The sequence below is a fragment of the Microcebus murinus genome, chromosome 18 (assembly GCF_040939455.1).
Source record: "Microcebus murinus isolate Inina chromosome 18, M.murinus_Inina_mat1.0, whole genome shotgun sequence".
Taxonomy (NCBI): Eukaryota; Metazoa; Chordata; class Mammalia; order Primates; family Cheirogaleidae; genus Microcebus; species Microcebus murinus.
This window is the reverse complement of record NC_134121.1, coordinates 6464418-6608596: the sequence shown is the minus strand read 5'-3', so window position 1 is coordinate 6608596 and position 144179 is coordinate 6464418.

Here is a 144179-nt window from a genome sequence, read left to right as displayed (position 1 = left end):
TTTGGGAACGAGTTTCTTCTGCTCATACAAAGAAACCCACACAGCATAAGCGGTTCCTGGGCGCAGCGTCCGTACGCGGCGGCTGGTCTCATAGGTGACAGAGAAGCAGTGGATAGAAACACAAGCACACGAAGAATCAGAAGATCCAGAGCCGAGAAAGTTTACAGCAAAAGAGTGAGCTGAGCCTTTCGTCTCGTTGAAGCAGGATTTGCAAAGTGTCACAAGCAAGCTCCTAACGTTGAGGGTTGCAAAGGTTTCCCGTGCGGTTGGTGAGACCATCAGCTGCTGCAGGGCGTGTAAGATGGAAACGAGAAAGTGGCTGTGCAGACGGCCCCAGAGCCTTTTCCAGGAAACCCAGTCAGTGGTCAGCTCCCTCCTCCACGTCAGAGTCAAGCCCGACTCTCCAGCACCCGCGCCGTCTCTCCAGCGCCACCTCCACTGTCACCTCCCGACCAACGTCAGCTCCCTTCTTGCCCCAAAATGCCCCTTCCAGTAAGCAAGACACTGATGCCACATTAGGCAAGTGTTAGCCTTCAATGTTCTTTTCTGAAATTTCTTCTACCTCCTATCTAAACTTTTTATATGAGTTTGTGTTTATGTTCTGTTTGTTTGAATTAAAAGAAAGAGCATAATAATTTCTGTAACTTCTTACAGTACAGGGTATTGTTATCATTATTACAGTATTGCCACCTATGAGCCACTGTAGTACTGTCATTATTATTACTGTGTATGTGTTGTTTATCAGGGACTCTAGTTACATGAAAATCCAGCTTCAAGACATTCTCAGGGACGTCCTCGTCCATAACCTGGGGACCGCCTGCATTCCTCAAACGTCCTGGGGGTTTCTGAGGCCGTGAGAATGTCACAGGACTTCCCCGAGGGCCTTATTTTCTATCTTCCTGCAGCACCTGCCGTTTGCTGGCTGCGGACACCCTGTTCCTGCGGGGTTGCTGCTGGCCGCGCTCTGCCCAGCCCTGACCACTCAGTTACTGCAAGGACGCATTTTTAAAAATTTTTCTGAGACAGAGTCTCACTTTGTTGCCCAGGCTAGACTGAGAGCCGTGGCGTCAGGCTAGCTCACAGCAACCTCAAACTCCTGGGCTCAAGCGATCCTCCCGCCTCAGCCTCCGAGTAGCTGGGACTACAGGCTAATTTTTTGTATATATATTAGTTGGCCAATTAATTTCTTTTTATTTTTAGTAGAGACAGGGTCTCACTCAGGCTGGTTTCGAACTCCTGACCTTGAGCAATCCTCCCGCCTCGGTCTCCCAGAGTGCTAGGATGGCAGGCGTGAGCCACCGCGCCCGGCCGCATTTTTTCTTTTCTGAAGGTTTCCATGGGAGTTCCTCATAAACGCCGGACCTCATTCCTGCTCTGATTTTGAGTCTCCCAGGCGCTTACTCCTCCTGTGCAGGTCCCCACGGTGCTCCTGCGCAGGCTGAGGTGGCAGCAGGTGCAGGATGGGGAGCTCGGGCGCTCCAGGGGCTTACCGAGGACACTCCTGAGAGCTCCGGCGTCCGCCCCTTCCGGACACTGGACACTCTCAGTCTGGACGCGCTCCGCGGCTCCCCAGGTGAAGCCTTCACAGAGCCCACAGCCAGACGCCCGCCCGGCGACAATGGCCGGCGTCCTGACTGGCCGGCCTGAGCGCTCGCGGACCCGTGGGTGTCCCTGAAGGACAGGAGGGGCTCTCTGCCCTGCTCGCCTGGCCGCCATGGCTCAGGAAACTAGAACCGGGTCCCTGTGTTTCGTGGCGTCTGTCCTGACAAATTGGGGCCACAGAAATAGGGTCATTGCCAGCAGGTGGTGGGGCTCCTTTGGGATCTTGGGGCGAATCCAGAATTCCAGTTTCTTCCCTTTCTCTGCCAGCACAGGCACATGTCTTCAGGGTTTCTGGGGACACAGGATTCAAGTGCGCGGGGGCTAACTGGGAGGGTTGCAAGAAAGGCCAGGGAAGAGTGGGTGGGCGGGAAGGAAGGGAGGGGTGAGGAGTCTGCCGAGGAGCGGTTTGCCGCCAGGCACCGCGAGGCTGGTCCTGCCGGCCGGGAGGCGCGGGAAGCCGACTCAGCCTGCCACCCGGGTCTGCGCAGCGGCCAGATGCGGAACCCCGCCGTGCGCGGTGGCTGCCCGAGGCCTGCAGGCGCGGTGCCGGCTCCCCGGAACGTCCGCGTCCTGGGAAGGTCCAGATAACGAGGGAAGGCCCTCAGCCAAAGACAAGCAGGTGCTCCCGGGCAGAACCTGCGAGACCATCAGCTGCTGCAGGCCGTGTAAGGTGGAAACGAGAAAGCAGCTGTGCAGCCGGCCCCAGATGCCTTTTCCAGGAAACCCAGTCAGTGGTCAGCTCCTCCTCCACGACAGAGTCAAGCCCGACTCTCCAGCATGCTCGCCCTCTCTCCAGCGCCACCTCCACTGCCACCTCCCGACCAACGTCAGCTCCCTTCTTGCCCCAAAAATGCCCCTTCCAGTAAGCAAGACACTGATGCCGCATTAGGCGAGTGTTAGCCTTGTCTGACGCCTGTCAGACCGGCGTGCGCGGGATGCCGTGAGACTGGCGAGTGCGGGATGCCGTGAGACTGGCGTGCGCGGGATGGTGTGAGACCGGCGTGCGCGGGATGCCGTGAGACTGGCGAGTGCGGGATGCCGTGAGACCGGCGTGCGCGGGATGCCGTGAGACTGGCGAGTGCGGGACGCCGTGAGACTGGCGTGCGCGGGATGCCGTGAGACTGGCGAGTGCGGGATGCCGTGAGACTGGCGAGTGCGGGATGCCGTGAGACTGGCGTGCGCGGGATGCCGTGAGACTGGCGAGTGCGGGATGCCGTGAGACTGGCGTGCGCGGGATGGTGTGAGACTGGCGTGCGCGGGACGCCGTGAGACTGGCGAGTGCGGGACGCCGTGAGACTGGCGTGCGCGGGATGGTGTGAGACTGGCGTGCGCAGGATGGTGTGAGACTGTCGTGCGCGGGATGCTGTGAGACTGGCGTGCGCGGGATGCTGTGAGACCGGCGTGTGCGGGATGGTGGGAGCTCAGGGAATGTGGGGAAGGTGTCATCACCATGTATGTCCATGACCAACAGGAAGCACACAGGGAACTATGATGGAAGACAGGCTTCTGCGGCCCTAGGGCCAGAGCTCCCCTTTCGTGACCTTTAGCGCTCTGGACGCTTTATCTGACTCCTTCTGCCCCAAGTGTCTTTGGACGTTGGGACATTAAATCTGTGATGCCTGGGATTCGATTACTTCTTTACCTGGGATGCCATCTCCACCGTCCTGGTTGCTGCCTGGCAGGGCTGCTCTCCTGCTCTGGGCCAGGACGACGTGACGGCACAGCCACCTGTCGTGCCCCAGGGAAAAGCAGTCTTTTAAAACAGGATCAGTTCCCTTGAATGGTTAAACCAGTCGTTCTTCCACTGAGCACTAACAGACCTCCGTTTCTCAGAGGTTTTTCTAATTATAAATCTGCCTGAATAAACAAATAAAAGATTTTCTCCAAGAATTGGAGGTCTGATTAAAACAGCAATTTTTTTTTCTTCCCTAAAGTAATGTGAGCTAGAAAAAGCAGATTTCACTTGGGCGTGTGTGTGTGTGTGTGTGTGTGTGTATGTGTGAGTGAGAGAGAGAGAGAGAGAGAGAGAGAGAGAAGGGGAGAGAGATCAAAGGCTCCTTGGAAGGCCAACAAAGCACATGATTTTTACTTTGGCAGTTTTACAGCCAAAGAAAGAGGGTCAAAGAGAAAGAGTGAAACCTCTCCCTTTCTGAAAATTCTGATTGAAACTTTAATTCTAAAATAGTCTTTGGCTTGAAAGATTGAACTGCACCATCTTTCCGTATAAATGGCAAGGCAAGACACATTTTTATGTGTTGTTTTATGGGTTTTCTTCGCATCTTTAATGTCTAACCATTTTATAGTGCTTGGCTTTGCAGGGCCCTTGAGACAACCTCCCGAGCAATACCGGCTCTTTTATTTGTAACAGAGGAATAGTTAAGAAAGTGCCTCCTCACCAATGACAAATTATTGCAATCTTAACTAGAAATAAGGTAGTAAAGATTGCTGAGACTAAAAGCTTAAAGGAAGGTTGGAACACAGAGAGGGAGAGGAATCTTTCAAACAGAATAATGAAGTTAATTGGTACAAAGGAGTGTGCTTTACAAACCATACTTGGAGATTAATTGCATTTTGCTAACCATAAAGCACTTTTCCCCCTTATCAATTTGGTGGTAGTTTTTTTTTTTTTTTTTTTTTTTTTTTTTTTTTTAACAAATCCCTTGATTCTGAGAGTTTGGAGTGCATCTCTAAAAGTGTACATTTGGGGAAATTACAGCTCTATTGTATGAGATTTTATCTATAGAGCTGTTTATTTGGTGTAAAATTTACAATTTTTGACCTGTGATTATTTGTGGATCATGAAAACACTGGTTTTTTTTCCCCCAATCTGTTCTTGTGTGTTAACTGCATGTTTTGGTGTTACCAGACTCTATTTCTTTCCAGTTTTTAATGATGGATTAAGTTAAAAGCATTTTGAGGTTTAGTTTAGGAAATTATTTTAAACATTCAAATTTTCCTCTTTATCAGTCTTATTTCAATAATAATGAATGGCAACTTATGGTGGTGGTAAAGAACTCAGGCTGTGGTTTCCGGTGGATTTTGGTCTAAGTTCTGGCTCTGGCCATGGCTAATTGTGTCAACTCGCATAATCACTGAACTTCATTCAGACTTGGTTTTCTCACCTATAAAAGGGAAATATATTGGTAATGTTTAGTTACAAGTACAACATTATTGTGGGTATTCAATTATATAATTTTTATAAATCATATAATATTACAGTAATTTGATGTAGTTAATATAATATAATGAAAGTTTGGCATATTTAAAATGTTAGAAAACAACATAACTAGTAGCAAAAGCATTTTACAGTGATGGATTTGGTCAGCTACAAACTACATGATGTATTTCCAAGAAGCGAGTGAGGGAAGTAGCATAGAAGAGGCAGCTCAGGCTCTGCTTAGTCTCTGGGCTTAGTTTTCAAATTCTCATTTACATATTTAGAGGCTGAAGTTCTTTAAGCAAAAGTGATTTCCACCAAGATGCTCTGACCTCAAAAGGGTCTCTAGGCAGCTAGAGCTCTCTTGGAAAGAATATTCTGACCCAAATAATTTATACGTAACAAAGTAAAAGAAAATGTTTTAAAAATGACTATGAAAGTTGATACTTGGTATTTTAAGATCTTCTCTTGGTTCCTTCCCCCACAGCACCAGAATCGCTTTCTCACCCCAGCGAGGAACGGACAGGGAGACCGAGGAATGGACAGGGAGACCGAGGAACGGACAGGGAGACCGAGGAACGGACAGGGAGACCGAGGAACGGACAGGGAGACCGAGGAACGGACAGGGAGACCGAGGAACATTCAAAGGGCTCCACAGCACTTTGCTTGTAGGTGACAGGTGCACGACAACGGCTGGCTCAAATCTCGCCTCTGAGTCTTGTCGGTTCCTTAAGACTTATTTCCACGTAGTAGAAACTTAGGACGTGGAACATAAATTTATGTGAGAAGGGACAGTGGATATTATCGAATCTATTGTTTTTCCCAAAGCAATTCCTCAGAAATGTCCCAAGGGAATCTGCCCGCCTCCTATTTTTCCCTCGCAAAGAGGTGACAGAGTTTGTGTTCCTTGTCCCAGCTGCTGTGGTTTCTCCTGCCAAGGCAGAACAGCACGATTTTGTTTTTTATCTCCAAAACATGTTCCAGTGTACAAAAGCAAAACCAATAATTAAAAATAAATGATGAGATGCTTGCATTTGTGAGAAAAGAAAAAAAACTAGCTACTCAGATATTAATAAAAGTCTTTGAATTCTCTCTAAATCCTCCACATACTTCTCATGGGAAATATTTGTTTTCTTGCAAATATTGCAAATGGGCAATATAAGAAAAATCCATTTATTCCAAAGGGGAGTGAAAGAATGGGTAGAGAGAAGCCAAAATATTTCCATGGTTTTCCTTTCAATGAGATTTTGGGGATGGACGGAGACTGTAGCCGTGGACTTGGCAATTTTTCTTTCCACATGTCTCCCGGGTTTTTTCAGGACTGGAAACCATTTGTGATCATAGGAAGAAATACTCTTGCTGACAAATGGGCGTTCCTTGCCATGCACGTTCGTAGCCTTTTAATGACCGCCCTGTTAACCCAAGTTCCCAGCGCCTTTGCATGGCCTCGGGCAGCTGCGTAGCTGCCAGCACCTGGTGGGGCACAGGTACACGTTGCCGCCCCTTCTGGCCAGGGATGAGTGATGCTTCCCTGCGTGTGGTCCCAGGGTGGGACGGCTCCCTTGGGGCTGTAAACAAACAACTCTCTTAATCACACAAGTGAAGGAAGAGTGAGGGATGAATGGAGAGGAGCTTTCTCTAGAGCAGTACTTCTAAAAGCAGGGCCCTGGACCTGCGACGTCAGCATCGCCTGGGACCTCGTCAGAAATGCGAAGTCTAGGGTCCCACCCAACTTGCAGAATCAGAAGCTCCTGGGGGGGAGGGGAGCCCAACAGTCTGTGTTTCAACAAGCCCAGGCCCTCCAGATGAACCTGATGCCACTAAAGTTTGAGAACCACTGCTCAAAAGGACAACATTCTGGCCAGATGGAAAAGAAAATCACCAGACATGCTTTATATACACTTTTGTATTTCCTCTGTGGAGTAGCCTCATGTTGATCCCTTAGCCACTATGTCCAACTTAAGGGTTATACCAGTACCTGTTCTCATCTACCCAAAGATGGCCAAGAAGCCTTTTCCTTAAGTCTCTGAGTCCAGGTGAGCCGGGGTGACATTTTCTAGCACAGTGCTTCTCAACTTTGGCTGCATATTGGAATAATCTGGTGGAAGCTTTTAAAATTCCAAGTGCCCAAAGCCACATTCCAGACCAATTAAATGAAAACCTGGAGGTAGGAAGGATGAGACTGGGGTATCAGAACTTTTAAACCTCCTCACTGGGATGATTCCATTGTGCAAAGTTGGCTCTAAAAATAATTGGTCAATGAAGCTAAGGGAAAAAGAAAACAAAAAACAACAACAAAAAAAGACCACCCATGTAAACATAGGCAAGCCTTTTAAGCTCAAGAGTCCAAACCTAAACATCTAAGGGCTTATCTAAGTCCCACATTCTGTTGATGCTTCTCTGTAGGCACCTTCCTCACCTCTGCCCCCTCTCTTCTTTTGCACATGGAAGCTTCTGGAAGCCGTCTCACATCCCAGCTTCCAAGAACAAGCCTGTGCAGACATTGTATTTTATAACAAGACATCACCTCCACTCTCTTCTGCTCCTATATGTCAAGTACACAGAGACAACTGGTGAAGCCTGGTGGAGCCTTGGGCCACTGGTCCATGTTATCCCGTCTCTGTTCTCTCGCCTCTCTTCCCGCCCTCCTTGCCCTGACATGGAGCTGCTCATGTTCCCTGGTGCAGCCACATACGACCGGGTGCCACAGCCCACTGTGTCGGCTACCCCAGTTCCTCTGGGTCCTGAGACACCCAAATTTGGTCTTTGTATAAGAGTTCTCCAGAAAACCAATAGCAATAAAGAAACTTACTGTAAGGTATCGCTCACGTAATTATGGAGGCCAAGACGTCTCTCGGTCTGCCCCCTGCGGGCGGGCCCTGCGTGGCTGGGCCGCAGTGTGAAGTGTGAAGCTGAGAGTGAAGATGCAGTCCAGGTCTGAGGCCTGAGGACCACAGTGCTGAGGGCAGGAGAGCGACGTCCCGGTGCAGCCGAGGGGAGAGAGATCCTTCATTGCTCGGCCTGTGTGCTCTGTTCAGGCCCTGAGGGGAGTGACCAGCTCAGCCACACTGGGGAGGACCGTCCACTTTACTCAGTCTACTGATCTAAACGCTACTCTCTTAGGGAAACCCCTACGGACACCCCAGATATCTGGGTCCCCCGTGATCCAGTTGAGAGGACATATAAAATTAACTATCGCAGTCTTTCTGGGTGAAGTATGGGGCATGGAGCAACTGGGCGGGAGAGAGTACCTAAAGTTTGGGAAGATTAGTAATGGATACTGTTTGTCTTTGATGTTGGTGGGGTTACAGGGAACAGAAGAGATGGGCAAAGGTATAGGGAATCCTGGTGTCAGGAATTGGCTTCCAATTAGAAACGTGCAGGTGTGTGCACGTGTGCTCCCCAAACCACCTGAGACTGAGAAAACCGGGTTACATACAAAGAAGATGAAACAGCCCCGTTTATGACTTGGTTAGACAGGAAGCAACATGCTAATGATGGCTTTTTTTTTTTTTTTTTTTTTGAGCCAGGGTCTCATTCTGTTGCCTGGGCTAGGCATCATAGCGGTCTGCAACCTCAAACTCCTGGGCTCAAGCCACCCTCTCTCCTTGGCTTCACAAAGTGCTAGGATAATAGGTGTGAGCCACCACACCTAGACATTGAGGCTCTTTTGACTTCTTACATCTTAGTGTTGTGAATCACATGTCATCAATATGCTTTGATTTACATGTGATCACCAAATGTCTGGAAAGAGTTTACGGGTGAACTAACAAAGGATAGCAGTATGCAGGGATGACCAGAAGCGGAGAGTCAGTAATAGCCCCCGGTGCAAAGGGGCCAAGAGGGGAGTGCGGCAGTGGGGAGGGCCGATGCATGGCTCTATGGCCACAGGCAGAGGCACACAGCCAGGGCCAACCCGCTACCTGCAGGCAATAAATCCTCTGACCTCAGGTGTCTTTGTTGCACATTCAGTCGTTAGACTTGTCTCCACTGGGATTCTGAATTTTCTTACTTTAGGTTCCTGGTGGATTTTTCAGAGCAACCAAATTTTTTCTTAGCAACTGCCAGAATTTCCAATGACCAACTTGGAGGAGAAAGAAAACACTTAGTACAAAATTGAATTAGTCCCCCTTCTTCCCCTTCTCAAACCAAATCTGAAATGCTCACAAATCACTGTACTGCATTTATGTAGCAGTTTGCCCCCTGACCCATGATTCCACCCTCACTCAGAGCTTAAAGCAGAAACCTGGCAAATTTTGTTATCTCTGATTTATAGGTGGGAAAAGGCCTGCCCAACGAGGTGAGTCCACATTTATTGTTGGTCTATTGCTTGCTGGTTTAGTTTCTCCTGTGAGGGTGTTAAGAGGCATTGAGTGGAGCTTTGTTTGTTATTAAAACAAAAGCCAGACTTTGTCTCTCTAGCTGTCTGTGACAAGGGATATAACATCAGGGTGTCTTCATTTCACAAATTACCTATGAACAATTCCTGTTAGGGATATTGTATTAGTTTTGACCATTTAGCTGTCACTGATACAATAAGGCTGTATTCGCAGGATTCTAGGGTCAGAGGCAGCAGGTGAAGAAAGGAGTAGACATTAATCCTTTGCAAGCTGTGGACAGACAAGATATCTTTTTGCTCTGAACACAGAGGCTGAATGGGAGGCAGCCAGTATTTGGCACCACTGTGTTTGTCTGCAGAGAATTTTTGTCCCACCCTGGCCCCAAGGTACATGAAGGCCAAGGTTAAGATCAGAGCTTAGGGATGAGAGAAAGGTTCTGAATGCGTCCACAGGAAGAGGGAGCCCAGTCACGCTCCGCCAGATGCCCCCCCAGTGCTCGTGGCCAACACGGCTGCTCCTTTCAGAGGTGGGTTTCACTGGGAGCATCCTTGGTTTTTCTCCTGCTGGCCGTCAGGAAACGGAATTAATCATAAGTAAAAAGTAATGCTGCTAAATATATGAGGTCAAGTTTTGTATTCCTTCTTCTATAAATGGATACATTTAAAGTGAACAGTATTATCAGGCAGTTAAGTGTAGAGAAGAAATTATATTTCTCTGAACTTCAAGATGGTATTAGGTTATAAGATGGTGAAGTTCATAATAAGGTAATACAGTCGAGGAACTGAGACTTGACCTTGGCCCACCCTCTGGTTTTATAAATGAGAACACCTGGTGCATTCAAACTATTAAGTGCTTAGCCAAGCATGCCACAGGGGGTCAGAAAGCCAGGGCTCCATCCCAGATCTCCTGACTTCTTTCTATAACCCATAGATGCATTATTTTTAACAAGTTGCTGGGACATTTTTATCTGATGGAGACATGATGAAGTCTGCATCTTCTGGTCTCCAACGGAAGTGAAAAGGGGAATCTTATGCAAATGAAATCAGGGGTGAAGCTTTCGGCACGGCCGGCACCGGGATCTCAAACAGCACTTCCAGGACTGGGCTGCTCTCCCTGTCCCCTCGAGTGTCCTCCGTGTTGGCTTTGCCCTCAAGGGGGCCTTCCTCTCATGGTACCAAAGACAGGCCCAGGTAAATCAGTTATCAGTTTTCTTCCAGTCTGCTCAACAGCACTGATAGAAAGAGCACACTCTCCCCACTAACTCTGCAAAGCACGCAGGGCAGCTTCTGGTTGGACAGCGGCTTGCACGTCCGAGCCTGGGGCAGGGGTGTAGGGCCGCCCCCCTAAACCCCAGGGACTGGATGGGAGCGAGCGGGCGGTGGCTCGAAGACAGGCTGGTGGACTCCAGCTCTCCTCCTGGGCGGACGCCCGTGTGGACTCCTGTGTCCCTTGCCACATTCACACCCGGACCAAGTGCAGGCAAGAGCAACACAGCCGCACAGCTTTAGGGATTTATTCTTTGCGGTTTGAGGGACTCTCCCAAGTTCCATTGAATTCTCAGACTTCAGACTTGGCAGGCACTTGAATTCATGTCGGTTTTCTGAAATAACTTTTCCAATCACGTGACGACGACGATTTCAAGTTTTAGCAATTTCCTTCGGGAGAACGTTCGTGTTGATTTAGCGCCTTTGCTGAGAATTCCTCCGCCCGCGCCCCGTCCGCACCCCTCACTCCAGGTAGCGGCCGGCAAGGGCTGAAAGGCCCCTTTGCAAACACCTGTTGGGAGCCGCGCACCTGCTTTCGGATGACCTCACTCCTGGCCACGCCGCGCCCAAGGTCGACAGCTAGCACTTCATAAATCCAGCCCACTCCCCATTCCTCGGCTCACAGGTTGGATCCGAAGGCTCCTTTTCACGTTTCTTTCCACCCCCAGTTCCTGGCAACAGGAAACTTTGAAGTTTTCCGAGAGCCTGGGAAACCTGGCTCGCATGCTATTAGCAGCTATATTTTACAGTTGTAATGGCCGTGGAGGACTTATTTCTAAGTGTTGAGAAACATATTGTCATCCAAATGTTAAATGAGGGTTACACAGAGATGTTATGAATTAAAACATAAAGGGCCGGCCACAGGAAAACGTAATATTTACATATCTTTCTTACGGGAATTGCTTAGAGCCAAAGAAACTAAAAAACAAAGTCCTTGGCTCTTCCAGAACATATTAAATTCCTCCATACCTTATGTCAAAAACCTTCAATTGAAGAATGAGACATGCTTAGTGCTGCCACGTGGTAAGGTGGTAGGCTTAGAGAGAGCCTTCCGGAATCCACACGTGGCTGACCACAGGGTGTGGACGTACAGCTCCGTGCCTGGAGGCACATTAAATTCCCTTTGTCAAAACTAAGACTCTTGGGTCTCACCCCAGCATCCCCAAATCAAACCTCCAGGGCAGGGGTTTGACAGGTGCCCAGGTTTTGAGCAGGGGCTTGGATCGCCTAATTCACGGCAAGAGCAAAGCTTAATAACCGCAGGTTTACTGTCAGGGACGGCGCCTTTCCTGCGGAACTATCTGGAGAGGTGGCCTCCCCACCCGCTGCTGCCACGAGTTTCAGCTCCACGCAGCACATGGGACCCCAAACCCAAGCGCTCACATTCCTGAGGCCTAACATCAAGGACTCTCCTTTCCCTTGGGCACCGCCTGCTCTCCTCTCTTTGCTGTTGCACTCTGGAGGCTTTTGGCCGGTTTTCCTGCTCCCCGGCGCTGCCCCTGCCCAGCCCTGGAGCTGAGCCACAGGCAGGGCGGGACCAGGTGGCCTCACGGGGCTGGTGGAGTGGCGCCTGCTGTGCCTCCCGCTCCACTTCTCAGCCTGGGGCCCACGTGATAGGGGCCTATGGCCTCCAGGAACACCCTGGACCCAAGGCTTTGTCCTCATGCCTGGAATGTTCTTCCCAGGCCTACGTGGCTCCTCTCTCAGCTCCTTCAACTTTTGCTCAGATGTCACCTTTCCAGTGAGGTCTGTGCTTACCACCGTATTTAAAATCGCTAACTGCTGTTCCTAATCCCCTTACACGTTTGTTTTTTCATAACGTGGGTCACCATCTAACATAAAATATAATTCACAGGTTCAGTGTGTGTGTTGCTGACTTTCCACACCCACCAGAGGGCAAGCTGTGCGAGGGAGGGGCTTTAGGGAACCGCCCTGTTGAGGGACCTAATCGCAGAGCCTGGAACTGTTCCTGGTATTCAGTAAATATGCACTGAGGAAGTGAATGACAGTCCGGACCTCCTACCCCTGGGGGAAGGCTTCCTCCTGTTTTTCTCTCTTTCCTTCAGAGGCTCTTCCTTCTCTGACGCGTCTACCCACCCCAACACTGGAGCCACTCAGCTCCCGCCCCTCCCAGGAAGGGCACGCTGGGTGACTATTCCGGGCACCGGTGCCGGCTCCCTGGTCTCCCTGCTCACCCTCCTGCTCTGCCTGTCGGGAGACCGCGCCCCTCCCTGTCTGAGGAGTGGTGGGAGGTGGCCTGTGGGCTCTGCAGGGGAGGGGCTGCGCTTCTCTTTCTTCTTGGCCTTTCACTCTGACTTATTCAGTGCAAGGTCCTCTCCCAGGGGCCAGCCCAGTCCACCTGATTGCATACAGCAGTCGGGGCAGGAGCCCCAGCTACACCTGCCGCATTCTGCGTGGGTGTCCCCCGCAGGTCTCCTGGGGAAGGGCGGCCGGGCAAGGGGAGCCCTGCGCCCTGGCTGACTGAGGTTCTGATCTCTGCCTGCAGATGTACCCTGATGTTAACCTTCATGCCACGAGGCCCAGAGGGACCCAGTCCAGCCTTACCGTTGGGGCGGAGCTCAGGCTGCACAATTGGGCAAGGGGAGGTGGGGGGCGAGCTTCTGCCCTCCCCCTCGGGGATGATCTGGAAGTTCTGGGGCCTGGCCGAGTACCACGTGACCTACGTTCCCTTCTCTCCTTTCTCTGGAGGTCTTGTATCCCGTAGCGCCTGTCCCTGGGAGGGCGGACATGATCACGGTGCCGCGTGCTATTGGCTAAAAACCCTATACGGACTTTTTTGTTCATACTCTCTCGGGGGCTCAGAGCCCACTCTGTACTTCTGGTTTCCTCCCCTAGCCAACGTAAAAGTCATCATCTTCACTGTGGTCAGCATCACCTGGAATTATTCTGGCATTTGTGTTCCAGGCACTGCTTTTTAGTTCCATACACACATGGTCTTTTTTATTATTATTCCTCACAACTCTGTGAAGTAGGTTCTGTTTTTATACCCGTTTTGCAGATGATGAGAGTGAGGCTCAGAGGATATCAATAACTCCCCCAAGTTCACAAGCATGGACATATCAAAACTTGGACTCAGACTTAGGTTTTGTCTGAAGCCTAAGCACAAGCTCTTCCCCTCCCCCATGCGATGGGTTAAGGAGGGTTCGAACGTGTGTCCAAATGTGGGAGGATGCCCAAGGCTGAGCATAATCAATTGCTGCGTTGATAATCCTCTGGCTCCATGGTAAGATTTCCAGGACTGCAATCTGAAGTGGAGCTAGCTGAGATTGCTGAGGTCTCAGAGCTTCAGGGACAAAGCCCCTTCTGATCAGATGGCAGCCAGGCCACCAATTCAAACACAGTTTACATGTGTCCCAAAGAATGCAGCAATCTGACTGGGCAAGTTAGTATGTGGAACCTTTAATAGCATCATTAACTTAAATTTTGTCCCATTAAACAAATACTTATCAAGGGCCTACCATATGCCCAAATGGTAACTCCTTAAGACGCTCTGCCTGAAAATGAGGTCACTGCCCCAGGATGCAGGCCGGCGTTTGGCTGTGGTCCATGCACCGATCCCCATGCCTTCCCCGAGCACAGCACACCTGGGGGCAGGTGCCTAGATGTTCCCCTGAATGTGCTTTGTGGAACACTCACTATTTTCAGAAAATTTTAATGGGTATAACAAAGACGAAAATTCCCTCTGTCAAGCTTGGGAGAACTTGGGTTAAAATGAAAACTCGGGAGTTTTCTCTCCTGAAAGACTTCAAATTCCCATGTGAAAGTGAGAGGTAAATCCAAGAGGGAGTAAAGAATGTGACAGTTCTCCAAACCTTCCTGACTGTGGCTTGTCCTCCAATGTTTTCCTCTGTGGGTCTCATACCATGCTTATGCTCTGTGGAACTCATTTTGAAAAATACTGATTCAAATACAACGTATTCTCCATTAAAATAACAAGCAAAAAAAAAAAAAGCAGGATACTCAAATTATTTTCCATGTAACTTTCCTTGGCCCAAGTGTCTATTTTAGTTGGTTGAAAACTAGAGGTCACAGAAGTACACGGTGCATGTGGTTTTGTTCTGATGATTTGTTTCCAACCAAGAGGGTTTCTTGCTATGAAATCCATTTGCCCTGCTTTCAATTCCCTGCCTTTGGAAATTAACATTGCAAAATTGCTTACAATTATTCTATCACTCATCTACTAGGCTTCTAATTCAAGCATGTTCCTTACGTGGTTTATACATTGCTTTCCTTTTTTCCTTTCCTTTTCATAAAAGGAAAGCAATGTATAAACCACTTAAGAAACAACTTTAAACCAAATACAGCTAGGTATTTATAAATGGTTTCCTCATAGTGGCCAATTCAGACATGGTCATCATCACTTATGTGGCTTAATGATTTCTGGACACTATTTACAAAGCGGATTCAAACTACTCCATTTTTTCTGGAATTCCAGAACTCATAAGGAACTATAAGAATAACAAGAATAAAAAGAGAAATGCATGCAGACAACCACATGTTGGGCTGAATATTTTATTTCTGTGAGTGTTTAATTAAAGAAGCCATTGACAAGATATAGCTCATTTTGAAAATTCCAAGGCAACTGGATTTTTAGTTTACATTTCTCATCTCCTTTGGGTTTTTATCTCTGGAATTTAGGAACAAAACATACGCCTTTCCGTTAATAAGACTTTCCTTTAATGGATGATAAGGCCAGGTGATTAATAATCACTGGGCTCTGAATGTTTTCCTTAGAACGATAACATATGGACAAGCTGCCCAACCTCTTCACAGAGCCCCAAAGTGGGATCATGAAAGGGGAGATGAAAAATTCTGGTTTAGATTAAAGCCAATGGCTTGAGGAATTGGCTCTGATGAGCTACAATGTGCTGTTGTAAAAGCTCACAGAGATGAGCCTTCTGCAGTTTCCTCCCTTGTGTTTGAGATTAGAAGGGGCGGACGGGAGTAGCGGCGCTGTCTGTAGCAGCCCCGAAGCCGGTGACGTAAGTTATAAATGAGATGGGCGTGTGGGTGGGCCTCCGCCAGATTCCCAGCAAGCACTTAACCGTAGCCCCAAATCCAGTGCACATTTGTCTTTGTGAAACCCCTTGGGTTCAACAAAGGCCTGAAGAGACGCTGAGGGGCAGGAGGGAGTGGAAGGAGCTGGGGAGGCAAGGACACACAAGGAAGGGAGAGTTCCCCGGCAGAGCCACGGAGCTTTAAGGCACCCACTGCCCTGTCCCAGAGAAGGTCGGTGAGGGAGGGCAGATTCTAGTTAGTGAATGTTTTTGAGTTCAGATCCTGACAATGCATATTTTAAAAACTTAAGAGAGTGCCTGATGTATAGTAAACACTCAATAAATGCCAGTCTCCTTCAAACCGCACCCCCAAACCACCTGCAAAACCGAACAGCAGCAGCACGGCCCTGCTAGAGCGAGGTGGACAGGCAGGCCACTTCACAGACAGGTTGTGTGCCTTCCGGTGTCCCCATCTTGCTCTGCACTTTCTGCGTTTCTGGTCTGTCTGTCCCAACCTACATCACAGTCCGGCCTTGCCGACTCAGCTCCTTTTCCCGACTTTTGATTTCTACCCGCTAAACATCATTTGTCCTATTGTTAGACTCAAAACTGTAGTCTTACTTGGGTTCCCCCCACACTGAGGTCCCCATTCAATAGACATGACCATGGCAGACGATATTTCTTGGATGTGTCCCCTCCTTTCCATTTCTACCGCCACTACCCTAGTTCAGGTCCCCAGCCCATTTCCTGCTATACCAGTTGTAGGCCCAGTCTTTACTGACCGGGTTGCACGACATTCTACCAGAGTGACTCACAGGAGGCTAACTCCCAACTTTCTCACCTACAAATATCTGCTGCCTGATCGTGCCCCTCTGCCCATTCCTCATGCCAGACTCTAACTGGATCCTTGTGCCACCTCCTCTCACCTTCATTCCCATGTACTGAAGTATTGGACATCATTGTTTGGTTGATTTGCCCAACCAAAGTGCCCAAGTCAGTGTTTTTTGTGTGTTCACGGAGTTGCTTAATCATCACTGCAATCAATTATAGAACATCTTCATCACCTTGAAAAGAAACCCTTTACTCTTTAGTTATTACCCAAGTTCTGATCCTGCCAGCTCTGGAAAAACCACTTTCTATCTCTATAGATTTGCCTGTTGTGGACATTTCCTATAAATAAAATTAAATAATTATGGTCTTTTGATCAGCTTCTTTCACTTTGCATAACACTGTCAAGGTACATGCATATTATAGTGTCCCTACGAGTGAAAGTATTGGGTCATATGGTAACTGTCTAACCATTTCAGGACCCGCCTGTCTTTTTTTAAGAATGTTTGCACCATTTTACCTTCTATCAGTAGTGTATGAAGGTTCTAATTTCTTCATCAATACTTGTTATCATCTTATTTTTTTATTATAATCATCCTAGTGGGTGGGAAGTAGTGTCTCACTGTAGTTCATTTGCATTCCTCTGAAGACTATTGATGGTAAAGATCATTTCATGTGCTTGTTGGACATTTGTATATCATCTTGAGAGAAAAGTCTATTCAAATACTTTGCTTATTTTTAATTGGCTGAATTATTGTTTTATTATTGAGTTGTAAGAATTCTTTATATATTCTAGATATGAGTTCCTTATATATGATTTGAAATATTTTCTTCCATTCTGAGATGTTTTTTCACCCTCTTGATAGTGTCCTTTGAAGCCAAAGGCCTTAATTTTGATAAAGTTTAATATATCTATTTCTTCTTCTGTTGTTCATGCTTTTGACATCATGTCTAAGAATCCATTGCCAAATCCAAGATCACAAAGATTTACAATGCTTACAGAGATTTACAAAGGGCATAAAGATCGTGTTTTCTTCTAATATACAGTTTTGACTCTTACCTTTAGGCTCGTGATCCATTTTGAGTTAATTTTTATAGATGGTGTAAGGTAAGAACTTTTTTTAAAGTCCCAGCTTGTATGCCATTTTCCCATTAAGTCTTTTCTAATCCCACAAATTGAATGACGGTGACAGTGGTGATGATGACAACACCAGCTGCCATCAATACAGCACCTTCCGTGAGATGGCCGCCAGTTTCTTTTTCTCATGTTACCTAATTCTTAGAGTCTTGCAAAATATTTGCTCAAAAAAATTTAAAAGAATGTTGGTTAACAAAGCGTGTTTTTCCCTGTATTATAAATACAGTAAGTCAAATAGCTTGCCCAGGCTCATGGCAGACCTGGGATCTGAATTAGGTCTTTCTGTCCTTTCTGCCCCCATGCTGTCTCCTGAATGACGTTTGCCCTCTTCCTCTTTTGAGCCCTATTTTGACTTTATTTGTGCCTCTTATGCTTGGCGCCCATCACCTTATTCCTTGAATTACTATGTCTTTATATTTGAATCATCTTTTGTCCTGAACTAAACGTCTTTGAGAGCAGGGATCCATTTGTTTTGTAAGCCACAAGTCTCCACCACAGCACGTAACAGGCAGCCGATCAATATTTGCAGAGTTGAATCGCAACTCAGTGGAACAGCAAACTCATCAGTTTACGAAAATCAGAGCCTGGAGAGTCACCATAATTACTATTTGGTGATTACTGGGTACAAAAATGAGGTGTTTTGTCTTCAGTAAGAACCTGGTTATGATATTGCTCTTTGAGTAATAAATAGCACAGTAATGGACCAAAGCACAAATGCTACAGGTATAAATGCTCCCAGTGTGGTTTGACTTTAACCCGAGGAAGGCACGATACGTCCAAAGAGGGAAAGAATGTGTGCAGCCCTCAGAAGGGCATTTCTTTGGGTCATTGAAACATAGAAGATTATTCTGGTTATCTACTGCTGTATAAAAAACTGCCCCAAAACTTTGAGGCATAAAACATTTATTATAATTTCTCATGGCTATGTGGGTGGACTGGGCTCAGCTGGTTTCTCAGTGGGTGACTCTCATACAACTGCAGACAGGTATCAGATGCTGCCGCAGTCAGCTGAGCGTCACTTGGGTTGGATGGCCAAGAAGGCTCACTCAAAGCCTGGCCGTTATGCCAGCTGAGCTCGATGACAGGTGCACCTATACGTGGCTTTTCCAACTGGCACAGACTTCTTCTTTTTTTAATTTTTTTTTATTTCACCATGTTATGGGGGTACAAATGTTTAGGTTACGTATACTGCCTTTGCCCCGCCTGAGTCAAAGCATATTGACTTCAAGTGTGTCCATCCCCCAGACAGTGCGCACCGCACCCTTTAGGTGTGTATATACCCATCCTGTCCTCCCCCTCCCATCTGCAGACACTGATGAATGCTACTCCCATATGTGGCTCAGACTTCTATAGCATGGCTGACGGTTTACAAGAGCAAGTGGTCAAGAGACCCAAGTGGAAACTGCAAGGCTTCTTATGACTCAGCGTGGGAAGCCACAGAAGTCACACTGCTCCTGCTGCATTCTGTTGGTTAGGCAGGTCATTTTGAGGAGAGGGGCATTCGATTCCACTTCTTGGTGGAAGCAGCCGCAGGCACGGAATGGATGGATTGATAGAGGCCATCTCGAGGAAAGGTACCACGAAGATGGAGAATAAACGATGCCAAGTTGGTGGAATCCTTCCAAGAAACAGCATGCTCTGGCTTAGGGATGTGGCTTCCTATTTCAGTGGCTAGTGACTGTCCCCTTGTTCCTTTGAAACATTTTTATTTAAAACTTTCATAGATTCGCATTTATCCAGCAGCAAAGGATGCATCACAAAAACCAAAAGTAATAATGAAAATATGAGAAAACATGTAAAAACCAAACAGACTTAACTGGACATATTATGCTTCTCAATTCTTACAATAGTTTCAGGGGAACAAAAGACATTTGGTGGACCTACCAGAAAGTGAGGCTCTGTCCTCCTGGTCACCCTGTCTTTGTGGACTCTCAGGCTTGCCTGCTCCTTTGGTCTCGTATTTCCAGCTGTTCTGACCGTTACCCCCAGCTCTCATGTGCTTCAATTCTTTCTCCTGGTTCTGTGTCTCCACCCAGGCCCCGTGTTTGAACTGTAAACTTATTTCCCTTCCAAGAAATCCATCTGACTTTTATTATTCACCCTTTCAACATCTTGCACTATAGCAATTACTTCCCTGATGTCACTTCATTCTTAGAATATTGAGTATTGAAACCTAAAAAAAAAGTACCTATTTTAATCATAGGTTTCAGCACACTTTAAGAGCAACTGATGAGAAAAAGGTGTTTTTCTGGGTATTACTCTGCAGAGGATGCTTTGCCTCTGAGCTGGGAAGATGAGGGCACAGTGATTCCCAACCAACATCTTGTGAAGCGGACACCAAGATGTGATCTGCCTATTGTGATAAAGACAAAGGAAAGGAAAAGAAGATAAGAAACGCACAACATGCATCAATGTCAAGACCAAAGAGCTAAGAGCCTTATAATATATGGTATTTTAAGCCTGTATCAAAAGTGTGGGGATTTGAAATTAAGAAATAAGTCAGAGTAATAAAATTGATATTGTTCATGACATTAAAAAAAGCAGGCACATTTGGATTTTAAAATGCTGTTAAATATACTTGTATATTTATGTAAGATGTGGTCAAGACAGTAATCATGGGAAGATGCATAGCTTCAAAAGAATTAATTAGATAAGAAAAATGAAGGTAAATAAATATTCAACTCAAGATGGTAGTGTCAGGGCGTTCCACCAAAACCCACCTGTTTCGCTTATCCCGCTCTTAAATGGAACCGCTGATACTCACAGCTGATGAGGTGATTTGGGTCATACTTCTGATTGGCTGACTACTATGTAAATGAGGTGACTTTTGGGTCACACTTCTGATTGGCTACTATGTAAATGAGGTGACTTTTGTGTCACACTTCTGATTGGCTGACTACTATGTAAATGAGGTGACTTTTGGGTCACACTTCTGATTGGCTGACTACTATGTAAATGAGGTGACTTTTGTGAAAACTTGCCATTGGCTAACTGTAACCCCCAAAAAGGTATAAAACTAAAAGAAAACAAGAAAGGGGCACTCAGAGTTTGGGGGCAGATATGTCTCTCTGAGCCCGCCGGGGAAATAAGCTGACTCTCCAACTCTGCGTGTGCCACTGGGTTCTCTCTTCAGTCAAGAGCTGCTCACACCTGCCGGAACAGCAGCAAATTGTAAATTATTAATAAATAAGTAGATTATCGGAAGATAAATTAACGCATTCAAGATAGAAAAAAATTGCATAGTTGATAATTCTAAATGATAATGAGATTAAACATAGCTCCAGAAAGATTACTCAAGGGGAAAAAGGAATAAATGCAAATTAATAATGAGAGAAGGAATTTAGATATATTAATATGTAGATTAAGGAAAGAAAGAAATTTATGTTTCGGTCTATGTTAATCATTTTTAAAAGCTGGATGAAATGGGCAACTTACAAAGAATGCAAACCTTATTAAAGAAAAATAAGATAAATAATGAAGGGAAAAATTATTGATAGCAAAGGTGTCAAAGAACCATTTCTCCCCACAAGGTCTGGGCCAACACAGTTTCATGGATAAATTTTTTTTTTGGATTCAATAAAACTCCTTTGCTATTTAAATTGCTACTCCTAATCTGTTTTAAAACTCTACAATCCAGCCTGAGGGGCATAGTGAGACCCAGTATCTACAAAAAAACAAACAAAATAAAACACGTTAGCTGAGTGTGGTGGCACACACCTGTAGTCCCAGCTGCTGGGGCGGCTGAGGCAGGGAGCATCACTTAAGCCCAGGAGTTTGGGGTTGCTGTGAGCTGTAATGATGCCACTGCACTCTAGCCTGGATGGCAGAGGAAGACCTTGTCTAAAAAAAAAAGGCTAAAAAGCTATGATCACATTAACAACCAAACTGGACAGAGACTAATTCTCAAGAGAAAATTGTTTATCAGTTCCTCTCATTAGTATAAATTAAAAAAAAAACCAGTTTCTCATATCAGAAAAAAAAATACACCAATGACCAAGTAGGTTGGTTTTCCTCCATATTTACAAGAAATATATTTTAACATATCACTAACCAAAAAGAAAAAAATTTATCATTTCAAAAATTTAGAAAAAGATATTTTTATAAAATTCAATTCCAGTTTTGACTTCAAATAAAAACAAAGAACTCTGAGGAATCTAGTAAATAAGTGCCTTGCATGCTCAGAGTTAACATCACACTAGTTTTGTGACAACAGGGCGTTGCCATTAAAGTCAGGAAGGAACAGGGTACAGCCCTGAAACAGCTCGTGAGAGGTCTGCTTGTCGTCTCACCTCACTTATTCCCATTCTCGGAAACAAGGTCAGGGCTCTCCTTTAACCTGCACATCTAGTCGTGGTGCAGTTCTTCACCCTTCATTGCTCCTTTTGTTCTAACAGCTGAGAGCCAAAATCCGTAGCTTCAGTGTTCTTCAGGGTGGGGTCCCCTCCGGCTCTTCCTCCTCACCTGTGGGTTGGGGCCAGGAAGCCATTTGCGACAACAACGTTCGGCACAGGCACTCTCCTTCTCAAGGAAGGAGGAGGAGGAGGAGGAGGAAGGGGAGGAGGGAACTCTCCTCGGGGCTCCATCCCTAGACATCCTGGCCTTCCTTCCACCCCTCAGTCCCCTCTCATAGCCCTCACCTGTGTCGTTCCTGTCTAGAACCCTTCTCCACTCTCCAGCCGGATCAGATCCTTCAGAATTCAACCACTTACAGCTCCGTTCATTTCACTTATTGCAGCTTTCAATTATGTATTCGTGTGATTGTTTTTTCAGATTTGTGGAAAAAGAAGGCCTGATGCCTGCAACCTGTGCCAGGTGTCTCTCTTTAGTCTCATGAGCTGTGTTCGGAGGTACAGACGCCTTCGGGAACGCTGTGGTGGGGAGGGGGCAGAGTTGCTAGAAAAGGGATTGAGCAGGCCACCCACCCTGACCACAGTGACTTGCAATAGTCTGGAAGTGCTAACCAAGAAATGTGAGAGATAAGAGAGTAAGAGACATAGACACACGCATACTCATCACTAGGGAATGCTAGAATGATCCAATACGGAAAAAAAACAAAAACAAAAAACCTCTTAATTCTAATAGGACAATTTGTTATGGGATCACTTACAAAATTAATGCTTAGAATTATGATTTAAGGTGACAGAATGAGTACATGCTTCAGTCCTTCCCCTCTTGCCCCAGTGGATATACGTGGCAGACAAGGGCACTGAACAAATACATCATGGCTCGGGAAGCAAAACAAAAAGCAGTGGCCCTTGTAGCTTAACACACTGACTGACACACTAGAAAAAAAAATTTCCCTGGGGCCATGGTGTTTTATTAAAACAAAATGATCCTTTCTAATTTGTTATTTGTTATTGTTTTCTGTGGGTGAGTTATATGCAGCACAATCCACATTTTTAGAATTAAATTATCAATACTAATTGTAATAATAAGAACATCAACAAGTAAGATTTTCATGAACCCACTGTAGGGTTTTTCTTCATGAGGCCCTGGGCTCAAAACTAGCCTAAGTTAAATACAACTCACATGGCGGTCAATGTGCTAAACCACATGGAATCCCTGAAAGTTGGGAAAAGGCAGTTGAGTTCAGTTTGGGCAAGAAAGCCACACCCCCAAACACGAAGGAGTCGCCATGTGCAAAAGGGGCGATCTATAAGTGTGGACATGAGAGGCAAGTGGGGTCTTGGGGAGGAATGCCAGCCACGCGGGGGACCCCTCAGCATCCTACACCCCTAGACACACACACAGAACTTTGGGGTGGGCAGTGGGTACAGGACGGTGTGCCTGGGAGTGCAGGGAGAGACCCAGTGTCCAGAAGGCGGTGACACCCGACAAACAGAGAGCCTGGCCCTGCGGGAGAACAGCTGTTGGTGCCTCCCACTGGGCAGCAGTCCCGCCATTTCCTTTACAAAGAGGCTGGAAGGTGGCATCGGCACATGGTCTCCTATAGTCACCTGGGGCCACCAAGCAATTATGGAAAGGCAGGGCCCGGGAGAGAGCTGCCAAGCGCAACCAGCCTGAGGAAACAGAGTGGGTGGAAGAGGAACAGGACAGCGGTCCTCAGAGAAATGCAAGAGGATATTCTGCTCATTGGAGAATGAAATAGAGACCTCGGAATTGCAAAGCCTGATTGCCAACTTAAAAAAAAACCCAAACCAAAAAAAACTCCTCAATTCAATAAATGAGCCAGAAAGCAGAATTTGTGCAAATGGAGAAGAGATCCAAAGAATCTTCATGGAACACAAGGCAAAAAGGAGGAAACGTCTGGGAACAAGGCAGAGAAAAGGAAGGGGAGATCCAGACAATCCCAGGCCAGTCTAACGGGCGTGTAGAGAAGAGAATAGTGAAAATTCAGGGGAAGAAATTTTTAAGCAATAATAGGTGTAATTTTTTCCAAAGACATGTCTTCATATTTAGAGAGTAGGATGACATGAAAAAGAACTCCCACCTGTACAAACAGAAATTCAGAACACCAAGGACGAAGGAAAATCTCTGAAGCTGCGACAGGAGACACACAGCACACACGTGCACAGGGACGAGAGAGCCCTAAGTGGGCTCAGCATCGGCCTCGTGCGGCCCTGGCCATGCTGGATGCAGACAGACAGCTGAGCAACGCACGCAGCCGCCTGGGAAAGTAGCTTGAAATTATGATTTTGTATTCAGAAAAATGTCGTTTCATTGTGTGGACAATATGAAATTTTTCTTACAGGCAAGAAATGCCAAAATTTATCCCCACATACTCTTTTTGAAAGAATTGTGAAATAACAGAGTCCAGCAATGTAAAATTAAAAAAAAAAAAAGGAAGAAATGGATGCAAGAAGCAACTGAAGATGCAAATGACAAAGTCAAGGACGAAAAGATAGTTGTATAGTGATACACAATGCTGACTGTTGTTCATAGACACATGTAGATGCAATGAACATAAAACCATAGAGGGAATGATGCCTATCAAATTCAGAACAGAGGTCACCTCTGGGGAATGAGGGGATAATAGGATTGGGAAAGAGTCCAGACGGGGATTCAATTATAGTAGGTCATGTTTTATTTCTTCAAAAAAAAAAAGATAAAGATCTTGAGCACATATAGCTAAGTGTTAACATCTGCTAGATTCGAGTATTGAAAACACGAATAATTGTTATACTATTATTTGTCGTTTTCTTTACATTTGAAATTTTTCAGAATTATCCTACAGAGTGGATGAGAAGTGAGGAAGCAGGAAAGCTCTGAGTAGGTGGCCACTTCCGGTGTTGGCTGGGAAGGAGCAGAGGGCTGGGGCTGAAGGGGGGTCGTGCCGTGGGGGAGGGAGGCTGCCCGTTTGCGGTGATCTGCGGGAGGGGAGAGACCGAGGCGGCGGGGAGAGAATTCAGAGGACAGTGTTCAGGACACGCTGCCCCAAACACGGCACCGTGGCACTGGAGAAGACAGCGGGCTCCCCCCGCCCCCCGCCTTGTTCCCTGAGCAAGCCACAAGGCCCTCCTTGGAGAGGCGCCCCCTTACCTAGAGGAAAGGAACGGCCTTTCCCTGAAGACTCCGGACACAGAGAGATCTCGCTGACTCCCCACCCTCCAGTCTGTCACCGTTACACCATGCTCACCTCGTCCAGTCATACTTTTCCACAACTGCCCATTTCTTCACCAAACTTGATGGAAAAACACGCAGGTTTCCCTCTTTGTCTGGGTCTTCACTTCTGTAGTCTCTCCAGTCGTGTACATCACGCGTTCCTAGGATTCTTCTGTTGTTATCGCTGATCTGTCTTTCGCGACGGGGCCTCAGCATGCACCTGAGCCGGGGAGGAAGACGCTGCCCCGTCACAGGGCGCCTGAGGCAGCCGTTGCCTCCATGGCGACAGGAGGTCCCTTCTTCCTCTTGAACACCAGGAAAGACAGAGGCCTTTCTGCAGATACCCATGGGTTCTCAGAGCTTGCTGGTGAGAAGATAAAGCGGATTTCCCGAGAGCTGCCCTATTTTACTGGCGACGTGGAAGTTAAAACCATCATCTGAGAGTCGGACAGGTGATATGTGGATGGGGTTTTTGTTAAGGCAGGTTTATTGAAGTATTATTGTTTTTTAATTCATTAAAACATTTTATTTCATTAAAAATGATCTCTTCCTTAATATGGAGGCATTACTTACATCTGGTAAAATTCCCCCCCCCCTTTCATGTGGAGCTTCATGAGTTTTGACAGACACGCTCTGTCCCCACTGCAGTCAGCACAGAGACCAGGCACATGCCTGCCGCAGAGTCCCTGTGCCCCGCTGTGGTCAGCCCTGTCCTCACCCCAGACCCAGGCATCCCTGACCTGATTTCTGTCCCCTGTTCTGCCTTTTCCAGAATGCCGCGTGAACGGAATCACACAGTATGAGGCCTTTTGAGCTGGGTCCTTTCACTTAACACAACGCGTTTGAAATTCCTCTGTGTTTCGCGTGTCTGCGTCCCGCTCGTTTCCATCGCTGCGTGGAATACCCTTGCATAGATATGGGTTATTCCTAGTTTGGGGGATTCTGAATAAAACCACTCTGAACATTCATGTGCAGGTTTGTGTGAACATAAATGTTCATCTTTCTTGGGTAAATGCTAGGAAATAGGATCAGCGGGTGTTCCGTGAAAGGGCCATATATACAAAGCAGGGCCCAAATGCCGCAGGAGCAGCCGAGAAACCGAAGAGCGAGGCCAACAAACTTGGGTTGTCAGTAGAGAGCAGTTCATTGGGGAAACTCACAGGTGGAAGTCTTGAGCGGCTGCAAGACAGGTAGATCCTGGCAGAGTAAGTCCTCAGACCCAGGGTTATATGCCTCAGGGGAAGGGCGTGAGTCCTCCATAGAGACAATGAAAGCCGCCCTGCAGAACAGGTGACGATGCTATATATGTGCCACAGAGCATGACTGGTGCAGTCACAGCAAGGTTGCTTTGCCCCAAAGCAGGATTTATAGCGAGTACCTGTTCTCATGGTGAGGACAGAAAATAGCGCCGGAATCGGGAGGTGTTCATGGGACTAGGGTCAATCAGAAGCCACATGGCACCCAAGCACGGCATCCATGAGCATCCACCATGGAGTCACCTTTGTCTCCTCACAGGCTTATGTTCACGTTTATCGGACACCACTGAACTGATTTCCAACGTGAGCGTGCCATGGATACGAGGTTTTGAGGCACAGGGAGGAGGCACGAAATTGGCACCCAGGAGTGGAGTGTTCCTTATCCTCTGTTGGTCCCATCCCTGTCTCCATCCTCTGCCCTGCCAAGTCTGGGAAACTGCCCCTCCTGACTGCATCATTTAACTTCCTTGTCAGTCTTGGTGGGATCTGGCAACAGAGGCACGGGCAGAGATTGGGGGGCAGGAGGGAGAAACGTCTAGATGTTTCTTCGCTGCTCCCTCCATGCCAGTGGCTGTGTCCCCCCGAAACTGAGGCTCCTGCCTGATGGCCTCTTGTCCATGGGTCCAGAGCGCTCCCAGATTCAGTGGCGCCGCTTCCTCCTCCTCCTGCCCCACCAGGTTTGAGTGTGGCTGCCCACCCATGCCCATCCCTGGGAGCCTTAGCGCTCCTTCAGGCTTCCTTAAGTCTTCCGACGCCTTTTTGAGTGGCCTTTTCATTGAGGTCCTTTGAGCCATCATCTATGGTGGACCCTATTATCCGCCAGGACCTGGCAGAGCTGAGTGAGAAAGCACACTCGAGGGGCTGAGTAGGAGTTCTAGGGTGTCGAGCATTGTCCCTTTGAGGTTTCTGTTCACCCGTTTAAAGTGAATGTCTAAAATCTAAGACGTGATTTAATCCTGTGAATTTCAGCCCCGCGGTTGTAGGTGTGGAGAACAGATTAGGTTCAGTCAAGGCGGAGACTGAACCAGTGAGCAGAGGGTAAGTGAGAAGAACACACTTTTCATATCCTTCAGGTCTCAGCCCAAAGGAACTACTTCTGGTCACTGGGTCTGAAGACACTTCCCGACATGCTCTGTGTCCTCAGCCGGCTGTTCCTCCATGGATTGCATTGTCACAGCCTGCTATGCCGCGTTTATTCACTGCTCGTCTTCCCCGTGAACCTGCGCTCACGTCCCGGCACTGCCCGTTGCACCGCGGCTGCCCCCCGCGTGCTCAGGGCAGGAAGCAGCGCAAGGTGCGGGCTGAGTGAAGCCTGCGACCTCTCACCCACCCACGTTGCACCCTGTCACCTCATCAGAGTGTGCTCACCCCTAGAAACAGCCCTGCATTCTCCCTCCCAGCATTCATACATTCGTGTCCACACATTCCTCATCACTGGTATTTCGAATCCCAGTCGGTGTTTCTGAGGTTGGGAGTCTGGGAATATGGGACACTGGGATATTGATGAAAAAACGAAGGCCCGTGCAAATTCAGACTGTGCCAGATGTGGATAAGGAAAGGCACGTCCATGCAGGGGGGCAAGGTCAGAATCTATGAGGATGATTCTTTGACTTGAAGGTGAAACGTGTGGAAATTGGTAGAAATGGGTTAAGCCTAGAGAGTTCGATCGTTCCAGGAGAGAGAACTGGGAAGAAGATTCCTTTCCCTAAGATCTGAAGTCATTTGACGCGTCCGAAGATTATGCCGTGAATATGATGAACGTTACTCCCGTCACACACCTGACAGGAGTATCTTTTATACAAAGAATCAAGCTGTAGCAGAAAGGTAATATGACTTACTTAAAAACTAGAATTAATAGATAATTCAATCTGTAATAATATATGAAATACTATTTACAATGTTTTTCTGAGGGCATGAGATTATTAGAGTTTCTTACATTTTACATTGTCTTTTATATTTGAATGTTTTTATAAGGCACATGTGTTACCGCTGCATGCAGAAAAACACAGATATTTAATGCTAATAATTACTAGCTAGAATAAATATTTTTCACAATCAGAAAATAATAGTTTTTTAACCTACATGACAGCAGTAGTTTTAGAGAACGAAGGGTTTGTATAGAATTCTACCCTCCCTCGTCTGTCTAGTTGAATGACAGGGACTAAGTTACCTTCCTCAGTCTCAGTTTCCCTCATCTGTAAAATGGAGATAGCAGTTAACTTCCCTTCGTGTGTGGTGGGGGGAGATGACGTGGTAATTTACTGTAGGTGTTCACCTGAGTATCTGGCATGGTGGTCAGCTCACTGGAAGTGTACCTACAAGGGAGTGTGTGCTTGTTTCCTCTGAGTCATTCTAGAAGTGGTTTTATTTCTGAAACGTCACTCATCTCCATAAAGAATGCACTGTCTTCACATCTTTTATTTTTCTGCTAATTCTACCAATATCTCTTGGGCTTGAGAAGCACTAATTTTGGTCAATGCATGTCTCCTTCCATCCCCACCAGCAGTCAGTTACCAAATTCAGTTAACTTATTTTCCATATAAAATGACTGACATTGTCTATTTCCACTGCCACACTTTGAGCTTCATCCTTACCCCGGTTTCACGCTGGTGTGCCCAGCTGACGACTGCTTCCTCTAGCCCCTGCGAGCCCCCGCCTGTCCTCCCTCACAGGCTCTGTCAGCCCGCGCCCAGTCTGCAGGTGCCTTCCCCGTGCCCAGCCCGTGCCTGGTCTGCAGGTGCCTTCCCCGCACCCGGCCCCGCGCCCAGTCTCCAGGTGCCTTCCCCATGCCCATGCCCGGCCTGCGCCCGGCCACAGTGCGCTCCGCCCCTGCTCGCTGCGTGCTTGTTGGAGGCCGCCTCAAGACCCATCGGAGCACAACCTGCCCCACGCATGCAGCTTTGCCCAGGAGAAACCCTTCCAATCTGCCAGGTGTCCTTCATCTGTGCCAGGCCCGACTCACTACCCCACGTCACAAAAATGCCATCTTTGAACTCTTCTGCTAAAATTTACCTATTCATTAAGATCCTACTCATGATCCAGCTCTTTTGAGAAACCTTTGTTATACAATTCATCTTTGTTTACATTTTTTAGCACTTACTTTTAATAGGTGCCACATTAAAAAAACAGCACACAACTACGCTGTCTTTGGTACCATTTACTCTCGTCTGGTCACAAAAAACTCTTGTGACTCTTGTTTGGTCACAACAAGGGCCACGACCAAATTGCTACTTTCGTGAGAGCAGCAACCAGGCTCAATCTGGGCACTGAGTGAAAGTTTGATGTTTACTGATAATTTATTAATATGTGAGATCATTTTTTCTTTTCTTTTTTTTTGGGGGGGGATGGGGAGCAGGATGGTCTTTGATACCAGAATTCTATACATGAGGCTGGAATCGTTAATTTCAACAAACAAGATGCAGAAAAAGTGCAGGTGGTTTACGATGCAGGATGTGTCTGACCTCTTGGCTCTCTTTGGAGAATCTGCGGCTTGGATTCCCACTTAGGAACTGTGTCAATTCCTGTGGGAGGAATCTGCCAGAATATAAGCCAATAGCTTTAAATGAGACAACACAGAAAGAGTTATACTTTTCTATAAACTTGTTTATTGGTTTTCTGAGAGGCAGCGAGATGGGGGTAATTTGTCAGGTTAAATAGATTCGAGCGTGATGGAACACCAGGTCTCTTCTGTTCACCCTCCCCACCTTCCTGGAGCACCCTTACTGCAGCCCCGACTGCTTCTCTGCCCTATTTTTCTCCCTGGTACTTATTACCATTGACAAACTATATATTTCGTTTGTTTGTTTCTTTGTCCGTCTTCCTTCATCACGACAGGGACTTCTCTATTTTGCGCACTGCTGTATCCCTAGTGTCTTGAACAATGCTGGCGTATAGAAGACACTCAAAACTAAAGACTGGATGAAAGAATGAATGAATGAGTGCCTCCAGCAAGAACCTCCAAACCAACACAGGCTTGGGGAACACTGAATTAGTTTAACAGGGGAGTCAAGTTGACGTGCTCGGGGCTCTCGGGAACATGTGTAGAATTGGGTGGGGTGACAGACACGTCTGGTGCCCTCGGTACAACTCGTTGCCCGCCTGATTGCAGCCCAGCGGCAGGGGCAGGGCTCCGTGCAAGCTCGGAGTTGCCTGGCTTGTGTGCCCCGAGGAGGGCCTTCCCTCCCTGCCCTGCAGAGGCCTGGGCAGGTGCCGCAGGACGCACCCAAGCCGGCATCCTGGAGGCAGCCCTCCCGCGGGAGACAGGGGCGCTGGAGAAAGGGTCCCGGTGCCGTCCTCTGGTGGGCCATCCTAGGCGCATTTTGCAGGCGCCTCAGAAGGTTCTGGTGGAATTACCCTCCTGCCCACCCTATTTTGTTTTTTTCTCCTTCTCTTTGTTGTTATTTTTTCTGCTGTCTCCCTCTTGCCTCCTGGGATCACCTCCCACAGGAATTACCTTGTCTCGGGCTCGGCTTCTCGGAAATCCAAGCTGAGGCAAATAGGGTGTGTAAGTAAACATGCTGATGAGCTGCAGGCGCTACGTCTAGTCGTCTCGCCTAGCCAGTATCACTGTGCTGGCGTGCGACTAGGCGTTGGAACTTAGATTCTTGTTCTGGCTGCACCTAACACCTAAGCTTTTTTAAAACTTTTCTCTGTGAGTACTTGGTTTCTGACACATCTATGGTTGCTCTTGTTGGCAGCTGCACGTCTCAGACAGGACCCAGAAGGGCGAGGGGAAAGAAAGTGTGTTACTCAGGGGTGGACATGCCCCCCCTCCAGCCGATGACGCCTGATTCTGCCCTTGGGGTACGAACCCCAACACCTAAATTCTCCTGCCAGAGGCTCTTCCCGCTGAGATTTGTGAAGTCTGTTTTCCAAGTTTATGACTTGTGTTTCGCGTTTTAATGATTGAACTATTTTCAAACTACAGTTGAGTTTTGAACATCATGGGGTTTAGAGGCACCAGTTCCCCCTGGAGTTGAAAATCTTTTGACTCCCTGCAAATTTTATTAATAACCTACTGTTGACTGGAAGCCTTACCAATAGCATAAACAGTCACTTAGCACATATTCTGTATGTTATCTATATCACATACTGTCTTTTTAAATAAACTTAAGCTAGGAACAAAGAAAATGCGATTATGAAAATCATAAGGAAGAGAAAATATATTTACTACCCATTAAGTGGAAATGGCTCATCGCAAAGGTGCTCATCTTTGTCTTCACGCTGAGTAACTCGAGGAGGTGGAGGAAGCCCGGGGGTTGGTCTGGCTGTCTCAGGGGTGGCAGAGGAGGAAGAACATCTTTGTATAAGTGGACCATGGAGTTCAAACCTGCGGTGTTCAAGGGTCAACTGTAATTGAATAAACAATCCTATTCGACCAGCTCAAAGCAGTTTTATGCCAAATGCAACAGAATGGAGCTCAGTACGTTGATTTCTGCTGCTGCGCCCCCTCACCATCCCGCGTCACATGTGGGCACTGCAGCTGTGTCTCTGACAAGACGCACTGTGTGCTTCACAGAAAGCAGGCCCGGCCGGGCGCCGTGGCTCCCGCCTGTAATCCTAGCACTCTGGGAGGCTGAGGCGGGAGGATCGCTTGAGCCCAGGAGTTTGAGGTTGCTGTGAGCGAGGCTGACGCCACGGCACTCTAGCCCAGGCAACAGAGTGAGACTCTGTCTCAGAAAAAAAGAAAAGAAAATGTGTTCAGCCTGGCCCACCCGGGTGAGACTGAACAGCGGTGCCGTCTTGCATGTGCCGTTGCGCATGTGCGGCGTGGGTAGTCACGACGCTCTACGCGGTGATAGCAGGTTCTATAACGACAATATTAAATTGATGATTTTTGTGTAAGTTTTAGGTGCTTGTCATTTAACTTTCATACGTTTTTTTTTTTTTTTAAATAAGGGATGTGAGCAAATTTTAAATATTACTAGTGATTCAATTTTCTGCTTCTCCTCATTCAGCCTCCTGGACTTGTTTTATTAAGACTGTCTCGAGATTGCTGACCCAACACGTCAAAACCAACCAAACAGACCTAGTATTTGCAATGACTTATCCATGTAACTTTAGATTTTTCTGCACAACCAACCAAAATATGGAGAAAAGTTGGTTGTTAATGCTGATAGATGGCTATACCTCTTGACCTTAAACTCTGATTTTAAATATCTCTATTTATAAAAACAGCTTCATTCTTTCCGTAGTTAGTGCTATAAATTCAAACATACAAATACCCAATGGTGACTGTTCCTTTTTTTTTTTTTTTCCTTTTATCTATTTTCTATTTTGGGGATCTGTGTAAAATCTGATTTTAAAGAGCTTGTGCTGCTAAAAAAATATTCTGAAAACCACTCCTAGGCACTGTTGTCAAGACCGCCCAGAGCAGAGAGTCAAAGTCTGAGCCACCTCTTACCTTCCACCTAAACTCACTCCCAATCATCCCAGCTCTGTGCTTTTTCTGCAAAATCTCTGGCCTCTTACTCTCTTTCCATTACTTACTCTCTTTCTAGGTAGGGAGGAAAGTAAGTCTGACTTGCTTAACTTGAAAGGCCGTGGGAGGCCGCGGTGGAGGGTGCGCCGTGCGTTGGTGGGTACTTTCTGGGGCCGGTCACTGCCATGTCCGCTCTGCTGGCTGAGTGGGGAGGCCGTGTGGGCACCACGCTGATGCCACACAAAGGAAATGAGACGGGGGTGCTGTTGCCTGGACATGCGCCTTTATCCCCTGCATCTCCCCCCAAGCCCGTGCGTTGCCCTGTGCATTCTCACCATGAAGACTGTGATCTGTCCTGCATCTTTACCCTGAAGCCCCAGCTTTTTAAAAAACTACAAAACTGAATTTCAGCACTTAGGATCATCATCGTCATCCTCATCCTAACCCATAACCTAAATAAACCTCTGACGTTCTTCATGACGTGAAAAGTACACATAGAGATGTGCAACCTGTTTTGTATTAAGCTATAGAAAAAATACATAGGAGAGATGTTTTAAAAATTAAAAATAAATGACACATAAAGCAGATGCGCCTAATGACTTTTTGATTAATATTGATTGCTCAGCATCAGTTAGTAAGTGAGTTTTTCTGACCACAAGGGAACGATAAAGAGGAATCTCGCTCAGGCAGCCTCAGGTGGAGCTGAGTCCCAGATTCCTCTGGGCCGTGTGAAGGTGCAGAAGGAGACCTGCTGGCCGGGATGGAAGGAGAACACGTTGGAAAGGAGCCAGAACCGTGACGTAGCGGGCACTGGGCTCCGCTGGGTTTCTGTATATAGAGATCTCTTACCCGTGAATCTCGTGCTTCCAGGTTACGTCAAAGCCAGTGATCTGGAACTTGGAATTTAGAATAATGCTATAAATGGTGGTTAGGCTCTTTATGTCTGTACTGTATATTATAGTTTATCTACGTAAGGTAATCCAAAAGAAAGTCGAATATAGCAGTAATGACACAGAGAATATAATTTCTGAATGGTCAAAGTCTACTCCTTATTCCCTGGATAAGAAATATTAAAACAGTAAAATAAATGGATTAAAATTAAAAAGTATATATATATGTCTATATATATAGACAACACTTCTTTTGTATTTATTTATGCAAAGCACAACCTGAATAGGAGTTAGAAAACCAACTTCTACCACTATGATTGAGAGTTGCATGGATGATTAACCTCTCTTCCCTCTGTTATGACATTTATAAAATGAAGACAATGTCACCTACTGAACCTACATTTAAGAACAAATGATGTCACACCTGCCCCTATGCAAACCAACACAGCTAGAGAAAAACACAGAACAACACTGACTCAGTTCATCTTATGTTATTTATTTATTTTTTTAGAGACAGGGTCTCACTCTCCCACCCAGGCTGGAGTGCAGTGGCATCATCATAGCTCACTGCAGCCTCGACCTCCTGGGCTCAAGAGATCCTCCTGCCTCAGCCTCCTGAGTAGCTGGGACTATAAGCATGCACCACCATGCCCGGCTAATTTTTTTATTTTTTGTAGAGATGGGTCTTGAACTCCTGGTCTCAAGCGATCCTCCCACCTCGGCCTCCCAAAGTGCTGAGACTACAGGCATGAGCCACCATGCCCAGCCTCAGTTCGTTTTAAACGAGGAGCCATGAACATCAAATGGGGCCACGATCCTACGTTTCCGTAGTCAATTCTGGCTCTCAGTCTCCCGCACACCTATTTCCCTTTTCCTCTCTCTCACTTCCATGTCTCCTCCTTTTTCTCCAAGAAGAGAAGCAGTCACACGAGATGCCCACAGACTTCCACCTCCTGGTCCTGCAGCTGGCTTGCACCTCTGCCCATGCGCCCCACCTTCTTTTCTGATGTGATGGCGCCCCACCTGTGTGCCCCCCGTCTGTGCGCTAGCCCCAGGCCCCGTGCCCACTTCAGAGCGCTGCTCCTGCCACGGCTCCCCTTCCCCTTCTTTCTTGATCCCCATGCTTTCCCATCTGCCGGCTCATTCCCTTCAGCGTATACAAACGCCACATCCCTCGTCTAACGACAGCCTCGCCGGCCACGCAGACTCCTGCAGCGACTGCCCGGTGTCTCCGCGAGGCCCGCGGCCCGCAAGGCCCGCTGGAGGCTGTGTGCAGTGGCTGAACCACGGCCCCTCGCATCCCCTCTGCAGCCAGCCGGGCCACCGGTGACCCGCGCGCTGCCAGACCCACGGCCATTTGTCTGTCTTCATCTGGCTGAATGTGTCCGCCGGCCTGGGCGCACTTCACCACTCTGTCCTCCCGAGCCACCTCCGCCCCTGGCTGCCAGAGCACCACGTGTCCCTGGGATCTCTCCGTCTCTGTCCCCTGTGATGCCGCCACCTCATCCCCATCTAAAGGGCTGGGCCCTCAGACCTCTGCTCTGGTCATATTTACTCATGCCCGAGTGACTGCACCCTGTCCTGCGGTTTGTATCTAAATGCTGATAAATCCAAAGTTGACACCTCTGTCCTACCCTCCTCCCTGCACTTGGGACTGGTGTCTCCAGCGGCCTTTAGGCTGTCTGCCTTTGGATGTGCCATGGACATGCCAAGCTTAACGTAATTAAAACTTTACTCTTGACTTTCGCCTGCCTCTCTTCAGACCAGAATGGAAGCAAATAAACACACAAACCTTATTCCTTTCCCAGCCTTTACAATCTCAATAAATGGCAGCGTGATTCTTTAGTTGTTCACACACCAAACCTTAGAGACATCCCTGACACATGTATATACACTCAGTACACAAACCACTGGCAAATTCTGTTGGCTCTGTATTGACAGCATATCCCAATTTGGCCACTGTCACCACCTCCATTGTTACCACATGGGTGGGTCTCACCTGAGCTATTTCAATAATCTTCTAAATGCCCGCTTTCCTATCAGCCTGGTCTCTGTACAAAATGTGGAGTGTTAACACCTGCTAGATAATATCACCCTTGTGCTTGAAAAAGGCTTCTCCTCTTACCTAGATTAAGTTCTAAATCTCTCACCATTGCTTTCAAGGTCCTAATAAACTTGTTGCCGGCGACTTCTGTGACCTCGTGCCCCACCCGTCTCTGCCCGCTCGCTCTATTCTGGCACGGTGCCTCCCAGCCTGACCACCCTGGCTGCCGTCCCTTGCTGTGTGCTGGCCTGCACCGTCTTCTGAGGTGTCTGCAGGCTGGTTTGCTCACCGCCGTGCCAGAGTTTCCTCCTCCTGTGTTTGGTGGTGGGGGGGGGGGGGAGACAGGCTTTGTCGGGCAATAAAATCAACAAATAAAAAGAAATTTACTTTGGTGTCAAGTAATGATATTTGTTATGCAGAAAAATAACAAAACAGGGAAAGGGACTAGAAAGTGCCAGAGATGGTATTTTAAATGTAATAATAAGGAGAGGCCTGTCTGGTGAGGTGGCATTTGATTGACAGCCTTAAAGAAGTGGGGAAAATGTTTCCATTTTATGGATGCACGAGTGACAGATTCAGTGAAGGCACACAAGAGCACTTGACTTTTCTACCCTTTCCTTAGTCTCCTCCCTCCTGTGAACAATTATCAAGTTCTCTCAAATTACTGACCCTTTGAGGAAATGATACATGATACACATTAATGATCAAGACTTTAGACATTGGGCTTGGCCTTCTCTTAAGTGAAATATTTAATTATGTACACACAGGAACGAACGTTACCGGATGATAGGATTTTTTTGATTCCAAATTGTATTTCCTTTCTTGTCTTACAATGTTTTCTATCACTTCTAAAGTCACAAAATAGAGGTGATGGCAGACATCTGTCACTTCTTGCTTTAGTGGTACTAAATCTAATGTTTCCCCTGCAAGTATAACCGTGGCATATCATTTCATATAGTCTCAATCACATCAGATTTATTAAGAGGTTTTTTTCTATTGCAAATGGATTTTGCATTTTATCAAACCCCTTCAGCCTCTGTAGAGATGGAATGTGCTCTTCTTCATGTAACAATGGATGGGTCATATCAGCACAGCCCCCAACATCACCGCGTCTTAGTGCCCGCAGGCTGCTAGAATGAAATGCCCAAGACTGGGTAACTTTCAAAGAACGGGAGTGTATTTTCTCACAGTTCTGAGGCTGAGTTCAAGATCGAGGCACCAGCATTTGGCGTCTGGTGAGGGATTTCTCTCTGCTTGCAAGACCTTGCCTTCCCGCTGTGTCGCCACGCGGGGGAAGGGTGAGGTGGAAGGAGGTAAAGCACCTGCCTGGGTTCCTCTGGCCCCTTTCCAGGGCACCAATCCCATCCACCAGGGCAGAGCCCTCGTGACCTCGTCACCTCTACAGGTCCTGTCTCTTACAGCTGTCACACCGGTGACGAAGTTTCAACATAGGCGTCTGGGGACCTGCTCTCGCAGACCACAGACAGCACTTGGCAATCCTGGAGTTGGTTTTGCTCCAGTGTGGTGACGTCTGTTTCTGTTAGCACACTCCTGGAGTCGAGTTGTCAACGTTTGATTTTTAAGATTTACATTTGTATTCACAAGTGAGATTGAGGAATAGCTTCTCTATCTTTGCCTTCACAAATGTCGAATTAGTTATATTAGTTCTAGAAGAGTGCCAAGAATCTTCCTTTCTTCTAATATGTTCTGGGCATAATTTAAATAGTGTATGAGTTATTTGGTGCTTGAAGTTTTGGGGAAAAAAGTTACCCATGCATTCCTTTGAACTGGTACTGTTCTGAAAGGCACACTTTAAGGCATTTTAAAATTTGTTTTATGTTATAGCTATACTTAGAGTTTCAATTTTACTTTGAGTAAATTTTAAAAATTCATATTTCACTAGGAAATTGCCTATTTTACCCATATTTTGAAATATATCAGAATAGAGTTGTACAAACTGTTCACTATTTCATTGAATTTTCTGTGGATCTATTTTCTAATTTTGTGTATTTTTATTTCCTTCATTTTAATTTTATTTTTACTTTGTGTTTTTTATTTTCTTCTTTATTTCCTGATTAGGATAGAGTGATTGCTTCCACTGCTTAGTTATTTTTGGAAATAATTTTTGAATCAATTGATGAATTCTGGTCTTCTGTTCTCTAATTCAATTAAGAAACTTTATAGTTGTTTGTGTTGCTTGTGTCTGCTATTTCCTTTAGGAGAAACTATTTTATGTAAGAATATTTATTAGATTAATTGGATTAATCCATGACACTGATTATTTTTCTCTTATAATATTTATCTCTTATGTTCATCTATTCTCCAGAAGGATTCATGAATTGACATCTTAATTCACTAATTTGAATTTTTACACTCTTTTGTATTCTCTGATTGTTTCTTTATGCATCCTGGCCTGATTCTGTTTTGTCAACATTCAATTTATTCAATTTTGCTGTGAGTAGAAATTAAAGAGAAAAGACTCTCTTGCAAAATAAGGTAGCCATTTTGGAAGAGAGTTTGATAGTTTATAAGGAAGTTTCAAAATATAGCAACTGTACAACTCAGCAGTCCCACTCTCAGGTGTTTATCTGGGTGAATTGAAGGCTTGCATCCACGCAACAAACCCATGTGCAAATATTTACAGTAGCTTTGTCCATAATTACCAAAAACTGGAAACGACTGATATATCCTTCAAAAGGTCAACTGTGGTACATCCATACAAAGAAATACTGTTCAGCAACAAAAAGACTGAGTGATTGATTCACACAACAGTGTGGATGGATCTTAAATGCATTTAGCTCCATGAAAGAAGCCAGACCCAAAAGTCTACGTGTTATGTGAGTCCATTTATGTGACATTCTGGAAACAACAAAACTATAAGAATGGAAAAAATTGTGAGGGTGACCAGAGGCTGCAGCGGTTGGGGGAGGGTGGCCCTTCACCACAAAGGGGATGCACAGGGGAATTGTAGGGTGATGAACCGACTCTATGCATTACTGAGGTGGTAAATACATGGTTTTATGCATTTGTCAAACTCATAGAACTATCCATCATAAAAGGGACTTCAATGTATGCCTATTAAAATAATAAACTGGTATGCCAAGAGGTCCAGGATGGAATATAGACTGACAAATGAAGATACCTGTATTAAGCATGTAAGATGGAATCTCACTGAGGGGGTGAGGAAACAAGGAACTGATCTAAGTAACTTTGGAAAATGATGTTTTTAGTGGAGCCCATGAGGCTGAACTCAAAAGGAACTGTATGAACACCATAATCTAGTTGGTAAAGTTGTTTTTCAGGGAGATGCATATTAACAATTCTGAAATTGTTTTACTTATATACTGGGGTTGACCAAATAAGTCAGTGGATGGTGGATACTGGGAACCAGATTTCTTACTGTTGGGGATGAAAATTACAACCAGATAACACTGGATTAGAGTGGAAGACATCAGTATGAATTTATGTTTGGCTTAATACACACCCAGAGAGGAGAGATGCAGAAACAACTACAGACAGATGTGTATACATTGTTCAGTGTACATATCTCTGAACTCTCTCCACCGAGAGGACCTACAAACAATGATGCCCCAGTAGCAACGAGCACACTCCACGCAAAGACCTTGGTTTCTAAATACCATTCTCTAATAAAAGGGACATAGGCCCCCTTGAGGAGGAGAGTTTTTCTTGGGCTAAGGTAAGGCATGGAAAATACAAGATGAACATGGAGTATCTTGTGATGATGGAAACAAACAAGTGTTGTTCAAAAAAAAAAAAAAGAAAGAAAGAAAGAAGAAGAAGAAAGAAAGGATTGAGTCATGTTAAAAGGACAAAGGAGGCAACTTGAAAGAACCCCAAATGGCCAAAGCTATAACAACTAGAAAAACAAGTAAAGCATTATTATATGATAACTTGAAGTATAAATATACATGAGTCTGTATTGATATAAATAAATGATTACATAGGGGAGAAGAGACAAATTTTGTTTTTACAGAAAACAAATTAGATAGATAGATACACTCTCCCTAAGAGGCAGAGCTTATTGTCTCTCCCACTCCCTTAATTGTAAACTGGACTTGGAGATTCACTTCCAAAGAATAGAGTCAAAAAAGGAGAAAACTAGTCAGTTCATGGTGGAGAAACCTGGTGACTACTACTTTAACCAGGTGATCAAGAGTAACTCCACCAGCGGGAGTCAGGTTGATATCACAAAGCCCTGATGTGATGTGATGAGATGGGCATGCTTCCACCTCCCTGGTACTTTTTCCCCTAAATCCCATAGTCCTAATCTACCCATGAGAAAAACATCAGATAATCCCAAATTGAAGGTCATTCCATAAAATATCAAGTACTCCTCAAAAAGTCCTTGAATATCTTGGAACACAAGGAAAGACCGAGAAGCTGACTGACTAGAGCAGACACAGGAGCTGTGAAGACTAAATGCAGTGTGGTTCCCTGCCCTGGATCTTAAACTAAAAAAGGGACGTTAGTGGGGGAAATTGGTAAAATCCAAAGAATGTATGGAATTTAGTTAATAATAACTTAACGTACTAATGTTGATTTCTTAGTTCTAACAAATGTACCATATTTATACAAGGTGTCATCATTAGGGGAAACTGGGTGAGGGGATACAGGAACTCTCTGAACTTTCTTTGCAACTATTCTATGAATCTGAAATTATTTCAAATGAAAAGTTTATTAAAAATATTTTTCTCTTATTTCTTACAGTAACTCTGTCTCATCAGGACAGTGGGTGAAGGCAGGGGACGGCTGCTCCAAAAGTTCAGGTAAACCTTCTGATTGCCTTTTCTTCTCCTGTCTGGTGATATTTCTCTGGCTGTTTGTTCTTAGAGAGAGAAGTCTCTGTTCACCTTAGGTAGCACTTGGAGGTGACACTGTGCACAATTCTTTATTCAGAAGCAACCCATCCCACTGGCAGCCCACAGCCAGCTGGGCCACAGTTGCTCTTCCCAGGGCCCAAGCTCCCTCTGCATGAAGACCCCACTGCCCAGCGGTCATCCCAGCCTCAGCCCCATGTTTTCATGAGTAGGGTGGGCCGTGGCACCTCAGGGCCCCTGTGACCTGTGCACCTGTGCACCTGGAGCTTCAAGCAGCCTGCATCAGCCCTAGACTTGAAGTCACTGGCTGCCACTGGTAGGAAATAGATTCTCACTCCCTTAATGGGCTGCTTCTCCATCTTTCTTGAAGAATGGTTGGTTTGGCCTTTCTCCTCGGTGATCTCTCACTGTTAGTTTTTCCTACACTGTTCCAGCTAATGGAAGAGCCATGCCTTACACTCTACATATACATATACAGTTTTCCTGTGTCAGTGGGTTGGTCAACATTGGTGGGAACTGTGAGAAAGAAGTGATCAAATATGTGGACTTCGACCACCGTGCTGAACCAAGATGGCGATCTGCAATGCAAGTCGTAGAACTTAGCAGCCTTAAGGCAACAAATTCTTGGAGAATGTTTTGCCTTGGTCACCTTTAAGTACAAAGAAACTCTAAAATTGGACTTAAATTTCTTTATCAGTGTCAAGAATAAAGTAACATTCCATTGTCTCCAGTGTAGAAGATGAGAGAATTTGTATGCTTGCTACTGTTTCGGAGGTATAATTTCCTCTAATGTTCTATTGGAAGTATAAGTTTTTTAAATTGTGACTTTTTACTGTGTGTCTTTCAGGGAGTCTGTTTCAAGAAGAACACTAGACTCTTGTGCCTTCGTGTTACCCCCAAGCCTGTGAAATACTGCTGCGTGCTTCTTGTTTGGGGACTCTTCTGCACACAGCATAGGTTCTCCGTGGAACTGGGAGTTGGATGGACTCAGCGGGTGTTTGGGTTGCCCTTCAAATCCCTCAAGCCAAGCAAAAGGCAGGAAGGAGCGAGTAGATTTTCTCCAGGTTTACTTTGTCTGATTACAGAGGGAGAGAAGAGGCTTTCAGGGAGAAGGAAGTTGCCCCTGGAAGTAGCCATGGGTAGAAATGCAACTTCTCCTTTATTAGCTGTATCTGGTTAGAAAGGAGAGAGCCAGTTTCACCAAGTGCCCTGTTTGGGAGGAAAAATATCTTTCCTTCCCGTCTTATGTTCATGGCTGAGGCCCTTATAACAAAAGACAGATTAACAAGAGGAAAACACACACACTCATTTAGCATGAGTTGTATGTGATATGGGAGCATTCACAAGGCAACGAAGACCCAAAGAAATGGGCAAACCTGCGTATTTTTATTCTAGGCTTGATGAAGGAGTAGAAGACAGTTGTGGAAAAATATGATCGAATTTAAAAAGGGATGAGCAATGGTAGCGAAAGGGGGGGGGGGACGGGACCCTGTGTCTTCAGAGGTAAGGACATTCTTTCCTCTGTGTACAGGGAGGGCTCCTCTCGAATGAGGGTCTCTTGACCTGTTTCAGAGGAAGGCCAGAAAATTCTTCCTAAATTTCATGATCCGCTTCTGGAGAGAAGGCTGCAGAGGAAGGTTAGAGGGACCTTCCTGCTCCTGCTGTTTTCTCGAGTGCCACCGTGCCATATTGGGGTGCCATGTCCTGAACCCCATCAACCCTTTCTTTACTTACTATGCCACCATACCCAGAGTAGCCAAGATCCCCGAGGTGGGGTCTCAGCCCCGCACGGATATCTGAGCTCAGTGTGTTGTCAGAGCCACAGTGGGCGCTGCGGTACTCATCCCTCCAGCCAGTTTCCCCATGGTTTATTTTGCCTTTGTGCTGGCCAGGAGTTTCCTCTCCTCTTTACTCCTTTAGTATATTTTCCCTCCACGTGTGGTGACCTGCATGTTAGTAAGCCCTTACCTTCATCTAGACTTACATGCTTTATGTTTTCCAGAAATCCCTAAGGTTTCTGGCAGTGGCTACAATCCTTTCTTAGTTTCCAGTAGTGATGTGGATTTTCCCCAAAAGTCTCTGCTCGATTCTTTGGTCTATTCACTAGGAATTTGGAATGGGAGGTAGGGGGAGGGTTTCGTTGAGTTCACGGGGCTCAAATTCTCCTCTTGGACTAGAAATCTCTGCTATGTTTTTATTTAATAACCCACGTACGTCTTCTCCTCCTAGATATTAAGTTCCTCGATGATATACTTCTTTGGTTCTCAGAGCCTGGCACACAAGGCATTCAGTAAATATTTGCTGAGTGGACGAACTGAGCGATTGGATTTATAGGATATGCAACTAAATTTAGTCGCTGAGATGGCCCTCAACATTAAAGACTCTGCCTTTTAATCTTGGCTTTCTCTTGGCTGCACACCATCAAGGTTAGCAACTGGCTGTTAAGTCAGACTGATCCATGTATGGTAGTGTTTCCCTCTACCTGGCTCTGGGCTGAGCTGGACTTTGCTGCCACTTTCTGTGTGCAGGGAATTATGGTGGACAATGACTCCTAACCCAGGAACAAACGCCATAAATGGCTCCCCAGGCAGAGCCCAGCAGGAAGGGTGCAGGCAGGACAATAAGGTTGCTCAGTGTGTCTTGCACTGGGGATAAAGAACAATTCCTGGCAAAATGAGGAGGTTGAAGCAGTTCAGAGATTAAAAAAAAAAATCCTGCCTGTCATTCTGTTGCATGGAGCTATATTCAAATTTTATCTGGTGGATGTGATTCTCTTTGATCAGGTTGGCCGTTTGAAGGGATTTGCAACAGAATAGATAATCCGAACTTTGAGCACAAATCAGCTGTGGGCTGATGGATGCCTGGCACTTTCTTATGGTAATGCATGGCTGGGGAAGGGCCGGCAAATACCAGGGCCTTATCTTAGCACAGCAGCAGCCATGGGGGAAGAACCTTGAGTGCAAAGAGAAGAGGGGGTAGGGACATAAGAACTTAGTGTTATTATTTTTATTTTTTTATTTTTTAAAGAAATCATGAAACTGAGCTGAAAGTGCTCTGGGACATAGCTGGAAATGCAGCATTTTAGAATTTGACTAGTGGCAAAATGCCAAAACAGTCGTGCAAACGTGACTGGCAACCCTTCCCTTGATTACGCTCAGTTTGCTATTGCCAGAATTTCAGAGAAGATCAGCTACTTGAGTCTCCTTTCTGGAAACCCCTGAGGTGTGAATGGAGAAGAAACTTCTGCCAGCCTCCCTGGCATGTCCTGCAATGCCCCAGACGTGCGAAGGGAAATTCTGGCCATCCGTGGAGCAACTCCACGGATATTAAACATACTGAAAAATAAATAGGGGTATCTTGTCTGCATTAGTCAATTAGATACTTCCCCACCCTCTAAAGGATAGGTAGTATCAGACCAAAAAGCTGGGGCTTGGCAGGCCTCCTTTTGCGGCTAAAGGCCGTTGGCCTGGAGTTCATGGATAGACCTTGCCATGAAGAGCTCTTTATGTCCTGGCAGGAAAATGTCCGGCCCTGGTTTCCTTGTCATTGACCACTGAGGGCCGTAAGAGCTGAAACATGTGTCCTTTCCTACCCCAGAGCGAGGCCGAGACTGCCAGCCCGGGGCGGGGGTGTGGGGGGGCACCTCTCCGCGATGCATCCTGGGTGGAGAGCACTGAGGACGAGCCAATGGCAAACGCTGGCTTCCTATGACACTCGCCCTGCCTGCTTAGGGACGTGGGCACACAGTTCACTTCTGCGGGGAGCGGCCCAAACGCCAGGGAGGAGCTGCTCCTCAGTCTTCCTGCCCACCACACAGCGGTGCAGAATGCTTTAATCGGTGACATTTATTGCCCACTTAGCACATGCCAGGCACTATTTCAGATGCTTATGTGTATTGCCTTATCAAACCAGAAAGGATAAGGAAGAGCTGGATATAAAAACCTCAACATATATCTGCACAGTTTAGACATTAACACAGAAATGGTTTTAACAGACACACTCCCAACCCTGTGCTCAGTAATTTCTTTATTGCAAATGCCACTGAGACATCAACTCTAATTAAGTGGGAAAATTACACTTCTGAATCTCCAGAGGCTTTAAAACCTTTCTTTCCCCTAGATTTGGTCCAGGCCTATGATCTGTGTAAAAGATAACACATTCCTTTGATTTCATAAGACAGACAAAATTGAAAAAATAAAGCTCACAAGTAACTGCTAAGATCGTTGAAAAAGGTAGATTAACCATCAGAAAGGGGAGCTCATTGCAGCCCGAGTTTGATGCTGATGCCGCATTTGCAGGGCGCCACCAGCAAGGCAGCCTGGCCGGGCCGTGCAGGGTCTGCGCCGAGAGCCCAGACTCTGCGCACCCTCCTGCACAGGCTGGAAGACGCTGGGAGGACTCCCGGGGAAAGCACTGAAGCCCAGGAGCAAAGTGAGAACTGGAAGTGAAAGCGCCGTGTACGGGCTGTCACAGCAAAGCAGGAGAGGCTCGGAGGTTGTGACAGGGACCTAACACAGGGACGTGGGAGAGGAGGCCGGGGCTGAGGAAAGGGCAGGGCGGGCTCCAGGCGGCAGGGAAGGCGCTGGTGGCCCGCCACAGACACAGCCGCGGGCGGGACGGCAGAGCGCAGCCACTCGTCTCGTCCCTCTCTTGGTGGGAATGGACGGGCCCCGGCAACATGCAGCTGGGCAGAAAACAGGGTTGGGAGGAAGCAGAGACGGGGCTCGGGACATGCCACCCCAAAACGTGGCGCCTTGGTATTTGAGCAAACAGCAGAGGCAGGAAGGTGTCTCGGACCTCCTCCGCCACAGTTCTCTCCCGGAGCAGGTCATGAGACCCTCATTCGAGACCCTATACCCAGAAGAAAGGAACGGCCTCCTCTCTGAAGGCACGGGACACACACAGGAGTGTGAACACACAGGCCCTGCTGAGAACCTGGCCCCACCCCGCTCTCGCCACTGGGTCACCCGGCTTTGCCCAGCTGTGCGGCCAGCGCGACGCTCCGACCTTCACCAAACCTGAGCACAGAGATGCACGGGTCTCCCGCTCTTGGGATCTTCGTTTCTGAAGGTCCCCGTCTAGTCAAGCAAAGCTTGTGCTAAATAAATAGGTACGTTAACCTGCCTTTCGTTACAGGTGACTCAGGCGTGGGTCTAAGATGGGAGAGAGACACTTCCGTTCCCTGCAGCCAGCCGGGCGCTGAGAGGCCAGTGCTGGGGGCGGTTCGGGTGCCAGAGCCTGGGCGTCTCCTGCTCACGTGTGGGACTCACGCCCCCAAGTCAGCTGCAGGGACAGGAGCCCCGGCTCCCAGAGGACGCCCGGCGGGCGTGGCGTGTGGATGCAGGTCAGGTGGCGCCTGGGAGACCGGGACGACCGCACAGCTGGAGTGCAGACGGGAAGGCACTTCCGGGTCCCGGGGACCCCCACCCAGCCTCCAGGCAGGGGTGGATGGCAGTGGCCCTGGGTGGGGGAGAGGGCTACTGCCTTTTCTTTCCTAGAGCCGGAGCTTGACCAGGAATTCTCAGTACTTCTGTCATTGAATCACTTCAGCATGTTATTTGACACTTCATGCAAATTGAAATGGATGACAGTCCTGAGGCGAGCATTTCAACTATTCCCAACAGTGTAAGAAAAGGGCAATTTGTCCACCAGGAATGTCCTGTGAAACAGAATGGAATACCTGCTCAAGTTCACCCGAGCAGCGAGGGGTGGGGGAGGGTCGCGGACAGGAGCAGGTGGCGGAGACCCCTGCCCACCATTCTCCGTTTCCCGTGCGTGGATAAACGGCTGGGGCGGCAGCCAGCCCTCTGTCTGAGAGCATTTTTTGCTGCTACTCATGCCTTTCTCTCTAGCTGAATTGCTGTCTTCTATTCCCAGTGTCCAGATCCCAGCCACCTCTCAGTCCGTGTCCTCTCTCCTGCTTGCCCTGTCCCTCGTCACCACGGCCGGAGGAAGCCTTTCCTCCCCACCTGCTCGGCTCTCACGCTGCTCCCACTAGGAACCATCCAGAAACACCAGCTGGCTTCCTGACATCTCCATTTAAAATCACTGTCTATGTACGCATCCAAGCTCTGTCTAGATTGTTACCTCTTTAATACGTATTGAATAAGTATATTTAGGGGGAAATAAATATTTATTTATTTACATTTATTTAAGTACATTTAGGGCGAAATAAAAAAGTATACAAGGCAATTGAAAAAGTTTTTTCAACACCTAAATAAGTGATATGCTTAGAAGATTAATGAAAGTTCTCAATGGGGCACTCTGAAATTTAATTATAAGTAATGTATCCAGTAATGTATTGAGTAATGCTGATCAAATTGACTTGTTCTGATAAATAAAAATACTACTTCATAATTGAACAGATTGGACCAGCCGAATGGCCAGGGAGAGAGTGCTGAATCCGGAGTTAGGAGAACCGGTTGTAGCCCTTGATCTGCTACTAACCAGTTGGGTGACTTCTGATAGTGCATTTGACCTGTGAGCTTCCTTTTATTCCATATTGAGTAGAATAAAATGGTTGGGTGAGATGATCTTTAAAATAATCTTTAGGTCCCTTAAACATGCTGTGATCAAGGAATCAGTATTTGTTGACTGTGTTGCCCAATAATCCCCCCGCCCCCGCACTGACACTACACGCACGAGAAGGTACCTCTGTCAGGACAGTGAGCGAGCCAGCCCTGCCCACATCTGAGGGAGACGCTGCAGGCCGAGAAATGACAAGCCAATGACACCCCTGAGGTGGAACAACAGCCACAGTGACCGTGGACCACCTGGGAGGCACCATGCCTAGAATAGAGCGAGCGGGCAGAGAAGGGTGGGGCGCAAGGCCGCAGCAGCAGCCAGCAGCAGGTTTATGCAGGACCTTGTAAGCAATGGTGAGGGTTCAGAACTTAAACTAGATAGGGGGGAAAGCCTTCAAGCACAAGAGTGACATTGCCCAGTGGGTGCTAACACTCTGCCTTCTGTAAGAGACCAGGCTCGTAGGGGAGGGGCGTTTAGAAGATTATCAAACCAGTTCAGGTGAGACCCACCACGTGGGAACCATGGAGGTGGTGAGAAGCGGCCACATGTGGGATATGCTCTCAATGTAGAGCCGACAGAGTTGGCTAATGGGCTGGATGTTACACTCTCTCAAGGCTATCTGTAAGGTTTGGCATCTGAGCAAGTGACGAGTCAGCTCGGTAGGGTTTGAGGAGTTCGGTTCAGCAGAATAGACCACAAACCAACTGTTTTGCTTGAACCGCAGAGCGTCTGTGAGCAAGCCGAGAGGCTTCTACGGAGGTGGCTACAAAATCTGAGAGAGTGAGGAAGAACACTCGCCCCTCATCAACCTGACGCTGAAGTAAACACTCTCGCACAAATTCGGGGTGTTTTTGTTTGTTTGGTTGGTTTTTGTGTGTTTATTTGTTTCTAATAAGGTCCTAAATAGTTAGAAATATGTAGAATTCATTTTTCATTTATTTTCTGTCTAACCAACATTAGTAATTCCCATCCACAGAGCACAAGGAACATACCTGCAGCTGAGTGAGCCGGTTAGTGCCTTCTGCCATGTGAGGTCCTATCGACACCCATCCTCACAGAATCCTGGCTGCCCCCAGGCCCCAGGGGCTGCTTCTCTCTTCCTTATAATTAAGGGCTCGTTAGATAAATTGTTTCTACTAATGGATTGTCTTAGCCTCGGAATTAATTTTATGGACTAATGATAACAATTATGATTGGACATTTGACACCATAATCCTGGTGGATGTAACCATATTTAGCAAATATTGCTCATACATATTTTACAGCTGCATAGAATTGTTAGGCTCACATCCCCTTACAGAGAGGAGAATTGGAGTGTAGAGGGGTATGGGGTGCCCATTTAGTTATTTTTTTGGTAGGGCCCTGAGCAGTGAGTTAGATCAATGAACAATTAATCTAACTGGATGGCAAGATGATGAGTACACCAAATGGCTAATGCCTAACTTGGGTATTTCAACTGTCTTAATGGATTAGAATAAGTCAGCTGATCAATAATTTGCTCTCTTCTCTTCATATTTACCCATGCTCACACTTGAAATAAAACACGAAAGTGCATTACCCAAATGGCTAGTTCATTCTCCCCACTGTATACACGTACAGCCTCATTTTTATTGTATTTTGATGGCCCACTCGTGACAGATCCAGTGTAGCTCTGGTGCTTTGCATGTTTTCGAACAATCAGTGTTTCATCTTTGGAAAGAATCCCACCCTCCATTTGTGCCTCCAGGGACACAATAGTTTATTCAAGTGAGAGAGAAAAATGTCACCCATCTCAGTTGGCTTCACCCTCTGACAAATTGCCTCACTGTTTGAGACTTTCCCCTTTCTGCCTGCCCCTAGATAAGATTAATTACATTCCTCCACATCACTCATTCCCTCCACCAGTGTGTTTGTTTTCTACTGACTCTACCCACTGAGGCACTCCACCCCCCGGTGTTTCTAAGGGAGCCTGAAATTAACACAGGCTTTTCTAATTATGTCATTTTTCCAGAGTAAACCATCTTTTCTTGTACATCCAGAAAACTATGCACATCATTATCATCTGCCTCCCAAAGGTCTTCTCTCCTCATTAATTCTGATAAGTGGTTTAGTTATTTTTCAATTTAAACAGAGACGTGCCCAATTTCAGGTCCGGATGAATAAAATGTGTGATTCTCCCCCAAACCCCACTCCAGTTTAACGTGTTTAGTTGGAAAGTTAGTGAACAACCTCAAAGCATTCTTGTATGAGCAAAACAACTCAATTCCTAAGACACAATGACAGTAACTCACTTTCCTAGCTAGCACCAAAGAGAGTTCCGGGCTAATTATCAGGGAAAATATCCTGCCCAGTGTTTTACAGATAAACAGTATAATTTTGTGGAAAGAGCCCTGGTATTGAAATCAGAAGAGCTGAATTCACATCTAATTTAAGTGTGTAACTTTAGCTGTATCATATAATGTTTCTGCTAGGATACCTTTGGCAGCCAGTAATAGGTAACCCTAATTCACCTGAACATACATAATAAGATTTATCACTTGATGCACTGCAAATAATGTGAATTGGCAGGTTTAGGAGTGCTGGCCCTGGGCTCTGCTTCTCTATAGTTTACTTGGCTTTGTCTTTTGAGTGTTGGATTCATCCTTAGGAGGACAACAAAATGGCTGCAGTAACTTCAGCCATCACATTTAGATCCAACAACATCCAGAAGCACTACAGTGACTGCGTCCTCCTCTTTGAAAACAGGAAACCTTTTTCTAAGTAGCTCCTCAGCATGACTAGTAGGCCAGAACCACATCACAAGTCTCCCCTAAACTAATCATTGGTGAATAGGATGGGATTGCCACGATTGGCTTAGACCAGCAACTTGAACCCTTGGCTGCATATTACAATCCCCTGGGGCAACTTTTAACTCTCACCATGCCCAGAGCACACCCCGGACCAACAAAATCAAACTCTGGAGCTGGAATCTAGCATCAATATTTTAAAAAATTCCTCAGGCTGCTGATCTTGAGAATCACTAGATAAGAATAATTAGAATCTACTCTTCAGTTTTTCCTGAATTATAATAAAGAAGGTGGATTCTTGAACAATATTGGGTTTCTGATGGGCAGGAGGGATGGGGAAGTGGATAGTTGTAATTTCTCAGAGGCACATCTGTGAAATGCAAGTGAACTTCCATCCTGCTCATCTGCCAGGGTTCATGTGTCTCACTGGGAAATTTTAAGTCTGTCTCTCTATGTACACTCACATATACATATTCACGTATACTATGTAGATATCTAATGATTGCTCTTTTGCCCTGAGTGGCCAAACATGCAGGGGTCTTGTCATCAAGCCAAGTCAGGTAGAAAAAGATACTTCATTTGCACCGATCAAAACAGCTAGAGAAAAGGTGGGAAAACATACTCAGTTTTTCATCTGTTTTCAATTTCTGACTATTCGGCAACTTGCAGCTAAACACTTAGACGAGTGGTTCTCAAACTTTAGCTCACATCAGAATCACCTGGAAGGCTTGTTACAACAGACTGACCCACCCCACTCCAGAATTTGCAATTCAGTAGATCAGGGGTGCAGTCTGGCTATTTGCATTTGTACTAAATTCCCAGGCAATGCTGGCACTGCTAGCTTGGAAACTCGGGGAACTGCAGGTGACATGTGTCGTCTGCATGGAGATCAATGGTGCTCAAAGTGTGGTCCCAGGACCAGCATCTCCCGAATCACATCCGGACTTCTTGGACATGCAAATTCTTGGGTCTCGCCCCAGACTCACTGAATCAGGAGATCTGGGGTGCAGCCCAACATTCCGTGTTACAGCAAGTCCTCCAGGCTACCCTGAGGCTTGCTGGTGTTTGACAACCACTCTTCATTCCTGGATACACATTAAAATCATGGAGCATTAAAAAAATAATACCTGGCTTCACTCCTGGACATGCTTTTTGTTGTAACTGCCCAAGTGTTTACAACATACAGGGAAAAGTGTAAGAACCAACGGGCTATACCAGTACTTCTCAAACTTCCACGTGCTTACTAGTTACTTGCGGATCTTGTTACAGTGCAGATGCTGGTGTTGCTGTCTGGGATAAGACTTGAGATTCTGCCCTCAACGTTAGTGGTCTCCCAACCACGGTGTGAGTAGCAAACCACACTCAGCTTCCCCCTTGCCGCTGCCTTGGCCATGCTCTATTGGGTGTGGCAATAGGCAGGGCATGTGGCTTCCTTGGGGGTCTGTGGCTGTCCCCTGGCTGGGCCCTCAGAGGCCAAATACTCACACGGCCTATAGGAGTCTTTCTTCCACATTGCCTGCAGACCCCCTCAAGCTCCACCCCAGGAGGGAAGGAAAGCAAAAGCGCTGGCATCTCCGCCCTCTCCGTCACGAGGGTCCACTCCCCCACCCCTCCCGGAGGCTTTCTCTGCCTCTCGTGGGAATCTATGATGCGTTCTGAACTGGCATTTACCCACCCCCGATTCCTAGGCCATATGGCAAAATGCCTACAGGGAAATACGATGTATAGTGGGATGATGTATAGAAGGGCGTGCTTATATGTATTTTTACTGGTACCGATACAATAGAGTTCTAATGTTATCTGAGCTCCCCTGTTCCTAGGACTTTCCAGCCAAAGTAGAAACAGAAAACACGGTGCCTACTGAACGGAGAGGGGTCGGGGCTGTGGTCTGCATTACCCACGGTGACAGCAGTTAGAATTAGAAATAGTCATCATGACAGTCTTTTCGTGTTGGTGTCTTCTACACAGCTGCAAAACACAACTGGCCACGTGGGGCCGAAAGCATGGTCTCGCACTGGGAAAGCGCCCGTCTCTCTGCTCCTGCGCCCCACACTGGCCCTGCGAGTGGGTGTGTGGGCTGGGTCAGTGAGCGGGCACAGGTGAGACGGGGAGTGGGACCGGTGCAGAGTGGGCGAGACAGCCCGACAGCTCCAACAGTGCGGGCGGGAAGAAATTCTCCTGCACGGAGGTGGGATACTTCCCGTCACCCCAGCCACCGCCACGGGAAACGGTCAGCAGGCGCAGGCGGGACTCTGGACCTGGACATCCTAACCATGCTGGATTAAAAAAAATCATTTCTGCTTTTATTTCCAAGTCTCCTTTTACACGACTCTTTCCCCACTGACCAACAGGTTTCAGCCTCAAGATACTAATATTTTAGTTAACATAAACTACCAGCTTTAAGTCGATCCGTATGACTGGAGACGTTCTATTAAAAATCACACTCAACGACGCCTAGAGGGCTGAGGAAACACGGCCACCCCTTCTCAGCTCACCAACATCACACGCCCCACACCCTTATTTCACCAATTAAAGCCACTCGTCCTTCCCCTCCTCCCTTGTGTGCCTCCTACTCCGTGCTCCTGGGACCCTCCCCGTCACGTGGCGGACGCTGCCGACCCTCAGATGCACGCCCACCGAGCCCTACATAGCCCCACCAAGAGTGGAATGCACCGCGGACCACATGAGACACCCCTCGCGGCTCCCGCGCGCCCCGGGCGGGGAGCCCCAGGGGGAGAGCCCCAGGCGGGGAGCCCCAGGGGGGGGAGCCCCAGGCGGGGAGCCCCAGGGAGGGAGCCCCAGGCGGGGAGCCCCAGGCAGCTCGACCCTGGCAGGCAGCCCCGCCCGAGGCCGCATGTGGCCGTGCATTCTTGTCTTGACGGCTTCCAGCATGCTCTTTGGTCCCCATCTGTCTCTCTTCTCCCCACTGTGTGAACCCCCATTCGGGCAGGCTCTTCCTCATGCTTTACAAATTGGCAGTTCTCAACCATGAGGTCTCCAGTCGTCTTTCCTATTGTGGAAGGCAACCAAACTCCCCCGGCCCTCCAAGCACGGCTAGCGGCGGGGTCTAGGAATCAGGGTCCCCCAGCCGCTCGTGGCCGCCCAGCACGGTGTGTCAGCCTTGCTCCCGCTGCAAGTGATCACATACCCGGAGAAGAAGCAAACGCAGGGGGATCAGCAGGGCGCCAGCGCCGGTCAGGGCCGGCAGGGGCGGCCCGGGCGTGCCCTGTGGCTCTCCGTCAGCTTCTCGTGGCCACAGCCAGCCTCGCGGCCCCAAGCTTGGAGTATGCAGGACAACCTTCAAAGTGAGAGGGGAGGGGAGGGCTGCTGGGAACCCAACCCCCTCCTCCCCGGCATCTTCCTCTCCTCAGAGCCCGCGGCCACAGATGCCTCGCGCCCCTGTGCCCTCGCGGGGGACCTCGGGGGCACGAGATTCGGGCGCTGCCTTTTCCATAATGGGAGCCAGGCTCGGTGCGAGCGTGCCTTTTATTTCCTGCTTCCTGGCGCGGGACATCTGGCCGCGCTGACGCTGCAGGGACGGCCCTCCCGTCAGCGGTTGCGGAGACGGCGAACGCTTGCCTGCTCTGCAGGTGCCAACCAGCCGGTCCCAGGCCCACCGCCTCCTGCCACCTCCTCTGTTGGGAGCTCGGCTCCGGGCCACCCTCTACCTGCCCATCACCCGCTCAGGGCCAGGTCCCGAAAACTAGGGACGACCTTCCCCAGGCTCACTGGGCTCGCACAGGCCCACCCTGCGCGCTAACCTCGCCTCTCCTGGCTCTTGCTCGGAGCAGCCCTTCTCTTCCCGTCGTGACCGCTCTGAGGCTCCCCATGTGGCCGTGTCTGGCTGACGCGTCCCCTCCTTCTGGGAGCCGGACCGACGGGCTATCTTTGTAATGGCGGTGGCCGCCTGCTCAGTCCGCCCTACCGCACCGCGAGTCGTCTATTAACACGTTTAATTTAGAACAGGCTTTGCTGGCAACAAGTCCTTCTGGATGAGTTTTTCTCTTTCAGGGAAAAATAATAAAAGAAAACCTCTCTCTGTGTATAAAGGGACTATTTTTCTAATAATTTGTTGTGGTATGACAGATCACTCTAAGACTTAGTGCCTTAAAACAACACTGACTGTCGTCACCTGTCTCTGGTGGTTTCTGAGGTCAGGACCGTGGGGACGGAGGCGGGCAGCGCGGCTTCAGGTCGCTGCGAGGCAGCGGTCAGGCGAGCCGGGGCCACGGCGGCACGGAGGGGCGCGGAGGGGCGTGCTCGGGCACTGTGCGGTGTGCACGCCGTCGCAGCCAGTCCTCTGTGCCAGCGCTTGGAGATGTGCAGCGTCACCAGCATGATTTACTGGTGGGGCCACGGACTCGCAGAGTGGGCAACGCCTCCAGGTTATGTGGCTGTCAATGACGCCCTTGCCCAGGCCGCCCGGCCCTCATCGCTGCCCGGCGCGGGACTGCACTTTCGTGTCTCTGCACTGCACGGTGAGGTTGGAAACAAGCCGATGCGCTCATTTGTTTTTTTGCTACATTGTCCCACTTGCCCAGTGGAATCCAGTGGGTGGGGGACCCTGCGGCCTTGGGGCCACAGGTGGCCTTCTGAATCCTTGAGTGTGGCCCCTGACTCAATCCGAATTTTACAGAACGAGTCCCGCCTGTGAGGTGTGGATTGGGTCCGGCGCTGGCCCGTTACCTGTGCTGGGGAAAGAGTTGCTGAAGGAGGCACAGAGCTTGGACCTGATGGCTGGTCGCTAGCGGGGCTGAGAACGCCTGCAGCAACTCCAAGCCCTGGGAACGCCGCGCCTGCCTGGGGCTGGTGCTCCTCAGCCCGACTCCCCTCCCACCTGGTATTGCGTGTGCGGTGTCACCTGCTCGCCTTGCCCGTAAACCTCACCCCCATAGCGAGGCTCGGGGTCGCCGGGGCCGCCTCTGCCTCACCCAGGAGACATTGCGCCGACTCCTGTGGGGAAGGTTGGTGGCCTTCTCAAAGCTTAGCGGTGCCAACGGGGACTCCAGATGCATTGCTGCTGTTCTCTCTTCTCTCTTCTCTGCCCCTCTCCCTTGTTCTCAGTCCCTCCGCCAGCGTGACACGAGCTCCGGCAACGCTGCAGGCACGGCGCAGGCTCTCTGCCTGTGTATGTTCTGCGTCCTGCATGCTCTGAGCTCCTCCAGGCAGCGCTGGTCGGGGGGAGAGGTGGGACGGGCCCCATTAGGTGCCCCGGGGAGGGGACCCTCGGCATTCTGGCTCTCCCTCCCAAATACGGAGAACCACGGCGCCCATCACCCTGTCTGGCAGCTGGGGGCCTGGCTGCGTGTGTGTCAGCACGTGCAGCGCTACAACCTCGGTCATAGCCGCCCTTTGTCCTCACAATAAACCTCTAGCCCAACCTCCGTTTCCCCTGTGACGGGGAAATCTGTTTCCTTTTCTTACTGTCCCTGTGGCATCGGGGTTCCTGGCCCACGCGCTGGAACACTTCTCACACCTTGTCGCAATGGGGCTTCGGACTGGATCACACTTCCTGGGGACAGGCATTCGGATGGGGAGAAGCAGCGGCATCCTCTGGGGGCAGGGCGTGGCAGGCAGTCGCCCGTAGGTCACAGACCCGAGCAAGGCCTTTGCGGACACGGCTCGCTGGGAGAGCAGGTCACGTGCCCACTGGGTGCCTCTCATGGTGGCCGTGCTAGAGGACCCTCGTGTGCTGCTGCCGCCCTTCGACTGGGCCGTTACAGCTTCCATTTGGAAGAAGAATCCCACCCTAACTTTGCGGAGGATCCCGAATTCCAAAGCTTCCCGAGACATGCTGAATAGATTGTGTAAGGTCTCGCAGGCAATTACTTTTCATAGAAAATCCTGGGCCAGAAAAAATAGCATAAATCCGGCTGAAGCATTTCGAAATCTGTAAGCAGAATAAATTCCAGACCTGGGTCATGGAACAGTAATTCTCTTCAGACACAATGGTTCTCACTAGCAAAATATGTTCCCCTTCACGTGTAGAGAAACGGAGTCACCGAAGGAGAGAGCCGGAGGGCCTTTGAGGGCCATCCAAGGCCGCCCTCGGTTCTTCACGGCTGGAAGAGGCCAAGGCCCGCTGCAGGCTGCGGCGGGAACAGGCCGCAAAGCAGAAACCGGAACCCGGAGGACCCGGCCCTGGTCCGGCGGGTCGTCGTTTTGCCAGTTAGCCCACTAACCTGTCAAGAAGGACTCTGAGATGACAGCACATCAGGAGCAAAAAGGAAGGTTTTTTTTCTCTTTTTAGGAAAACAGCTAGTCATTCTCACACTTGCTGCTCGAATAAACTGAGGCGCAGAGACTCTGCGAGACTCGCTGCCGGTGGAAGACTGACACTTTAAGTGGACATTCCCGCCCCCAGCCTGCGGGTCTTTCTCCTAACTGGATGTCCTGGACTCTTCTTGTGACCCACATGTTTGCATTCCTGGTGGTGCAATGAGGACTAGGAGGGAGACGGTGCTGAAAACTCAAAGGACGTCAGGAGCCTGGCAAAGCGCTCGATGAGAAATTGGCTGGGCGTAAGAGAGGAAGCAGTGGTTTGGGTTGTGGTGAAGGGCAGGGCACGTGCTCTACCTAAAGATATTCTTATTTAAAATTTTAAAACACTGTGTCGGCCAAATACCTTTCATGGGAGGCTACACATGGCCACTTTGTGGCCTCCAGTATGGCCACACGGGAAACTTCTTGCTGTTGCTCTTTCTCCTTAGCAAAGGAAACGTGCTTTTATTTGAGTTTGTGGACTTGTGGAACTTGAGCTTGCCCCAGGGAAGCTGGAAGGTTTGAGAGCAGTTGCCAGGTCTCAGGTGGCCTCATAACCAGGTCTTCCTTCCATGGTCATCCAGGCCTTGGACCATCCACTGCACCGAGGACCTGAGCCCGGAACCCAGGCTGGAGGACGGGAACCTAAGATCAAGGAGGTATTGGGCTCTCGGTGACTGAACATCGACTGGCGTACTGTGTTTTGCTTCCCACAATGGGGATTCAGGCTACCTCCAACCAAGTTATTAGGGGATGCTTCGAGGTGCATGCTGGAAATGTTCTCACAAACCGTCCCGTTCCAGGCTGTTTGTAGAAGTAAATTGCCCCTGGAGCCACTCGGTGGGGTGATTCACCCTGGTACTTTCTTGAGGCATGCACAGTCTCTACGTGGAGCTGTCTCTTCAGGTTCCCCCAACCTCCATCCCTCGAGGCTCCAAATAATTCCCTGATGCCCAGGCACCGAGCTCTCGGGCTGAGGGAGCGTCCTCCCTGTCCAGCAGTGTCTCGTGCCCCACGGCTCACTGGAGACTGGGAACCTCCCTCAGCTCCTGCCTGTGAGCCCTCTCTGTGTGGGGACGAGATCTATTTCTTGGAATCACATTAGTATATAGAGACCACGTTGTCCTCTCCATGTTCTTGTTGTGTTTCCAGGCAAATGAATACAAATTGCCTTTCTGCAGGCTGCCTCTCCCCGTGCAAATCAATGACTTCAAGCCGACGGCTTAGAGCTGCTGCTGGTCCGGCTTCAACCAGTGTTGGCCTCGGAATCCCAGTCCAGGTTCATCCGGGCCCCTCACCCCTCACCCCTCACCCCACCCCACAGCACGGTCTGGGGAGCTCTTGCTCGCACCAAGCGCTTGCAGTGGTGGTCTCCAAACGGATGCACTCACTAGAGGCAGTGCCAGACAATCCATTCGAATAAGACAAGAAACCAGTAGAGCCTCTTTTCATCTGTATCTAAATGATTTAGAAAGGAATTACTATTTAATATTGTGATTGACGTGGTAGGTGCATGTGATTTGTGAACACAAATATGTGTATGAGAGGTTCCAGCTTAAAAAGAGTGTTTTTTGTTTTTTTTAGAGATAGGGTCCCATACTGTTGTCCAAGCTGGAGTGCAGTGGTGCAAGCATAGCTTACTGTAACCTCAAACGCCTGGGCTCATGCAATGCTCCTGCCTCAGGTTCCTGCCTCAACCTCCCAAGTAGCTAGGACTACAGGAGCCTACCACAATGCCTGGCTAATCTTTTAAAAAAACATTTTTGGTAGAGATGGGGTCTTGCTATATTGCCCAGGTTGGTGTCGAACTCAGCTATTTAAAAGAAAAAATTTAGAGACATGGTCCTTGCTATATTGCCTTGGCTGGTCTCAAACTTCTGGCCTCAAGTGATCCTTCTGCCTCAGCCTCCCAAAGTGCTGGGATTATAGGCATGAACCACTGTGCTCGGCCTCCAAAAACACATTTTATTTAATTTTGTTGATTACTGTCTTAGAGCATGGCTTAATGGTATTTTGAATAAAACTTAAGCATATGATTTAGAAATTAGTCTGGTTCTAAGTGATTAAAGAGAACCCCAAAGTCATAAAGAAAATCCTAGTGCAGATATGAGTGGCTAAGCATTCACGTCTATGTTCAGGTCCACTTCTTTTACCTTTATAATAGAATGTCCCCTTGTTCAATAGTGATAATAACAACAGCAATAAGAACAGCAGCAGCAGCAACAATAACCATTTACACAATAATCACCAAGCCCCACACACTGCTAAAAGCATTTTATGGCCATGATCTGATTAAATTTTCATAATAACCCTATGAGATGGAAATGAACTGTTTTTACTTGCAATACTTTTGACACTAAATGTGTGATGTCTTCTTCAACACCACTTCCCCAACTTTCCAGGACCAGCTGGGTGTCCTAAAATCCAATTCATTCTAATACTCTCTACCTGTAGTTGATGTCGGATCTCACAGATTAAGGGTTCAGGTGGTCCCACAAGACTGCGCCCACTTCAGATGCCAGTTGCAAGTCGCAGAGTGTCACCTGTATTTCTGACCAACAGGGTATAAATTCGGAAGGTTTCCATAGCCCTGTCCTCAGCTTCTGTAATTCGCTGGAATGGCTCACAGAGCTCAGAAAAATGCTTTCCTTACCATTAATATTACTGGCTTAGTATTAAGGCTACAACTCAGGAATGGCCAAATTGAAGAGAACTATGCATAGGGGGCAAGGTACGCAAAAGGGGCCCAGAGCCTCTGTGCCTTCTCTGGGCATGCCTCCTTAGTACCCGGGTGTGGTCACCAATCTGGAAGCTCCCTGAACTCTGTTGTTTAGGCGGGTTAATGGAAGCTTCATTACAGGCATGGATGATTAAGTAATTGGCCATTGCTGATTAACTCAATCTCTAGTCCCTCCTGCTCCCCAAGGTTGGCAGGTGGGGCTGTAAGTCTTTCTGCTGAGCAGCCTCCAACCTGAAGCTATTTAGGGGTCTGCCATGAGTCACGTCATTAGAACAAAAGATGCTCCTTCACCCAGGAAATACCAAGGGCTTTAGGAGCTTTGTTCAGGGAACTGGGGACCAAGCCCAAATATCTTCCTATGATAACACTGGTGAAAATTAATTTTATCCCCATTTTATAGATGAGGAAACTGAGGGTCAGAGAGGCTAGGTAACCTTGCCAAAGTTGCTAAGCTGATCCATAGCTAAACCTAAAAGTCAGGCTTTTCATACCCATCTGCTCTCATCTGCTTAAACACTGTACCATAATCTTGCCTGAGTTACTTGCAAAGACTTGCTCTTATTAGGTGGCAGAGAAGATCTACATGTTTCTCCCAACTTTTGTGTTTTATTATAAAATCTATGTATATTCAGCAGGAGCTAATTTAAAATCAGAACTTCAACATGTTAGTTTGTTAGTTTAATTTACAATAGAATACATTTTTGGGACAATAACTGAGACAAGTCATCCTCTCTCAGTATCTTTGCCCAGGTGTTTTGTCATAGTAAGAGACAGGTAAGAACAGGTAACAGTAATGTCTAGACAGGTCTGTGAAGTCAGGTGAGGTCAGGTAAGGACCAGAGTGCCAGGCAGGTAAGAAATACCAACTTCTGTGGAATCGGCTTAGGACAGGAGAAAGGCACATTCTAGGTAAGCGAAGTCCGGTGGCTCACAGAGTTCAGGTATTGGAGCTCAGGAAACAAGGCTAAGAAACTGGGGAAGACCAAAGCAGGAAGTCAGGCAGAAGATCTAGAAAATACAAAGTATCAAATTCAGGTCAAATTAGGGACAATAAAAACATGGGATCTTGGCAAGAGACCCAGGATCTCAGCAACAAGACTGGAGACGGAATACTGAGGCAGCTGATTTCTAGCGCGTGGCTTCTCTTCAGTGCTTCCTGCCCACGCTCCTGTTTCGCTTCCGAGCTGAGAGCCAGTGCGTCTGAAACTCGAAGCCCGTCGCTGCAGGAGCAGAGAGGAGGTGCAGGTGAGGAGGCGTGGGGAGACACTAGCAGCAGGCATAGGAATGGAAACCCAATTAATTGGAAAGGCTTGATTTGGCGAGCATGCCATTAGAGGACGGGGACAAGCACCGAAATGGAGAGTGATGGCATTGCTGCCCTCTGCCACTAGCCGGGGCAGGAGGGAGAGGGTTTAGCTCACATATGGTCAGAGACAAACGATTCTTTATGGTTCCATTTTTCGCACATGAAAGGTGAAGCATGTAAGTTCATGTCTATTTATTCCTTTCCCCCGGTCTTTTACTTTGCTAAGTTCTTACCCAGTTGCCATACCCAGTCTCGTATCCAGCCCAATTGGGGCCAGTAGTGGTTATTCAAGGTTTTCAGGACATAAAATATTACTAGCGACTACGTAGAAACGCCTTTGAAGACTGGAGGAGCAACCTGAATGATCATTCTCTGATAAAAAGTGAACAAAGTTGCCTATATGTGATGAGATCTAAGGATCAAATGTCTTAAGGCTGTCAGGTGTATGCTACTTAGGAACAGTGTTCAGCCAGATTTGATTAAGTGAGTTAATTAGTAAATTTATTTTCATTACTGAGACAGTAATTTAGTTTTAGCCTGCAGAGGACTAAAATATGTTTCAAGCTTGACGAGGGCTGTGGATACTTCAGTTTACCACAGACTAAGATTCATAGTTAATTGGGATACTTTATAGGTCTCTGGTGAGAAATAAATCTAAACAAGAAAAAAATGTATATATTAGAGCCATTTTTTCCCAAAGAGTTAATAGCCCTCTGCACTGTGCAGCCTACATAAAAGTGACTGTGCATGCTACGTGGCAATGATTATTTTATGAGAAAATAAAGCCAAAGAGAGAGTAAAAGTTAAGTAACCAGTTTACCAAATGCAATACACAAAATAAAGCATTTTCAGATGATTTCCAGTGTTCTCATTCGTTAAGTGAGAGATTGTTAAAATATTTACGTTTTGTCTAACCATAACCTTTTCTTTGTTCATCCTACTAGAGAAATGTGCATTAGGTAAAACAAACAGTGGAACATTACGGAAAAAATGGAAGGAGAGTTTGACTCTCCTTAGTGTCCTGGGATTGCCTTTTTGCTGTCTCCTGGGGAATTTTCTTTCCTGGAGAAACTGAATAAAATATGGCTTGCAGTTGCCTTCTGTGGAGAATGGAGTCTCACTAAGGAGGGGCCTTGATGGTCTTGGGGACTCAGCACTGGGAGGAGAGCTATGTTGGCTAAACTGTCTTACATAAGAGTCAAGAATTTAGAATTTTGAGGACAATTCTTATTAGTTATATTTTAATTTACTTTTAAGTCTTTTAAGTCTCTTTTAATTTATAAGTTATCATTCTTTCTTTTTTCCCCTTGTAATTATGCACTGGGGACACCAGGTCCTTTGTCCTGAAGAACTTCCCACAGTCTGTATTTTGTGAGTTGTGCCCGTGCAATGTTGGACACCTACTGAATTCTCTGACACTTAGAATTTAGAGTTAGAGGCTTGGTCAGATCCAGGTTTGACTTTTTCTTTTTTTTCTCCCTCAAATCTGCCTCATAAGTGGTGGTATGTGCTTCCATCATGAGGTACACAGTGTCTGTCTTTTGGTGATGTTAGCTGCCATCCATAATCATTACCTGGATCAAGGGGTGGCAAACCTAAGAGGCAAATCTGGCCCATTGCCTGTTTTTGTGAATAAAGTTTTATTGGAACACTGCCACACCCATTGGTTTACATATTGTTACATAATGTCTTAGGCTGGTTTTGTACCGTAACAGTAGAGTTGAGCCATTATGGCAGAGACAATATATCTCAGAATGCCTAAAATATTTACTTTTTGGTTCTTATTTTTTTTAATTTCAGAATATTACAGGGGTACAAACACTTTGGTTACACAAATTGCCTTTGCACTGCAGGAGTCAGAGCTACAAGCATGTCCGTCCCCCAGAAAGCACGCATGGCACCCATGAGATGCGCATTTAGCCATCCCCTCCTCCCCCCCACCTGCCTGACACATGGTGAATGTTACTTCCATATGTGCACACAAGTGTTGATCAATTAGCGCCAATTTGATGGTGAGTGCATGTGGTGCTTGTTTTCCATTCTTGTGATACTTCACATTGAAGAATGGGCTCTAGCTCCATCCAGGATACTTTCTGGTTCTTGACAGAAAATATTTATTGACCCCTCTTCTAGATCCATTAGAGGACACAAAATAGTGACATTCAAAATTTGTCATTGATTGTTTACTTATTAGCTATAATATTTCTATTTTGAAAAGTCCTTTAGTCAACTGTTGGTTACTATAGATTGTATGGGAAAGATAGGATATGTTTGACTCTTTCAACTTCCTTTCTAAAACATTTTTTAACCTGCTTTAAGAATAATAAGGCTGTTTCCTACCATCCTCCATGGGAGTCCAATAAGATTATTTTTTGTCTATTTGTTTTGATTTGTTTGAGAATTGCTATAAGCTCATGAATTCAAACATATTCGATGTGTTTCAAACCATTCCAGTTATTATTATCCTTATTGAAATTCAGAAAGTCTCCCCGTTAGCCATTGGGAGCCTAAACCATAGACTGAGTCCTGTGGCAGAACCCGAGTAGTTTTTGATGGCTTTCTTGCTTTTTGGAAATGACAACTAATTTTAGGCTCATTTTATATTTTTTCCTGCCTCCGTCCTGAAGCCAGTGATTGCTTGAAGGGTCCTTTAGTGGAAGACGGTATTTAGAGCCCTCGATGTGGGTGCTAATTGACCACTGCTAATTGGTCATTGTTTCTAGGCCTTTGCAGTGGACACAGCTGGGAAATACACATCTGTTAAATGACAATATATCATGACATCCGAACTATGCTTCCCATTTAAATTGAAACCTGCAGGATTTGTACTTAACCTTATCAACCTATACATCTGCCTACTCTCTCAACTATATGAATACTCTCAATTCCCGATGATGCCAATGCAATTATGCATTTAATGTGGCCCACACTATAGCAGTCTCAGCGTGACAATACTAGCTTTGTCACTAACGGCGTGGTTCCAGGAAAAAAATTCCCCCTAGTTCTTTTAGTCCTTAGGTTATCTCACACAAAACTTTCACACTCAAATTACTTAGCCTTAGTCTAAGTAATTTGGAATTACTTAGACTTGTAGCCACTTGGAATATTTCTTAGCGGTTATTCCACCGCTATATACTTACTAAGGTTCATTTATCTCACTTTACTTCTGATAGTTGAAGAATACTTTTTAAATTTAATTTTATAATTTTGTAAAATATTTACATAGTTCTAAAGTCACATCTACAAAACAAAGTATTTTCAATTAAGTCTTATCTCGTTCAGCCTATTTTCTCCTTTTTCCATAGGTAAATGTATTTTTAAAAATGTTATGATTCACTCTTCCATTTTTTTTAAATAAGGAAATATCCTTTTAAAATAGTAAACTGCAGAATAATATGTACATATTTCTCTATCTTTTCACTTTTTTCACTGAGTATGTCTTTGAGATCACATCATAGGAGTATCAGTAGATGGTCTCTGAGGTCAAATCTGCAGAGGAGGAGTATGGAAGAGAGATGGAAGTGGTGGGGGGAGGGCAAGGCCAAAAAGATGGAAAAAGAATAAAATCAATGATGTAACACCCACCCCAGTGAAGACGCCGTGGCTGAGTTCTGGGTCTGGGGGTGTGAGTAGGACAGAGCATGTGGGACCCAGAGCTAGAAGCAAGGAGACTGTGAATATGTCAGTCCCTGGAGTTAGAAGAACTGCTGACAGTTATAAGCTTCAAAGGCCACAGAATTTGTTCCCTTCCTCTCCTAGGGATAGAGGACCCGTCTGACATATGGGGCAGACCAGTAAATTCTCCGGATGTCCCGTATCTTTACCTGCCTGTATGAAACACCAGCAAGTCCTGCTTGATCTTCCAGGCCTGCTGTACGGATGAAGGCTGGAAGCCTCTGTGGTTATGCTGGGTGAGGCTTCGACACCAGCACACAAACAGCGGGACCAAGATCAGTGAGTGAGTCACAGCATGAAAGCAGCACCGGGCCCTCAGGCATAACCAGGCCTCAGTGAACCTCAGCCCGAACATGCCAGACATTGTTCCGAGACATAATTTTTCTTTGTGCCGAAGCCAGGAACGCAGAAGAGTGGCAGTGACTTGCCACTCACGTTGGTTTCCCACAAAGTAGGAAGGCAGTAACTTGGTCAAGTGACACATTTGAAGTGTGCCTCCCCTTCCATGGCCAGAAAAGCTTGCGCTGTTTGCTGGCAACCCAATCTCTCCTTTGCCTGCCACAGCAGTGACACGGACCCCAAAACTGGTGAGTGGGGAAACCTTCCAAGCCTTTATGTTTTTTAGACAGAGACAGGGATTTCTTTTCAGCTGGTGTGTGGTTTTCTCCAATTATTCAAATGTGACCTTCCACCATCCACTCTATTTTCGGACACCTGCCGGGTGTCCCAGCACTCAGTTCCATTCTGACTCTACCCAGAGTCAGTGCAGACCCCACAGGTGAGGGCACTGTCCCACAAGACAGCCCAGTTCAGATGCCGGCCACAAATGTGTCCACAGGCTACCTGCACCTCTGCCCCAGCCAGCCACAAATTGGCGTTTTCTACGAACGCCCTCACCCCAGCCTCCATCACTTGCTAGAACAATTACAGAACTCAGGAAAGGGCTTTATGGCTGATTATAGAAGATCAGGAAAGGCTGAATGGAAGAGATGACAGGGCGAGCGAGGTCTGGGGGGAGGCGCTGTGGGGTTTCCTTGCCCTGTCCAGGTTTACCATCCTCCTCGCCATCCTAGGTGTGCACCAGCCAGGAAGCTCCCCAAACCTCACCCAGTCCTTGTCCAGGTCTAATTACATGGACATGATTGATTAAACCCTTGGCCTTTGGTGACTGAGCTCAATCTCTGGGCCCCTGTCCTCTCCCCTGAGGAATGGGGTGGGACTGATAATTTTAACCCTCTAATCACGTGGTTGGTTTTCCTGGTGAGCGGCCCCCATCCTGAAGCCATTAGGCCCCCCCCCCACGCAGCCAAGACTCACCTCATTAGCATAAATTTGGCTATGGTCAAAAGGGGCCCCTTTAAGAATTACAAATGATACTCTTATCACTCAGGAAATTCCAGGGTTTTTAGGAACTTTGTGCCATGAACTAGGGAGAAAGACAAACTTTATTTATTTATTTATTCATTCACTTATTATACCACACCTGGTAAAAACTCTAAACAATACATGGGGGAAAGAAAGACAGAATGCAGCAGAATGTAGCATGAATATGGAGGTCAAAAGTCTCAGTAGTTTTGGCTTAAAGTTGACAATTTGGGAGGGTTTAAGGGCTAAGTCATTCAGCTCCGCCCCCAGATCTACCTGTGCACAGGCGGGAAGTGTCAGGGGGAAGCTGTGGGGACTGGGAGAGGCCACCGGGAAGGAGGCGCCTATGGCCAGCAGGACAAGGACCGAGACTCGCAGAGCGAGGACCACTCCTTGGACTCCCAGGAATCCATCTGCAGCGATCAGGGCCCCTGAAGTGAGATGAAGGCATCACCAAGGAGCAATCTGCTGCCCCTTTACTGGAAATAAGATTAGGAAAGTTATAAAGGCAGCGGGGCAGCCCCCCTTGGAGCTGCAGAAGTGCCTTCTGAGCCTGGAGGTTTGGCTTGAGCCCTGCGAGCAGCCAGTGGGTGGGTGGTTTTCTGCACAGTGGAAATCTGGCCTCGCGCTGGCAATTGTTCATGTTTCCTAGCAGGCAGCCTCCCCCTCACTGCTAAGTGGTTTCAGTACTAAAATATTAAAGAAATACTGTTGGCTTTTCTGGCCACTGGTGAATCTTAAATTTTCAACCTGCTGCATAAAAATGCAAAATGTTAAATATTAACTAAATGGGGCTATTTTTAGTTTTCTTTTCTGCTTAAGCTTTCTCTTCCTAAAGCACTTTGCTGGCCTGCTGGCCCCTGCAAGAAACTTTTTGCCCAGAGACAAGCCAAGTCGGCACAGACGGAGCAGCCTGGTTGTAAAACCAAGACATTTAGGCTGCTTGGTTGATCCAAGCGAAAATGTGGGCACTCCAGAACCACCCTGAGGCTGTCATACAAACTACGACCCCTTGCAGTAGAGTTTTTAAGCTATAATCCTTATATTTTGATAAAAAGTCAAGACAGTAATTTGAGATTATTTTGTTAATGAAAATAGCCTTGGTACTCACATCATTTTCTCACAAGGCAGATGTTCCCAGAAAATGAATCAACTGAGATTTCTAATTCTGCTGTTTTAAGCAATGCTTTGCCTTAATTGGCCGCAACAGCTTGCGTTGTTAGCTTAAGTCCCTGATCTACTCTTGCTAACCCAGGTGAAGCACTGACTTCACAGGTAGCAAGGAGAAGAAAAGGGGGCCACCTGACCCCCAGTTTTCTTGGTCAGAGATGGAGACGTCCTTTTCACTAAGAAAGCAGTCAAACTACTGGATTGTCAGGAAGTCAGAAAGATGCAAGAATAGCTTATGGCTCTAGATTTTTTTAAGGCCCACACGGACAAATGACAGATACTAGTTTTGAGGAAAATTGGTATCAGGGAAAAAGGAAAGAAAGAAAGGGAAAGAAAGAAAGAAAGAAAGAAAGAAAGAAAGAAAGAAAGAAAGAAAGAAAGAAAGAAAGAAAGAAAGAAAGAAAGAAAGAAAGAAAGAAAGAAAGAAAGAAAGAAAGAAAAAGAAAGAAAGAAAATTCCAGTACCATGGGAAGCAGGCAGTCATTGGTCAACATTTTGAAATATGATTTCAAGTGGGTTTTGAGTTTTCTGCTTTGATGTCAAGAGAGCACCTTCCTGTAAAGTCCACATGACTAAGATTGTAAGAAATTCCACTGTCCCATCCACTTTTACCCCAAGACAAAGTCATCCGGTTCTCCAAACAGCTGCAATGACTTCTTTACTTAACTGTGACTCAGGGCTTCAAGCATACCATTGAAAACATAAAAGAATATCAGAAGGTAAACTTTTCCTGTCCTTGTTTTTGGGATGGAGCAGTAAAGTACATATTTCAAGGCCCCGTGGAGGAGTTTGGATTATTTGCCATGTCAGCACGCATCAGCGTCAGCACTGAGAGATTATCTAACCAGCGGGTCTCAACCTTCACCGTGCATCCAGATCACCTGGGCAGGATCACCTGGGGAAGTTAAAACACACGGACGCCCGGGCCTCCCCCCAGAGATTTTGAATTAATAGGCTTAAGGTAGGACCGGCATTTCTAAACAACACCCTTGAGGATGCCACTGTACGTCAAGATCAAGGATCATTCCATCTTCATTTTTAAGATGAGGGTACCAAATCTCAGAAAATACTTTTCTAAAGTTATGCAGCTTAAAGTTGTGGGGCTGGGATTCAATCCCAGGTATTTCTAACTCGAATTCCTCTCCTCCCCTGCCAACATATTTTACAGACCATAGGGGCCCCATGAGGCTAAGTTGGAACACAGACCCTAGGTCTCCTGGATTCCTGCCCAGTGATTTTCCAGCTCTAACACATCAATATCCACTTTTCCCTAGCTCGACCTACTGGAGTGAGAGGCAACAGCAATTTTCATCTTTCACTTAGCTGCTGGGTAGAATGTGAAGTTAGCTCTCTTTAGCTTCAGCATTAGGCAAAAGCAAAGTCAATGGAAATTTATAGTTGGGACTCACATACTCATTTTCTATAGGATTCTGTAACCAATCTTGCAGAAAGATTTGACAGTATTAGGTACTTGGTTTCCACAGGATTGAGTCAGTTAAAAAGAGGTCACCAGCTCAACTGGATGATTCAGAATCAACAAATCCATCTTCTTTGTCTACTTTCTTTAGGAATCTTTTCTCATTTACAAAGGATTATGAAGAAAGGAGTTAACTTCTATGGTCTCTTATTTTCTTGCCTTCTTAGAGAAAACATCTTTCACTTCCAAAATGATATGAAAAATATTGATAATGATAATGAAGATGAAACAACTTAAGGAGAGCTTACCAGCAAACACTTCACACGTGTGATTTTATAAAATTTCACAGCAATCGTGTGAAATAGGTATCGTTTTCATACACAGCTTTTCAGTTGATTACATAGGCTCAAAGAAGTTAAATAGTTTGTCCACATCACACAGCTAACAAGTTATGAAATTGGAATTCACGGCTTGAGCCCACCCTCTGTGCTAGACTTTGCGGCCCTGCTCTAGGCGGGGCTGACTGGAGCCTGCCGTGGCTACACACACTTTCTCCCAGGCAGTATTTGCTTTGTTTTCAATTCAAAGGAATAGATTTCCTGCTCCACATCAACAGTCTTCAGAAAATAGCCTGCCAAGTCCAACCACTTTCCTCAAGGCTGGACAACTCCATGATAAAAATAACACTCTGCAATTCCCATGGGCCCGATCAACCCAGGTGTTACCTGAGACCACAATCTGCTTGATTTCTTTTGCTGCTCGATCCTGCTTACAAGTGACTCACAAGTTTTTTTCCAGAAGCGCCGTCTGTCTCTGTCAGCGCATCAGGGAAGCATCGATCTCTGGCTCAGCTCTGCTTCTAGGAACGCTGGTCTAAGACTGCTGGTGCCAGAGGTGGTCCTGGGAAGCTGACCTGAGGGATGCAGCTGCGAAGTTGGGACGCCTAGGACCTCCTGCCAGAGGAGCTACCACCACTGGGGGCGGGTGGAGCGCTGATATCCCGCATGCTGCAGCCGAGCGGCCGTGTGGGGAGCCGGCAAGGGACGCAGGCGGGAGGACGTGCCCTCACCTGTGCACTGTCTCCCACAGTGGAGCCTTGCCGGGAATCGGTAAGTATGAGGACCGTGCAATTGCGTGGCTGAACAACGCCAGTGCTTTGAAGGCCGAAGATAGGAGGCTTATGGTGATGATCAACAATTCAAAGCAAGATGTGAAGCCAGAGGACCTGTTTGGTATCATTTAGAGAGACTCTCATCTCTTGTATTTGGAGGGCTGGTCACGGAGAGGCCCAGGCTCGGGTCGCTCAACTGCAGGAAGGGCTGCTGTCCCAGTGCCAGCAGGTCTCCCACATCGAAGTCCAGGACTTGATCGGGAAGGGAAGGGAAGCGGACACTTTGGAGGGGACATCAGGGTGAACGCCCTGGAGATACTTGAGTTGTTGGGGCCTGTAGAAGTGGAGCACTCCTCCTTGTTTGTTGAGGGTTAGAGTCGAGACATGAGAACCCCGGGCGTGGGACAGGACTTTGCCAAAGAGCAACCCGTGGACATGACAGTTCACTGAGCAAGCACTGCTCGACCTCGAGGGGGACATTCCACCGGTCAGGGATGTCTGCAAACGGACCCCGCCTTGAAGCCTGAGGGCCACAGCCCGATGTCTGCGAACTTGTAATCTGAAGGCAGAGACAGGGATCAGAGGATGTGGGCCCAGCAGAGAAGAGCAGTTTGCTATTCTAAGCCTGAGGCAATGTTCCTATCTCCCTCTTGAGTTCATGTCTCAGTAAATGAGGAACTATATAAAGTAGAAAGAAGTACATGGTCTCTTTGTTCCCATTTAGATTTTATGCCCTACTGCTAACCCACGAGCTTTTCATGTGAAATCATTATAATCCATAACATGAAAAAAAGGGCGCATAAAAACATAAAAACGGGTGCTAGACTTCAGTCAGTACCACCTGGCTCACGGGAATGCTGGTGGTTCCCTGACCTCACCGCACCCTTGCACCTTGCTTTTTGTGTCTATCTTTGTCTCTCCCATCTCTTGCAATGCACACTGCCCAGGGACCCGGTTATATCCCGGGCGTCGTGAACCCCCGATATCTGTTAAGGGATGTGCCTCCCACATTGTTTGAAGGCCATGCATGTGGAAGTCTCAGCCAGACCATAAGCTAATGCTAGTGACATGGAAAACGTCCGGGACCGGGGCCGCACTGCGTGGGCCAGTTGGAGGGCACGGAAGCCTCCTGTCAGCCTGCCGCACTGCTTGCGTGATCCTGATTGGGTAGCATCCCACTGTTGCTGATTGGATGTTAAAGCTTGATGCTGATTGGATGTTAAAGCTTGTAGTTGATTGGATGCTTTTGGAGTCCTACCAAGGGTATAAAGGCAGGAGGAGAGCGAGGAAGGGGGGGCAGAAGATCAGAAGGCAGGAAGAGAGCTGTAACACTAGCCGTGCTGAGCCTGCTATGGTATTCTCCGACTCTTTGTGTGCCGCTCGGGTCTTTCTCGGTCAAGAGCTGTAACGCTAGCACTCCTCAGAAGCTGCTGCTCTCTCCCATCCTGTCAACTAAGGTCCAATCTCAATATGACCCATCTGAGGAAGTGCTACCCTGTGAAAGCAGTAGAAGGCTTAGATGCCTAAGGAACTATGGGATGCAGCTACCAGTTGCTGGCAGGAACTGGGAGATATGTCTGGCAGTAAATCCTGAGGGTTTCAGATTAAGGGAAGAAGAATATTGAGCTAAAGAAGGGAGAGTTTGTCAGGCACCAGGGGCAAGTTCTAATCCACTGCCTGGGTGACTCACAGAAGCTTGGCAAAAGCGATGGCCTCCACGGCATAAAACAGTCTGCCGGAGGAGACTTGGAGGACGGGATGGAAGACCCGGAGAAGTGTGCGTGCTAGAACGGCTCTACTGTGTAAGACCAGAAACACGCTGGCTGAGTCTGACGCTCAGGAGGGCTTGGTGGACATGACATTTCCCGAAGTGATGAGGAATGTGCTTGTGTGAGGGCTCCAGGACTGCGGGCCACACGCCTGCCAGCGAAGACTGTGGGACATCGCTGGGGATACACGTGGTATGGTCCCCAGCTCTCCCCTAAAGGGGCACTGGCCATTTACTCGGGTCACCGCACAGTGAGGAAAGAAGAATACTCTCACCATTTGAGGACTGAAGATACAAGTTCAAGTTGACACTGACAACCAGGAGCCTATGGCTTCATCTTGGCCCCGACAGAGTGAAGGTAGAAGGAAGGCAGGTAAGAAATGGAGTCCTGACCCAGGTCTGTCTCGCAATGCCCTCTGGATCAGGTACACACAGTGGGCATCTCCTCAGGTCCCGAATAGATAACAGAAATGGGCATAATTAAGTTGTTGGCAAAACTCTTACATTGGTTCATTGACCTATCAACACAGAGCTATTTAATAAGAAAGGCCAAGTGGAAGCCCTGAAAGTCCCCCAAGTCCAGCCAAAATAGTAAATGTAAAATAGTTATCACATCTTTGGGGAAATGGTATTAATAGATTTGTGTCTCTCTCAAAGATTTAAAGGATGCAGGAGTAGTGATTCTGCAAAAACCAGGTTCATCACGAGAAATAACAGTGGCTACTGCAAACTTAACCAATTAGTACAGCCAACCGCAGCTGCTGTGCGGGAGGTGGCATCTTTATCAGAGACTCTGGCAAGTGGCATGAAGCTATCAATTTGGCAAATGCATTCTTTTCAATGTCCATCAAATAGGAGGACAGAAGCAACTTGCATCCTTATGGGATGGATAGCAGTATATATTCATGGTCTTGCTCCAGAGATATGTTAATTATTTTTCTCTCTGTCCCTATATTGTCTGAAGGGGTCTGGGCCATCTGGATGTTCTGTAGGAGCCCACGTTGCTGTGTGTTGGACCTATGAGCAAGAAGTGGCAAAACACTTGCACTCTGGAGGGAAAGAGACAAACCCTAAAAATATTTAGTCGGAATATGTCGGTTAAATAGTATTTATGGATCCTGTGTTCTTGGACAATATGAATCATCCTTTTCCATGTAAATGACAGGTTATTGCACTGTGTACCTCCTACCACTAAGGAGCAGCACAGGGCTTAATTAGCCTCTTCGGGTTTTAGGTATGGTATTCCCACACTTGGGAATGTTGTTCTGACCCATTTATTTGGTACCGCTGAAGCTTGCCAAGAGGACTCAGAAGCAGATGCAGGCTGCCATGTAAGTAGCCCTACTGCTTGGGATGCTTTGTGGAGTCATGAGATTCATGAGCAAACACATACCATCTACAACTATACACCATGAAAAACACATGTGCATGTGTGCAAACACATACACACATGCACACACAAAACTTAATCTGCTGCTGGCCCCTGTTAGAGCCAGAACATTCAACCACGGTATATGGAATGGCCATGTAGAGTCAGAACTGCACATAACGAACTGGCTAGTGTCAGACTCACCAAGTCTTAAGGTTGGGGAGGTCACTGCAAGACAGAAGTGGTATATTCTGGATTGAGCTGGAGAAGGCCCAGAGAGCACAGGTGGCCAAGACACCTGACCCTCATGTCACCCTCCTCTGTTATACCAATACCGCCCCTCAGCTCACACCTTTGGTCTCATGGATAATTCCCTATGAGCAGCTGGCAGAGGAGAAAAACTGCACTGAATACACTAATGGGGTCTGCCCAGTAGGATCCTGTGAACTGAACATGAACTTTTGCACTCCAGCCTCACTTAGGGGTAACCTTGAAAAGCAGAAATGAGAAGAAACCTCCCAATGGGCAGAGTTTCAGGTAGGGCTCATGGCTATCCTCTTTTTATGGACCTAAAGGCTCATGGCTTTGTATGGACCTGGGGCTCATGGCTATCCTCTTTGTATGGACCTAAATCTTTGACCTAAAGTTAGAAACACATGGACTTGTGGCTAATACAAATGGCTTAGCTGGTGGGTCAAGAGCCTGGAATAAGCAAGTTTGGAAGAGCAGACAAGGAGATCTGGGGAAGAGTCATGTGGATGGATGTGTGGGAATAGGCAGCAAGTGCAATGGTCTTTGTGTTGCATTGCATGCCCACCATAGAATGTCCACTGACGAAGAGGCAATAAACACCCAACTTGATAGAATGACACAGCCAGTTAACAGCAGCCAGCCCCTGTCCTTGGCCACTCCATTGTTTAGTAGTGAGCCCAGGAATGGGGATGCCCTTATGGCAGAAATGGACAACATTGGCTTCCTCTCACCAAAACTGAGACTTGCCAGGTTGGACTTCTACTGTTGAATGTTCAGCCTGCCAGAGAAGAGACCAAAGCTGAACACCTATACAGTACCATCCTGTCAATAAGAACAACTCGCTACTATTGGCTGCTCAATTATACTGGATTTCTTCTGCTCTGGAAAGAGCAATTCATCTTAACTAGGGTTGATGTGGATTCTGGACACCTTTTTGTCTTTCTTGCCCATAGTCACTCAGCCAGTGCCATTATTCCAAAGGCTCACAGGAGGCTTGGTCTTCCAGCATGTGACCTTGTGTAGCATCTCCTCTGTGCAGAGGAGGCAAGCAGTGGGCACATGAGCGTAGGGTCCACTGTCTTGGCACATGCTCTACAGCCTCAGAGAACAGAATGGCTTCTTGAAAGTGCAACTGAGGCATCAGCTTTGAGATGACAACACCCTCTAAGGGTGGCGCATATATTTTGAGGTGGGTCTCCAATAGCCAGAACACATGGGGCCAGGAACCGAGCAGTAGAAGCAGAATGGCCCCCATAACTGTTGTACCCAGAGACCCTCTTAAAGAATTTATGCTTCCTGCCCCTGAATTTGTGAGTCTTGAGCCATGGTCCCCAGAAGGTCTGTGCTTCCATCAAAGGACACAGGAAGAGTCCCACTAAGCTTTACACTACACTTGCCATGTGTTCACCTCAGGTTTGTGTGTATTGTGAGGGGTTGCAGCCTAACCCTCACAAGGAGGGAGAATTGCTGTTAGATAAGGCAGGCAGGAGATGACCCACTGGGACCCTCTTGGCACTCCCATGCCCAGTGACAACTGCAAATGGGCAGTCGAGAGGGAATGTGATAAGACCAGGTAAGACCTGGAGTCCAAGCACAGCAGCAGGGGTGCGATTCATGCTATTCTTGTAAGTTTCCACAGAAACTGTGACCCATCGGAATTCAGAGAAGCTGTGTTCAGATGGAGAGAACTTAGTGTCAGCACGTAGAGCTGGAAAGGGGTGGACTGCAGCATTTGCTGTCGGTACCTACCCCAGATCCTCCTTGCTGCCCCGCAAGCCCATCCCCCAGCTCCTGCAAGTACTGTGGCTAACGGTCCACACTGTGGCTGTCCTCATCTTCCCCTCTCGTTACCACGTAGCTGCTTCTACGGCTGCTACACCTAATGTGTTGCAGCTTGGGCGGGATCCACACTCCTCCACTGGGGACCCCTACTCGTGATGCTTGGCTAGCATGCGGAAAGGAACCCCGGTCTCCTTGGCTTCTCGGAGCATGATCACACTATTAAATATAGATCAATTTAATTTGGATAAAATGTCCCTCCTCACTCACTGGATGTGGTGTATCTTCCACAACAGGAAACTTATTTCCATGCTTTCAGTGGCATGGCCAGCCTCACAGGACACTGCTAATCTGGGTACTCCAGCACCAATTCAGTTCAATTCCTGCAAGTCTACTCTCCGGCACAGTGGCACCTTTGTCCACTCGACAAGGTGGACAAAGCAAAGAGGGGAGGCACAGCCTTTAGCAAGGAGGGTGGTCGGCGTCTGCAGGCCCAGGCCAGATGCGGCCTCTAGAAGTCTCAGCATCCCACTCCTTCCCTATCAAGTCCTAGACCTGCTGGGGCCGGGAATCCAACCTTTTCTGAAGCCGTGCACTCTTACAAACAGGGCCTGAGCCCCGGCCTCAGCATGACCAGCCTTCCACATGCAAGAAATGAGCATTTCTTCAAATGATGCCAAATAAGTCTTCTGGCTTTCACATTTTGCTTTGAATTGTTATCACCCTGAGCCTCTCATTTTCTCTCTTCACAGCATCAGTGGGTCTGAACCTCCCAGTGCCACAGTCCCTGTAGTTAGCATTTCCCCTGTGCGGCTCCACAGTTAGAGCGCCTCGCGTCCTGCTGCCTGTAGCCGGCCCCGAGCTGCGAACTCCCGCTGTAGCGAGCGGAGCCGGTCCTCCAGCCACAGCTTAGCGTTCCGCAAAAGTCTGCATGTGAACATGTCTATTCTGTCAAGAGCACGCTACACATTTTAGGTGCACAGCAATTTAAATTTCATTTGAGGAAAACAAATCTTCAATTCTAGGTTAATCTTGACACTAAAAAAGTTACATCTAGTTTATTTCACTGAACAGAACCCTAACCCTTGCTGAGTTTGAAGTACAGATATTTAAGGCAGTTCGCTGATTGTAGAAGAACATTGGTTGCATATTTGCTTCGAATCTATGCTGTTATAGGGTTTGTTTTCCCTAGAGATGACTTCTCTCTTGCACTTTAAAAATTAGGTGAGAACTCGAAATTTCCCCCCAAACAGTTTTTCAACTTCAAAGATGTAAAGATAGAGCCTCTACCTGAGTACTTGTTCCATGTAGAGAAGCAATGCATACATACATACAAATTGATATACCCAAACAAAATAAACATTATCCAAAAGCTAATTACCCTTAACACATTGATGGTTTTGCTACCACACATCTGAATGGACATATTTTTTAAAATCTCAGAAAGGTGATAAGTAGTAGTCTCTTTATATTATTTATATTTTATAATTGAAGTGATTTTTTTATACACGTTATTTAGAAGAACATTTTTTTTTTTTAAATAGGATCTCATTCTGTCTGTCAGGCTACAGTGCAGTGGCATCAGCCTAGCTCATAGCAACCTCAAACTCCTGGGCTCAAGTGATTCTCCTGCTTCAGCCTCCCTAGTAGCTGGGACTACAGGCAAGTGCCACCACACCCAGCTAATTTTTTTCTATTTTTAGCAGAGACGGGTTCTTGCTCGTGCTCAGGCTGGTCTCGACCTCCTGAGCTCAAGTGATCTTCCCGCCTGGCCTCCCAGAGTGCTAGGATTACAGGAGTGAGCCACTGAGCCAGGTCTAGAAAAACACTTTTAAAAGTTCTATTTTCATGGCTTAATACTTTGATCATTTTTAATTATTTTTTTTTCTTTTTTTTTCTTTTTTTTTTTCTTTAGAAGATATAAGACACCTGTATTAATTATTTTTTTATTCTGGTCAGAAAAAGGAATGGGAGAAAAGGTTCCACCACTTTTTTTTTTTTTTTTTTTAAGACTTTGAGACCTTTTTGTAACCTGAAATGCTCAATTAAAAAAAAAAAACAAATGGGCCGAGCGCGGTGGCTCATGCCTGTAATCCTAGTTCTCTGGGAGGCCGAGGTGGGCAGATCGTTTGAGCTCAGGAGTTCGAAACCAACCTGAGCAAAAGCGAGACCCCGTCTCTACTATAAATAGAAAGAAATTAATTGGTCAACTAATATATATAGAAAAAATTAGCTGGGCATGGTGGCACATGCCTGTAGTCCCAGCTACTCGGGAGGCTGAGGCAGCAGGATCGCTTGAGGCCAGGAGTTTGAGGTTGCTGTGAGCGAGGCTGACGCCACGCACTCACTCTAGCCTGGGCAACAAAGTGAGACTCTGTCTCAAAAAAAAAAAAAAATGTATTTTCATATGGAAGTAACATCCATCCAGGATCGGGCATGTGGGAGGGGGAGGAGGGGATAGGTAAATTCACACCTAACGAGTGCACGGTGGGCACTGTCTGGGGGATGGGCGTGCTTGTAGCTCTGACTCGGGTGGGGTAAAGGCATTTATGTAACCAAAGTGTTTGTGCCCCTGTAATATTCTGAAAAAACTGTATTTTATAGATACTGAATGTTAATGCTTATTGTTCATTTGTAAGAGGCGTGGATGTCACTTATTGAATGAATTTTGCTGTTTCTATGTATGTACTTAATTATTGTTTCATCTGCCATGAATAATGATATATCTTAATATTGCCAACTATTACCACATGACCATTTTTAGAGGTTTTGTTAAATTTGTCTTGCCATTTTATTCCTCTCTTTAATGTTTGTACTATTCATCAAAAGAAGTGAACTCTTGCTCCCTTCAATATTTTTGTCTTGAAGGTGGTCTTTGATATTCATGCTTCCACTCCTCAAGGCTTCCTTTTGTTTGATTTTTGACCAATATATTTCTGTTGAGTATTTTTTACTCTTCACATTCTGAATACCTGTGTTTTAGGTGTTCTCTTATGGATGTCAATTGGCTAGATTTTGGGAAAACAACTTGACAGTTTTTGCCTTTTAAGAGAGGCGCTTAACATCAATGTTTCTTAGCACAAAAGGCCCATTTCATGTTCTAACATATAGTTTTATACTTTTTAAATGGTGTTTTATGCTGTTTCATTTACGACTCCTATTTGCTCTATGGACCATGTTTTCTTTGCTTGTGCTTCCTTTGATGTTTATCTTTTAATGTTTCAAAAGCCCTCTTTTGCTTCACATCGACTAATTCTGAGTTAAGAAGGAAACACTCTTTTGAGTACACAATCCTCCACCTCCTCACATTTCTCAGTCTTTGTTAATATTAGCTGATGTTTTAAATTCATTTTTTTCATGAAATCATGAATTTTACATTATTTTTAAAGGAACAGATGTTTTGATTTTAGATTCATTTTTACAACTGGATTTACATTTATCCTGGAGAGAACAAGTTAAATATGGGCCATGTTTATCTAGTTTCAGTGCTGATCCCACCAAATTTAATGCAATGACTCCCTCATTTTTGAGTTTGTAATATTTTAGTATCCCCCCAAGTTCATTGGGGACAATCTTCAAATAATTGTTTTCTATGCATTCTTGTTTAATAAAAATAATGTTTTATTGTCTCCAATCATAAACGACAACTTCCATGATAATAATTTGTGCTTGAATTCTTAAAGTGTTTCTCTATTCATTGTCTTGGGGCATTAATGCTACCAGTGAGAAGTTAGAGGTCAGCTTGCTTTATTTTTTGGTTTGTTTTTTATTTACCTTTCCTACCTAATCTTCTTTTTGTTGAAGTGATTTTTAAGATATATTGGTTCTTTTCATTTAACTACTATTCCAGAATCAAATGCACGTAGTCACACTATTTTGCTTATAGGAAGTTGCAACTTGTATATAGATATCATCGTTTTTTAACTGGGAAGAACTGGGACTTGTATTTTTTCTTGGATAATTGCTTATGCTTCATGTCTTCCAGCCTTTTCTCTCCTTGGTCTTCATTTGTGGTCTTCCATCTCTGTCATTTCCTTTCTCATCATTTCCTTTCAGAGGACATTTCCCCCTCATCCTCGGAGCATGGATTCAATTTCTTTCATAGCATCACTTACGTCTCTTCCACCCCCACACTTTTTTAACTCCCCAGCCTGCACTTGCTAGCAGGATTTCATCCGTGCAGCTCTACCCGACAAATGTGACATCTTTTCCTTACCTATAAGCTAGTTTTGAAGAAACTCAGCCCCCTTTCTTTCCCTGCTCCCCTCAAGAACAGATTTCTCCACGTTATTGTCAGAGAGAGTCTTCCTTAACCTCTCTAGGCAAAATTTCGTAGCTCTTAGTACATAGGTCTTGCACATCTCCGTCAGATTATCTGTAGGTAGTTCCTGGTTTTTGATGCTCTTGTAAGTGATAGGGTCTTAAAATTTTAATTTCCAATTGTTTGGTGCTACTTGTATATTGATCATGTATCCTGCAATTTCTTTCTCTGTAGAAAAGAAAACAAACAATTTCAAACTAGCTGTGAAAAAAAGTGTAGAGGATGTAGGGCGCATCTCACGTGATATAAAACTGAACAACCGAATTACTGGAGAGCAAGGTGAAGCTGGCCTCAGGAATGAATGGAGCCAGGGACTTCAACCTTGCTAGAACTCTTTTCTTCCCATTCCCTGTCTTTGTGTGACAGTTTGTTCTACCTCTCTGTCTCTCTCTTTTTCTCTCCCTCTCCTGACCTCTTCTCTTTCTCTCTTTCCCCCCTTTCCTCTCTCTCTCTCCCTCTTTCCCAAATTTGAACCAACCAGTTGCAGTCAAGAGCGCGTGAGCTTCCATAGGAAGCGTGTGCTTCACGTGGAGGAGTAAAACATTCTAACGTTCTGAGTAAAATAGGTTGCAGTCCTAGAATAACCACAAGGAGAAAATGTGCCGATAAAAAACAACCAAACAACTAACTGAACACATGAATAAACAAATATGTATCCACTACATCATCCTTTCTCCATTTTTAATAAAAAAAATTGTTTTTGAGACAAGGCGTTGCTACGTTACCCAGGTTAGAGTGCAGTGGTATGATCATAGCTCACTGCAGCCTTGAACTCCTGGGTCAAGGGATCCTCCTGCCCCAACCTCCCTACCAGCTGGGACTACCACCAACATACCACCATGCCCAGCTAACTTTTTTTTTCTTTTTTTAGTTTTTGTAGTGATGGGGTCTCACTGTGTTGCCAGGCGGATCTCGAACTCCTGGCCTCCAGCAACCCTCTTAAAGTTCTAGGATTACTTAATTTGCCATCATGCCCAGTCTCATTAAAAATTTATATATTTATTGACATTTTGCTTACACTGTATAACATTTCCTCTCCCTAAGAAGGGTTAGAGGTATTCCCTTCCCCCCCCACAATGCTCACCACACTAGAATGTGGGTCTCCCCCCGCCCTCCCAAACCCCTGGTGAATACTACCACCAGTTGAGCACCATAGTTTTAATCAGTCAGTACCAATGTGATGGTGGGAGGGGGGCGGGGGGAAGGGTGTGTACTTACATAATGGGTGCGGTGGGCACCACCTGGGGGTTGGACACGCTTGAAGCTCTGGCACAGCGGGGGGTGTAGGGGTGCCAGGGGCAATATATGTAACCCTAACAATATTTGTACCCCCATAATATAATGAAATAAAAGGAAAACAAATAAATTATTTAATGAAAAATACATACATGCTTTAAAACATTAAACAGCATCACTGTAGTCATGGTAAAAGTCAGTACTCCTGCCCTCCCTGAGCCCTGCTCCCCAAAACAGTCGCTTTGAACTTTTAGCTGATTCCTATAGTTAGTCTAAGCCTCCAAATGACCAAACAGTACATTTATACTGCTATATTTCTTTTTTTTTTTTTTTTTTTTTTTTTTTTTTGAGACAGAGTCTCGCTTGTTGCCCAGGCTAGAGTGAGTGCCATGGCGTCAGCCTAGCTCACAGCAACCTCAAACTCCTGGGCTCAAGCAATCCTTCTGCCTCAGCCTCCCGAGTAGTTGGGACTACAGGCATGCGCCACCATGCCCAGCTAATTATATATATATATATTAGTTGGCCAATTAATTTCTTTCTATTTATAGTAGAGACGGGGTCTTGCTCTTGCTCAGGCTGGTTTCGAACTCCTGACCTCGAGCAATCCGCCCGCCTCGGCCTCCCAGAGTGCTAGGATTACAGGCTTGAGCCACCGCGCCCGGCCTTATACTGCTATATTTCTTAACATCATAATTGTAGACATTATCTATTTACATTTTTGTTGAAAGTGGATATTCAATTCTCTTACACATTCAAATGTATTTCCTGCCCTTTCTCTATTGCCAGTATAGCTGACTTACACTGATCAGTTAACTCCATAGTTTGTGTTTATGTTACTATGATAATTAAATGTTATTTATTACTGAGCCAACTAGTGTACTATGAACATATTTTCCTTCTGATACAATGTTTTTCCCTCTGCAAGTCTGTAATTGTCTTTTTTACTTTTTCTTTGTTTTTTAATGTCCTTATTATAAATACTTTTCAAACTCTATTAAGCCACTGAATTTTATTTTTTCTCATGGTGAAGGATTGGTGCTAGGATAAGCTCAGAAATCACAGGAATGGTTTAACACTGAAAGAAAAGCCTTTTCTGGTTCCTCAGAACTGAAAATAATTTCTCCTTTGGGAAGTCCCGTTGATTGTATGTCTCACTCACATCACTGACACTTTTGCCTTATCATAGTTATTTGCCCATGCATGTCATCTTCTCCCCTAGAGTTTTGTGCACTTTGAGGAGCAAAGGGCAATCTGTGCCTAATTCATCGCCCCAAGTCCTCAATCCAGGGTCCTGATGAGAGGTCACTCAGTAAATACAAACGAGGGGATAAACAGACAAGCTCTACGATTCACTCTAGCCTTTTTATATTTCCTCTGTCTCCCTGTTGAATGGGCACAATAATACTGATGGGGGGAGATTGAATTCAGTGGACTTAATCTGTATGCTGTGTTGAAACACCTAACAGAGAGCCCTACAAGGAAAGCCAAGGACTTTAAGTAACTTCTCCAGTAAGTGGCAGGACTGGGGCTCAAAGCCCGGCCTGACTCTAAGCCCTGTGCCCTTGTCCACTGCCCAACACTGCATTCCAGGCTCAGTTCAAAGCCACAAGAGAGGTGGCAACGCGGGAACCGTGCACCACATTCCTCGGGTCTCTAAGAGATCTTCTATTTTTATCAAGAGCATGCCAACCTTCTCTTTTCCATACAACTCCAAAGTCTGTAATATTTTTAAATGAATATTCCTAAATTCTAATAAGAGTCCATTTTCAGTGGATGCCCACATTCCATCTGAAAATCTTCTAAAAACAGTATTTTCAGTCTCTGAGCCCAGGGTGCTACTGTGTGCTCACTTCTATTAAAAAAATTTTAAGACACCCTCTAAGATTTGTAAAGGCATGAAAAGATTTCTCTTGAATGAGGTACGGCCTGGTTTGAGCTTGTTTTCCATTTGGAAATCCCTGAAGACAAACACCTGCATTCTAAGTCACTTTAGGGAGCAAAGATCCCAGAACTTAAAAATCTCTCCGCTTTTGGTGGGTCGCTGCCGAGTCTACCAGTAGAGGGCGTCTCACCATCAGCAATAGTCTCCGAAACGTCCCGGACGGGTTCAGGCATTATCACCGGAACTTTTTCAAGCTGCCAGTTAGCAGAATGTGCAAACCCATTTTCTCTTCATTTCACAATTGTCTCGCATTGTGTAAATAAGAATTCCCGCCTGTTGGACCTAAAGGTGGTGGTGGGGATCCGGGGGCTGTATAAGAAAGGAAAACAAGGCTTTCCCTGCGCACAGAAGATTGGAATGAATAATATGCAAGGTGTTGTTAATCCTGGCATGGTGTTTACCTGGTTCATCCATCATAATTCAGTGACTGGCAAGTGGCTTTCTCAGCTATTTATAAGGCCCTTGTATGTGAAGATATCAAATGTGCTTAATTTTCTTTAATACATCCATATGAACTTGTGCCGATGTCAATGAAGTATACAGCCCCAGACTGCCAGCAGGGATTATGGAGAACGTGCAGTACACAGTGGTCAGTACACAGATGACCAGACTGATGTCGGAGGAGGCAGAGGCCTTGACCAAGATCCCACAATTACACTGTTGAGAGAATGTGGGGTACCAAACCCCGCTGCTGCCCACACCCCCAAACCACCCGTTTAACACTCCTGGTCGGGAAATCCTCTGTAACCAGTGCCTGAGGGGAACCAGATCATCTTATCAGAGCCACTGGGGGCAACGAGATGAATTTATGAGACTTTTTCAGAGGGTTTAGTAACATTCAAATGCATAGATGTGGATTACATTCACAACTGTGGTTCAGGTTGGCTTTAACCCAGGTAGCCCATTTACCGTTCTTAGTTCTCATGCATGCCCTTGTCCTCCTGCTAAGCCAACATTTTCCAATTTTCCCTTTCCTAGCCCATCTCTAGGAGACAAGGTTTTAAAAGGGAAATTCACACCCCCTGCCAAGAGTCCCCAAACCCTGTGTGATCTGGCCCCTAGCTGCCGGAGCTGCTGCCAGGCTCTCGTCTTTTTCTCCCCGGCATGCTCGTCTTGCCGCCAGCGCTGCAGGCTGCGCCGCCCGAGGCCTAACCCCCGCTGCGGCTCCGCCTGGCCCAGCACGTGGGAGGCCTCCTCCTCCAGCCCGCAGCTCTGCCTCCTGAAGCCGTCCCTGACCAGCGGGGCCGGGTGGTCACCCAGTTATCCTAGACCCATCAACTCGCATTAGTTCTTTGTATCGCCCTTGCAACCCGCTGATAATTTTCTCGACTTCGTATTCACTGCCCATCTTTCGGCCCACGCCCATGACGCCCATGACGATAAGTGCATTTCACGAAGGCAGGGGCCTGGTCCCCCGCGGTCACTGTCTTATCCCCTGCCTTTAGAACAGTCTCCGACTCACAACAGGCGCTCAAGCAGAACTCCAGGGAGAAGCCAGCGTGAGCTGTGGGAGGAAGCTTTCTTTGAGCCTGTTCGCACGGCATCGAGAGCCACTTTCTCTTCAGAGGAAATTCAGTTTCTTTAGGGCCTTTGGGGGTTTCTCTTCTTTGAGCAAGCTGCAGGTTGCCATTGGTGCCAACGCTAAGGTCTGGATGGCTGTGGGCTGCACCACCTCCCCCTCCACACGGGGCCAATCTGGCCCGGCTGCTTAAAGAGCACAAGTCCTCTGCCGTGGCTGACCCTCCCTCCCTTGGGACTCGGCGATTCCCTCACTGAGGTGGATTTTTGCCATAAAACTCTTTATGGGGCAGAGTCACGCTGAGGGTGAAGACAGGCTATGGGTGATGAGTTGGGGTATTATCTGGAAAATGACTTAGGGGACAAGCAAAGTCACTTCGTCAATGGTCTCATGGGACCATGGAACACCTTGGGACACCCAAGGTGTGTGATGAGTTCTGCCCATTCATTAAAGCCATTAGATCCTCGGGGAGGACGAAGTTAATAAATTCCCTTCATCTCTCCTAAAATAAAAACGAATTTTGTTTCATTTGAGAGAATGAGCAGTTCCTTCCTCCGCGTCATGCCTATGCTAGTGGTACAGTGGGCGTGGCTGAGCTAGCTGTCAGGAGCAGTCTGGAAGGGTCGAGCGGGAAGAAATTCTGCACAAACTGTCTGGTCTTCACCACGACTGCCTCCCTCTCTCCATGCACACGAAGGGGCGGAGATACAACCAGAGACTCTGGGAAAGGCGAGGGCCACAAAAATGGGTGTCCCAAGTCCACAAGTATGAATAGCAGCAGACACCATTCACTGAATACCTGTTCTATGCTAGGTGCCATCCTAAATGCTTCCAGTAACTTTTTACCTAAGTCTCACAACAGCCCTATGGGTATTGGTTTACCATTTTGCAAGTAAGAACACCAAGCCTCAGAAAAATTTAGGGTACATACCTGAGGCCACTTGGATGGTAAAAGTGCGATTCAAATGTGGACCTAGTGCATTCTAATACTTCCTGCTCTGCTACCACACTGCACCGCCATGAACCACTAGAACGTCTCTTTCTACCAGCGCTGACTCTTTAGGGACTTACCGGGGCCCAACAATCTTAAGGGGCCACTAGTGCTCCCACATGCGCTTAAACAAAAACACCCGAGTCATCCAGACTGCAGTCTGCATGCTGGTTACAATATTGGCCATACAAACTCCAGGGTGATAGGGGAGAACGCATTCTTTATTTTTCAGCTTGAAAACTCATTCCTTCAAGTTTATTACTTTTGTTTATTTATTTGTGAAATAACAGGCATTTAGACTAGCTGCCAAGACCAATGCTGGGCACTGGTAAAAGAGTAGAAGACAAGGTCGACACTGCCTCACTCCCTTAAAGAACTTACAGCTTAAAATTCTTACGGAGGGAAAGATATTTCATGAATTCCATTGTATATATTTCTTTCTTTTTTTTTTTTTTTTTTTTGAGACAGAGTCTTACTCTGTTGCCCGGGCTAGAGTGCCATGGCATCGGCCTAGCTCACAGCAACCTCAAACTCCTGGGCTCAAGCGATCCTCCTGCCTCAGCCTCCGGAGTAGCTGGGACTACAGGCATGCGCTACCATGCCCAGCTAATTTTTCTACATATTTTTAGCTGGCCAATTAATTTCTTTCTATTCTTTTAGTAGAGATGGGGTCTTGCTGTTGCTCCAGCTGGTTTCAAACTACTGACCTTGAGAGATTAGCCTGCCTCGGCCTCCCAGAGTTCTAGGATTACAGGCGTGAGCCACCCGGTATGTATTTCTTTTAACTCGCTGGAAGACTATCTCATCCTTTGCAAAAGTTACTAAGATATGACTTGTGCTGTCACATCAGTCTTTGCCCTTCTGTTCTTTGGCTTGTTTCCGGTATCAGTCTCCAGATGCACATGCATAATAAAAGATGCCACTTGGGGAGGCCTCTGGCGGAGCGGAAGGCAGGTGGATTACTGATCCGTCCCTGCCATCCACCCCTGACCAAACACTGATGACCAGGCCTTCACTTCATGCTCTTCTTCCCAGGGCTCCACAGTTGGAAGTGGTCACTGATGTTCTTGAAGAAAAGAGCCCAAGTAATAAAACAGAAAATATATGTAAAAATAAAATAAATGGAAATCTCCCTAAAATATAGGACTGAATCTGCAGATTAAAGAAATTTGTTTCAGGAAAAAATTAACATATGCAATCAACAGAAGACACATTCAGGTTATGCTAAAGAAACTCAATGCTAAAGCAAAAAACTATCTAGGAAAAATATCATGCCTTCTATAAAACAGAAGATTATCATGTAAGCCTGTTTCTCCACTGTGAGAACATGGGATATGTCTGCGAGTCTACTAGAAGGAAGTATGATCCAACAGTATTATACCCAGCTAAGTTGTTCAAGAATAAAAGTAGTATTCATTCTCAAACACAAAAGAACTTAAGGATTATTTTACCCATGACTCCTCCTTGACAAAAAACAAATATTACTTGATGAAATTTAGCAACCAACGATGAACAGAGAAGCTGAAAGTTAGCCATACCTCTGAGGAGTTTCCAGACTTGGGAGGCCGATACTACTGCCCGGACATGAGACCTTGCTGAGCTTTATGAATGCTGCGTGGCTTTGTGGACAGAGCCCTGCGTCCGAACCTGGGTCTACCACCGACTGACCTGTGTTCAAGAATCAGTCACGCGTTACCTAGGCCTTCGTTTTCTGCATCTGAAAAATGAGACCACTCCAGCCATGCACTCTCCATGTACAATGAAGAAAACACACGCAAACATCCCTAATTAATGGTGCCATTTCTCTTCCATCAAATTTTGCATCCGCCTCCAGCCCTGGGTTGGTGTGCTTTCTGGGTTTCCTGTTTACACTCATGTCGGCGATATCTGGGACACTCCACCGTTGGCCATCCCTTTGGTCGGTTTACTGCTTAGTCAAGGCTTTTAACAAGCCAAGGCTCATTCAGTGGAGGTCTCATCTTGCTTGCAGTGGCATCATTAATCAGGGACTTGGCCGAGCCCCAGAGCTGTGCTATCAGCAGAAGGTGACCCTGCAAACTGCGAGGCGGCTGTGTTCCCTGGGCACAGCGAGGGCTTGGTTTGCTGGCAAGGTGTAGGGAGGTCGTTCACTGAGGGGGCGCTCTAGCTCTGCGTTCTCTGCCCCACCTCTCCTCTGAGGGGACACGGGTGTGTTCCTGCCCCACGACAGCAGCAGCCTGCCGGGGTGCGGGGGTAAACGGCGAGGAGAGGGATGGGAGGGTGGGTGACCGGCATAACTCTGTTCCACGGGCTTCCATGGCATTCTACGATTCTTTAGATCAGAGCAGTTGCCTCACAGCCTCCCTCCTGGTGACGGCCCTCCGCCGCGCAGTCGCCGTCCCAGTCCCACGTCTTGCCTGTCTTGCGTCACCAGCACCTTGTCCCAGCACGCAGGCGCACCTTTTATGTTTCCCAAGCAGCTGGACTGTTGCTGCCAAGGCAGGGCCGTCACGGGGGACAGGTGAAGATAAGCAATGCAAATGACACAGGATTTATTTATCCACCAACACTAGCAGTCTATATGTTCCACCCAGCGCGCTGGACAGCGGTGGCTCCCGTGGGCACACCCAGCGGGGTCCCACCATCCTCTGTGCCATACCTCCCCCGCCCCCCACCTCAACCGCAAACAGCCAGGGTAGCCGGAGCGTAGACCATGCCATGGTCGTCCATAGACTGGCAGCCATTGTGTTTGGCTCTGGGTTTTTTCTTACCTGCAGAGATGCTCTAAACCAGCCCTTAGTGCAACTGTGCCAATCACCCCAGAAGTGGTGGGCTGGTGGCGTGCTGCTCCCTTACATTGCTCATTTTGGGGCCAATGTCCCAAATTTAAATTTCCACTCACCCATTTAATGAGCACCTTCCTGTGTCATGTGCTGTGCCAGGCTCCAGAGAGACAATGCAGGCTCAGACCCAGCGTCTGCTCTCAGGAGGCATTAAACCCAGCCTCTGACGCGGGCCTCCTTGTGGTCCTTCTAGCTAGCCACATGATGGCCTTGGGGCAGACTTGCTTGCCCTCCTTTCTGAGGCTTTCTTCATTGTAGTGATGGCATCAGATGAGACAGTATGGGTACAAAAAGGTATCTGACTTTATTATTTAGAGTGAATATAACCAAAATCAGTAGGACTGTAACAGGCCAGTATAACCTATCATTTATCTACTATCCATATATCTATAGATGTCACATATCTATTATATTATCATATATAAGCAGGACCGTTTTTTTCCCTTCTGTCCACAAGGCTCAAATTCTCATAATCTCATTTTTAGTGTGTGGTTCGCATCTCTAATGTCCCCAAAATCTCCTCCAAAGACGGAACAAGCTCAGCTGCTATTTCTCTCATGACTCTCTGTCATTTTCATGTGTCTCCTCCCACCATCCTGAAGAGGGGGCCATACCTGGGACCCCAGAGCGATGTGTGTGGCTGGCGGAGGGCTCTGAGCAGGTCACGCAGGGCCAAATATCTGTACTTTGACTGTGCGACTCAGCTCATCCTCAAGGTCACACGAGTGGAAACATTTTGCAGCAGCTTCCTCCTCTTTATTTTGTTTTTTCCAACAGGTCTTATTAGTAACCTGAACCATCCTCCCTAACTTTGCTAATAATTCATTTTCTTCCCACTACCCAAACCTGTACATATATTCCCTCCTCCAATATAATAGATTCTTCTTTTGTGTGATCGTAGCCATCCCATATTTTTTACCCGTAATTCCACATGAGCTAAATGAGTATGATCTTCACCCTCAATACAGGAACTTTCCCCAAATTCTGCACTTCTCCCGACGATGTCACTGTTCTGCAGCTTCCAACGGCAAGATTTGGGGTTGTCTCATCTCTTCCTTTTTCTCTGTCACCCGTCTCCAGTTAGTCCCAATGCACCTGCACTCTCTCCAGTCCATAAACACCCCCCACCACCACCTTATAGGTGGACCTCAGCCATGGGGTTTTAGCTGCTGTCCTGTTGGCATGGTCTTGACACGCCATGCCCCTCTGTACTCTACCAAGTTCAACTGCCTGAAATCTTGCTTCCTCAAATGCACAGTCAGCACCCCGAGTCCCCCATGGCCTCTTCCCACCTCCCCTGCTCAGGTGATTGCCTCCGTGACAAGCCACTTCCTCTCAGGTCGGGCTAATTTCTCCTTTCGTCACACTCCCGTTGACATTATGCCTTTATTTCGCTCTTAATTGTTCTGAAATGTTTTCATGTGTCCATCTTCTCCTCTGGCACACTAAAATCCCGACAGTGTGTCAAACATAATTTAGCGTTCACATGCTTCAGTACTTCATGTGTTTTAGTCCTATTGCCCCAAGCCCAATCTAGGCAAACTCAAATGGCTTTTCAGAATGGGAGAGTCTATAGGTGAATTTATTCCTTAATCTTTTGAGCCGCCCTTTAACTCTCTTTTGGAAGTGTCCCCTCTTGAGCTCGGAATTGCCTAAACAAGGCCACGGCCTGTGAGCTCAGCTGGCCTGCCTCCCCTTCCCTCCAATCTGATCCCACCTCGCTGGGGCAGCCTCTCCCTGCGTCCTCCCTTCCTGCCTGACCTCCTGGTGACTGGCCACGTAAGAGCAATACACACGAACAACAACTAATATTTATTTAGCACTAACGATGTGCTCAGACTGTGTTAAGCACTTTCTCTCATTTAATCCTCACAAAAAACCCCTCTGAGGTAGGTAAATGTTTTCTGGAAGGAAACCACAGAGGGCCTGTGCCACTTCCATGGAAACAAAGGCTGTTTTCAAACACTGTTAAGAAACTGTTTCTATCCTAGGCTTTCAATGACCCGGATTGTCCATGTGTGGAGGGGAAAAAAAAGTGAGAGGGAGAGAAAAAAAAATGCTAGGGGAAGCTCTTCTTTTAATGCATTGGTTAATTAATCAATTAATTTTGGGTTATGCACAGGCACTTTCTTCTCTGTAATTAGAAAAAAAAGCAGGACTTTGTGCTTCTGGGGAATGTTCTGATCCTGAAAGGTGCAGGCTTTTGCTGCTGAAGTTTCCCTTTTCTCCCCAAGACCGTCCTTAGGTATTTCAGTGTTGAATAAACAGGCCTGCACGTTGTGTGCCCGGCTCAGGACACCCTGCTGAGAGCATGTCCTTAATACCAACAATGCCACACATTTATTCTAGGGTGACCCCACTGACCCTCAAAAGTTTGTTCCCTCCACTGGGTCTCCTTGGTCCTTTCATTCCCCTGAATTCCCTACACAAAGCCCTGTCACATCCACAGTTCTCTCGCCACTAAACTGGGATGGGAAGGGGGTGGGGAGTGGAAAGAAGTTGAAAATAGCCAAACCTTGATCCTCCACCTAAAAGAAAGTGAAGGACATTTGCATGTTAAACCAGCCGCACACATTTGAGCTTCCTCTCCCCCACCCACCCCCATTTTAACACATTCTTTTCTAAAATCCTGAGAACTGGGGCCCACACCCCCATCCGAAGGAGCTCCAGGTCAGCCCAGATAAGAAACCCTACTGTGAAGAAAGCTCTCTGCTCTTCAGCATGTTTGTAATTATCAAGAGTTTTAGAAAACTTTTATATTCCAAAGGGAAGGCTCGAGGTTTAGAGGGAGGAGAGAAAGGATAGTTTTGGCGTTAAGAGTGCATTTTATTCATGGCTTCTCCCCACCCCTGCCCCCGCCTGGTTGTTTGTTTATCTTTGATGTGGAGGCAGTATTTCAAGGGCGAATGCCGTCACTGGTTGTGAAAACATATTTTGTTCTACGCTTTTCCTCATCTTTTAATTATCAAATTCTTCTCTGCCACTCACACAGCAGGGATAGAAATTGCCTAGAATTGAGGATGGATTGACTTACTTCAAAAAAAGAGTCCATTCTAGCCGGCCTCTTCTCATTTTTCTTTTCTGTTATTACTTTTAGCTCTTCAAACCCAACGTACTGAGAATGCTCCCTTGAGTCCAAGTAAAGCAGATAAAGAACTGCATTTGTGTTTTCTCACATGTCTCAATGAGAAAAAAAAATAGCTCAATGCAAGCTCTATTTACTTAGCATTCACACTTGCACCATGGCCCAGCTCACTGTAATGTCCCATCATGCCGAGCCCCATGCCCTTTAACCCCAGGAATCTCCTCTGAAGATGTGCAGTAGTGGTGAGAACCCTTGTGATATTTGAGAGCACTCACGGAAGACATGAATTATAGATTGAAGACATCTCAATGTGAAGATTTTTGTTGTTTAATTGGAGGGAAATTCACGTAACATAAATTTAACCATTTTAAAGAGACAAGTCAATGACAATTAGTACTTTCACAATATTGTGCAACTCTCACCTCTGTCTAGTTCCAAAGTATTTTCATCACCCCAAAATAAATTTCCTTACCCACTAAAGAGTCAGGGACCTTAAGTAAGGACCTTAAGATCCTGGCAATCACCAATCTGATTTCTATTTCTGTGGATTTACCTATTTTAGATATTCCTGTAAATGAAGTCATACCATCTGTGATCTCTCGTATCTGGCTTCTTTCACAAATGAGCACAGTGTTTTTGAGGTTCATCTGTGTTGTAGAATGTATCAGTATTTCATTCCTTTATATGGCTAAATAAGATTCCATTGGGTATATGTGCGTGTGTGTGTGTATAATGCCTTAATTTATGCACTCATTCATCTATTGATGAACATTTGGGTTTTTTCCACCTTCTGGCTATTGTTTTCCACTATTATGAATAGTGATGCTACTAATATTCCATGCTCATTTTTAGTTCTTTTGGTTATATATCTAGGAGTGAAATTGCTCAGTCATACAATAATTCTATATTCAACTCTTTGAGGAATTGCCAAACTGTTTTCCACGGTGGCTGAACCATTCTACATTTCCATCACAATACATGAAGGTTTCTATTTTTCCACATACTTGCAAACACTTGTTATTTTTCTATTTTTTTGGTTTGTTATAGCCATTCTAGTGGGTATGGTACCACCATGCATCATATGTCTTAGTGGTATCTCAGGATAGTTTTGATTTTCACCTCCTTAGTTACTAAGGGTATTGAGCATATTTCCAAATGGTTTTTGCCATTTGTATATCTTCTTTGGAGAAATGCTTATTTTTGTCATTTGCCCATTTGTAAATTAAAAATTTAATTTAAACTTACATTAATTTGTCTTTTGGTCATTGAGCTATAATAACTTCTTATGAATTCTGGATATTAGATCCTTATCAGACATATGATTTGTAAATATTTCTCTCGTTGCCTTTTTGCTTTCTTGATAATGTCCATTGATGCACAGAAGTTTTCAACTTTGATAAAGTCCACTTTATCTATTTTTTTCTTTTGTTGATTGTGCTTTGGGTGTCATATCTAAGAATCCATTGCCATATCCAGAATCATGAAGATTTATCCCTAGATTTTATTTTAAGAGTTTGATGGTTTTGGCCTTTACGTTTATGTCATTGTTCTATTTTGAGTGAATTTTTCTATGTGGTATGAGACAAAACAAGAATGGAGTCTGACTTTGTTCTTGTGCATGTGGATGTCTGGTTGTTCCAGCACCACGTACTTGAGAGACTGTTCTTTCTCCCACTGAATGTCTTAGCATCCTCGTTGAAAATCAGTTGGCCATAGATGTAGGAGTCTGTTTCTGGACTCTGAATTCTATTCCATTGATCGATCTGTCTATTCTTATGCCAGTATCATACTGTTCTTGTAAAAATTTTAAATTATCTTATTTTCAATTTACAAATAATAGTTGTATATATTTATGGTGTACATGTGCTATTTTGATTGATGTATACTTTGTTTCAGAGAAAGATTCAATCAACCTAATTGGCATTATCTATCATCTCATGAGCTTACCATTTTTTTGTGGTAATAACATTAAAAATCTGTTCTTTTAGCAATTTTGAAATAGACAATAGATTATTAGTAACTGTGGTCACCATGTAGTACAATATAGATCACTAAAACTCAATCCTCCTGTCTAACTAATTCCTCCCTGCCTCCAGCCTCTGGTAACCTTTCTATTCTCTGTTTCTATAGATCAACTTTTAGATTCCATATATAAATGAGATCATACAGTATTTGTCCCTCTGTGCCTAAATTATTTCACATAGTATAATGTCTTTCGGTTCCATCCACGTTTTCATGAATAATGGAATTTCCTTCTTTTTAAAGGCTGTATAATATTTCATTGTTTCATTGCCAAAGCTTTGCAGTAAATTTTGAAATCAGGTATGAACCCTCTGACTTTGCTCTTCATTTTTAAGATTGTTTTGACTATTTGAGGCCTTTTGCAATTATGTGTAAATTTGAGGATTTTCACTTTTTCATTTCTGTGAGAAGAAAACAGGAATTTTATTAGAGATTCCATTAAATTTATAGATTTCTTTGGGTAATATTGCCATGAACATGTAATGTCTTTCCATTTGTTTAAGTCTTCCTTACTTTCTTTCAGCAAAATTTTGCAGGTTTCAGCATACGAGTCTTTTACTTCTTTGGTTAAATTCATTCAAAGGAATTTTATTCTTTTAGATGCTATTGTAAATAGATTTTTAAAAATTTCCTTTTCAAACTTCTCACTGCTGTTGCATAGAAACAACTGACATTTGTGTGTTGATCCTGTAGCTTGAAACTTTGCTGAATTTGCTTATAAAAGCTCTTATAGTTTGTGTGCGTGTGTGTGTGTGTGTGTGTGTGTGTGTGTGTGTGTGTGAATTCTTTTGGATTTTCTCTATATAAGATCAAGTCATCTGAGATCTCTATGATAGTTTTATTTTTTACTCTCTAATTTGATGACTCATTATCTATTTATTCTTTTCCTTACTTAATTGTTCTGGCTAGAACTTCCAGTATAATGTTGAATAGCAGTGGTGAAAGTGGGAATACTTCTCTTTTGCTTGATCTTAGGGAGACAGATTTCAGCCTTTTATCATTGTTATCATCAATGTTAGCTGTGGGTTTGTTATAAACAGTCTTTATCATGTTGGGGAAGTTACTTTCTATCCCTAGTTTTCTGAGTTTTTTTTTTTTTATTATTATAAAATGCATTGGACTTTGATGATATTGCTACATCAATTGAGATAATAATTTATTTATTTTTTGTTTTATTAATGTGATGTATCTCATTGATTGATTTTTGTTTTCGAACTCCCTTGCCTTCCTGCTGTAAATCCTTCTAGGTCATGGTATATTAATATTCTGTTGAATGCACTTGTCTTTTAAAACATATAGGAAACAGGTGGGGTGTGGTGGCTTACACCTGTAGGCTTAGCACTCCGGGAGGCTGGGGCAGAAGGATTACTTGAGGTCGGAGTTCAAAAACAAACAGAAAACAAAAAGAGGAGTTACAAACTAATAATTCAATAGTACTAATTTTTATATTTACCTATGTAGTTATTTTTACCAGAGTTCATTATTTCTTCAGATGACAAGTTACAGTCTAGTGTCTTTTCATTTCTAACTGAAGAACTCCCTTTAGCTTTTCTTGTAAGGCCAGTCTGTTAGTGACTACTTCCCTCAGCTTTTGTTTATCTGGCAATGTCTGAACTTCTTGTGTGCTTTTAAAAGGATAGTTTTGCTAGATATAGAACTCTTGATTGGTAATTTCATTCTTTCAGTACTTTCAATTTGCCATCCACTGCCTTCTTGTTGCCATAACTTCTGATGAAAAATTGTTGATTATATTAAGGATCCTTTATATGTGCCCATTCACTGCCTCTTGCTGATTTCAAGATTCTCTTTCTGTCTTTGGCTTTGACAGTTTGAGTATGTGTCCTAGTGTAGATGTCCCTGAGTTCATCTTACTTGGAGTTCATTGAGATTTTTGGATGTGTGGATTTATGTATTCCATCAAATTTAGGAAGATGATTTTTTTTGCCATTATATCTGAATTTTTCCCCTTACCTTTCTCTCTTCTGCCTCAAGGACTTTTGTAGTGCACGTTAGTATGCTTGATGGTGTTCCACAGGTCCTTTAAATTCTGCTCATTTTTCTTTATTCTTTTTTCTTTCTGCTCCTTAACGTGGATAAAATTAATTGTCCTTTCTTCAAGTTTTTCTTTCCTCTGTTTGATCGAATCTGCTATTAAACCCCTCCATTGAATTTTTTACTTCAGTTATTGTGATTTTCAGTTTCAGATTCATTTTTATAATTTCTATATCTTTATTATCTTTATGTCTTTTTTTTTTTTTTTTGAGACAGAGTCTCACTCTGTTGCCTGGGCTAGAGTGCTGTGGCATCAGCCTAATACTCAGCAACCTCAAACTCCTGGGCCCAAGCAATCCTTCTGCCTCAGCCTCCTGAGTAGCTGGGACTACAGGCATGCACCGTCATGCCCAGCTAATTTTTTCTATGTATTTTTAGTTGGCCAATTAATTTCTTTCTATTTTTAGTAGAGATGGGGTCTCACTCTTGCTCAGGCTGGTTTTGAACTCCTGAGCTCAAATGATCTGCCCACCTTGGCCTCCCAGAGTGCTAGGATTACAGGTGTGAGCCACTGCACCTGGCCTCTTTATGTCTTTGTTTTTTCTTTATCTCTTTATTGATATTCTATTTTTTAACATATAATTTTCCAGTTTTATTTAATTCTTTGTCTATGATTTCCTTTAGTTCTTTGAACCTATGTAGACAGTTGATTTAAAGTATTTGTCTAGTAAGTACAATGTCTGGGCATCCTCAGGCACAGTTGCTGTCAATTTATTTTTCCTTGTAAATTAGACATATTTTCCTGTTTTGTATGCCTTGTAAGGTTTTTGTTGAAAACTGGAAATTTTTAATGTCATAATGTGGTGACTCTGAGATTAAAATTCTGCCTCTTCTCCATGGTTTGCTGTTGTTCATTGTTAAGAGGTATAGCCATTTATTTGGTCACTTTTTCAAACTATTTTTCCAAAGACTATAATCCTTGTCATGTGTGTTCACTGATATTTCTATTAAGTTATCCCCGCAATCAGCTAGTGACATGACAGAAATTTGCTTAAATGTCTGAAGCCAAAAAATATAAGAAAAAAGTTACTGTTCTTCCAATCTTTTCTTGCAAAATTCTTCCACTTTGACTCTGAGCCGAGGCACTCCTTTACTGCTAAGTCAAGCTTCCTACAACTCTGCCTTAGCCTTCACCTCCTACTTGCAGGGAGCCCATAATCTGCCAAAAATACGAATCAAGATCCTCTCAGGTCTTATCTGAGTATACGGCCAGTTCTGGGCATATATGTTACACTGTCTTCTTCAGCACATGCAAAGGCCTTTATAAACTTTCAGTCTCTCAAGAAACTTCCTCATTAGCCTTCTGCTTCCTGGGCTCTGGATGTGTCTGCTTCTTGCCCCATCTGACATCCATTGACCCAGGTGGGCACTGGCAATGTATGTCTTAAATCTTTCTGCTGAAACCATTGCTGGAGGCCCCCCAAAAGCTGGTCCATCCTGAGTGTGTGTGAAAACACAGGTCAGCCTCTGCACTGATCCCTAAGGGACTGTCACAAAGGTAAAAATACACAACTGTTGAATTTGAAACACAAAGTCCATGTCATCCCCTTAACACTAGCAAGATGCACCAGAAATATGGGTTGCAATCCTCATGGCTGCTGCCACAGTGCTGGACAATTAGGGACTGAGGCATGCAAGTAACAATGCCACAACACTTCTTATTGAAATTCAGCTCCCTTTATTTTTCACTAAGGACTTCCGGTTACTACAATTTTGCTATTACAATCCAGAATTTTTAAAAAGTTGGTTTTGTCAATTTTTGCTAATTTACAGCTATTTCAGTGGAGGTACCAGTTCACTGAGCACCCTAATGCCCCGTCCTCTATGGTATCACTCCCTGAGGTGTCTTTTATCTTTATTTTTTGACCTCCAAAGGAAGCAGACCTCTTAAACTTGTTTTACACAACATACGTGTATGGGAGAACATGTCGGGAGAGAGGGGTAGTAGAAGGGTGCAGCTGTGGAAGAGGAGCAAACATGTGGAGCTCAGTTTAGGTGTCTTTTCTAAGAGAAGCTGTAGCTGATCTCTTTCCCCCTGTGCCTCCCAAAGCCCCATGCTGCTCTGACCCAGCATGGTGAGAAAAATAGTTTGTTAGGGAAGTAGAAATGCAAACAGGACAGCTTGCTCTCAGACATGCTGCCAGAACAAGAGACACGCTTGCAATAATGGCAAGTGAGCCCTCTTGAAATGATGTTTCACCTCTTCATGAACTCCCCTTTATAAACAAATTAACTTCAACTGCACGCAACAATGTGGATGAACCTCACAAAGCTAAGGTTGAGAGAAAGAAGCCAAACAGAAAAGCATACATACTTAGATTTAATTTGCACACATTTCAAAAGCAGGTAAAACTATTCTAGGGTGCTAGACGTCAGATGATGGTTATTATCATGAGAGTTGATGATTAGGAGGCACTGCTGGGACAATTCCAGAGGGCCCGGAACAGGGCGGACAGCTGGCATGCCTGTGTTCTACGGTACTACAGGGAAAATTTCTGTAACATATTTACAGACAAACCATGACCAGCAGGGAAGCTGGTCAGCCATGGAAACATAGAAGAAAGAAACACACAGAATCCAACAAATAGTGGGAAAGAGGACTTTGCTTGAGTTCATACTTTAGTTGGGATTATTTTGATTCCACATATCACTAAATCAGAACTCAAATGGCTGAAGTAATATTGAAAATGTACTTTTGAATAAGTACCTTGGCTCCAGGATTAATTCAATGATTCAACAGTTAACCACAGAGTCCCATTCTCCATTTTCCCATTTTATTTCTGTATTCTTTGGTGTCTCTCATGTTCTTAATACATGGCTGTGCACAGCTCCAGGGATCGCGTGTGGACGTGACAGGTCAGAGAAAGGAGGGAGTTACGAAATCCTCATTTTTCCCTGTGTCTTTTTGTCAGTGAGGAAAATTTTCTAGATCTCTAAGAATTTGTTTCAAGTGAGAACTGGATCATATTTCATTCCTGAACCATTCAGTGGCCTTGAATTCTATTTTTCATGATATAAGTATTTCTATATCTGATTTCTTTTTAGCTTGCATTTTCCTGGTATCATGCACAGTACCTTTATTTTCAACTACAGTCATTTTGTTTTAGCTGTATTACACATGATCTTTTAAAAAAATGATCTGAGATTCTTTCATTATAGAGTCTAACTGAAATGTTCAGAAAAGGCAAATATATAGTTAGAAAGAAAGTGGGTTCTTGGTTGTCTGGGGCTGGGATGGGAATAAGCAGTGACTGCAAATGGGCATGAGAAGTTTTGTGGGGTGATGCAAATGTCTTAAAATTGCATAACATGGTAAATTTTCTGAAAATCTTTAAATTTTATGTTATGTAAATTGTACTTCAATACAGCTTTTTAAAAAGTGTTTAAGTCATTCTCATTTGCTACAGCAGGTTTTTAGATCCTGTTTCATCTTGTTTTGGATTTGGATTTATTTATTTATATATTTACTTATGCTTCTTTGAAGCAGTTTCCCTGCCTTTGCTATATGGACCGAGTTCACTAGGTCTTTATATTTAGTATCTTAAAATTTCACATCATGATTTTATTTCACTGGTATTAGTAATAATAACTACTTTCCTCTCCATACCAATATAAAGACAGAGATAGTAACTACCTACCTCACCTTGTGGAAGATGAGACATAGGGTCCCTTACTCATTATCCCTCACTCCTTACCCCCACCATGTCCTAGTTTCAATGAATAATTCTGGAATGTTCAGGTCAAGAATATGTTTCAAAGGGTAAAATCAATATCACATAACTCCCAGATATGTTCAGTTTTATAATCATGTTATACCTCATTCTGAAGATATAATTATTTCACTGATTTGGTTGGTCACCACCACTTCTTTATATCTTGTTTTATCTGTTGATTTTTTTAATTCCAATATATTTCTCAGTAAATTTAGGCACTTTTATATTTGATTGAGCAAATGTTATCTATTGAGGATTTAATATGAGCTAAGTATTGGAGTGAGCTCTGGGGATATAGTGATGGAGTGGATTAATTTCCATACCCACTATGATTATTGCATATTGACTGAATGAGTAACATATTTGAACCTTAGGATTCTTGTGTAGCAAATGAAATTTTCAGGAAAGATAAGAACTATGTGTTGTATGTTCTGTGTATTTTTTTTTTTTAATTTGGGAGGCCATTATGTTGGAGCACTGCCAGTTCTCCAAGTTCCTACATGAGCAAACTGAAGCTCAATGTAAATAGTAAAATGAAACTAGAGACTTTACCAACCAGAAACTGCCAACTAACCCCTAACTAAGGTCCTTTCACAATAACCAATCAAATCTATATTCTTTGTCTTATGTCCACGCCAGCTGTGAACGCCCACAGTGCTGCAGTGGAGCTCTCTGAACCTCTCCTGGCTCTGAGTGCTGCACAATTCATGAATCATTCTTTACTCAAAGAAAGTCTGTCACATTTATTTCATCTCAAGTTTTTCCTTTAACATGTGTTATATTCTGAGAGTATATTTCTGTTGTGCTCTGACAAGTTACAGTTTGACTAATCATAAAGTTCTCCATCGTATTATCTTCTTCTCAAAACTTGGGACACTATTCCACTTAGTATTGTAGAGGAGAGCTGTCATGCCAAACCACGTTCTCCCCTTTTTAGGCAGACTGTTTTTACTTGGATTTTACTATTGCTGTTGTTCCCCCCAATGCACCACCATTCGTTTTATCTTTAACATTAGAACAAATTTGAATCGGAATATTCCTGAATTGTCCTCTGCTTCTTCTAGACGGGAATTAGTGAATCTTCTGACCTCAAAAGAGTTTTCTTTAATTCTTTCTCTGATTACTCTTTTTGTTATTTTCTTCATTTAGGTAACTGTATGTATTAAAAACACACAAAAACAATATCTCAAATCTGTTTTACTATCATGGCTAAGCTATGCTGCAGTCATACAGACTTCAACATTTTAGTGGCTTAAGCTTTACTTCTTGCTCAAGCAGGGCCTGGCGTGTTCAGATCCAGTGATGCCCTTCACAGCAAAGATTCCCACGTCCCAGACTGCTTCTATTTTGTGGTTCTGCCGTCATAACATGTGACTTCCAGGGTGGCTTCAGAGGGTGAGGTGGGGATCCAGAGACCTTTCCCTGGCCCTGAGTACTTGAGCGCATCACTTCCGCTCACTGGCCAGAGCGGGTCACGCACCCCACCCTGGGAGCACACAGAGTATTTGCTGAGTGCCCCAAGAGGTCATTCCGACTTCAAGATGACCTGTTTTAACTTCAGAGTTGTAACATCCTTTTGATAAATTAGAAATAAATTAGAGATTCTCTCAAGGGGAATTTGATCAGTTGTGTCAGGCTTGTCCCCATTCAGTTGCTTCTTATGTCTGGCGGCTTTTAAGTGCATGCTTGTCCAGTGCTGGACCTGGAGATGGGTTCTGCCCTGGATCCCGTGGGCCTCACGTGAGTTTTCAGGCTTGAATGAGGAGTGAAATGAAACATCTTGTCTGATTTTGTTTTCCTTGACTAGCTCGGAGCTGCAGCAGCTTCCCTGGAGCGAGGACGTGGCCCGAATAGGGAGGATGCCGATGCTCAAGCTAACTGCAACAGGGAGATTTAATTCTCTCCAGGAAAATCACAGAGGAAATGCTCCTAATCAACAAACACGTTAAAAATCCATTCTGCCTCACTGCCATCAGGGCGAGTCCTTCTCTCAAACTGGCCATTTTTCCAGCAGGTCTGGCGGAGCTAAGTAGCAGAAGGAAGTCCACCCTGCGGGACATGAGGGTTCTTGCTGGGCCCATTCTCTACGCCACAGCTCACCGCTCAGTGCTGCCCAGGACCTCAGCACCACACCACTGCTGGTGTTAAGGAGGACTTGACCGGTCTTCCCCTTCACTTCCCAGGGGAACTTTTGCCCCATGTGTGGTGAATTGCCAGTTGGCCAAATCTTTCCCTGGTTTGGCCTTATCAATAATATATAGAGCAGGAATTCCTTTGAATTTCTGCATATGGATAAAATTCCTCTATAGTTTCTAATTCTGATAGAAATTTCACCTGATCATTATATATTTGGCTCACCTATTATTTTTAATATTTATTTTTGTGATTAGAAAAATCAGGGAAAAAAAGTAAAATGGTTGTTGCAAGCGATCCAAACATTTCCAGAATGTGTAACCTAGAAAGTGGATGTGGGGATGGAAGGGTGAGTGGTAGGAAAAGATGTTTTCTTTCTACATGTTTTCCTTTTGACTTAACATTGCTTAAATTCTTCACATATACTTGTGAAACCAAATCTTCACATATTACTTGTGAAACCAAAAACAAATATTCATAGACAAAATTTTAATGAATGCTTTAAATTTCAATGCAACTGCTAGTTTTGTGTCTTCTATATATAAACTTACATATTTATCACTTGATTTATTCATTAACTTATATAATATATATTTTATTTTTACATGTTTATTATATATATATTTACATGTTTATTGACTTATACATTTATTATACTTACATTTTAAAATTTATTTTACAGAAATGGGATATAAATTACATAGCTTGTTTGATCCATTTAATATACCTTGTATATTTTTCCATGTCATTATATATATAGAAATTTCTCACTACTTTCCATGGAATAATATTAAATAAGAATAAGATTAAATATTTCAATAAGAATCCAGGTTGGGGAGGAATTAAATAAGTATTCTCAATTGCTATCTTTTCTAGAAATCTGTCCCAGGACTCTGATTCACAGTAAGCTTCCTATTGTTTTTAACTGTAGAAGTCAGTAGATTGTGAATTTTCAGGGGGGTGGTTTATATCACTTGTGATTTTTCTGTTCTCATGAGAAGTTCTAAACCCATTGCTTTCAAAATCAGTACTTACAACTTGCAAAATAGCCTTTCTTCCAAGATTCACTCTCACAGGAAATCTGTGTGGACGTGATGTACACTCATACAGTCTTCCATGTGGTGCTTTTCTATCACTGACAACAGAAACCAAAGCAATACACCTGCAACAGCAACCCCAAGGGAAGAGGGCCAGGGTCGAAGACGTCAGGGTGACAGAATTAGACCAGCCTCCCAAGAAGCTGCTGCCCACATGTTCTCATCCATCCATCTATAGACTTATAAGCTTCAGGGGACTGTCTGATGAGCTTCTGGGACACAGAGTCCCCGCCATCCTAGAATTGGGTTCTTTATTTTTTATTATTTCGGCATATTATGGGGATACAAATTTTAAGGATTCAAGAAATGCCCTTTCCGCCCCTCGCCCCACAAGTGTGAGTTTCCAGCGTGACCATCCCCCAGATGGTGCACATCTCACACATTATGTATGTATATACCCACCCCCGACCCTCCTGCCCAATACCCTATTACTGTAGTTCCTATGTGTCACTTAGGTGCTGCTCAGTGAATACCAGTTTGCTAGTGAGTATATGTGGTGCTTGTTTTTCCATTCTTGGGATACTTCACTTAGTAGTATGGGTTCCAGCTCTAAACAGGAAAATACAAGATGTGCTATATCACCATTGTTTCTTAGAGCTGAATAGTACTCCATGGTATACATACACCACATTTTATTAATCCACTCTTGTATGATGGGCACTTAGGCTGTTTCCACAGCCTTGCAATTATGAATTGTGCTGCTATAAACATTCGAGTGCTGGTGTCTTTTTTGTAGAGTGTCATTGGATCTTTTGGGTAAATGCCTAGTAATGGGATTGCTGGATCAAATGGTAGATCCACTTGTATTGCTTTAAGGTATCTCCATATTACTTTCCACAGAGGTTGAACTAGTTTGCAATCCCACCAGCAGTGTAGGATTGTTCCTCTCTCTCCACATCCACGACAGCATTTATTCTTTGGGGACTTTTTGATAAAGGCCATTCTCACTGGAGTTAAGTGATATTTCATTGTGATTTTGATTTGCATTTCCCTGATGATTAGAGAAGTTGAGAATTTTTTCATATGTTTGTTGGCCATTCTTCTGTCTTCTTTAGAAAAGTTTCTGCTCAAGTCCTTTGGCCACTTTTTGATAGGGTTATTTGATTTTTTTCTTGCTGATTTTTGTGATTTCTAAGTATATTCTAGTTATCAACCCCTTATCAGATGAGTAGGAAGCAAAAATTTTCTCCCACTCTGTAGGTTGTCTGTTTACTTTCATGACTATTTCTTTGGCTGTGCAGAAGCTTTTTAGTTTGATCATATCCTATTTATTTATTTTTGTTGTTGCTGTGGTTGCCTTTGGGGTCTTCTTCATAAATTCTTTGCCTAGGCTGATGTCTAGGAGAGTGTTTCCAACATTTTCCTCTAGAATTCTAATAGTTTCATACCTTAGATTCAAGTCTGTTATCCAGTGTGAGTTCATTTTTGTGAAAGGTGAAAGGTGTGGGTCCTGCTTTAGCCTTCTACAAGTGGCTATCTAGTTTTCCCAGCACCATTTATTGAAAAAGGATTCTTTTCCCCAATGTATGTTTTTGTCTGCTTTGTCAAAGATTAGAAAGCTATATGAGGATAGTTTTATATCAAGATTCTCAGATCTGTTCCACTGGTCAATATTCCTATTTTTGTGCCAGTACCAGATTGATTTAATAACTATAGCTTTGTATAGTATAGTTTGATACCTGGCATATTAATACCTCCCATTTTGTTTTTGTTGCCTAGAATTGCTTTTGATATTCAGGGTCTTCTTTGGTTCCATGGTTCTATATCTGTGAAGAATGATGATGGGATTTTAATAGGTATTGCATTGAATCTGTAGATCAGTTTGGGTAGTATAGACATTTTAACGATGTTGAGTCTGCCAACCCACAAGCATGGTATGGATTTCCATCTGTTTACATATTCTGCTATTTCCTTCTTTAGTGTTTCATAATTCTCCCTGTAGAGATCTTTTACCTCCTTGGTTAAGTATATTCCTAGGTACTTTAATTTCTTTGTTGGTATTGTAGAGGGAATTGAGCCTTTGATTTGGTTCTCAATTATATTGTTGTTGGCGTATATGAATGCCTCTGATTTCTGTGTATTGATTTTGTATCCTGAGACTTTACTAAATTCATTTATCAGTTCCAGGAGTTTCTTGGTTGAATCTTTGTGGTTTTCTAAATATAATATCATATCATCAGCAAACAATGAAAGCTTGATCTCTTCTTCCCCTATTTGGATACCTTTAATTCCACTTTCCCGTCTCATTGCTGTAGCCAGGACTTCCAACACTGTGTTGAATAGAAGTGGAGATAGTGGTCAGCCTTGTCTTATTCCAGTTCTAAGTGGGAATGCTTTCAATTTTTCCCCATTCACTATGATGTTGGGTATGGGTCTGTCATATATGGCTTGTATCATTTTAGGTATGTCCCTTCTTTGCTTATTTTATTAAGTGTTCATATCATGAAAAGGTGTTGAATTGTCAAAAGCTTTTTCTGCATCTATTGAAAGAATCATGTGGTCTTTGTTTTTGCTTCTGTTTATGTGGTGAATTGCATTTATAGATTTACGTATGTTGAACCATCCCTGCATCCCTGGGATGAAGCCCACTTTGTCTTGATGGATTATTTTTTTGATAAGTGTCTGGATTCGGTTAGCTAGGATTTTGTTGAAAATTTTTGCATCTATATTCATTAGGCATATTGGTCAGTAGTTTTCTTTTTTTGTTGCATCCTTTCCTGGTTTTGGTATCAGAGCTTCATAAAAGGTGTCGGGGAGGTTTCCATTCTTCTCGATGTTGTGGAATAATTTCTGCAAGATAGGCACCAGTTCTACTTTGTAAGTGTGGTAAAATTTGGGTGTGAAACCATCTGGACCTGGACTTCTCTTTTTAGGGAGATTTTTAATTGCTGTTTCTATTTCAGCTGTTGAGATTGGTCTATTCAGGAATTCTATTTCTTCCTGGTTGAGACCAGGGAGGCTGTGTGTTTCTAGAAATTTGTCCATTTCCTCCACATTTTCCAGTTTGTGTGCATAAAGGTTTTTGTAGTACTTGTAAATTATATCTTGTATCTCCTTGGGAGCAGTTGTGGATATCTCCTTTTTTGTTCCTGATGGAGCTTATTACAGATTTCTCTTTTCTGCTTTTCATTAGCCTAGTCAATGGTGTGTCAATTTTGTTTATTTTTTTCAAAGAACCAACTTTTTGTTTTATTAATCTCCTATATAGCTTCCCTGTTTTCAATTTCATTTAGTTCTGATTGGATCTTGTTGATTTCACTTCTTCTGCTGGGTTTGGGGTTGGTCTGTTCTTCTTTTTCCAGTACTTTGAGTCGTTTCATTAGATTGTCTATTTGTGATCTTTTTGACTTTTGGTTATAGGGATTTATGGAGATAAACTTTCCTCTTAGAACTGCTTTAGCTGTGTCCCAGAGGATTTGATAACTTGTCTCTCCATTGTCATTTTGTTCATAGGATTTTTTAATTTCCATCTTGATTTCTTCATTTATGAAGTAATCATTTAGTAAGAGGTTGTTTAATTTGCACGTTTTTGTGTAGAAATATGAATTTCTGTTAGGGTTGATTTCTACTTTTATTCCACTGTAATCTGAGAAGATACATGGTATAATTTCTATTTTTTAAAATTTCTTGAGACTTACTTTGTGTCCTAGGATATGGTCAATCTTAGAGAATGTCCCGTGAGCTGATGAGAAGAACGTATATTCGGTGGATTTTGGGTAGAATGTTCTGTAAATGTCAGTCAGACCCAATTGTTCTAGAGTTTTGTTTAAGTCCATTATTTCTTTATTAATTTTCTGTTTGAAGGATCTGTCCTGTGTTGTCAGTGGGGTGTTGAAATCTCTGGTGATTATGGAGTTGCTGTTAATCAATTTGCTTAGATCTGGTAAGGTTTGCTTTATGAATCTGGGTGCACCTAATTTGGGTGCATGTATATTTAAAATTGTTATCTCTTCTTGTTGTACTGTGCCCTTCACCATTATATAATGACCATCTTTGTCTTTCACTACTTTTGTTGGTTTAAAAACTAAATCAGCTGAGATTAGAGCTGCCTTTTTTTGGCTTCCACTTGCTTGGAATACTGATCTCCACCCCTTTACTTTTAGTCTATATGCATCCTTGCAGGTTAGATGTGTTTCCTGAAGACAGCATATACTTGGCCTATATTTTCTTATCCATTCAGCCAGCCTATGTGTCTCGAGTGGAGAGTTTAAGCCATTCACATTTATTAAGAGAACTGATAGGTAAGGTAGATTACTGTTCATTCTGTTGGGTTGGATGTAGTTGCTTTGATTTCTTTCTTGAACCATTGTAATATCTGGCCTTTAATCTTTGGGTTTTGGTTGTTTTTATATTCATGAGTTTTTATTATGGTGTTTCGTGCATAACACTGTTTTGAGTACGTATTGTAGGGCTGGTCTTGTCTTGGTGAATTCTCTGAGACTTTGTTTATCTGAGAATGTCTTAATTTCTCCTTCATATATAAAGCTTAGTTCTGCAGGGTACAAGATTCTATCCTGGGCATTATTTTGTTTCAAAAGAGTGAGAGTGGGGCCTCAGTCTCTCCTTGCTTGTGTTGTTTCAGTTAAGAAATCTGGCGTTATTCAGATCGGTTTTCCTTTGTATGTAACTTGCTTCTTTTGCCGTACAGCTTGTAGTAGGGTCTCTTTTGTTGATATTTTGGTCAGTCTGATGACTACATGGCGTGATGTTTTCCTGTTGGCATTGTATCTCCCAGGAGTCCTTTTGGCTTCTTTTATTTCTAATTCTAGGTTACTGGTTAGACCTGGGAAGTTTTCCTCAATTATTTCTTCAAAAAGCTTATCCAACCCTTGGGTCTTTTCTTTCTCCTTCTCCGGAATCCAGTGGACCTGCAGGTTATTTTTCTTTGTATAATCCCACAATTCTTTTGCTCCTGTCTCTTATTTCTTTTCTCTAACTCTGTGATTAACTTACTTGATTTGAATGAGTTGTCTTCAACCTCTGAGATTCTTTCTTTCTTCTGTTTGGTCCACCCTATTTTTGAGGCTTTCCACTGTGTTTTGAATTTCCCTGAATAAATTCTTCATTTCCAGGATATCGAATTGATTCTTCTTCAAGATCTCGATCTCCTTAGTGAATCTTTGTTCCAATTGTTGTATCTTCTTTGTAGTTTCTTTGTGTTGGTTATTCATTGTTTCTTGCATATCATTGAGCTTTCTTACAATCCAATTTTGGAATTCTTCTGTCATTTTAGTGTTTTGGGTTTGTTCAGACTCTGTTTCTTGAGAGCTGGTGTATCTCCTTGTTTTTCCTTTTGTGAGAGTCCCTCGATGAACCTCTGCGGATTCTTGATGCTGTCCTTGTAGTAGGGAGATCCACTTGTGGGTAGGAGACCGGGATCTATGCCTCCTTCTCTGGGAGCAGGAGTCCGGGGGGTTACCTTTACTCCACCATTTTTCCCTTACCTCGGATTGGCTTCTTTTAAGGATCAAACTATGTTGCTGTTTTATTTATTTCATAATAGGGTTCACCTTGGTATTTATATTTTGTCTACACATTGAAGCAAAGCACTTTAATGTAATGTCAAGGGTGAAATTCAGTTCACAGCCAATCAAAGAGCCCTCATACAATAGACATGCTGTTTGCTGAGGCAGTGCTGTTAGGGAATCTCTTCTTACTTTCCTTTTGCTCTGTGTTTGGTAGCAGAGCTTATCTTCTCAAAAATGTGCCACAGATTAAAAAGCATTTATATTCACAAAATAAAATCAGTGACAGAGTCTATGTATTTGTAAATGTGACCTAGTTCTTGTGATAGTGACCTCAGGGAACTTTCTCAGGGGCCGTCCTGCCCTGACCTTGGTGTCCTTGTGTTACTACCAAGTGCTCGCTTGCTGTCCAGTGGAGACCACCTGGGCCTGCTTTCTGCAGCTCATTTACGTGTCTAACTTTTTTATTCCCATCCTCAAAACACATCAAGATATGCATGTGCACTGTTATTGGTTTTCAAGTGAAAAATTGCTAACCTGATCACCTAATCCATGTTGGCCATGAGAACTCCATAGCTTTTGTCATAAAACTCAAGACATAAAGAGGAGACTTAAAAAAATAAATTTATTTTTTAATGACAGGTAATAATTATACATATTCATGGGATACATAGTGATGTTTTGCTACATATCATTATGGTGATCAGTTTAGGGTAATTAGCATATCCATCATCTCAAACGTTTATCATTCTTTAGTCTTGGGAAAATTCAATATCCTCCTTCTAGATATTTGAAACTATATAACATATTGTTGTTAACTATAGTCATCTTACAGTGGCATAGAACACTAGGACTCATTCCTCCTACTTAGCAGTAATTTTGTGTCCTTTAACAAGTCTTTGGCTGTGAAATAATGGCCTGGATTTTTGCTCTTGAAAACCTGTTCATTCATCCATTTCACACTTCCCTCACCATTTAGAATGCATAGACTATTTTATTATACCTACAGTACCTCAGCTCAGGTTATAATTCACATCCAGGTGGAAAAATTATATATATCATGCCTAATGACAGAGTCCGTATCTGCTCACCTCAGTGCCTGAGATTGTTTCTCATTCGGAGCTTGCTGTGTACTTCAGCCCCGTGCAGCTCGGTCTTCCGTGTCAGCTCTCAGTTCTCGAGGAGGGGTGCTGGTGGCGAGGACGAGAAGCTTTATGCCTGGCCTTAGACAGACTGAATTTCATTTGAAAATGGGTTTTCTGGAGCCATCTGAGACCCCATCTTACCAGGTTTTCTCACCTTGGACCCTTTGCAGTACCCTTGGCCCCACTGGGCTCTGTCACACAAGCCCCGAGAGTCCCTGTCCTGAGCTCTCTACTCTCTGTCCTCTTCCCCCCGGCTCAGGTCTTCTTCTTTGGGCTCTTCTTTCCCTACTTCCTCAGTGCCGATCTTGTCTATTCCTCTCCTCAACGCTCCCTGCACCTACTTTCCCCCAGATTGAATTTAGAGTATTCACTATTATTTGGCATCATTTTTTGTACAACTGTAGGATGACCCAACATAAATATATGTTTAAAAAAAAAAAACGAAACATAGCTTTTCTCTATTATCTGTGGTAATACCCAGACTGTGAAGATCTTGATGATAATTGGTATATAAATCGTGGGATACAGGTAGTGAGACCTATATCTTATGGAAAGCAAATCACAGAAGGATAATGAAGAAAATCCAGTGGAGGAGAAGCATTCGAGGTCCCTTTCCGTTACGTTCTATAAGTGACACCTGCCATCTCCTGTGTGCAGAGCAGTTCTAACTTAGCACTCAGGAAATAACAGTGGCGACTTACCCAGACAAAATGGGTCCTTGGGCTTTGGGCTGCAGCTGGAAGAACCAGTAATGAAGGAAAATCCACGCCCCAGACTTGAAATTAATCAGACAGCACGCTGTCTGCTGTGCGCAAAGCTTGGCGCTAGGAAGTAAACACTCGCACAGAGCTGGGCGAGGTCTGCCGGGCCCCTTTAGCAAATGTAAGCTCGGTTGAAGAGATATTTATGGAAACAACATTTTAGACATTGAATCCTGTGATTATGGGCATCCAATATTTGGAATTTGTAAGGCTATAAAGTTAAGATCTCTTTTCCGAAATAATGGAGGCAGCCCAAGGAAAATGTAAACAGTTAAATCTTTTGAAAGAAAAAATAAGTAGATAACACGGATGAACGCTAAGTCACGCAGAAGAAAGACAGGCCCTGTCCTCCAGAACACAGCTAATGAGGGCATCTGGAAACTGCTCCGTAGCTTAGGTCAGACGTACACATAAAGCCTTAACTCGGTGACGCCAAACAAAGTCCGGCATCAAATGACTTCACGGTTCTGAGATGTTATGCATTTGCTCCTCTGGTTGCTGATAAGTGAGTGGGTGTGGCAAGGTTCATTCCTGGCTAGACTATAAACAGAGTCCAAATTATGGAAAATGTGGGGTTGGATGAGCTCATCGCATTGACAGTGAAATCAGAGAAAAAGATTTCTAGTTATAAAAGTGGTGGGTATTATCAGAGCCCAGTCCTGGACTGCATCCATGTGTTAAATCACATGTCAGGCAAGAGACAGGGGCGTCTTGAGGCAAACGCCAGATCTGTGTCTTACACAGAAAACCTCGGATGCTGCAAACCCAGACCCATCTCTGTTACCTACGTGGAGAGAGAGAATGGATAGAAATGACTATAGTGCAACAAATTCTGGAAAAGTATAAGGGACAGATGGTGAAACTGCTGCTCACATAGAAGACAAATGGGCAAGTGTTTTGATGCTGGGATGGCCTATTTTATGACAGAGAGAAGGTATTTAATACTGATAAAAGAATGGTTTATCAAATGAGAGAGTGAGGCTAGGGAGGAAAAAGTGTAATAACAACGAGGTATTCACAAATATGTGTGTAAGATAATAAGGACAGGAGAATGAGGGAGTAGGAAAAGAAGGCTCTTACAAACTGTCTCCAGTCCACTGGGAATATGAGCGGGGGATGGGGGGGCAGACTGTGGGGAGGGTCGCAGGGAAGGCAGCCACCCTGCTGGACACAGAGAGAAGAGGACTTCTCTGAGGACTTGCTGAGACTGTGGGACAATGTGTACAGTGCTTGGTGCACAAGGATGATCGCCCTAAATTGTGCATTGAGAAATGCAGATTCTAAGACAATGTACAGGGATGGTCCTAGCCAGACAACACAGCCAATGTTTTGTGCTATGAACTTTTTCTCATTAAAAAACATCAGATTTCTTATCAAGAATCAACAACATCAGGATAATTTAGCAGTCTTTTCCTCGTGTTATTTTAAGTGAAAAGTCATTCCCCTACATCACGCTCCCCTATATTGTCAGTGCATCAATTTCCCTTCACTCTGACAGGCTCACAATAAACTGTTTCTCCTAACAGTTGGAGGTTATACACATAAGATTTTAAAATAATTTAGTTATTTTAGTTAATTTAGTTACAAAACCTGCATTGCAAGAAATTTTTTCCTCTTTAATGACTTTTTGGCCATGTAGTTTAATAAAATCTTTTGTACTTTTTTCTCCCCCAAACCAATGGTAAACTTAAAAAAAATAAAAGTAAAAAGATTCTCCTCATTTTTTGTCACTTTTTAGAACTAATTTTCTTTTGTGATTTAGTCATGCAAGCTTTTTTTTTTTTGAACTTCTACAATAAGGCTTTTCTCTAAAGAAACAAAAACAATAAAAATAACTTTTAAAATGTTACATGTGAGACATTGAAAATGAGATTTTTAAAAGGAGAAAGGATCTGGGATACAGGGAACACAATTCCTCCCAGGGCCATTTGCATTATAAAATGTGATTCATCAGCCATTGCATGTGCATGGTCCTCCAACTGATGGACACTGATTGCAATAACCGGGGACGTTGCTATTCACGGTGCGTAATGAGCAAGCTTCTGAGGCACTCTGCCAGCCATGGGTCAGGCGGAGGGCTGGGATTTCAGAGAACTCAAACGTCTAAACAACAACAACACCTTGCAAATAACCCCAAAACAAACAAACTTTATTCCCAGTTTCATCTGTGTTTAGAGAAAGTTGTGATAGCTGTCTAGTATTTCCCATATAGAATGTATCTTACGGAAGATTCATTCCGATACTTCTATATAATGAAAAGGAAAATAGTAGAGTTTAAACAAGAGAGACAATCCTCGAAGAGTTGGAGTACTGAGCTCAAAATCTAACAGGCTTGAAAAAGCAGAATCTCAAAAGATTAAATACAGTGACCAGTTTAATCCTAATGCTGAAGCTGCCTCACCACGTAGAGGGGGAGATGCAGACGTGGGGATTCTAGCAGAACTGAACTGAAGGCACTGGAGTTTGTGTGCCCATACATTTATTTCAAGGCTTGCTCAGTTTAGATTATGCAAACACATCCAGTCTTTCTAGATGCTGTAGGTTATTTTTGTGGATTTCCAATAGTGTCACCATTTTAACCTTATTACAAAAAGTTAAATTTATAATATAGGGCTGAAGGTTAAGAGGAAATGGTTCCCTAACACCTTGCAGATAGACTTTCAGGAGTTCATATTTCTACTCCTGGTCCTGGTGAACCACCATGGGTAAAAAAGACTACATTTTTCAAAATATTTATTTATTTATTTATTTTTGGTAGAAAAATTTTCTATATATTTTTTGCTAAAGCAAAAATCTGATGTTGATAAAGTGAGATATATATCTCTTAACTACTCCAAAACTAAAGAAAGTTTTACTGGCCCCTTCAAAGGGATTCTATAAACTTTTCAAGGTTTTGCAAACTATTCTCAGTGTATTGATCTACAAAGACGTGCATGTGCACACGAGCACACACAGTTAGTGTGTGTCAAGTTGAATTAAATGGTTAGTTTAATTAAATAGCAAGTCATTTCAAACAATAACTTGAGTGATGTTTTATTTTGACTAATGAAAACTTTTAAATGCATGATTTTGAGAAAAAGAAAAGAGATCTATTCATACTGCATTATTAGAGCTGGCCTGAGGCTTTTTCCTCTCAAATTTTCTTTCAAGGCACAATTCATTTTTCTTTCTTTAGTCCCCACTTTTTGCAGCTGATCCTTAAAATGAACGTTGTTTCCTCCTCTGAACGAGAGGTATCTATTTCACGTAAAGCTTACCTATTTAAGGCATTTACCCACGGGGTCCCAAAGGACTGTTCCTGTGTAGAGAAAACTGCCCCAAATGTCCCTAGATTTGTTTTTGTCATTATGCAAAGGAAAACATAAAAGAGAAGAGTGTGTCCTCGGTGCTTTGGGACATTTATTGATCTCAGTAAGCCTTGCTGGAGGATAAGCTTCAAACACACGTCGTCCTCTGAAGGCACAACTTTGTCATGACCAGATGCGTTTGAACGTGTGCATTAATCCTGCATCACCGCATGGATGATTGATGCTTTTCCTCTGAAAGCTCTGGCGCCGTGAAATTTCTGAGTCCAGTGATATGGAGACAATGATAACCTCGGCACCATTGATTTTGCTGTGAATTGGGTTCCTGTTGCAGTATGTGCCATGTCAAAGACACATACTCAAACAATACCCTCGACTAGTTTAGAAAACTCAGCAAGCTTCTTCTCCCTTTAGGCAAGAAAAGCTCAACAAGGTGACTGAGCGAACAGTTCGGTGGTGACCTTTGTATTTCTTGTATGCCACAAGTGTCTTCCGCCTACAAATCAGAGCCCTAAGCTTCGTAACTGAGTCTTTTCATGATCATTCATTTCTGTAGAGACCACATAATTATTTTTATTAATCAAGATTCCCTGGGATGAAAAAGAAATCCATATCAAGCTTGTTAGGCAAATAAGGGGATTTACTGGGTGGGGAAAAAGGAAGCATAGAGGTGCGTGTGGATTCGCGCCAGGACGGAACCAGGACTCTGGGCTGCTCCCATTGAAAACCGTAAAGTTTGTGTACAAGCCTCTGCTATTCCAAACATCTTGATTAGATTTCATCATGAATTTTTGTGAGTATATCTAAAGATAAGTTCTTAAGAGTGGAATTGCAGTCCGCATTTTAGGCGGCCCTCACTGCGCTGCTCTGCGAGCCGCTCGTGCTCTGGAGTTGGCGTGCTGCCAGCTGGACTCCGAATCAGCTTGGTGCCTGTGGCAAAACCTTAAGTGGAACTGGGCTTTCTCATCAGGAGGGACTTGCGGTCTCAGTCTCTTTCATACAGTGTTAGCAACTCTTGGTGCTTAATACCTAGAGCCATTAATTCAATGGGGTTGCAACATGGTGATATTCTAATTCTTATCATTATTTCTCATTTATTAGCTGGAAAACTTTTATAAATAGGCACTACCCCCCACCTACTACTTGGACACCTTGAGTAACGATTCATACAGAAAAGACAAAATAAATACTAGATTATTTTCCTTTATGTACCAGTTTTCAAATAATTAATTAATACCCTACTCATCTCCACAGGTAACTTACTACGTTTTAAAAAGTATGTTGTTATGAGCTTAAGGATTTACATTTTTGATGGGTTTCAAGCCATTGCAATTGTTATATGATTATTAACTTGTTAATGGAAAAAGGCCAAACTCTGTAAAATAATTTTAAAGAGATTTATTCTGAGCCACATTTGAGGACCATGACCCAGAGCCACTGCCAAGAGGCCTTGAGCCAAGTGGACTTAATGTTGTTAGGTTACAGTTCGGTTTTTATACATTTGAGGGAGGCAGGGGTTACAGGTAAAGTCATAAATCAGTATGTGGGAGGCAGACACTGGTTTGGCCCAAAAAGGTGGGACATCTCGAAGTGGGGGGCTTTACAGGTTATAGGTGGGTTTAAAGATTCTTTGGATTATAATTGGTTAAAGACATGAAGCTTTGTCTAAAGGCTTGGGGTGTTTTAACATAAGGAGCTGTTGTTATCAGAGATAAGTCACCCATAGATTTGTTGTGTAAGTTGAGGACCTGCAGGTTTCTCTCGCATAGCCTTAGGCCTGTTAATGGGTTACAAAGGAAGTCCACAAGAAGGGAGGGGGCATGATGAGGCTTGGCTGACCTCCCTCCTCCTGGCAGACAATTTAATTTTAGGATATTCCTTTGGCCACAAGGGGATCCATTCAGTCAGCCAGTGGGGGTTGAGCCTACTTCAGTTCGCAATCTTATCGAAGTGTAAATTGTCTATTCTTGGCCTGAGGGAGTGTCTTCAAACTAGTTTCTGAGTCTTTTCCCGCAAGCAAACCCGGTAGTTTTAGAGAGGGCCTGCACACTTGGTGTGAAAGACATACCAGGGGTGCCACGCACATTCCCTGCACCGATGCAGGTCGGCCATTTCTCAAACACAACAGACAAACAAAACCGTGCTTTCTTTTAGTAGGAAATGATATTTCAGGATGGATATCTGGGCTCTAGGGATGCTCTTTGTGATTGGATTGGTTATTGTGTCTAGATCTCTTCAGTAGACACAACTAGGAAACATGTATATATTAGATATAAACTAAAATACCTCATGATGGCATACTGAAATTTACAATCCAAATTTGAGAGTACAGGTTTTTTAAAACTCTTCTGTATTGTAGAGTTACCTTCTTCTTCAACATGGAGAATCATGATTCTTAAGGACATAGGGATGATAGAATTGGAATGTCCCATAATGATTAACTTACCTATTATACATTACACAGACGACAGTCTCATATGATAATGTATAATAGCCATCAACGACAGTTTTTGAGAATAGCTTAAAAAGTTGCTTTTTTAAATATAATCTCAATATTCTTCCCCATTTTTAAAATGACTGAATACATTTTAAAACAATTTATAAATATTTAATAAATAAAAAATAATTTAAAGACAATGTATAAGTCCAGTACATATTGTACTTTCTCTAATTTAATTCTTTACTCTTAGTTCTGTTAGTGACTATCTGTTTATGCACAATCCGTATGTAATGGGTTTGAGTCACTTTGGTTGTCTAAAGCTGATTCCTTGGTTATTCCTCAGAAAGAAAACATGGGAACAAACTTCCTTGAATTCTTTCAATTTGTCAATAGATTATCTATACCTTTACACTTAAAGGTGATGTATGCGAGATACAAAAATCTTTGGCTCACATTTTTTCTTTGAGTTCCTTATAAAATTATTCCATTTTATTCTGGCATAAATTGTTACTATTAATATTTAGATAATCTAGTTTTCTTTTCTTTACAAGTCTTGTTTTTTTCCCCCTTGCTGGTGTTTTCTGGTATTTCTAGAGATAATCTGGTAATTCCATGTTTAATTTTTTGAAGAAAAGTGACCTTTTAAAAATGTAGTAATTTTATTAGAGTATGTCTCCATTGTGGTCATTCTGGGTCAATACTCTTAAATATATAGTATGTTCTCTCAATATGTATCTTTAATTTTTTTGATGTCATAACAGTTTTTTTGATTTATAGTTTTTAGGGTTTGGAGACTCTCATTACCTGTTTATCAGACCCTCTCTGCCTATCTTCATTATTGTCCCTCTCTCTTAAATTCACTTTTGTCTTTTCTGTTATTATTTTTACTATTCCCTTCCCTCTGCTGACTTTATGTGTATTTTGCTCTTCTTTCTCTAGTTTCTTAAGGTGGAAGCTTAAATTGTTGATTTGAGACCATTCTTTCTTCCTAATATAAGCATTATTATTTTCAACTAAGCACTGTTTTACGAGCATCCTACACATTTTGATGTGTTGGATTTTCATTTTTTTTCAGTTAAAAACATTCTCTAATTTTCTCCTGAGGCTTCCTCTTTGATCCATAGATTATGTGGAAATGTGTTGTTTAATTCTCAAGTGTTTAGAGATTTCCCTTTTTTCTCTTTCTGTTATTAAATTCTAATTTAATTCCACTATTTTCAGATCCCATACTATTTATAATTTCAAGTCTTTTAAATGTATTAAGGTTTGTTTAATGACCTGAGATATGACCTGTCTGGCTGAATGTTCTGTGTGCACCGAAAATAGTGTATATTCTTCTGTTATTGATGAAAATGTTCTCTAAATTGAAGTTAGATCTCATTTTATGGTTTTTTATATCTCATTTTACGGTTTTTGCTTCCATATTCTTGTTGATTTTCACTCTACTGGTTCTATTAATACATACTAGTGACAGAGGAATGTTGAAGTCTCCAACATTAATTGTGAATTTGTTTATTTCTCCTTTCAGTCCTTTTAGTTTTTGCTTCATGTATTTTTAATGCTCTGTTGTTATATGCATGTACATTTAATTTTGTTATGTTTTCTCAGTGAATTAATTCCTTTTATTAATATACAATGTCCCTCTTTAACTCTGCTAATATTCTCTACTCTAAAGTATACTTTTATCGCTTCTCGGCCTTTTGGCTAAGATCAAGTGTAAAGTATACTTTGTCTAATATTGACATAGCCATTCCAGCTTTCTTTTGATTTGTGTTGGCATGGCTATATTTATCCAAGCTTTTCTTTTATTTTTAATGTACCTATAATATTATGTTAAAGTGAGTTTCTTGTAGATGTCATGTAGTTGTGTCATTTTTTTAATCCATTCTGACAATCTTTGTCTATAATTGTTGTGTTTAGTATATATTTAATGTAATCATTGATATATTTGGATATAAGGGCACCCTTTTATTGTTTGTTTTCAGTTTATTCCTGTTGGTTTACTTCATGTTTTTCCTTTCCTTTCTTCTTTTATGATATCTGGACATTTTAAAATCTTCTCTTCTAGTTTATCTATTACGTATTTTAGAATATCTATTTTACTCATTGCTGTAGGGATTAAAATATACATAATAATAATAGTAACAGAGTTTTCATTATATTTGAATTAATATTTTACCACTTCAAGTGAAATGTAGAAATTTTGCCACTGCAGAGATTGCTTTACTTTCCCCACTTTATGTTGTTGTATGTATCATTCAGTTAAAACTCCATCAGACAATGCTATAATTTTTGTTATCAACTATAAAACATATTTTAAAGAACTCAAGGGGCAAAGACTAGTCTATTATATTTGCCCAAATATTTACCATTTCTGTTATTTTATTTATTTCTGTTATTTTATTTATTTTTTGATTTTTAAGAATCCTTCTTTTACCTTCTATTTCTCTTAGGACACTACTGTTTGTTCTGTTTATTTTCTCTGTGTTCCTATGAGTTTAAGTTTTGATTTCTAATTTTTTTAACTTATAAATCTTTCCTGAGTTTTGGCTCTTCATTTCTGAATATTTCTAACTGTGATTTATGCTGTTCTTTCATGCTATTGTATGATATACTTAATGTCTTTTATCTTGCTTTGAAATAAAATGTTATGGTATTGCTATGTCCTAAGGCATGCCTTTTGCTATGCTTTAATTATCTGTAGGGATATTATTCAGCTTCTCATTATCTTTTATCTAATCATAATTTTTTTTTTGTGGGAAAACACTTCCTGCTTCCAGACACAATTTAGTAACTGACACTGGGCTAGTCTTCCTACTGTTAAATGACTACAAAATTGTTGCAAAATCTATGAGGCAACTGTTGCCCAGTGGTGAAAAAGTGGCCGCATAAGACTCCAATTGCTGAGGAAAGGGAACCCTATTAGAAAATCTATGATTGTTTTGCTCTTTTCCTTGGGACAATTTTCTGAGTAAATAATAGAAAGCTGGATTCTGAGCAAAACCTAGTAGTTTTGCTGAGCTGAAGAGAAAAAAGTAAAAATTCAGAGCAGCTGAAGTGTGTGGAATCCGTGGTTCAGAGCAACAGAAAGGAGGAAGCTCTGCAGAGGGGCAGCCGCGGACATTTGTGTAGAGGAGCCTCTTGTGAGCCTGTTGCTGAAGAAAATGCTGCCCATATGAGGGTGAGTCCATCCAGCGCTAGCAGAGAGCAGCTCATCTGGGGGATGAGATAGAACAGATACTAAAGGTCAGCCGGTGCTGGGGGAAAAGTAGTGCCCAGGGATGAGAGCACAATGGCCCTAACAGAGCAGAGAAGTCTCAATAATACATTAACATCTTGGCATTGTGCTGAAACAACAGAAAAACTGTGTCTTCAGAGCCAAAAATAAGCTTCAGAATAAAACATAATCTAGAACCACTCTAACAAAGCCTACACTCAAAGTCACGCAGACAGAATCTGATGACTAGCCTTGCCGCGTTGGAGGTTCTTTGAAAGCCTCCAAGTATGAAGTCATGAGCAGGTAATTTAGCTGCTCACTAGGACAAAAACGAATACTCTCCAGAGGGCATCCATGGAATCTAGAGTCTCTATTGTATGTTTTCAGAATATTTGTATTACCCATATGCTAAGTACCGCATTAAAAAAATGACTCATACAAAAACGAAAATAGGAACATATGTTCAAAAAATAAAGATAAATATGTTCAAAGAATTAAAGAAAAATATGATCTCATATAATGAAAATATAGGGAATCCAAGCAGGAAAAATAAAAAAGGAAAATTATAAAAGAAAAAAAAAGCATGGAAATTCTAGAACTGAAAGGACAAAACATTAAAAAGTTACCTGAGGAACTTAAAAGCACATTAGAGGTGGCAGTATTAAATGTAAATGCAGAGTAATAGAAATTACCCAGTCTGAAAAGAGAGAAAAAAATAATGAAAACTAGAGAAACCTCAGCAACGGGGACAGTAAATAATGGTTTGATGTGACTGTAACTAGAGATCTTGAAGGGGAAGAAATTTGTATTGACACAGAAAACAAAATTGAAGAATTTTGAAGAAAACATTTGAAAAATAAATTAGTAAAAACTTCCAAATTTGACAAAAAACACACAATCTACAGGTCCAACAAACTGAGCAAATCCAAGTGCAATAAATATAAAAAGAGCAGTATCTAGATTCATCCTAGTCATACTACTGAAAATCAAATTAAGAGAGCATTTTGAAATCAGTAGGGGAACAAAGGGGCTGTAAGACACTGTCAGTATAAGGTGACTACAATGTGAGTAATCATTGACTTCCTACTAAAAACTATGGAGGCTGAAAGAAAATGGTACAGCATATTTATCATACTAAACATAATTATCAACCTAGAATTTTATATCCAGAAAAAATACCCTTCACAAAACAGAGCAGTATGAAGAGATTTTGATGTAAGTGAAAACAGAATTTGTTGTAAGTAGACATGCTCTGTAAGACATAGTTTAGCATCTATGTCTTCCAGGCTGAAGGAAAATGGTTATCAGGTTGAAACCTGGACCTATCTAGAATGGAAAGTATTGGAAAATGCACATAAATAGGAAAATATAAAATGCATTTTTTCATAGTTTCCTTAAATAACTGACTTATTAAATCAAAGTAAACATGTTGCAAAATGAGAGTTATAATGTATGTAGAAATAAAAGACATAATTGTGCAAAGGATGAAGGATCAGAAAATGGAATTATACTGTTGTACATAAATTACATTTGTGAAATGAGAATGGAAAGCAAACTGTGAGAAGTGTCTGGTGTGAACTGAGGATGAAAAAGGGTAAAGAATGAGGTATTAAGTATCAGGCATAGAGTGTGAAGAGATACCATATTCATCCTAAATGACTCTAAGATAATGCCTAACTAAACGGTAGTAAAGAGGTATACCTAAGAGACAAAAAGGAAATGCAATTTAACACTGAAAGTTATTCAAGGAACCCAAAAGAAGGCAGGAAAATAGCAAAAAACAAACAAAAACAAAAGAAATTAAAACAGAAGTTACAATGGAAAATAAATAGCAAGATGATAGACTTATAACAACCATATTAATTACTACATTAAGTATAAATGCCCTAAATGCCCATAATTGAAAGGCAGATATTAGTGAATAAAAAGAACACCAAACTAGAATTTGTCTATAAGAGGCAAATTTCAAATACAAAGAATAGATAAATTGAAAGGAAAAGGCAGGTAGGAGAAGATATGCTATGAAATCATTAAGCCTCATGAAATTAGTGGGCCATATTAATGTTAGACAAAGTAGACTTCTAGTTAAAGAGATAGAGGAAAATTACATAATAATAAAGGAGTAATTCACCAGGTAATCTTAATAATTGTATGTATTATAATGTTACATATATTTATATTGTTTATTATATATAATACATTTATTATAATATTTATATTATATATTATATTTCTCTTATATATTTCATATATACAACTAATAATGGAACAAAAATTTATGAAGCAAAGTGACACAACTAAAATAAAAATAATCAAATTCATAGTCATAGTTGGAGATTTTAAGACTCCTTTCTTAGTTAATTGATAGAACAAGTAGCAAAAACTACTAATGAGAATTCAGAAGACTGAACTGGCACTTACAGAGCCTACACACCAAAATTAAAGTGAAAACCTTTTTTTTTTCAGCACACATGGAATATTCACCAAGATATACCATATGTTGGACCATAAAGTCAGTCTCAATAAATTTCAAGAGACTGAAAATTTTGGATTATATTATCTGATCCTAATGGAATTAAATCAGACATCAACAATAAAATATTTCAAAATCTCTAATATTGAGCATAAAATAAAACTGGAAAAACTATACTCAAAGTCTGTAGAATAAAAGAGATAATGATATGAGCAGAAATTAATGAATTAGAAAGCATACGAAAAATAACAAAGCCAAAAGGATGGATTTATTAAGAATATGGATAAAATTGATAAATCTTTAGCAAGAATGTTTAATAAAAATATTGGAGATATTGAGTAATAGAAATAAAGCCCATTGGAACAAATAGAGTATAGAAATAGGCCTTCATTTGTGTAGTCAAGTAACTTGGCATGTGTTCCAACATAATTCTATTTTTTAGTCCTTGAAATGACAAAAACTGTATTATTTGTTAATAGCTTTATTGTGATATAATTCACATACCATAAAATCCATTCACTTCAAGTATAGAATTCAATGATTTTGGTATATAATGTAAGAGATTTTGGTATATAATGTAAGAGACTTTGGTATATAATGTAATTAATTTTTAAAAATTATGGTAAAAATATATAACATAAAATTTGTCTGGGAGGCTGAGGTGGGAGGATTGCATGAGCTCAGGAGTTCAAGACCAGCCTGAGCAAGAGTGAGACCCCATCTCTACTAAAAATAGAGAAATTAACCAGACATAGTGGCATGAGCCTATAATTCCAGCTACTTGCGAGGCTGAGGCAGGAGGATCGCTTGAGCCCAGGAGTTCGAGGTTTCTATGAGCTAAGCTGATGCCACAGCACTCTAGCCCAGGCAACTGAGTGAGACTCTATCTCAAAAGAAAAATTGCCAATTTAACCACACTGAAGTGTACAATTCAGTGGCATTAATGATATTCAAATGTTGTGCCATCATCCCCACTGTCTACCTAAAACTTTTTCATCACCCCAAATAGTAACTCTGTAACCATCAAGTAATAAAGCCTCACTCCGCTCTACCCCCAGCTTCTTGACAACATTTCATCTACTTTCTTTCTCTATGAATTTTCCTATTCTACATATTTCATATATGTGTATCATACAATATCTGTCCTTTTGTGGTTGGCTTATTTCACTTAACATAGTGTTTTCAAGCTTCATACATGTTGTAGCACGTTTCAGTACTTTTCTTTTTATGAAATATAATAATATTCAATTGTAGATACCACATTTTGTTTATCCATTCATGTGTTGATGCACACTTGGGTATTTTCTACGTTTTGACCATTATGAATAATGCTGCAGTGACCACTGGCATATAAGAATCTGTTCTGGCCCTTGCTTTCAAGAAACTTGGGTATAAATCTAGGAGTGGAATTGCTAAGACATATGGTATTATTTGTATAACTTTTTAAGGAACTACAAAACTGTTTTCCCAGTGGTTGGACCATTTTACATCCCCACCAGCATTGCATGAGGGCTTCAATTTCTCCACATTTTCACCAGCACTTGTTATCTATCATCTGACTTTGTGATTACAGCCATCCGTCCTCATGAGTGTGAAGTGGTAGCTTGTGGTTTTGATGTGCATTTCCCTGATGACTTATGATGTTGAATATCTTTTCTTGCCCTTTTTTGGCCATTCACATATCTTCTTTGGAGAAATGTCTATTCCAATGTGATGTCCATTTTTAATTGGGGTATTTACCTTTATTATTGAGTTGTAAGTGTCCTTTACATGTTCTAGATACATATAATCATCCTTATCATATGGATGATTTGCAAATATTCTCTTCCATTCTGTAGGTTGTCTCAACACTTTCTTGATGATGCACAAAGAGTTTTAACTTTGATGAAGTTCAGTGTATTTATTTTTTGTTATTGTTGCTTGCACTTTTGGTGTCATATCTGAGAATTCGCTGCCAAATCCAAGGTCATAGGGATCTACCGTTATGCTTTCTTCTAAGAATCTCATGGTTTTAGCTCTTATATTTAGGTCATTGATCCTCTTTTTTTTCTTTTTTTTTTTTTTTTTTTTTTTTGAGACTGAGTCTCACTTGGTCACCTCAGGTAGGGTGCAGTGGTGTCATAGCTCACAGCAACCTCAAACTCCTGGGCTTAAGCAATCCTCCTGACTCAGCCTCCCAAGCAGCTGGGATTATATGTGTGAGCCATGACACCTGACTTTTGAGTTAATTTTTGACTATAGTGTGGATTGGGGTCCAACTTTATTCTTTTGTAAATAGAAACCCAGTTGTCCCAGCACTATCTGCTAAAGATATTATTTTTTTCCCATTGGTTGGTCTAGGCACCCTGTTGAAAATCAGCAGGACATGGAGATATGTGTTTATTTCTGGACTCTCAATAGAGTCCATTTGTCTCTATATCTATCCATGAACCAGTACTACATTGCTTTGATTAACGTGGTTTTCTAATAAGCTTTGATGTTGGAAAGTGTCAGTATTCTATTTTTGGTCTTATTAAAGAATATTTTGGCTATAGAGGGCCCTTCGTAATTCCATGTGAATTTGTGGATTGGCTCTTCTATTTTCGCCAAAAAGGCTGTTGGAATTTTGATAGAGATTACATTGAATCTACGGATTTCTTTGGGTAGTACTGACATCTTAACAATATTTAGTCTATCTTTGAATATGGGGTATCTTTCCATTTATATAGGTCTTCTTTAATGTCTTCCAGCAAAGTTTTTTGGTTCTCATTATACAGACCTTTCACTTCTTTGGTTAAATTTTTTCCTAGATATTTTATTCTCAATGTAATTCATTTTTATCTTTTAAAAGATGGCATTAAAACAACTGGTTATTCATTTAGAAAGAATAAACCACAGCTTCTACCTCACAGGATGCAAAATTACTTGAAGGCAATCATAGACCTAAATGTAAAAGCCAAAAATTGTAACATTCCGAGAAGGAAAGATAGGAGAAATATATGCAAGCTTGGGACAAGAAAGGATTTCACTGGACACACACTCACACAAAAGCATTGACCATGAAAGAGAAATCTTTTGTTCTTTAAATGACATACCCAAGAGAACAAAAAACAAAGCCATACTCTCAGAGAAAATATTCACAATTCGTGTATCTGTAGGGGGCTTTGATCCAGGATTTATAGAGAACTCTCACAACTCAATAATATTAAAAAAAAAACAAAACTAAAAAGCAATTAAAATAATAAGTAATGTCAATAGAAAGGGACCAGTAATGATCTCTGAAAATCATATTGTCTATAAAAGCAATAAAAAAACTGGCAGAAATGGTCAGAATTAACTATTTCAGAACATTGGAAATTAACTGAAGGACTGCAGTGATCCAAAGATTGTCTGTTTGAGAAAAAGAGCTAAGGCGTCATAAGAACAGTGGCTGTGGTGTCATTTAACTTGCCCTAGTCCCATCTCCCCCTCTCCTGCCCCACACTGGTCCCACATAGGCCAAAGCCAGCAGTCCACACTCAAGGCCACTGAAGGAGTGGAATGTAGTGGGAACTCCTTCGACGCCCCAGTTCCTAAGAATTGTCATCATGTGACCTGTCTGGTGGTCCCATGGAAAACGCCACTCACCAGGTTTATCTTTTTATTTGCCCTACCCCTGAGGTCACCCAGTGTGAACAGCCTTTTCCATGGACCATTTGCCAAAATCCATCAGAGGTGACTGTTAAACGTCTCAGCTGTGTGAAGAGACAGGTGATATCTGGAGCAAACAATAGGCTAACCAAAAAACTCGGAAGAAAAAGCTGGGGAACGGGACATCCATAAGGGCTTCGAAAAGCTCCGACATCTTCCTGGGAATCTGGAAGGCCACGTGCACACGTAGGGTGTGTGTGTGCCCAGGGCTGTGCGCGTGCTCTGGAAGAGCTGAGGAGGCCCCAGACTCTCCCCTCTGGCTGATCTGGTGACTCAGCATTAGCAGGAAGTGAAGACTACGGTAGAGCTTCAGTTGCCAGGCTGAGTGTGGAAAGCGTGCCTCAGCATACCTACAGAGTCTCTCGACAAAGACTGGGAGACTTACTAGTTCCAGGCACTGAAAACAATGTCACTGCAATCACTAACTGACTGCCAAGCTAGCCAAGCACAGATTTAAATGGCCATGCAGACTTTACAGAATTGGTTCAGAAAGGTCGCCAAACAAATAAACAACAATAGCAATAAACAGCATAAAACAAACTTTGGGGAAGATGTAAAATCTGATTTCCAGACTTTTCACATTTTATTATTGAAAATGCTTGTTTTTTCTTTGTAAAAACATATTTAATTGTGCAAATGTCTTTCTTCCTTTCATATTAACGACTCCTTTTAAAAGGAAAAATTCAGAGATGCTTGAAGATTAAAAAGATTAAAAGCAATTTATTTGATATTTTTAGATGCGATTCAGTGATTTCCCTTAATTGTTTATAAATCCCAAACTAAGAATATATACATGTATATACACATGCAGAAATATTGGCCTAATGGAATTGCATTGAGACTTTTGCCTAACATTTTTCTTAGAATAATTTAATTGTCTGTAAAGGCAGCCCTTTGTGGACAGTGACTGTAAATGGTTTACTAAGACTAAATATAATCTGTTAAAGAAAAAAAAAAACATCAACAGAGCTTCTAAAAAACAGCTATTTCCATGGTCATGATTTCACTTCTAATGAAGAGCAAGCAACTTCTAAAAACCATCTGCTTTGACATTCACATTTCTAAATGTTTAAAACTTTAAGTTCTCACTCTCATGAAAATATGTGCTCTATTTTCTAAATGTTTAAATTTGCAGAATAATATATTTAATTTTGGCACAACTTCAAAATCAGTGGCTTTTATGTGTATTGTATTGCTGAATATATCTAACAATAAAGTGATAAAGGGAATAACAGAGAAAAAGTCTGAAAGCTATCATACTAAAAATGATACGGTCACAGTTAAGACTAAACTTGAATGACATAGTTTATGTTTTTTAAATAAGGACATCACTCCCTGTTTATTCATCATTCCAATCTGCAATATGGACTAAGTGTCTGATGCACAGTTGCAGCGTTTGACCCCAGGGTACATCACAGTGAATATAAATTCACTAGTTAATTGATGCTTTCAACAAATATTTTGTTAATACTAATACATGCAGGAAACATTCCTGAGCACTACAGGGACATCGTAACTCCAGTATTACACAGATTTTTTAAAGGAGGACTGATCGGAAGCCCTGCCAGTGTCTACACTCTCCACGTGTCATGGAATATCACAGTTTGCTAAAAGGGTTTTAAAGGGACACCCATTCTGACTCTACAACTTAATTGAGAGTTTGTAACAGCTTCTTATCATGGCCAGATTTACCTGATCATTAACATTACAAAGGTCTGATTAATCATAATCTCATATTAATATTTGGAATTCTGCCATTTTAATTACTATCCTGAGTCAAAATAGGTCATTCATCTCAGTGGATGAGGAGTCTATATTTTAACTTAACAAAGGTAAAGTTTGGACCATACCAATTTCCCAATTCCATCTCAATATTAGTTTTATTTATTTGTTTATTTATTTATTTTATTTCAGCATAGTATGAGGTACGAATGTTTAGGTTACATATATCGCCTTTGCCCCACCTGAGTCAGAGCTTCAAGAAAAATGCTTGGTTTTTTTGTTTTTGTTTTTGTTTTAAATTATGAGACCAACAAAGTAAAAAGAACACATGAATCCCTCCACTTCAGGATAATTAACTCAAAGCAGAAATTCTACTTCTTTAAAAGCAGACAGCAGCATTGTCTCTGAAAATGATGTGTCATTCTCTGTTTTCTAAGCTGGAATTACCTAGTCCACAAAGCTACACAAAATAATCTTAGTTATACCAATCTGCTGAAGCAATAGAGAACACAGAAATACAGTACAATGAAAAATGCTAGTTATATTAATAGAATGCTAGAGCATAAATAAAATTACCTTATTTTTTTAAAGGACCATTATTCTGTTTTCTTTTCTCTCTTTAATCCAGAAGTGACATTCTGGTAATGACACAAGGTACAAATGTGGCCTTTGTCCCGTGGATATTTCTATCTGAATTCCTTTTTGCTCACCCTTTCTGAGGGCAGTGCAGAAAATATCCTTTCTGGCTCTCTTTTCTAACACCCAGAAGGTCCCAGCGGGAACCCAGGAAGTGGCCTCTGAGCCACTGGTTCATGAAGGACCCGCCGTGGGTGAGCAGCTCAGCTGGTCTGGGCACTGAGCAGTGAGAACTGCGGGTTGAGTCTCAAGAATGAGCTTCATTCGTTCACAGACAATTCTGTTTGGACGATGGCTTAGGCCTCTGTCGTAAATGTATCACTACAATGGCCTCGCCAGGGTATACGAGACTTGGGACCAACATATTCCTCTCTCGGAAAACCAAATGCACCTCCTGACAATGTGCCACTGGCCCCACCTTTTGTTCAGGCACAGCAGACTGCAGAGTTGAAGGTTATGTCAAGAAAGAAATCCACAGATCCTACAGCCAGGCAACTTGAACCCGAAGTATCATATCTGCCTGCCTTCTTCTCTGAACTGACAAAACTACAAAGAATATACTTTCTGCCATTAAATTCCCCAGACCTTTAAAAAATTCAGCCAACTATTTAACTACTCTGCTGTAAAATCTGATGTTAAACCACCACCAAAAAGTTTGAATTACACAAGTTTCCATAAAAGCATTTTTCTCACCACACATTCATTTTATTATCCTTTTTATTGGAGGACTGAAATAGTCAGGTCTCAGGTCCTCCCTGTCATTTGGCCAGACAGCTAGTGACCGAGGTCAAGGTTTAATGCTGACAATTGAGTGCACACATTTCTTGAATCGCACTTCTCTCAGAGTTTACCTTAGGGAGATGTTTCTCTTAAAACTAGAGGTTCAATTTTGGTTTAGGAATGATTGACGGAAAGGTATTATTGCACCCAAACTCATGCAATGGGTATGATGAGAACACAGGGCATGCAGTGTTGTGAATGAAGACACGGGTCACACCGTGGTTACAGGGGTGGGGTGCACAGATGCAATCCCAGGAGAAAACTGGTCTACACCTCTAGATAAGGAGGTGAATTTGCTTCAATTCCCATCCCCAACCAAGTAAAGAAGTAAATGTGCAAACCAGAGTGCCAACTCTGTGCCAACACCAGGCATGTGCTGGCACATGCATGTTCTCATTTATAGGATATGGTCCAGAGTCGTGGTTTATGGCTTTCTCCCATCTGGTGGCTTTGGCTGGCACATTAATACCGCAGAGCTGCCAAACAGGAACAGGCTTTTTTCAATTTTATCTATTCTTCCTGTAAAATCTTATGGCAACTCTCTACTATAGAATGAACAGGTAAGTATCCAAAAAGTGCTTGGCAAAAATAAAAAAATAAAATGCTGCATGTAACAATTTAAATGCAGCACATTAAATAAGATTTTTTAAGAATTGGCTTATAAAGATTTGGGCTTTTAATTTGTAGCTGTTATAGCTGCATTTGAACATTCCTTTAAATATTTTCCTTTCCTTTTCATTTTCCTTCGGGTTCTACCAAGTTTTGTTTCTGAGGTAAAAGACTGTTGTATGTATCTTTTTTGATGAATAAATATACATATGAAAAGAAAAAAATCAAGAATAGGACTAAATATTTCTGAGAATTCAAGTTCAAATAAAAATTGGAAGGTTTTACTACTTTCTGAACCTCTTTAAAAGATATGAAGTTTTGAAAAATAATAATTTGAGACAAAAAGACCTCACAATATCTGGTCAATGTGTAAACGATTCATAGGCAAAATACTTAGGAGGATATTTATAAATTAAAGAAAATGTTCATATTTCTTATGCCAGATATTCATCTTTGTATAAGTTAAAGCAGTAAGAACAGAACAGACACCCGAATGGCTAAATTATTAACTGAAAACAGTCCAATTTGTTTTGTTTCCACAATGCCAGACACCTCAATTTTAAAATGCAAAGGATTGAGTCTATTTTTTTATGTTGTGAAATGCCCTAGGTTTGGATTGTCTTTCAACAAATATTTGAGAGCCTATTGTAAGCCATGAACACAGAATCGAGCATGATCCCTTTCTTTGTGGAGCTTAGAATGTGTGTGCAGAGATGATCTTTGTCAAGCCACCGCACAGATAAGTGTGAGGAGCAGTCTGAAAGAGCAGGCCAAGGCGCTGGGACAGCACAGAGGAGGGGGTGGGGCATGACAGGCAGGTCAGAGAAGAGGGCACAGAAATGCTCCCCTGAAGCAGAGATCTTGCTCACGGCCTCACAGAAGAGGAGGCAGCTGAAGAAAGTTCCAGGGAGGACGATAGAGAGGTGGAGGTGGAGGGACTGGCTCGTATACGTGCTGAGCTCAGACGGAACACGCCACCTACATGCAGCTAAAGGAAGACACTGCAGCTCCATTGCAGAGAGGGAATGCAAGAGGTGGGGATTGAGCTAAGGCAAGAAAGGTTCAATCAGGTAAGGTTCTGGTGGACCACATTAAGATTTTTTGCCTTCATCCAAAGCCTAGGAGAAGCTTAAACATGTTCAGACTAGTTTAAGGGGGAAAAAAATCCCAGTTATAAAGTTAATTTTAAGTTTCACCAAATTCAAAGCAGCATGAGATTTAACCCTAAACTATTTATTAAATCTACTCTAAGTTTTATGAATTCCAGTTGGTAAGATAGCAAAGGGAAAATTATTTAAAAGTACATTGCATAAGCTATGAGTCATTCTTCTCTAAACGGACAAATCACTACAACTTCTATTTCATAGGTTTCTTATCTGGAATGATCCCAATACTTTTCAGTATATTCGGTCCTGGATTTCAGTAATAGTTGACAAACCTGCATAGAGTTTTGTAAGTTTTAGGGAATTATTAGGTCTGTGACCCAGATTGTCAAGAGCCTGGACCAAAATCTGTAGAAATTCATCATTGTAGTTAACTAGATAAGAGGGGTGAAAGGGGAGAGGAAGAGGAGGAGGAAGAGGAGAGAGGAGAAAAAACATTCAGGCAAATCTTTATTGTGTCAATAATTCATGAAAAAAATAATTAGGGTATAATTTTTCCACTGATAGGATCAAGGTACCCAGAATGATGAGAAGGGGAAGAGAGAGAGAGAAAGAGGAAGTTAAAAAGAAGACAGAGAGGAGAAGGAGAAGAAGAAGAAGAAAACACAATGAAATATGGCAAATAAGAGGGAGAGGTTGAGAAAGTCATGAGCTGTTGACTTGAATCAAATAGAAACTGTAGACTACATTTTGAAGAGAGTTGCGTCACTGATGAAGACTGTGATTTCAAACAAGTTCAAGATCCCAACTCCCTGTGATCAGAAAGCGGTCCCCAAGGAGAGCGTGCGTTCTGTTCTGTCTAGAAGTGGCCACAGCGGGAAAAGGAAAAGGCAGAACCTCTCAGAAGAAGAGAATGGTTCCAAGGGGCCTCAGGGTTCCACAGCAGTAGACAGATCAGGAAATTCAGAAAAGTTCTAAGGCCCCAGGAGAAAGGTCTCCGCAGTGTCTTCTTAGGGGGACTTCAGAATGGCCGTAGATCAGCACTTGCTCTTTCCACCTGCACTCCCTGTTTCACTCTCTCACACTGAGTATGTGTGGGGACAAATGCTTTGTCTTTTTACTTCATAGGGCCAAGAGAGGACTCACGACCAGTCCTAAGCAGAGAGGTTGTGAACATCACTGAGCCACTGCAGACACTGTGATGGACCCAGCGCGTTGTGTTTTTCCTGTGAGGAGAGGGCGTGTTCTGAGAAGAACAGACAATAGTGGGTATTAGTGTGGTCCACTAAATATTTCTGTCTTTTTCTTTCAGGTAGTATGCCTTTTTCTGCCCTTTTAAAATTGAGTTTGGCTATATTGACTTGCTTTAGCAGATAAAATATAAGCAGATGTAATGTGATTTCTCTCGGGTATATAGCTAGGAGTGGAATTGCTGGGTAATGTGGAAACTCTATATTTAGGCTTTTAAGAACAGATAGACTCTTTTCCAAAATAGCTGCACCATTTTACATCCCTGTTGGTAGTTTATGTAAGAGTTGCAATTTCTTCACATCCTCACCAACACTTGGTATTATCTTTTTTACTGTAATCATACAAATGGGTATATCATTGCAGTTTTGATATGCATTTCCCTGATGACTAATGATGTTAAGCATATTTTCATGTGCTTATTGGCCATGTGTATATGTTTTTGAAGAAGTGTCTATTCAGATCCTTTCCTATTTTTAATTGGGTTTTCCTTTTATTATTGAAATGGAGGAGTTATATACATATTTTAGAGACAAGTCTTTTATTAAATACATTTGGCCCCCGAACAACACAGGTTTGAATTGCATGGATCCACTTATATGCAGATTTTCTTCCCCTTCTGTCATCCCTAAGATAGCAAGACCAACTCCTCCTCTTGCTCCTCCTCCTCTGCCTACTCAAAGTGAAGATGATGAGGATGAAGATCTTTATGAGGATCCACTTCCACTGAATGAATAGCAAATATATTTTCTCTTCCTTATACTCTTAACATTTTCTTTTGCCTAGCTTACTTTATTCTAAGAATATTTTATACATATATATATAATAGAACATACAAAATGTACATTAAGCTATGTTATGGGTAAGGCTTTTGTTAAACATAGGATATTAGTATTAGGTTATTAATTATGAAATGTCCAATTTCCTTAGGTACTAATTTGACAGTTGATATCTCTGACACTTCTTGTTTTATTTTTATTGTGAAGGTACATCTTCAGTCTTTCAAATGCACATATTGGCTTGTGATTATCTCTCAAATTTTTAAAGAGCAATTTTTGTGAAAACATGGATAAATAAAAAATTCATGCTATTTTTGAATATGAATTCCATTGTGGAATCAATGTAGCACAGACAGCTGGAAATATCAATGAAGTGTTTGGGAAGAATGTGGCTATAATTAACACACAGTATGTTGATGGTTTGAGAAGTTCCATGCTGGAGATTTTAATTTTGAAAATTAGTCACACGGGCGACCTGAGACCAAGGTGGATAACGATGAGCTGAAATTTGTAGTGGAAGCAAATCCATCTCAACCTACATGTGAATTAGCAGCAAAGTTTTATGTTACTAGTCCAACAATACTGAAGCATTTGAAGCAAATCAGCAAGGTAAAGAAGCTGGATAGATGGGTACTGCATGAATTAAATGAACATCAGAAGAAAAGTTGTCTCGAAACTTGCCTTTCTTTGCTGTCACGGCATAAAAGCAAACCATTTCTACACTGTACTGTTAAGTGTGATGAAAATGGATTCTGTTTTACAATCACAAGCATTTGGCACAATGGTTGGTTAAAGATTAAGTGCTGAAACACAGTCCAAGGCCAAATATTCATCAGAAAAAGCTAATGGTGTATTTTTGGTGGTCCAGCGCTGGCATTATCTACTACAGCTTCAGGAAACCTGGTCAGTGATTACAGCGGATGTCAACTGCAACCAACTGGATGAAATTATGAGGATACTTGTGATTAAACAGCTGAGATTGTTCAACAGAGGCAGGCCAGTCTTCTTGAAAGATAATGCTCAACTGTACAAACAACGTTGCTCAAACTATAGAGGCTGGACTTGGAAACTCTCTGTCATCCACCGTATTCACCAGACCTTGCACCAACTGACTACCACCGCTTTTTCCAGGCTTTGGACCACTTCTTGCAAGGAAAATTATTCAATTCTCAACAAGCTGTGGAAAACACTTTTGATGATTTCATTGCCACTCGCTGTCCAGGCTTCTTCCCTGCTGACATAAACAAGCTACTGTTAAGATGGCAAAACTGTGTCGACAGTTTAGGTGCATACTTTGATTAATTGTACTGCTTCTTGTTTGAGATATAATAAACTACACTTTTGATTCACAATTGCACATTTCATATTTAATGACCTAATAGTTAAGTCTTTGGGGAGTCAAGAGTTACATGTGGACTTTCAGCTGTGAAGGGTGTTGGCACCCCTCACCCCCATGTTGTTCAAGGGTCAACTGTATATGATGCAGAAACATTTCTTATGTTTTGTGGGTTGTCTTTTCACTTTCTCCATGGTGTCCTTTGAAGCATAAAAGTTTCATGTGCTTTGCTTTCTTTGCTAAAAAAAAATTGCCTAATTCAAGGACGTGAAGATTCGCACGTTTCTTCTACATATTTAATAGTTTTAGCTCTTATATCTAGGTCTTTGACCCATTTTGAGTCAATTTTTATATATGGTGTGAGGTAAGGGTCTAACTTTATACTTTTACATGTGGATATCAGTTGTCCCAGCAACGTTGGTTTAAAAGACTCTTCTTTCTCCATTAAACTATCTAAGTCCTTCTCAGCAATCAGTTGACCATAGATGTGAAGGTTAGTTCCTGCACTCTTAATTCTATCTCATTGATCTATATTCTTATGTCAATGCCACACTGTGTTGGTGACTTCAGCTTTTTAGTTAAGTATTGAAGTTGGGAATTGTGAGTATTCCAACTTTGTTCTTTCTTAAAGATGTTTGGCTATTCTGAGTCTCTTAAATTTCCAAGTGATTTTTAGCCCCAGCTTGTCAATTTCTGAGAAGAAGCCAACTGAGATTTTAACAGGGATTGAGTTAAATCTCCAAATTAGCTTGGAGAGTTTTGCCATCTTAACAGTAATAAGTCTTGTGATCCATGAACATGGAGTGTCTTTTTATTTTTTAAATTTTTAAAAATGTTTTTTACAATGATTTGCATAGTTTTCAGTATATTTTTGCACTTACTTTGTTAACTTTTATTCCTAAATATTGCATTCTTTTTGATGCTATTATAAATTGAATTGTTTTCTTAATTTCAATTTCAGTTTGTTCATTGCTACTATATAGAAATACAATTGGTTTTTATATATTTATATATTAATCTTGTGTCCTGCAACCTTGCTGAGCTCAGTTCTATTAGTTTTTTAGAGGACTCCTTAGAGTTTTCTATATACAAAATTATTTCATCTGCAATTAGAACTACTTTTACTTCCTCCTTTCCAATCTTGATGTCTTGGGTTTCATTTTCTTAACTGATTGCTCTGGTTAGCACATTTAATACCGTGTTAAATAGAAGTGGTCAGACTTCTATTTAGCTTCTATTTAAGAAGTGGGCATTCTTGTCCTTTCCTAATCTTTAAATGTAACATTACTCATGGTTTTTTTTTTAATATATTCTTTTTATCAGGTTGAAGAAATGTCCTTGTAGTCCTCATTTGTTGTGTATTTTTGTACTGAAGGAGCATTGTGTAAAATGTTTTTGCTGTATCTATTGAGATGTGTTGGGAAGTTTTTAGTTGATTATCTGTCTTGTCATTGGGTTTCTCTAGGATATAATTTGAGAGATTTGTTAAATGGCATGATAACCTCAAAACAGTTATTCATGCTATGGGGCAGGGTGCAGGTTTGAGGGTATATAAAAATACAGCTGAATTTGTATGTGACACAGTATGAAAAATATTCACAAACCAGCAGGAAAAAAGATAGTATAGTATTTTAAAAGAATAGTATATCATGACTAGGAATGCTGAGAAAGCACACTATAAAAAAAATCTACTAGCATTTTCTTAATTTTATAAGCAAAGGAGAAAAGCCTGAAGAGGGATGACATCTATCTATTGATGATAATTAAACACACTGCAGTGTCTGCAGTATTCCTGGCCCCTGCCCATGAACATGATTAGCACCCCCAGGGGTGGCCCAGAAAACATAAAACAAGCATGTTACTTATCACTAGAGGTATTTCCATCACAAGTTAGATGGTCATTATTTTCCCTATCACATTCCTTATTCAATATTATAAAAAATCTCAACAAATGCAATTTTATACATGAAAACAAAGACTTGTAAGTACTGGAAAAGGAGACAAAACATTATCTTCATATGCTTTAATTGTCTAGCCAGGTAATCCAAGGGCCAACTGGGAAAGAGCTAGAGTAATATTTCAGTAAGGCTGCATGTTAACAAACAAAATGTCAATACTTCTCCAGTATCTCAGTCATATAAAAAGAGAGAAAACAATGGGGAAACTGCATTTTTAATGGGTAACATAAACTGTAATGTTCTGGGAAAGATGGAGGCCTGAGAAGAGCTATTTCTCTAAAACAGTCAAAGGTAAGTTAAATAGCACAAAACCTGAATCAGCACTACACCTAGAGAGACATGTCATAGACATGCCTCAAAGTTTGAGGAATGTCCTATAAAGCGCAGTGCAGATAAGATAAGATTTAATGAATTCACAAAAGCTAAGTAATAATTCTTTTCCGTGAGAACGAAGTATAGTACCTAGGGAAATAAGTGGATAAAATCCTGGCAGAAGGCCACTAACACCTTCTAATTTGGAGGTGCAAGTCCTGGCAGCAAGTGGGGGGGGTCCAGAGAACTGTCTCGAGACCCCTTCTCGCTACAGACCAATCCATGCAGAGACAGCGGCACCACAGACCTGAGAGCAAAGCTTATGGGGCCTCCATGTCAACTCTGGGACATTCCCCAAGTGGCCGCTAACCGCTTCCTTGAACATTTGGCACTTTCTTCAAAACAGGGGCTTTGACCCTCAATTGACAGAACTTATAAGGAAAAAGACATTCACTGACAACATTAAAACAACCACCAAAGCATAACGATAATTCAAAACAATGCGAAATGACATGTTGAATATATTTGCAACACAATTAGATGCGGAGCTAAAAGCATTAATACACCAAGACCCTTACAAATGAATTAAAGACCACCCAGTGAACATGGGCCAGGATATATAAGCAGTAAACTCATGCCCACCAATTCACAAAAGGAACAGTTTTTGAAAAGATGCTCCCCTTCGCTAGTCATGGAAAATATTTAAATGTAAACATTGAGAATTTATTCAGCCTATCATTTGACACATATTTTGAATATTATGATACTTTAAAGAGTACAGATGTGGCTGGTGGAGTGAAAACTGGAACAGCTAATCTGGAGGGCAGTGTGACAAAAATTTCAAAAGTCTCTAAAAATGTCCTTTACTCTAACCCAGTAATTCCACTTCAGGAAATTTAACCATAAGGACATAAGCACAGACTTAGTTACAGGAATGCCCGCTGCAGTGTAGTGTGGTTTGGACAGTTAAAGTTTGGAAACCGCTTACATTCCTGACGATATGAACTGCGTTCAAATGTTAGAGAGCTCCCAATAAACGCCAGGGAGCCAGGCAAACGCGGCAGGTAAATATTCGATGCTCAGAGAAGAGCTCCGCGGTGGTGTGAAGTGTCTTGTGCGCATGCGCACTCACTCGCACACACGTGAGAAGCCCGCAGTGCTAACTTAGTTTTTCTCTTGATGCATTTTTATTTTCTTGTTGTTCTGTTTTAACAGAAAAAGGAATAAAAGTTTGTAGATAGGATAAAAATGAGCCAAATGCCATTTAGGAAAAGTGGGCCAGGCGAGAAGGAACCCGGTTACCGCTGCGGGACCGGCCATCAATCGTGAGGACCGTATTTCTTGACTGTCCCTGCCACAGAAAGCGTGCCAGTGTCCAGACCCTGCGTAGCGAGGGATTCGTTTGTTTTGGACGTCATTCAGTGTGTCAAGAGAACTGCCTGTTCTCTCTCCGAGCGGCCCTTCCGGCCTGAACCCGAGTAGGAGAGGCAGCCTACCCGAGAGTGCCCAGCCGGCGCCGACACCTAGTGACTTGCACCTGCCGCTTCTGCCCTCGGTGCCTGGTGTTTGGCCTGCAAACCCACCTGCAAACCAACCTGCAAACGCACCTGCAAACCAACCTGCAAACCCACCTGCAAACTTGTCTACAAACCCACCTGCAAACCCGCCTGCAAACCCACCTGCAAACCCACATGCAAACCTGTCTACAAACCCACCTGCAAACCCGCCTGCAAACCCACCTGCAAACCAACCTGCAAACCCACCTGCAAACCAACCTGCAAACCCGCCTGCAAACCCACCTGCAAACCAACCTGCAAACCCGCCTGCAAACCCACCTGCAAACCAACCTGCAAACCCACCTGCAAACCCACCTGCAAACCCACCTGCAACCCAAACCTGCAAACCCACCTGCAAACCCACCTGCAAACCAACCTGCAAACCCACCTGCAAACCCACCTGCAAACCCACCTGCAAACCCACTGCCCTCACCACGCGCGACCACACGGCGCGGCAGGCGCAGCCCCAGACGAGAGGCTTCCTGAGTGACGGGCTGTGCGTCCTCCGCCTCTCCCAGGCAGCCGCGGGCAGGTGCAGAGGGCAGGGCAGGAGGGAAGAGTTAAGGGCTCTGGGCGGGCGGGCAGTCCGGGAGAACGCGTGGCCTCTCCGACCCTGGCAGGTTGGCGAGAGGTTCCAGCCCGGGCGTCTCGTTTGAGCCTCAGAACTGCAGCAGCGCCGCGGACGGAGGTGCTGGCAGGGCGGCTGCGCATTCCATCTGGTGAAAAGAACACAGCGAACGGCACAAATTCCCACAATCAATAAAAGTCCCCCGAGTTTTATAACACAAAGCATTCAACTTGTGTTATCTTAAATCCTCCCCGTGATGCGGTGAGGGAGAAAAAGACAGAATTATTTTTCCCTTTTCTTCTGATGTAGAAACGGGGGCTCAAAACTTTAAATGACTTGTTCAAGTTCATATAAAACTTCTAAGCACCAGAACAAAGGTTTTCTAAAATTCTAGAATAGGGCTGTTTCCACCTACCATTTTGAACTCCCTCATTAACAGTGAGAAGAAAGTTGTGTGAAGGAGCTTTGAATGTCAGAGGAAGGGAGTGCAAGGGGAAGGGGTAGGTACGAGGGGGGAAAGATTTCGCTTTCTCTTTGGGGAGGATGGAATCTGGATTTCACCTGACGTGACTTGACTCCGCTCTCTCACCTTTTCAATGTATTGATCACTGATTAGCGCCAGGAACTGGGCGGGAGCTTTCGAGCACGTTCACACAAGCATGTTGGACAATGGAATGCCTTTCAAACACGGTCTCAAAACATTCCATTTCAATCATATGAAATGATAGTTCTTTCATATTATACTGACTAAAGCATTCTTCCTTGTCCAGGGGTATATTTTAAATGCTAAAAATCTTGTTTCTAAGTCTGAATTGAGACCCACTGCAGACTAGAGACATTTCAATTAAAAGAGTTTTTCACCTTGTATCATAAGTTATGAAGAGCTTTAGATACAGAATGTAGGCGCAGTATGCATCTAGTACGCTTTACTGGCGAATGAGGACCCATTGCTGATTGTATGACAGCTTTCTGTAAGATCAAATACAGTTTCCACAAACAGGCTCCTAGCAATCTCTCCCAGATGTTGCTATCCTATAAAATGATCCTCACACACAATATTTGCACGTGGTTTACAGTAGCGGCTGTTATAATCATCTCTTCACATTTTGACTGACATCACTTTCCATAGCATTTATATTAATGAATAAAAAGTAATTTTTACTTACATGTACAGCATGAAGATAGAGAATTTCAAGCAATGGAAGCCTAAATATAAAATACTTTTTTAAATGCAAAAGTAATAAATGCTGATTATAGAAAAGTTAGAATAGGTAGCATTAGTAGAAAAAACTAAAATAACTGGTAGTCCTGTTACCCACAAATTCCACTGTTAGCATTTTAATATATATTTTTCTAGGCTTTATTTATTCCTACACACATCAATACATGAACATGCATTGTACCCTACACAGTGCTTTAAATTCTTTTAGATTAATATGTAAGTGAGAAAATATATCCTTATTATTAAATGGTTCCAAATTTTCTACTGTATTGAATGTACCATAATATATCCATTCTCCTATATTTATAAGCATAAATTCCGAACTTTGGGGTAAAAATTTGCAAACATTATAAAAGTTTTTAAAATACATGTTGCCAATTATCCTTCAGAAAGATTATATTTCACATTCTCAACAGCAGCATATATGAGAGTTTTTGTTTATTCAAACCTCACCCTGCAGTGTATTTCTCATATCTTTGCCAATCTAATTGACCAAAATGATATCCTTCATATTCAAATTTTCATTTCTCTATCACTGGAAAACTGCCTATTTAGATTCTTTATGCAATTATTACTGTGGCCTCTTTTTATATTGGTAAGTGTGAGCTCTTCCTTCAAGAGGTATCAGTCCCTTGCCATGTACAGCCAATGCTTTTCCAAATCTGACATTGATGTTTCAATTGGTTGATTTTTTCATGTCAGCCTCTTCTCTCCTCATGACTCCCAGTTCTTGTTTCAGAAAGGCCATGGCTTCTTGCACTTTGATATCTAAAATATATCATCTTTATAGGAATATTGTTGCTTTAAAATTTCTAGATGTCATTCCATTTTCTTTCTGTGGTCTGATTTTCTATTTTCTTCATCAACATGCAAATTGTTATCTGAACCCTGTTAGACCAGTCAAGATGAGTGGCTTGTATTTGGCCCTGTGACCCTCCTTACCTTCACTTGTCCAGTGATTAAATCTGCTTCTCAAAGCCACAGGTAGGAAGGCAGGTTGCTGTGTACAGGTTTAAGTCCAGTTCCCAATTTCTAGCAGGATCTAGTGCTTCCCTGCACCTTCAAGAACAGATGTTTCTCTTTTCTCATTCCCTGGGCCTCTTTTCCTCTGGTCTGACACAGGCCAATTAGCTACAGCATCTCTGCCACAGTCCTTCCTACCTCTTCCCACACTTGACTTGAAGCTCTTTCTTTCTCAGAAGACATTGATAAAGGCCTATTTTGCTGACTCTGCTTTTTTTCCCAAATGCTTTGTGGGATTCTCAATCTCTGTCTGGTTGTAGAAATGTGTCAGGGCCAGAAGCTGGGAGGAGAAGATCAGGGAAGAAGAAGAAAGGGAGGCAGCATCTACCATATTTTCACAGCCCCAGGGAGCAGCCGCAGAAGACAGAGGAGACCAGCTGCCCCATGTCTGGTCAGTGTTCGCTCACCTCCTCTCCCCTGACTCAAGGCACCTTCTCATTTTCCATGACCTCTTGTTTTCAGGATATAAAGTTTAGCCATGAGCTGAATTCTGAGTAGGGTTTTTCTTAATCCACATCTTTCTGTCTTAAAATTAATACCGGTTCCTTAAAGTTTCAGGCATCCCTAGCATAGAATTCAATGTTCTTCGTAGATATTTTTGAGAAAGAGTAGAGCATAGCTGAAATGCAATAACTGTTAACATGCATCTTGGGTCCTCAAAGGGGCCCTGAACCTTTTGTCCCACTCCCTGTGTGATGGTTCACTTCTGTAGAAGATTCTCACTGTGAGAAATAGATATGGCATCTTGATCCTGTGGGCCACATAGAGTACAGGTAAGGCAGAGAGAAAAAGTGGTGCATGTGCCACATGGCTTTTGAAAGGATCTTTATGTAGAAGAGACTGCGTAACACATGGCCAAGAATAATTGTTTTCATACTGGGTGAGGGGGGAATGCTTCTCTATAAGAAATGGCATGCTTGGGAAGGTACCAGGCAAGTTTCAACTTCGTAAATGAGGAGAAATGAAGCAAACATCCGAGCACCCGCCTTACGTATTAGTTATTATTGCTGCATAACAAATGACCCCAAAATTTAGTTGCTTAAAACAATAATAAGTATTTCTTGAGGCACACAATTTCTGTGGATTATAAGTTCAGGTGTGGGTTGGCTGCATAATTCTAGCTTGGGGTCTCTCTTGAGATCACAGTTGGTGTCAGCTGGGTCTGCATTATCTGAAGGCTTGACTGGGGCTGGAGAGTCCTTGTCCAAGGCAGCTCACTCCCATAGTGGCAATTTGGTAAGGGGCGTTGGTGGGAGGCTCCCAGGTCCTCTCCATTTGGACTTTTCCACAGGGCTGCTTGAATATTTTAGGGACACAGAATCTCTCCAAGAGAACAAGGCAGAAACTGCAGTGCCCTTTATGATCTACCCTCATCACCTCTTCCATATGCTCTTGCTCACACAAGACTCACCCTGATTCATGTAGAAGGACACCACACAAGAATGTGAAGACCAGGAGGTGAAGATCACTGGGGCCATCTTGGAGGCTACCCAAATATGCCGGGTCCTCTGTATTATTTATTTTTATTCCTGCCCACTTTGTGCTAACATATGGGAAAAATAAAACACAAAAACTGGTAAGTGACAGACCCAGGATTTAAACTCAGCACCTAGTATTTAAGTCCATCCTATACTCATTGTACAGTGAGTTTCGGAGCAGGTGTTTACATCACCTGGCACCTTGGAGGAGGGCAGAAGGCCATGGCAGTCCCAGTATAGTTTGGATTTCCAAGGTTAGCCAATGCCTGAGTAGCGGTTTATGACCAGGACTGGTTGAGTTCCTTTTGTGGCTTGAGCCCACGTGGAATATAGCATGTGAAATTGAGGAAGCGGGGAAATGGTGCTGTCTGAGGAGACTGGCTTTGGAATGAGCTGCAGGTTGGATGGGCAGTAAAGGGTGAGTAGGAGTGGAATGAAGGCCAAAGCAGTTGTCTTTGGCCAACAGTCACTTTAGTGGGATGTAGGGCCTGTGGTTATGGGGGTGCACGAGGGCATGTGGCAGTAATGAGGAAGGTAGTTTCAGTCAAATTGTGTGTGAGACTAAAGTAGGCCCAGGGTAGGAATAGCACCTGAATCCAGGTGTGTCAGCGCACCTGGTAACAATGAAAGGAACAGTTCTAGTGCTCTTTAGGGTGTAAGGGCACACAATGATTGGGCCTTGAAGGGCCCTCTGACACAAAGCTAGCTGCATGGAACAACCTTGAAACAGACGCATGACCTCCAGGTGGGCTTGTTCTGGGAAGAACTCAGCTTTTCTCTTCTGATGTTTCTCATTTGGAGAGATCAGTGAATTTTGACTGTGATTTGTTTGATGATCACCTACTTGGGAAAAACAGCGCAATCCCTGAGCAGTTTCCTGTGGAATGTACCTACTAAGAACAACTTAGCTGGTGGAGAAGCTGATCTTTTAGACATAATGATGCTGTTCGGGCTCTGGTACCTGCTTTAAGCTTTAGAGAAAATATTCTTTAAGTAGAAACAGACTGAGAGGGCAAATGGCAAACCTGCGACTCTTGAGCTCTTCTTCCCATTAACCAAGGCCAAAAGGCAGGCCTGGAAATCCCTTTTCAAGAGCTGCCAATGACACAACTTCATTTTAATGTACTACAAGTCCTTACGGGCACATGCTTGATTTCATTTTTTTTTTTTCATCTGAATTTCTGATGCAAAGGAACCCAGTGCAACTTTTAACTTGGCCAACGTCTGAAAACCAGGCTGCCGGATTCTGAAATATACCATCGGTGGAATGTGCGCTTTTCATCTTTGTTCTCTAAATCTACTTTTTATTTGCCTGCATAAAGGAAAGCGAGTCCCTTTAATGTTGTGTGCATAAAAGCCACAAGAAAGAGATAAAGCATGGAACATGCACTGGGCCCTTAGGGGTAGACAGAGCCAGGAGTTTTGGACGGCTCTTTCCACCAGAGAAAGGCACTTTGCTAGTTTAGACAATTACAGACAAGACAACTGTGGTTTAATTTGCATTAATTGAGGACTATCCCATTGTGTAGAAAGAGATTTTGGCAATGACAGATTAAGACTGATGTACATCTCTAACCGACAGTCAAACAGATGATTATTACATCGATGGGAAAACAAATAGCTTAACTGTTGTTTTAAAGCTATCCCCTTTTGGCCCTAGAAATTCGCCAGAATTTCCAAGCATGGCTTAAAGCACAGCCTTTGTCTGTCTTCCTGCTTTCTCCAAATTTTTTATCAAAGGCCAAGAATGTAGTGCCCGTGGCAGGATACGTTATCGTCTCTGCAGACGCTCCTTGTCTGCTTCCTCCTGATGCTGATTTCAAGGGTCCAATTGTGGATATTCGTTCCTACTGTGTCTACCTCCCTTGCTTGACCATATTCCATTAGTCCTTCTTACGACTTTTAAGACCAGTGGAAGGAATAATTCATTCCTCTTTTTGTTAAGTTTAGGAATGTATTTTTTAATACATTACATCAGCACTCACCACAGATGAGAATTTTATTAAGCGGGACAAAGCCCTCCCTTAACTTCCTTTAAGTTCCAACATTGAGTTTAGTGGTGTGAGATCATCTTCCACAGGGAGAAATCAGTGAGCCTCCACATTTTTTTCAGAATCTTACTTTGTCATGCAGCTTTCAACATCTACCCACTGCGTAGATGGGCAAATAGAGACTTATGAGACTTGCAAAGCAAGGCAACCCAAGAGGAAGTTCCTGGTGATAAAATCCAGGCGAATTTTCTAACACCCTGTGAATGAGCTGCAAGCCTAAGGCTAAATGGAAAACCCAGCCCCAATAACATTCACCTTTCATTCCAATTAAAGAGAAGCTATTTTGACATTTGTATAGTCCCAGAGAGATCTCATGCCTGTGAGCTGAGCTTTAAAGTATTATTGGACATGCTCCATTGAGTCTTAAGGTTTGGGCAGCATTTATCCAAAAAAGCAGAACATTCAACACATTTCTGTGAAAATCGCCGTGGTTTAGAATATCCAGGCTGCTCTGTGAAAGCATCTTTGCTTTGCCTTCTCTCAAGCCTTATTCATGTGCTCCTGTAAACAAGCCACGCTGATGGACTTATACCACAAACAAAAGTCAAGGGGGAGACCCTGAGAGCTGCCAAAACATTCCCACATTTCCATATTTCCAGATTTGGGGTTCTGTGTTCAGAGCATGGACTTCCTCAAATGTCCTGTTCCTGTCGGTATGCCTCTTTAAAGCAGCAAGATTTGTTGCTGGATAATTCTAAATGACCATCGCATGCTAACAAAGCCATCCTATTTAGACATGGGCAGATGAGATAGAAAATGGGTGGTTCGGGCAGATTTCATGAGGTCTAATAAATCTTCAGTAAATTAAAGCTCATCCCCTGCTCCGCCCCTCCTGGGCTCTTTGTCTTGCTAATACACATTAGGCCTTGCCTGGCTTCACACTTTCAGGCATTTCAGAGGTGAGGCCTGTACAAAGCTGCAGATGTGGAGATGGAGGAGACCTTTGCCCCAAATGTTACCCATTAACATCAGCGTGGCCCACAGATGAATTTTACCATGGTTCTCTGGTCTCAAAAGAGCTCCCAACGAGCAACTTGGGAGCTTAAAGCAACAAGAAGAGAGATGGGGAAGAAACAGAGGAAACCACTGTGTATCTCTGTTTCAAAACCACGTGGTCTCGGTTCATTGGTTTAAAACATTCACAGAGAGAGAGAAAGGAGCATGGTCTTTATAATTACAAGAGCAACACAGCTAGAGTATTTGAAAATTATAGTACAGATTGGTGCAAAGTGAAAAGTTAAGCACCTACTCTCCATACACTTTGAAAACTAATGTTAAATTTCTCATGGATGCTTCGAGAAAGTTTCTAAGCACATGTAAGCAAATGGTTACCTTTAAAAAAGAAATGCATACAAATGGGATCGTGCTGTCCTGCAGGTTGCTGCAGGACAAACTGCAGCCTGGGAAAGTACCCATGACAGACGGCTAATTTCCTTAATGCATAAAGTACTGGTATAACTCAATAAGCTAATGAGTAATTACCTTATGGGAAAATGGGCAAGATATATAAAACAGCAGCCTACAGAAAAGGAAAAAATAAAAAAACCATGGCCAATGAAAAGGTTCACATTCAGTTGAAAAATTATAACATTAAATAATGAGCTACCATGTTTCTCCTATCAGATTGGCACAAATTCATAAGCTTACTTTAATAATACTCAGTGTTACCAAAAATGCAAGGAAACAAATATAGTCTTCTAATTATGATTGGAGTAGATATTTTTGGGTAGCAGTTTGTCTACATATCAAAAGGAAAAATCCATATATCTTTTGACTCAGTAACTTCACTCTCAGGGTTTATCTTATTGATAGAACTCTGTTCAGTCCTGCAAATGTATGTACCAGAATGTTCATTGCAAACAACACTATTAGGAAAAAAGGGGGGAAATCTATATGTGTATAAATATGGGATAATTTAAATAAAATACACTCTCTTGATGAAATGGAATACTTCGAGTAGAGAATGATGCAGAAAACCTCCACTGAATGGGATAAGAGCTAGGAAGGGCCACACCTGATGGTTCAGATCTGGCCAGGAGATGAGAGCAGGGGGGAGGCTTTTTGAGAGAGGGACAGCGCGTGACTAGAGTGACCCGGGATTGGGAGTGGTTTAGACTGAAGACGGCTCCTCCTCCACCCGCCCCCAGCAATTCTCAGGGAGCAGTCCCCCAGGTGCCATGGCTGTGCATACCGCAGCGCAGGGGAGATGCGCCAGCAATTAAGGGCTATGGTGACAGTGGGGACTGTTTCACTTATTCACAAGTGCGAATTGAGTGCCTGCTGCTGCTAAGCATTGTTTCAGAGAAACAGCGGTCCATTCTCCAGGAACCCAGTCAAGTCCTCATGGAAGTCTGTGTGTTTTCTTTCTAATCCAAGAAAAGTCTGCGCAATAAGTATTTTGGTCTGGGCGTACGCACGCATATCTCCCGGTGCTTCGTTCTGCACATCACTCTTTACCTATAAATTCAGATTCCGGTTTCCTCTGAGGCTCTTGAGGTTGCCTGGTCTCAGCACCCAACATCAAACA